The 142,235-nt window shown below is 39.0% G+C and overlaps 3 protein-coding genes across 5 annotated transcripts; 1 reads left to right on the forward strand and 2 right to left on the reverse strand.

Moving 5' to 3' along the window:
* The first annotated feature begins 59,123 nt into the window (after positions 1–59,123).
* On the forward strand, positions 59,124–81,150 carry LOC127659713 (FERM and PDZ domain-containing protein 3-like). The gene is made up of 15 exons (XM_052149657.1): positions 59,124–59,170; positions 59,898–60,052; positions 61,313–61,415; positions 61,589–61,634; positions 63,926–64,030; positions 69,002–69,109; positions 71,751–71,882; positions 72,187–72,306; positions 72,426–72,562; positions 73,858–73,984; positions 74,383–74,472; positions 74,635–74,814; positions 74,964–75,099; positions 75,827–76,666; positions 77,153–81,150. Exons 1-15 carry the CDS (start codon positions 59,130–59,132, stop codon positions 79,933–79,935), a joined length of 5,103 nt encoding a protein of 1,700 aa, XP_052005617.1. The 5' UTR covers positions 59,124–59,129; the 3' UTR covers positions 79,936–81,150.
* Positions 81,151–83,335: 2,185 nt separating this feature from the next.
* On the reverse strand, positions 83,336–101,858 carry LOC127659723 (zinc finger protein 711). Of its 3 annotated transcripts, none has more exons than XM_052149670.1 (10): positions 101,726–101,858; positions 100,555–100,640; positions 98,932–99,028; positions 92,754–93,221; positions 92,312–92,470; positions 90,283–90,420; positions 90,040–90,177; positions 89,570–89,701; positions 88,558–88,632; positions 83,336–87,322 (listed from the first exon to the last, which is right to left on the reverse strand). In XM_052149670.1, the coding sequence occupies exons 3-10, from the start codon at positions 99,005–99,007 to the stop codon at positions 86,145–86,147; spliced, it is 2,364 nt and encodes a 787-aa protein (XP_052005630.1). In that variant the 5' UTR covers positions 99,008–99,028; positions 100,555–100,640; positions 101,726–101,858; the 3' UTR covers positions 83,336–86,144. The 3 variants fall into 3 exon arrangements, with proteins under 3 accessions (XP_052005630.1, XP_052005631.1, XP_052005632.1); XM_052149671.1 differs by having other exon boundaries at positions 101,730–101,853; XM_052149672.1 differs by lacking the exon at positions 88,558–88,632.
* A 1,475-nt stretch (positions 101,859–103,333) lies between these two features.
* LOC127659730 (SLAIN motif-containing protein-like) lies at positions 103,334–121,687 on the reverse strand. Its single transcript, XM_052149680.1, is given in 9 exon segments — positions 103,334–104,117; positions 106,190–106,478; positions 108,626–108,766; positions 109,437–109,721; positions 110,963–111,103; positions 115,341–115,463; positions 116,087–116,226; positions 121,132–121,646; positions 121,649–121,687. Coding segments are annotated over 9 exon segments (1,743 nt in total). The 3' UTR covers positions 103,334–104,047.
* Between the last annotated feature and the right edge of the window lie 20,548 nt (positions 121,688–142,235).

Below are 142,235 nucleotides of genomic sequence, written 5' to 3' on the forward strand. Positions count from 1 at the left end.
TTCCTAAGATGTATATAAATATATTTTGACAAGAAAATGTGTAAATATAGTGAGAAATTTCGGCCCTTTCAAAATCTGCGATTAATCGCAATTAACTACAAAAATGTGTGTGATTAATCGCGTTAAAATTAAATCGACAGACTCACTAAAATGAAATAAGTCAAAGAAATTATTCAAGTAGCGTTCCCATCACTACTACTCTTTATTACTTCACGGTGACTGAGCAGGCAAATTTCTGAACACCCAATTGCAAGTTGCTGATGTCCAGAATGAAATCTGTAAGTTACAGTATGTTTACATGGTACATCATGCTTTTATATATCAAAAGATCAAGGAAACTGTCGATCCTCGTGATGAAACCCATTAAAGAAGATTTGCAATTCAAGATCTACAAGTGAAAATAGGTTTAGAGGCATTATGCATATTACATGCTTATTATATGACTAGTTTTATATAGAGCATTTCTGCACAATGCCTTTGAGTTAAAAATATGTCATATTTTGAGAAGCAAAAGCTTTTGATGTGGCCAGATAGAGCTCTTTCTCCATTAGCAGCATGCGATTGTTTCTGTCACATTTCACTGCTTCAGAGTTCAATGTGTTCCTAGTAAATATGAGCTCTCCTTCCCTCCCGCTCTGGTTTTAGTTTTAATGCACTGGAACATGAAGGTACATGTCCAAACCCCCAGTAGGTCCATCAATGGAGCGCTAAACTACCAGGGTCTAATCGCCATCAAAGCGTTCTGCTCTTTATATGACCACACTGTGATCAGAGAAATCACAAGCTTGAAGTGTCCACCTGACTTCACATCATCGACTCTTTCTGTCATGTGTACAAATACTGCTGGATGTGGTCTAACGTCCACACTTGCATCAGCGCATGATGCTCTCTGGCCTGCAATATCACAGCTGGCCGACAGCCGCTCGATCAGTCCATGACTCTCACAGACTCCCCTGAGTGAAACAAAACAGAAGTACATGCAGCAGAGAGAATGAAAATCAATCCGCTCTTAAATCTGTCAGCACACCACACCCTTATACTTCAGTGCCTTTACATACATTTTACATTGAGATGCACTGTAGCAGTGCCTTAGCATAAAGATGTAACCATATATTACCTCTTCCTTTTTCTTTCTCTCTTTCACTCTTTTTCTTTCTTTCGTTCGTTCGCTTGTTCACTCTTTAGTTCATTCATTGTTTGCGTTCATTCTCTTTTTAGTTATTTTTTCGTTCATTCATTCGCTCGCTCGTCAGTTCTTTTTCTTTTTCTTTATTTATTTTCTTTCTTTCATTTGTTCGATCGCTCATTCTTTTTCAGTCTTTTGTTTGTTCTTTGTTTCATTCGTTTTCTTTATTTTTCTTTTTCTTTCATTTGTTCGCTCACTCTTTTTCAGTCTTTTGTTTGTTCTTTATTTCATTTGTTTTCTTTATTTTTATTTTTATTTCGTTTGTTCGCTCACTCTTTTTCATTCTTTTGTTTGTTCTTTATTTCATTTGTTTTCTTTATTTTTCTTTTTCTTTCATTTGTTCGCTCGCTCGCTCTTTTTCATTCTTTTGTTTGTTCTTTATTTCATTCGTTTTCTTTATTTTTATTTTGTTTGTTTGCTCGCTCTTTCATTCTTTTGTTTGTTCTTTATTTCATTTGTTTTCTTTATTTTTATTTTTATTTCGTTTGTTCGCTCACTCTTTTTCATTCTTTTGTTTGTTCTTTATTTCACTTGTTTTCTTTATTTTTATTTTTATTTCGTTTGTTCGCTCGCTCTTTCATTCTTTTGTTTGTTCTTTATTTCATTTGTTTTCTTTATTTTTATTTTTATTTCATTGTTCGCTCGCTCTTTCATTCTTTTGTTTGTTCTTTATTTCATTTGTTTTCTTTATTTTTCTCTTTCTTTCGTTTGTTCGCTCACTCTTTTTCATTTTTTGATTGTTCTTTATTTCATTTGTTTTCTTAATTTTTATCTTTCTTTCGTTTATACTGTTCATTCTCTAGTTCTTCGTTCTCTTGTTAGATCTTTCATTCTTTTTTCTTTCGTTCATTGATTTGCTCACTCGCTCATCAGTTCTTTATTTTTTCATTCTTTCTTTTCTTTCTTTTGTTCGTTCGCTCAATCTTTTGTTCGCTCATTATTTCGTTCATTCTTTTGTTCTCTATTTGGTTAGTTCTCTTGTTAGTTCTTTATTTCTATTTTTTCTTACATTTAGTTGTTTGCTCTTTTGTTCAATATTTTGTTTGTTCTCCATTTCATTCATTCTCTTGTTAGTTATTTATTGTCTGTCTCTTTCTATATTTCTCTTTTGTTCATTATTTATTTTGTTGTCTCTATCATTCTTTTTCTTTCTTTAATTCGTTCATTTGTTTATTTCTTCCTTTCTTAACACTTGTCTATTTTGTTCATTTGGCAGTAATATCTTGCCTTTCTCTTTCTTTCTATTCTTTCATTCATTTTTTCAGAACTTTTTCATTCTCTTTGGTTCACTCTTTATTTTATTCTGTCTGTTTTCTTTCTTTCTCAAGTTCTCTCTTAAACTAACTTGTTTAATGAAAAAGTACTTAATCTTTTCTGCCATATTTCACCAGAATTTCTTTTTTTGTGTGTGTACTTATAAACTGTCTGTTTTCTTTCTTTTTTATTTCAAGTCAAGTCAAGTCAAGTGGTTTTTATTGTCGTTTCAACCATATACAGTTAGTACAGTACACAGCAAAACGAGACAACGTTCCTCCAGGACCATGGTGCTACATAAAAACAACAAAGGACCAACACAGGACCACATGAGACAACACAACGAAATAAAATACCTATATAAAATACCTATATATACCTATATAAAGTGCACGTGCAAACATGTGCAAAAAGTACGGGACAGTACAACAAATTACTGACAATGAACAGGACAATAGACAGTGCAGCGCCGACCAGTACTCAGTAGTGCAAAAAGATGACAGTTTCTAAAAATGTAAACATAACATACTATGAGATAATGTTCTATGCACATAGCAGTTATTGAGGTAGCAGACAGTTATAAAGTGACAGTTATTAAAGTGCAACTCAGGACACGTGTGTGTCAAACCAGTCTCTGAGTATTGAGGAGTCTGATGGCTTGGGGGAAGAAGCTGTTACACAGTCTGGCCGTGAGGGCCCGAATGCTTCGGTACCTCTTGCCAGACGGCAGGAGGGTAAAGAGTTTGTGTGAGGGGTGTGTGGGGTCATCCACAATGCTGGTTGCTTTGTGGATACAGTGTTTTTTGTAAATGTCTTTGATGGAGGGAAGAGAGACCCCAATGATCTTCTCAGCTGTCCTCACTATCCTCTGCAGGGCTTTGCGGTCCAAAACGGTGCAAGTCCCAAACCAGGCAGTGATGCAGCTGCTCAGGATGCTCTCAATAGTCCCTCTATAGAATGTAGTGAGGATGGGTGGTGGGAGATGTGCTTTCCTCAGCCTTCGAAGAAAGTAGAGACGCTGCTGGGCTTTATTTCTCTTTTGTTTACTCTTTCTTTCTTTCTATCTATCTATCTTTCTCTGTCAATAAATGGCTCATGGATGATCTTTTGCATACAGCTTTATTTAAACAAACTATTTTCTGTGGACATGTATATATCGGGTTGTGGCCTATATTGAGTCTGTTTTTATATCCACCATATTTGCATGACAATTCCTAAAACACAAACCAATTATGAATCTTCTGAAGTTGTACAAAATACTATATAAGCTACTATTTGTACTTTATTACTACATATATAGTCATTAATACAAGCCTGGGGGATTATATTACATTTTCAAGACTGATTATGGATTAATTCTAAAATTATTTTTCTTTATTCCTTTTTTATTTTGCAGTGGCTCTCTCTACCTACACTGAGGTACTGAGGATTGTGGACCGTGATAAGAGTATAAGCTATCTTCAGCATCTTATCTAGAAACATTGTAAGTAAGGGCATACTTTTCTGCTACATAAAAAAATCTTGCTGTAAAAGGCATTGTATAGATGGGTGATGTATAGACAAAAAGAGAGCTTCTCAGTGCCTAGAGTGGAAGAAAAACAATATACATTCAACAGCTGATTGAAGACTAGAGAGAAAATGTGCCTTTCCTAATACAGTTGACAACCCTATATAAACCACATCAAAACATTACCATTAATGAAACAAACTGAACTAATATGACACAGTATTACAAATATTATAAGCTGTTTATATTATACATTGTGCATACATTATAAAAAGCAGAAGTCCAAAAAATCACAACAGCATTATCCCACAACATACAGTAATACCATTTGTCCATAATAAAACAATTGTTAGAGATGAACCGATGCTGTCTTAGAGGCAGTTTCTAAAACACAGCATTTTCAGTAACATTTCATTTCTACATTATTCTAATTCAGTTCTAATGTTGGATTAAAAGACCCTCAGACATTTAACATTCAGGAGTAATTTTTGGATTCATTATAATCTCTATGATAGCTAAAGAAAAGGTGGCAAAAAAAAGTTTCCAAGTTGTTTAGGAATGTTCACAATAATCTCCCATTTTTCCATCATGCTAATCTCTTTCCTGAGTGTCCCTTCATTGCCCTATATTAAATCCTTCAGCTAAATCATTACGTTTACTAAAGGTATACTGTACAGAGTGTGTTTCTGTGCTACTCCAATCCATTCCCTCTTCTCTGCTCTCATTCTCTATGTGTGTGCTTTTGAAATGAGTCACACCTGTGATCGCAATGCATTAGCGCTCACGAATATAGCACGCTTTGCTATGCTGAAGACTATTCAATATGAAACTTACAGGGTGGTGGTCTTGAACTCTGGCTGTTTATAGCTCAGGTCAAACCACAGCATGGAACATTGATGGCTCTGTCTGTGATGTCATAGTGACAGAGCATCACTTCACTCTTGAGATGTGATTTTGCCAAGATCCGAGAAGTGACAGAGTAAGAGATAAAACTTATGGTACAAAATAGTGTTTTTTAAGAAAAAAGATAAATGCATCACCATGCACCTGTCTTAAATAATGAATGTGCTTGCATGGTTCTCTTACGAGAGGTTCTCTCGTATTGCGTAAGCTAGCTTACGCTACGGGAAAGATTCATCTTTTCTGAGATATTGAAGCCAAAAAATTATCTTTAATTTTGTATCCATTGTCAACGCAGTGCAGCAGCTGCATACCTTGAGCGGGCTAGCTAGCGAGCTCATTGGTTGCTCTGCGGCAACTGCTGCAGCCTATAGACGAACTTGAGTGAACTCGCTTCCAATGAGAGGCGCCCGCGCCGTCACTGTATCAAAGCCTGCCAGAATGGGCGTGGCTAGAGTGCATATAAGCGTAAGTTCGTAGGCTGGAACCCTGATTTTCATCTATTCAGCGAAGCTCTTCGCATCTCTGAACTGCAGAAGCTGTGTCGCCGTTCGAGGGGCATCTAGCAAGCTTGGACAGCGCTCGAAGAAGCCAGCCGTCTTCGCCACCTTCAGCCATCCTGCGAGCTACGCCATCTGGCGACGTATCCTTTTTAGAGCAAGCTAGTTCCTCAGCGAACTTCACAAAAAGAGCAACGAGCGTCTTTTTAAAGATGCCTCGCACCACCTGCGCCTCATGCCGCGCCCCTCTCAGCGCCGGAGACCGCCACCTCATCTGCGCTCTCTGCCTGGGACTGGAACATGCAGAGCTCGCCCTCGCTGACGGCGGATGCGACCTCTGCGAGGAGCTTCCGATGTCGACCCTGCGGGCTCGACTCGAAGCACTCAAGACCGAAGCCGCCGCGCCGCCTTTCGTTTCGCCACGCAGAAAGAAGCGCCGCTCCCAAAGGCTGCCGGTGATACTGCCCGCTTGCCTGCACTCAAATGCCGTTTTCACGGCGACCCAAAGAAATCTTGTAAAAAGCAAACATGCCTTATGTGTAGAAAATGTGCCCACAATCCAGTGTTCACCCCTACACACAAGCATTACACTTCCCGTGTCCCTATCAGAGCCCACTCACATAAAGCGGGCACAGCCAGCTCGAGTGTTAGAGTCAATAAACGCGCCCACGAGTCCGTGCGCGCACCCCTTCTCTGCCCGCTCTGTCGCACGGCCAGCAAACACCTCTCTGTATGTAAGTCCCATGCCCGTGACTATGCTCGCGCATCACTTAACAGATGTGACTCTTTCCCCATTCACCTCAATCGGGAAGTCACTCACAGAACAGCCTGTCCCTGCTGTCTGCGAGCAGTCATGCATAAGCACAGTAAGCGCGCTCACACATTCTGTTCAGCTCCCTGTGTGCGGCAATCAGGGCGATTTGGCCATTCACCCTCTAGCGTTACGCTTCAAAGCGTGGAAAGCTATCCCAGGGATATCCAAATGGGTGTTAAGCACAATAAAACAGGGCTATTTGCTACAGTTCGATCGCCGCCCTCCCCGCTTCAGAGCGCGGCTCGAAACTACTGTGAACGCGGAAGCAGCCTGCATGCTTCGTTCAGAAATAGCAAACCTTCTGTGCAAAAGGGCCATAGAGAGAGTGCCACCTTCTCTGAGCGAGTCAGGGTTTTACAGCCGTAATTTTCTTGTCCCCAAGAAAGACGGCGGCCTCAGACCAATATTAGATCTCAGGGTTTTGAACAAGGTGCTCGCAAAAAGATCGTTCAAAATGCTTACAATCAGGAAACTCCTCGCGCATGTGCGCCAGGGGGACTGGTTTATTTCTCTCGATCTGAAAGATGCATACTTTCAGATTCAGATAAATCCCCGTCACAGGCCATTCTTGAGATTCGCCTTCGACGGCCAGGTTTATCAATACACCGTCCTTCCGTTCGGCCTGTCTTTAGCACCCCGTACTTTCACCAAGTGCATGGATGCGGCGCTCGCTTAGACTCCATGGTGATGACGGCTCGCTTATCTACACAGCGCGCGCCGTGTTCAGCGACTAGCCGCTTCCTTTCAGATGAACAGCCTCACGCCTCTGAAAAAATTTCAGAGAATGCTAGGTTACATGGCCTCAGCCGCAGCAGTACTTCAGCTGGGTTTACTGTGCATGCGCCCGCTTCAGCATTGGCTAAACACCCGCGCGTCTCGCCGGGCTTGGGCCAGGGGCCGCCAGCCGATCAGAGTGACTCAGACCTGTATCTCAGCTCTGCAGCCCTGGGCAGTGGCCGAATGGTATCAGCGGGGAGTGACGATGGGAGCTGTATCTCGCCGAAACGTCATCTCGACAGATGCGTCCAACACGGGTTGGGGCGCGTTCTGCGAGGGCTCTCCGGTTTTTGGCCTATGGTCAGTTCAGGAAAAGCTCCTTCACATAAATTGTCTGGAAATGATAGCGGTCGAGTACGCGCTCGTGCGCTTCCTCCCGGTCATTCAGGGTCACCACGTCCTGGTCCGTTCGGACAACAGATCTGTGGTATCCTATCTAAACCGTCAGGGCGGTGTCAGATCCAGGAACCTCTTCCATCTGACAAAACGCATACTGAGTTGGTCCCAGTGCCACCTGCGCTCGCTGAGGGCGACGCACGTGCCAGGCCACCTGAACGACGGCCCAGACAGACTGTCCAGAGACAATATTTCCCCAGGGGAATGGTCCCTGCATGCTCAAACAGTCCAGAAGTTATGGAGCATATTCGGCAGAGCAGATATAGACCTCTTTGCGTCAGAAGAGAACTCTCACTGCCCAGTATTTTTCTCGAAAAGCGAGGACGCGCTGGCCCAGGACTGGCCAAACCGCCCGCTTTATGCCTTCCCTCCCGTCTCGCTATTGCCACAGGTAATGCAGAGGATCAGGAAAACGCATCACTCGGTGCTCCTCATAGCCCCGCGCTGGGAGAATCAGATATGGTTCCCGGAGCTTACGCAGCTGTCACTGACAGCCCCGTGGCCATTCCAGTGAGAGCAGATCTCCTCTCTCAAGCTCGCGGCACGATCTAGCATCCCCACCCAGAGCGCTGGGCGCTGCATGCGTGGGTGATCAACGACTACCCGTCACCTTGCCAGAAGGAGTAATAAACACTATCATACACGCTAGAGCCCCTTCCACGAGAAGACTCTATGCATCCAAATGGTGTGTGTTTTCAAAATGGTGCACCGACAGAGACCTGGACCCACGGACATGTGGGGTGTCGTCGCTGCTCGTGTTTTTACAAGAGCTGCTGGATAAGGGCAGATCCCCATCCACACTCAAAGTGTACGTGGCGGCCGTCGCGGCGTTCGCTGAACCCCTGCACGGCCAGTCACTGGGAAAAAACGAGCTGGTCATCCGCTTCCTCAGGGGAGCTAGAAGGATGAACCCCCCGCACCCCCCATCGGTTCCTATCTGGGATCTTTCTGTAGTTCTCGAAGCTATGAAAGCCCCCCCTTTCGAGCCGCTTCAATCCGTGGATTTGAAATACCTTTCACTCAAAACCGTTTTTCTAACTGCCCTGTCATCAGTTAAACGTGTGGGAGACCTTCACCCGCTGTCTGTCAGCGCTGCGTGTCTTGAGTTTGGACCAAGTGACTCCAAGGTCATTTTAAAGCCTAGACACGGCTATGTCCCCAAGGTGATCGGTACTCCTTTCAGAGCACAAATCATTTCCCTATCGGCGCTGCCAGCATCCGATAGCGAACGCGACGCCAATCTCCTTTGCCCAGTCAGAGTACTGAGATTGTATACTGCGCGCTCCGCCTCTTTCAGACGCTCTGAGCAGCTTTTCGTTTCGTTCGAGGGCGCACCAAAGGTTTCGCCGCCTCGAAACAGACACTGTCTAGATGGATAGTGGACGCTATTGCTGCCGCGTACGCGTCAAAAGACCTACCATGCCCGTTAGGCATTAGGGCTCACTCCACTAGAGGCATGGCCTCCTTGTGGGCATGGTCCAGCGGGATTTCCATTCACGACATATGTGTGGCAGCAGGCTGGGCTTCCCCCTCCACCTTTGTCAGATTTTACAATCTGGAAGTGTCCGCCCTGCAGGCAAAACTACTAGCGGTTTAATACGCTACAGCTCCCCTGGTGAGCTGCACTTACGGGACACATTCCACACAGACCGGCACCGCCGCTCTGTCTTTCCCTTCCCACTATGTGCTTATGTATTACACACACACTGGCCCGCACTCTTGCCGGCCAAATATTATTCCCCCACTCACAAGGGCTCCCCGGGTCCCCCACCCCCGGGGCTCATGCAGTGGATGCTTGGCGCGCACGGCGTTGACAATGGGTTCCCGTAGCATAAGCTAGCTTACGCAATACGAGAGAACCTCTCGTAAGAGAACGAATCGGTTACCTAACGTAACCTCGGTTCTCTCTAGAAGAGGGAACGAGTATTGCGTAGCCGGCCGTGCTCGCGCCACGAGCGACTTTCGATTCATTCAATGAAAACCAGGGTTCCAGCCTACGAACTTACGCTTATATGCACTCTAGCCACGCCCATTCTGGCGGGCTTTGATACAGTGACGGCGCGGGCACCTCTCATTGGACGCGAGTTCACTCAAGTTCGTCTATAGGCTGCAGCAGTTGCCGCAGAGCAACCTATGAGCTCGCTAGCTAGCCCGCTCAAGGTATGCAGCTGCTGCACTGCGTTGACAATGGATACAAAATTAAGGATAATTTTTTGGCTTCAATATCTCAGAAAAGATGAATCTTTCCCATAGCGTAAGCTAGCTTACGCAATACTCGTTCCCTCATCTAGAGAGAACCGAGGTTACGTTAGGTAACCGATTCGTTTTCATTGTTTGGCAGTTTAATTTAGGCTAGTTGATTTTGTTGTCACATTTATCAACTTTTATAGTTTTGTGACATCTGAATATCATTTTCTACACTGAAAAAAACTAGTAAGACTAGTAAGATTTAGGCACTTTTTATTTTGCATGTTTTTGCACACAAGTAAATCCTAATGGTATAAAACAAAGTAAAATCTACTTAACTTTATGACATAATATAGATTAGAGTGAGTGAGTAAATTAGACTTAAACATTTGAGTAAATTCAGTAACCTTTACTTACATATATTTTCTACATGTTTCTTTAAAAAGAGTATTTAGTAGAACACATTGTGTATTTTCCTTAAAAACATATGCATAATCATATAGTACATGACATACGGAAGCCTCAGGGAAACTTAATGCATGCTATGAGACAACATCACCCTTCAGTATTGGCGATAGAAACAAGATCCAGAGCTGCACACTCAGACCTTAACACTTGTTGCACAAAACTCAATGACTGTGACAATCAACAAATAATTTTAACAGATAATTCCTGAACGGGTCATTTACATAGAAAATTATCTTCAGACTGCACAAAACAAAAAGTTCCCAAAGTAACAACAAAATTAACAATAAAGCGGTGTAAATAAACTTTCCAACAATGAATCCATTCAAGCTCATTCATTACTCAAGCCCACTGCATGCTGGTAAACACCAGCTTTGAAAAGTTAAGTAAAATGTACTTATTTTAATTACCAGTGAAATTGACTCAAATAAGCGATTAAATATGCCAAAGTTTCCTAATTTACGATTAATACATGATGAAACATTGTAAAAATAGCAATCATAAATAATATTTACTTATAAGCTTGAACATACATTTTTACATGTTTGAATGTAGAATTTACTTAATATTTTCAAGTTCTCGCTTAAACTAACTTATTTAATGAAAAAGTACTTAATATTTTATGCTATATTTACTTCACGAGAAAAAATTTTTTTGTGTGTGTGTGTGTGTGTGTACTTAAAATTACCCGTTCATGCTCAAAAATTATTGTTGATTGTTATGATCATATTCTATCATTAAACAAAGGAAAGTTTTAGATCCTAAATATGAAACTATTAAATATTTGTTTATAACGTTCATTTAAATGGTACTAAGCAAATTTAAGTAATATCACTTCAGATTTGTAAGTAAAAGTTACTCTATTAACTGAAATGTTTCAGTATTATGTCATGAAGTTAAGTATAGATTACATAATTTTATACGATCAAAATTTACTTATTTAATTTTTCTAAGTAAATTGAACTATTTATTTTTCTCAGTTTAGTGTACATTGGGCAAGAATAAAGTAGACTTCCATGTTTTATATTAATATGCATTGTAGTCATTTTTACTATAGAATCCATTATGTGAATTAATTTCTGTAATTTGTGAAATTTTACAAATTACGTTTGACATTTCATCATAAAATAGTTATGAAAGGTGCTGGTGGGATACTGATTTATGCTAGTATATTGCCATTCAGATGCACTACAAAATGCTCTGGTTTCTTACGCAGTGTATAGCCAAAGACTGTGGCAGCATAATCAAACGTACTATTAATAATCAATTTAAACCACTCAAAAACCAAACAAACCAGTTTTCAGCTAATGACCCTGCATCAGTGTGGAGCGGCGTGAAAGAATTTTCCAACTGCAAGACTCCATCCCCCAACACTGTAGGGAATCAACAACTGGCTAACGGCCTGAATGTGTTTTACTGTAGATTTGAAAAGCTCAGTCTCACATCCCACACCTTCTCCGACCTTCACAGCACACAATTATTTACACCTCCTGACACCAACCTCCTCCCCTCTCCTGCTACTCAACATGCACTTAAGATCTGTGAAGATGATGTGTGCTAGGTCTTCCACAAACAGAAGACAAGAAAAGCACAGGGCCCAGATGGTGTTTCACCTACTTGTCTAAAATCCTGTGCTGACCAGCTGGCCCCCATCTTCAATAGATCACTGGAGCAGTGTGAAGTTCCCTGCTGCTTCAAATGCTCCACAATCATCCCCGTCCCAAAGAAACCGAAGGACTTAATGACTACAGACCCGTCACGCTGACGTCTGTGGTCATGAGGTTATTTGAGAGACTTGTGTTGGCCCACCTGAAGGACACCACATAACCCTTTCTGGATCACCTTCAATTTGCTTATAGAGAAAACAGGTCTGTGGATGATGCAGTCAATATGGGACTGCATTACATCAACATATAGACAGACCAGGGACTTATGCAAGGATACTATTTGTTGACTTAATTTTGGCTTTTAACACCATCAACCCCACTCACCATCAACCCTATGGACTTAATTAACCAAGTTCGCGATTCTTTCTGTCAATGGATCACCAGCTTTCTGACAGACAGGCAGCAGCAAGTGAGAATGGGGAAATTCACTTCTAGTACATGTACAATCAGCAATGGTGCCCCCCAGGGATTTGTGCTCTCTGTTAACCTCTGTTAGGCTCCTGAAGTTTGTAGATGACACTACAGTCATCGGCCTCATCCAAGATGATGATGAGTCTGCATACAGAAGGGAGTTTGAACAGCTGGCCATCTGGTGCAGTCAAAACAACCTGGAGCTGAACACGAGTAAAACAGTGGAGATGATGGTGGACTTTAGGAGGAACACCCCAACATTGTCCCCTCTCACCATTCTGAACAGCACTGTGGCAGCATTGGAGTCATTCAGGTTCCTGGGCACTACCATCTCAAAGTGGGAGACCCATATTGACTCCAAAATATAGTTGGGACTGCTGAGAGGATTATTGGCCTGCTATAACTGTACACATCCAAAGTGTAGAAAAGGGCTGGTAAAATTACTCTTGACCCCATTCACCCAGTCCTCTTTGAACTGTTGCCCTCTGGCTGGTGCTACAGAGCACTAAGCACCAGAACAGCCAGGCAAAGGTACAGTTTAATCCCTCAGGCCATCCACCTCATGAACAGTTAAAACTGCCCCCAAAAACTTTCCTTTGGTCAATACAACCATGTTCAATATTCAATTCCTACTTATATCCATATTTCATTTATATTCTTTAACATATCCTACCTCTACTTCAATACATTGCATCACCTGCACAAAACTGTAAATCTTTATATAAAATATATAACAATAAAGCTCATTATGATTCTGATTATTCACTGGTTGCATGAAGCAGTTTAAATTATACAGTAAAGTGTATTTTGGCTGAATATAGAGAGAAGAACTTCCTCTCTTTTTTGCTGCAAGCCTGCCCACACTTGCCTAGTGATGGTCCAAGGAGAATTCTCTAGCACAGACACTCCATTCAGATATGTTCAGGCACACAACTCCATCGAAGTCAGGCATCGCCCACTATCGAACTAACAAACGAGAGAGTGAGAGAGAGAGAGAGAGAGAGAGAGAGAGAGAGAGAGAGAGAGAGAGACAGAGTTAAAGTGATCTAAGCTGGAGGTTTACTCCATTAACTCCCCTGAGACCTTTTATCAGATCCCTCTATCATCTTTACGAGTGTTTTGAGTTAAAAGTGAGACATAGTTCATGTCTTCCCCAGGGATATGCTCATGGAAACATGAAACATACAGCTTGTTTCACTCAGTCATAGACTACCATGGAGGTCTGCCAACACTTTCATTGGTTAAGGCACAATGCTTCACAAAAAACTTCCCTGCTTTTCCCCTTTTTAATCATTTGCAGGATATGATTATTTATATCCTGCAATTTCCAAATTTAATTTCCATTAGCTACAATGCTATTTCTTGATATTAGGAATGGAATTACTACTAGTAAAAATGCTAATTTCTTTGTATAAGTAATGAAAAATGTTAATTCTCTATCAAAAATGATGTCATCACTCGCAGGAATACACATTCTTGATATCAAAAATTGCATTTCGGGGGCCTGGGTAGCTCAGCAAGTAAAGACAATTACTACCACACCTGGAGTTGTAAATTCGAATGAAGAGTAACTCCAGTCACTCTTCCTAAGCAACCAATTGGCCTGGTTGCTAGGGTAGGTAAAGTCACTTTGGTTTAACCTCCTCGTGGTTACTATAATGTGGTTCTTGCTCTTTTTGGGGCGGTTGTTGAGTTGTGCGTGGATGCCGTGTAGAACAGTGTGAAGCCTCCACATGCGCAACCAAGCTACGTGATAAGATGCACGGATTGACAGTCTCAGACCATCCGGATTGAGGCGAGTCACTACACCACCACGAGGAATTAGAGCGTATTGATAATTCGGCATTCCAAATCAGGGAGAAAAGGGGAGAGCCCCCTCCTATCATTTTCACTAGTAGAATTTCACAAAGTCATCCACTCCAACTCAAAATGCATTTACAGATTTCCAAAATGTATTTCTTAACAGTTGAAATCCCAATTTCACGTATCTGCAATGCACTTCATAATAGTAAATATGATATTTTTTTTATATCAATAATTACATGGTTACTAGTACAAATGTCCATTCTAGATATCTAAAATGTAATTAGAAATCTAACTAGTAAAAATGCTAATTTTTGATCTCTGTAAATGTATTTAATCATGTTAGATTTGGTATTTCAGATGTCTTGAAATGGATTTCATATATCAATAAATTGGAGAGTAATTAAAGATATCTAAAAAGTTTTTTTTTGACTAGTTACAGTCACATTACAGATATCAGAAATTAACATTGCCACTAATGAAACACCAAATTACTTGTATAAAAAATTAGCATTTTTTTACTAGTTGCAATTCAGTTCAAGAAAGGACATTTGTACTTTTAACAGTTTAATTATTTATATAAAAAATTCACATTTTTACAAGTAAGAAGTGCATTGCTGAATTGGTATAATTGGAATTTCAACTAGTTAGAAATGCATTTTAGAAATCTGTAATTGCATTTTAAATTGGAGTGGATGGCAGATCATTGTGAAATTCTACTAGTCAAAATGCAGATAAAAAAAAGTGCAGTTTTTACTTGTTAAAATGACATTTTTTATATCAAGAATGACATTTTTATTTTTAATGCAAATGTAATTACTGATAAAAATAAATTGTGCTTTCACTAGTAGTATTTCCATTCCTGATATCAAGAATTTGCATTTTAACTAGTTTATATTATATTATATCAATAATTCATATCCTGCAAATGAATGAAAGTCAATTCAGCTTGCCATACTGTAGGGACTTTTTGCCTGCACTACTGAAATATCGCTCTTGGTCCGAATATTGAATGATGCCATATTCAACTCATTTCAGAGCATTATATTGCTTTACCCAACACTACATTTTACTATTAAATGATTTGAAAATTGTGTCATAATTTACACATTGCTTAATTTTTTGCTCATTGTTTTGTTTGCTGTGGGACACAAAGGGATTTTCACAATGTCCGAATGAGAAAAGAGAATGTGAGAAATGAGAAAAGCATCATAAAAATAAATAATCCATCCTGTTTCTATAATCCGGAACACTTTGTGCGAGTACAACTTTAAGTGTTTCAACAGCATTCAGCGTTCCCACCCCATCCTCTGTAACTGTCAGACTTTGCACATGCTAATGTTAGTTTCTTCGAAGAAAATTGAATGTGATGTCATCGGTTGAGCCACTAATGAGGCATATCTGTCATAGTGGATGATTTGCTACCCTGGATTAATTACTGTGTTTCACCCATAAATGATAATGAATCCATTATTTATGTTGATACTTTGTTTTGTACCTACATTAATACTATCTAGATTAGACTTAGAGAAGGATTGTGTATTTAAGTGTATGAAAGAAAAAAGTGTGTATAAAGTTGACATTTTTAAGAATGGGGTAGATCAGGAATAATTGAAACACTTTTTGGTTTTTGCTCATTTATTTAAAATAAAATATTTTGTCTGTTTAAAGCTTTGAAAGTTTAAAATTCCTATCACATGTCAGTTGTCATGGCTTGATCGCACTAAAAGTACACAAATCCAATGTTACATTTATAACACCTACAGTATATTGTATAATTGTAACAGTAAAAGAAAAATCTATATAATATGCATTAAGAATTTATTTAATGATTTAATGATGCATTGAATTAAGTCACTTTGTATTTAATGATTTATTTAAATAATTCACTATGCATTTAATGATTTATTTGAATATTTATTTAATGATTTAATGATGCATTGAATTAAGTCACTATGTATTTATATATTTAATTATTTATTTAATGATACATTTAATTATTTCACTATGCATTTAATGATTTATTTGAATATTTATTTAATGATTTAATGATGCATTGAATTAAGTCACTATGTATTTAAATATTTAATTATTTATTTAATGATATATTTAAATAATTCACTATGCATTTAATGATTTATTTAAATAATTCACTATGCATTTAATGATTTATTTGAATATTTATTTAATGATTTAATTATGCATTGAATTAAGTCACTATGTATTTAAATATTTAATTATTTATTTAATTATATATTTAAATAATTCACTATGCATTTAATGATTTATTTAAATAATTCACTATGCATTTAATGATTTATTTAAATAATTCACTATGCATTTAATGATTTATTTAAATATTTATTTAATGATTTAATGATGCATTGAATTAAGTCACTATGTATTTAAATGTTTAATTATTTATTTAATGATACATTTAAATAATTCACTATGCATTTAATGATTTATTTAAATATTTATATAATTATTTAATTTTGAGGAATTGGCCCTCCATATATGCATTTTTGTCCATCTGCAATAATAATTTTCCATCTCAATTTTATTGTGTTCTGGGAATATTATTATCTAACTCAGAACTATAGAGGAGAGAAGGGATCAATGTAACATTGGAGACACTTTAGGTTGTATTTGTTAACATTAGTTAACAACATTAGCTAACATGATCTAACATTGAACAAAACTTTTACAGCATTTTTTAATCTTGGTTAATGTTAATTAAAAAATATAGTAACACATTTGTAAAAACAGAAGTTGTAAATTTGATCATTACTTAATCCATAATGATCTAACTAACATGAACTAACAATAAACAATTGTATTTGTATTAATTAGCATTAACAAAGATGCTGTAAAACAAAAATGCTGTAAAAAATGTATTGTTCATTGGTAGTTCATGATACCTAATGCATTAAAAGTTTGCTTAATGCAACATTATCCAGAAACACAGCTTACCGAGAAAATCTGTCCGTTTGATAAATCAGTGGTTCACTGAGTTGGCTGACAGTCAGGATGGGTACCCCGGGGTCAGAAAAGGTCGACAACTTCTGATCTAAGACACAAACAGATTCTGAAATGCTGCAGGGACATGCAGGTCAAAATCTGGTCTTTATAATTCTTCTGTATTACCATTTTAATGTCAAAGTATTCCTGAGAAAGCAATGCATAAACGCAAATGCCAAATGCATTTGGGTGTGCGCTTGTAATGTGTACTGTCTTCGAGAACGAGTGACATTGAGATAGAGCTATTCACTGAAGCATGAAATAAGCTTTTCTCCAGAACAGTGCTGGGTTGTGAGGAGAAGGGAGGTGGGGGTGGGGGCGATATCTCATGTTATTCCTTAATTAACAACGTGCTGCTGTTAAGCCAAGCTCATAAAACTTCTTCTATTCATCTTTTCTGGCTGGCTTGCAACTAATTTGTGCAGATATTAATTTCCATCAAAATGTTGAGCATCTAGGAAAAAAAGGTTTTAAAAAACGTGAATTACTGTGAACCCAACATTGTATACTTCCTGTTTAAAATGTATTTAAATACAAACTTTCCTCATCTTCAGACTTTCAGATTTAGGGGCAATTTGCCAGTGTGTGGCAGTGCGATGGTGCCCGTGAGGCACATTTGTTTTGTCTTTATACAATCAAACCCAGACAAGCTTGTTTGTCATTCAGTTTTGCTTCACCTCCAGCGAATTCTATATAATAATTTATATTATTCTATATAGATAATTTGTCTAATTTCAGAACTACTAATATGGAGAGACTGCCGCCACAAGTCAAAGAAAATGAGGATTTTGATATGTAATGTTGCAATCCAGGGTGATCACATTTACACATGTATACATAAAGTGTTAAACATAAAGCTTGTATTCAGCCATATTTGAAACTCAATCAGAAGAGAATGAACAAGCTCCACAACATTATAAAACTAAATTTCAGGGTTTACACACAACGCACATCATATAGTTCATGTTTACATACACCAACGATTAAAATTAACACAGATGGGCGAAAGAATGTGTCCATGACACATTTATGCTCAAAGCAACAAGAGGCACAGCAACTGAATGAGTGAATTGCTTCCCCCTTTCAGAGTTGTAACTTGACATTGCGTCATTTAAAAGCAGCAAGATACATGGCAGCGATCAAAGAGTCTGTCTAGTTCATATTTATATACAAAATAATTTAAAATAGTCCAGATGGGTCCTCTTTGGTGTTCAGGAATAGTTAGCCACACAAGGCCTTCCTAACCTGTTCTCTCAAACTGAGCACCAGTGGGCGGGGCCAAGGGTGCAATGACACATGTTGTGGGATGTGTAAATTCAAATGAGCAATGTCTCGTGATGTCACAAACAGACAGATTTGAAAACGAGACGTTTCAACAGGGTGGCAACTATAAATGCTCTTTTTAGATTGTGGAGGATGTTTTGAGTTCTGAAATGCACAGGATGTTTTTATAGTATAGTTACCTCTCATATGTATAAATATCATGGAAGATGTTATTCTCCATTTCATGACCCCATTAAGAATGCTTGTTGAAAACCTTGATGTATTTCTTTCTTCCCAGTCCCAGTGCCCTTATAAACATGGTATAAAATTATACACACCACACACACATACACACACATATACAGTACTGTGCAAAAGATATAGGCACTTGAGAAAAATGTTGCATACCGAGAATATCTTTAAAAATAATTACATAAATAGTTTTCATTTATCACTTAATTTCATACAAAGTCCAGTAAACTTAAAAAAGGCTAAGTCAATATTCAGTGTGACCACCTTTGCCTTTCAAACAGCACCAATTCTCCTAGGTACACCTGGACACAGTTTTTCTTGGTTGTTGGCAGATCGGATGTTCCAAGCTTCTTGGAGAATTCGCCACAGTTCTTACAGGTCTCAATTGCTTTGTTCTTTGCCCACTCTAACCTTTTCTTTTTGTTTTTCTGTTTCAAAAGTGGCTTTTTGAAATAGAAATGCCTTGTTGATGAGAGAGGTCAACAGAGAATGGTCAGACTGGTTAGAACTTACAAAGTCTACGGTAACTGAGATAACCGCTCTGTACAGTTGTTATAAGAAGAATATCATCATGTCAGAATGCTATTCTGAGATGCAGGTTGGTGCTGTTTTGGTGGCACGATGGGGACCTACACAATATTAGGCAGCTGGTTTTAATGTTGTGGCTGATCGGTGCATTTAATGTTGTGGCTGATCGATACAGTGCATTCAGAATGTGTACATCCCGCCACAAGCGTCTATGAATGCAGGGCTGCAACAGCTGGCTGATCAGATCACAGACACGGAGCAACAATACCTGGACTCACTTATTATTTTAAAATAATATATATAATACCCCCCAAACCCCGCACACACACACACAATCACACACACTCAACAAGCACTTCAAGATCTGTGAAGAGGATGTGTGCCAGGTCTTCCGGAAACAAAAGACAAGGAAAGCACATGGCCCAGACGGTGTTTCAGCCACTTGTCTAAAACCATGTGCTGACCAGCTGGCCCCCATCTTCACACAGATCTTCAACAGATCACTGGAGCAGTGTGAAGTTCCCTGCTGCTTCAAAAGCTCAAAGACCAAAATACAAAGAACTAAAGACCTGTCGCTCTGATGTCTGTGGTCATGAGGTAATTTGAGAGACAGGTGTTGGCCAACCTGAAGGACATCACTGGACCCTTTCTGGATCCCCTTCAATACCCCTGACTGCACTGCCAAGGACACCTCTATCAAGCTCCTAAAGTTTGCAGATGACACTACTGTCATCAGCCTCATCCAAGATGACTATGAGTCTTCATATGGAAGGGAGGTTGAACGGTTGACTCACTGGTGCAATCATAACAATCTAGAGCTCAATATGCTCATAACAGTGGAGATGATTGTGGACTTTAGGAGGAACACACCAACATTGACCGTGCTCACCATTCTAAACAGCACTGTGGCAGCAGTGTACTTTTTCAGGTTCCTGGGCACTACCATCTCACAGGACCTGAAGTGAGAGACTCAGATTGACTCAATTGAAAAAGGCCCAGCAGAGGTTGTACTTCCTTCGCCAGTTGAGGAAGTTTAACCTGCCAAAGGCACTGCTAAACCAGTTCTACCTAGCAGTCATTGAGTCTGTACTCTGCACTTCAATAACTGTCTGGTTTGGTTCAACAATGAAATCAGACATTAGAAGACTACAAAGGACAGTTCGGACTGCTGAGAGGATTATTGGTTGCCCCCTGCCATCCCTTCAAGAACTGTACACTTCCAAGTGAGGAAAAGGGCTGGAAAAATCACTCTGGACCCCACTCACCCAGCCCACTGCCTTTTTGAAATGTTGCCTTTTGGCTGGTGCAAAAGAGACCTCTAAGCACCAGAACTGTCAGGCGCAAGAACAGTTTTTACCCTCAGGCTATCCATCTCACGAACAGTTAAAACTGCCCCATTGTGCTATAATTACGTGCAATACAGAGCTTAGTCAGTTATCCTACCTCTTCTGCATTACATTCCCTTGCACTATATATATAACAGATTTGTATATATGTATTCTTATTTTGTATTTATATATATACTTGTATTTTCTATTGGCTTTTTTTATTATTATTATTATCTCTCTTTGTCTATATTTTCTTGTTGTTGTATTGTTTGAGCACTGGAAGCTTCTGTCACCAAGAAAAATCCCTTGTATGTGTAAGCAAACTTGGTAAAAAAGCTCATTCTGATTCTGATTATTTCCACTGAGAGTTCAGCTAATGCTCACTAAACATACTACACACTCCCATCTTAGGCAGTTTAAACATGGCGTCTGACTACTCTAACATGTGTATCTAAGCTTTAACAGGACTTACAGTCCTAGAGATGTGGGGTGAGTGAATGAAGGGGAGGAACATTTTAGGCTAATGGCTGACAAACATAATTTACACTATCCTCAAACAGAGTGGTTCATTATCTTCACATTAACAGGCTAATGAATGACAGAAATTGGAGAGCTGGAACAACCAAACAAAGACAGTACTGAAACATTCTTATCACTGGAAAACGAATCCATACCTTTCATGCTTTACAATTAAGTTGTATACGTTAACATTAGTTCATCTAATAGTTAACATGAACTACAAACAATACTTTAATACTTTAGCAGTTCATAATTTTCATTTCTTTTCAATTGTACTAATACATTTTTACATTTGATGTAGGCCTACAGTACTTAATGTGTTAACATTAGGTAATGCATAATGATCTAACAATGCACACTAATATATGTATTGTTAACATTAACAAAGATTTATAAGTATACTGTAAAACATTTTTTTTTTTCATTTATCAAATCATAAATACTCACATGTGATGAAGACTCCAGTCATACCAGTAACCTTATAAAGCTGTTTTATTCTACATGAAAAGGGTCCCCTCATGGGGGCGGCCATGTTAGATAGCTGCATTCTACTCGCTTAATCTCAGTAACCGGCCTGTTATTGGACAAGTTCACTCATGGATTAAAGTAATCATGGCTGACTGTAAATAGTACATTTCTACAATGGAAATGTAGTTTCTAAAACTGTAGATTTTGAAAGATGCTGCATCCAAGCCGATAGGTGTCAGTGTCCAAGATGACACAAAAGACAAAAGTTACTGAGTGCACCTTTAACCATTAATTATTAAAGGGAAAAATATGTATACAGGTAATTCTCTGTAAATGTGCTTGAAATTGTTTTTACTACTAAACATTTAACCCTGTAAATAATATTATTTCAACCCTGTCATAGTTTGGCATTCATACTGTATATAGTACTTGGGGCGGCTATGGCTCCGCAGGGTTGGCGGTTCGATTGCTGGCCCACACGACTCCACATGCCGAAGTGTCCTTGGGCAAGACACTGAACCCCAAGTTGCTCCCAATGGCAGGCTAGTGCCTTACATAGCAGCTGCGCCGCCATTGGAGTATAAGTGTGTGTGTGAATGGGTGAATGAGACACAGTGTAAAGAGCTTTGGTAACCTCTAAGGTTATAAAAAGTGCTATATAAGTGCAGACTATAAATATAAATAAACCATGACATTTCCATTTCAAAACATTTGATGTGCTTTTACGTTCAAAATGTTTGATGATGAACATACAGGTTGTCGATAAGTGCAGCAACAACAACAACAACAACAAAAATAGGCAAATAAGCCTTAGCTAGCAAATATCATTACATCACATTATTAACAGTCAATAATCATGAGCTTTTACATTTAGTGTTTTAGCACACACTTTTATCAACTTACAAATGAGAGACATAAGAGATACAAATCATAAAAATATACAATATCTACAGTATCACCCTGCCAAGCACCAAGAGTAGCTCGAGTAGGATAGAAGTCTAAATGTATGCAAAATCTCTTTTTTTTAAAGTAAATATAACATTACAATTTAACAGCAATGACGGGAACGTGCAATTTGTCTCATAATCTGACTAAAAACTATTTTTATTTTTTTTCTAAAAAATAATTATGCATTACAGAGTAAACAGACTTAAATCTATCAAATAATGTGACTAAAATCAGTTTCCTTTTAATCATTGTGGTAGGAAGTCATGGAGACAGAAATGGGCACAGATGGCACTGTTTTCTATAAGAACAACCCATGTCTATTTTGAATACAGAATACCGGACGTGTGAAATGTTATGTATTCATAGACCTAAATATCTGAACATTTCATGCATGCTGCATGTTGTGTAGCTCAATTGATTATTTTCTGCTTGCTTAAAACTGTGACTAAAAATCAATACTATAATGTGAAGTGTATCTTAAAGATTGAATTGAAATTATATATGATTCACCAAGCTGCATGAGTCATTCAGATGGCAGCATGCGCTACATGTTCTTTGATAGTGTCAGGTCTTACCACCCTGTGTAATTTGGTTAGGTAATTGATCGTAGAGTGGTAAATTTTTCAGAGCTATTGATGTCCATTTAATTAGGGTTCACCACCACTGGACAAAACTAATAGATTAGAAAGATATTCATTTCTAACTAAAATGTTTCATGTGACATTAACTGCTTTTTTTACATGTTTCTTCCATTTAGAGGCTTGTATTGTCTACATTGAATCATACGTGGATGGCGAATCATCCTGCCAAAACCCTTGGTTATTAAAATTACGTAATACAATTAGATTAGATTACATTATGAATGAGACCATGGACGTTGCATAATTGTAAGTGTTATAGAGGCTGAATGTTATAGGGATCTGTTATCTTGTGTTCTCTTAGAATGTCAATACTAGCTGTTTTGTTTACAATAGTGTTCGATTCGAATATTACTAGATCATTATTATTATTATTTATTTTCTTAATCAGTTACTCGCTATTAAGCCAAAGCTTGATTTCAGAGCAGAACAAAGGTATAAACATGACCAGGAGAATGAATCTTTCCAGAATCTTCCCAGTGGAATAATTTGCTAAGTTGTTAACTGAAGAATATGTTTTGCATAAATTAATTGTGGTGAAGAGGCAATTCATCCTTTCATTTTTGGAAATAGCAACAACCATTCTTGTATGGTCATTGCTGAATGTTAGATAACATTTGTAAAACAATGTGGAAGGCATTTGATTGGATTTGATTGTCTCAGCGTGGTCTTATGACCAGTCTCAATACATAATTAAGGAATTTTGGACCATTCTTCCTTACAGAAGTGTTTCAGCTCAGACATATTCTCAGGATATCTGGTGTGAACGGCTGTCTTGAGGTCATTCCTCAGCATCTCTATTGGGTTAAGGTCTGGACTCTGACTGGGACACTCCAAAAGGTGGATTTTCTTTGTTTAAGCCATTCTGTAGTGGATTTACTTTGATGTTTAGGGTCATTGTCCTGCTGCATCACCTACTGAGCTTCAGCTGGCACACAGTAAATGGTCTGCACTTATATTGTGCCTTTTAACCTTAACGGTATTCAAAGCACTTTACACATGCACTTTACCTGCCATTGGGAGCAACTTGGGGTTCAGTGTCTTGCCCAAGGACACTTCGGCATGTGGAGTCGTGTGGGCCGGGAATCGAACCACCAACCCTGCAATGTGCAGCCGACCCACTCTACCACCTGAGCCACAGCCACATGTCTAACCCTGACATTATCTTGTAGGATATCATGATAAATTTGGGAATTAATTTTACCCTCGGTGATGGCATGTGGTCCAGGCCCAGAAGCAACAAAGCAGCCCCAAATCATAATGCTCCCTCCACCGTACTGGGTGCGGTGCCCTTTTTATGCCCTACGTAGTGCTGTGTGTTCTTCCCAAACATTTCAACCTTAGTTTCATCAGTCCACAATACATTTTAGCAGAAGCATTGTGGAGTGTCGAGGTGGTCTTTGGCAAATTCAGGCGCACAGCAATGTTTTTGTTGGAAAGTAGCATCTTCGTTTGTGGTGTCCTGCCATGGACACCATACCTGTTTAATGTTTTCCTCATAGTAAACTCATGAACAGAGATGTTAACCATTTCCAATGATTTCTTCAAGTCTTAAGCTGTCACTCAAGGGTTCTTTTTTACCTCAGTGTTCCCTTTTTAGTCATCTTGACTGAACAGCCACTTCTAGAGAGAGTAGCCACAGTACTAAATCGACTCCATTTGAAGACACTTTGTCTAACTGTGGACAGATGAACATCTAAGCTCTTTTATAGAACTTCAGAATCCATCTTAATGCAAAGCAACAGTTCTTGATTGTAGGTCTTCTGAGATCTTTTTTGCGAGGCATGGTCCACGTCAGCAGATGCTTCTTGTGTATAGCAAACTCAAAATGCTTGAGTGCTTTTTATAAGTCAAAGTAGCTCTAAGATGGAAGGATTTGTGGCGGTTTTCTAATCTCGGGACAAGCTCTGGTGTGCCACAGCAACTCAGACCTCTGTCATATTGAGGGCATGTTTGGCTTCAGCTATCCAGCCTTTCAAAAAGCTGCTACATTAGTTTGCAATGTGAAAGGCAATAGGGTGATTGGAATGGATCGATGGAGGTATCAGTGCTAGAGATTTGTCTCAGGACAGCTTTTAGCCCACCCAACTGACGTTAGTTGGCAAATATTAAAATATGTACCTCTGCTGGCTTACATTGAAAGCACATTTCTGATACTATGATATAATTCACTATAGTTTGATGTCCTGATATTATTTCAAACCAACAAGATGGTATTATTTTAAATGCTGGAATTCGACTTGTTGCTTCCGAAAGTTCATGTACCCTGAAATCAAGCCCAAGTGTCACCCCATCAGATATTTTTGCATCAATTCAAGCCTGAACGCTTTTCCCTGTAGTGCAACCTCCGAGACACTCTAGAGAGTGGTGGCGGCGTAGTGGGCTAAAGCACATAACTGTTAATCAGAAGGTTGCTGGTTCGATCCCACGGCCACCACCATTGTGTCCTTGAGCAAGGCACTTAACACCAGGTTGCTCCGGGGGGATTGTCCCTGTAATAAGTGCACTGTAAGTCGCTTTGGATAAAAGTGTCTGCCAAATGCGTAAATGTAAATGAGACACGGGTTCTGGTCCCGTGGGAACCAGGAAGCAATCACATTCCCGTAAACAATGGTAAATGTGATTCAATGCATGATTTTTATGCACTGATGGTTAGATTTAGGGTTTGGGTTAGTCCATAGAGATAATAAAATATGCATCCCTGTTGAATTTATTACATCATTTACCAATAAAAACAACTCACCTTTGACGCCATTCTGTGGACATTTCACCCGGAAAATGAAGCTTGCCCATATATATTCAACAACACTTCCAGCTTCGGCCACTGGGGGCAGTGGTTCAAATTTCTGTAAGCATCCATTTCAGCAGAAAAAACTTTTGACCTACTGTTCGCTAAAGAATAAATATTTATCTCCAACATTTAAAGGTGCCTTTTTTGTAAACCCTGTCAGTATTCTCTTTAATTCCAGCTCTTTTCACTACATTATATTTTCCAATCATGTCTGTAAAAAAAAGTAGGCAAAGACCACCGATTGATTTTAGATAATTAAGTATAAGTAATAACATATTCCACACACACACACACACACACACACATATATATATATATATATATATATATATATATATATATATATATATATATATATATATGGCATGGGGAGCTGATAATAAGAAATTCTGTCAATTACTCATGGCCACCCATGCAAATCTAAAAAGCTCTGATACTTCAGATTCATTTCCAATCCCCAAACTCGTTACATCTCTTTAGCATTCACACTATTGCTAATGTGCCACTGATTGTTTTGTAAGTTTGCTGTAGTATAGACCCTGGAGAAACACACAGAAATCTTTATGGAAATCTTTACGTAATTACCATTGGGGTCCTTTCTAAAAATAGCTTGAAGAATAACTAAAGATACGCATGTATGATGTCATTTAAGTATGATGTAAAACTGCAGGCAAGCATATCTACAGTTTTATAGATTAAATTATCTACTGATAAACTATGTAATGCACATGTGTGTAGTAAAGCAATAAACCACTTGAGCGGCAAATGGACAACAATATTCAATACATTTGTAATAATTATTGGAATAAACCATTCTTCAGCCAAGTAATGCAGTTTATTATCCTAACTGTATGTTGTTTAAAACCTGTGCAGTCACAGGTGTGCATTTACAGTAATATTACGATGGCTTTTTAAGTTTTAAATGTTGATTTGAATGATCTCTTGAAATATCTGATGGCAAACAAATGCAAAGTGGTGCTCCTGGATTTAAAGCCTAATTCTCATCATGGGTTAAACCATTAATGGCTCATCATTGAATAGGTCAATGGACCTATAGTTTCTATATAACAAACTAAATAAAAACTGTTGCCTAAACACATGTAAAGTCTACAGTTAAGACTTCTCCCTCCCCTTTTATAGATGTCATATGAATCTACACATTTATGATGCTACAGTAATGACACACATTATGATTTATCGTCTTTTCCTCATCAGTGCTTTTGAGAATGTCATGGCTGTCTGGCCTTTATGAGATGATTAACATTCTCCATAGCGATTCTAAGTAGAAAATGATCAGTTTAATTCAGGTTTTGTGGTCTGCGGCGTGCTGTTTAGCATTAGGCATGCTTTTGTCAAGCCTGGTTTATGACATGTCCAGCACGAGGATGCACGCGAGTGGCGTTGCACTGTACAAAAAAAGTGCTTTTGGAATAAACCATTGAACATCTTAAGTGGAATTCCACACACTAAATCATTTACATTTACATTTATTCATTTGGCAGACGCTTTTATCCAAAGCGACTTACAAAAGAGGAGAACATGAGCGAATCATCTTAGGGAGACAGTGGTACGAAAAGTGCCATACTACAAAGTTGCACCATCATCAGGATAGAATACAAAACAGATTTAAGTGCAACAAGAAATGTAAGTTTTTAAAAATATATGTATTTTTTTTTAAAGTTTTGACCGGTTAAGTGCTTTTGGAAAAGATGTGTTTTTAGCCGTTTTTTGAAGATAGAGAGTGAGTCAGCTTCCCGGATTGAGTTGGGAAGGTCATTCCACCAATGTGGTATGATGAAACTGAGAGTCCGGGAAAGTGTTTTGGTGCCTCTTTGTTTTGGTACGACATGGCGACGTTCCTTAGCCGACCTCAGGCTTCTGGTGGGAACGTAGCTCTGCATAAATGTTTTTAGGTATGCTGGAGCAGACCCAGTGAATGTTTTGTATGCCAGCATCAGAGCCTTGAATTTTATACGTGCATGAACCGGCAGCCAGTGGAGAGAGAGACAAAGAGTGGTGTAACATGTGCTCTCTTAGGTTCATTAAAGACCAGACGTGCTGCTGCATTCTGGAACATTTGCAGAGGTCTAATAGCACATGCAGGAAGGCCTGCATGCGTTACAGTAGTCCAGTCTAGTTATGACAAGGGACTGAACGAGCAGTTGTGTGGCATCTACAGAGAGGAAGGGTCTTATCTTCCTGATATTGTAGAGTGTAAATCTGCATGATCTTGCAGTCTTTGAGATGTGGTCTGTGAAATTTAGCTCATCATCAATGGTTACCTCTAGATTTCTAACCGTTTTGGAAGGCGAAACTGTAGTCTCTTGGCTGGGTTGCTTTGCAGGTGGTGTTCCTTCATCCAAATCATCTTTTATTATCAAGTTAGAGCAGTCTTAAGTTTAGCAAACTTGTGCGAAGTGGCCATGATCTGTCCCAAACCTCCCCCTTTTAAGGTGCCCCTTGCTGGGACCATCTATTAGTACAAGCAATTGAAGATGGGGAGAGTTTTCTGGAATCTGTTTGAAAACAATCATTATGTTTGCAATTCCATTAGATGACGCTTGTGGCCCAGAAATGACACACTTCATCTTTAACATCTAATAAGATGATGCTAATAAATTCAATTCTCTATGCGCTTCTCCTTTCATTGTTAATCTTTGTTAACGTCAAAGCAAATCTGTCATGCAAAAAAACACATTACATTTTTCTTTCCATCTAAAAGAATTAACAGTCCCCCACAATATAAATACACTGGCAGAGTGAGCATTGATAGGTCGCTTTCAAACTTCAGCTGCGATCAGGCATCTTGGGCCCTCGACAGCACTGTGTAAAAGATCAAGTGAATGAGATTGCTACACACTTCTCTGTTTGCTCAGATAAATGCAGTAATGAAATGCTGGGACAGTGCTGCTTTCGGGGGCCACAAACTCGCCCTCATTAGTGTCTGAGAGTGTGTGTCAGACTGTTTGTGTGTGTGCAGAAAGGGACTGTAAGAGTCCCTGCAAGTCAGTCTGCCAGATAATTGCACTCTGGCAGCTCGGACACTTGGTATTCTCAACACACTTCTAGATAAGATGGCTGAACACAACATCCATCACCCATGGTGCAACATGAAGTCAGACAGTCTGTGACGTTGCTGGACTGAGCCAAGACTCTCCAATCCAAGAGGGAACCGGGCTGTTGTGCTAGACCTTATTAGATGCTTGCAAGATGCTGATATAAACAATGCATTTCTCATACATAGTAATGGTTGGGTTGTCAGCTGGCATATGTCTTGGGCAGAAATATCAATTACGTTCCTGGAGGGCCACATCTAGTTTAGCTCCAACCCTCATCAAACTAAACTACTATCAACTAAAGATCTAGTAAGCTTTAATTTGATTAGCTGGATTGACCTAACTGTGGTGATTAAGAACACACAGTCTGCGTCAGGGCTGGACTGGCAATCTGGCATACTGTGCATGATGGGCATTGTAGTTCTATAGAGTGTGAAGCCAGAGACTATTTAGCAGAGTGAGTCACTTCTATTTAAATGAATGGGAGAAATTGGAAAGCCTAACATAGAAACTCTAGCACCCAACAGTCAGTTGATGTAGAAAGGAAGTTCTGCCTTGCAGGTAAAAGAGCCAATCACCTTTTAGATACAGACATTGCCTGTCAATCAACTCGCTAATGCACATGCACATTAGCTATAAAAGCTGGGAAAATGGCATGTTTTAGCGTAATATGAGGTCAACATTCAGCATTCATGTTATTGATTCTTTAATATAAATATGACGTGAATACCTACTTTCAAAATATCTGTTTGTTTACTATGTTGTTTTGACATGAGTGTTGTACTGTAGCTAGCATGACCTGTAATGTCTTTTGCATGCAATGCATGGCTTATTTGTATGGAATGCATAACATGGCAGAAGAGAAATTGTCTGTGAGAAAAAAGTAATGCAAAAGTAACGCTTTACTTTTCATAAAAATATAATTTAAAATTAATTAAGTTACTTTAAGGAGTAACACAATTTCTAATGGGTTACTTTTAAAAGTAACGTTACCCAACACTGATGTCCAAATCCTCAGTATTCATACAATAGTAGGCGAGAAATAACCAGATAACCTACTACATCTCGTACATTCGATGTGATTGGAGCTTGTTTTCGTCCCTCATGCATGCATACACCGGCTAAAGACCATAACTGGCCTCAGCGTTCTGTGCATGTTGATGAATGTTCCCTTTTCTTTTCTTTTTACCCATAATAAAATGTTAGTTACGTGAAAGTTACAGGTGCTAAATATTAAATCACATGGTCAGGCTATATTTGGGAAGATCAAACATCCACCTTTTCTTTTACCATGATGATTTAGATAGATCGCTAATTATTGCTTTGTTCTGTGACGCGTTTCAAGTTTACTGGATCTATAGCCAACATTTGGCAAGCGATCATTTTGACAAACTTTGCGAGTTGAATCGTGATGATAAATTATTTCATATTGCTGCACTGCTCGGCATGTACAGCTAGAGGGCGCCACATGGCCTGGACTCTATCTTCAGTGGTTTATGAATATACATACAAATTGTTTGAGTAGGCCTACTTTCTAGATAAACAAGATAATTTCTAGATGTTGATTTCTGAATAACTTTCTTGATAGACTTGGTTTGAATAAGTCTAAACCTATATTGGCTAATAAGTATTTTGCCTTTTTTATTATTTTGTTCTATTATCTCTGATCATCTTGGTTTATTAGATTTTAGACAACTTCCTGTGTGGTGCACATTTTTTATGCATTTTTCTTCCACACCTGTGTTTCCTATAATGAAATGAACTTTTCTCTAACCAGGTTGCCTTGCATTCTAATAAAGAACATGATATTTCAATCAGGTTGGAGTATGTTTAAAAGTTGAACCATCGAATTGTGACACGTCGGTAAGTTTGAAATAATTTGAGATTTACTTATTTTTGGCCATATTGCCCAGCCCTAGTCCAATCTAGAGTCAAGATTGTCCCAGACTCTAGCCTTTAGGACTCGGAAAATCTTTCCATCCATGGTGTCCAAGAAAAAGAAAAAATATATATTAAAAAAATTATTTTATAACATAAAATAAAGTAACACATCTCTGTCTGCATGCAGCTGTAGCACGCCCTGATGTTGAAGCCAGAGTTTGTTTCACCATGTTGATCACACACACACACACACACACACACACACACACACACACACTTACAGTGCGTACGGAAAGTATTCAGACCCCCTTAAATTTTTCACTCTTTGTTATATTGCAGCCATTTGCTAAAATCATTTAAGTTCATTTTTTTTCCTCATTATTGTACACACAGCACCCCATATTGACAGAAAAACACAGAATTGTTGACATTTTTGCACATTTATTAAAAAAGAAAAACTGAAATATCACATGGTCCTAAGTATTCAGACCCTTTGTTCAGTATTTAGTAGAAGCACCCTTTTGATCTAATACAGCCATGAGTCTTTTTGGGAAAGATGCAACAAGTTTTTCACATCTGGATTTGGGTATCCTCTGCCATTCCTCCATGCAGATCCTCTCCAGTTCTGTCAGGTTGGATGGTAAACGTTGGTGGACAGCCATTTTCAGGTCTCTCCAGAGATGCTCAATTGGGTTTAAGTCAGGGCTCTGGCTGGGCCATTCAAGAACAGTCACGGAGTTGTTGTGAAGCCACTCCTTCGTTAATTTAGCGGTGTGCTTAGGGTCATTGTCTTGTTGGAAGGTGAACCTTCGGCCCAGTTTGAGGTCCAGAGCACTCTGGAGAAGGTTTTCGTCCAGGATATCCCTGTACTTGGCCGCATTCATCTTTCCCTCGATTGCAACCAGTCGTCCTGTCCCTGCAGCTGAAAAACACCCCCACAGCATGATGCTGCCACCACCATGCTTCACTGTTGAGACCGTATTGGACAGGTGATGAGCAGTGCCTGGTTTTCTCCACACATACCACTTAGAATTAAGGCCAAAAAGTTCTATCTTGGTCTCATCAGACCAGAGAATCTTATTTATCACCATCTTGGAGTCCTTCAGGTGTTTTTTAGCAAACTCCATGCAGGCTTTCACGTGTCTTGCACTGAGGAGAGGCTTCCGTCGGGCCACTCTGCCATAAAGCCCCGACTGGTGGATGGCTGCAGTGATGGTTGACTTACTACAACTTTCTCCCATCTCCCGACTGCATCTCTGGAGCTCAGCCACAGTGATCTTTGGGTTCTTCTTTACCTCTCTCACCAAGGCTCTTCTCCCCCGATAGCTCAGTTTGGCCGGACGGCCAGCTCTAGGAAGGGTTCTGGTCGTCCCAAACGTCTTCCATTTAAGGATTATGGAGGCCACTGTGCTCTTATGAACCTTAAGGGCAGCAGAAATTGTTTTTGTAACCTTGGCCAGATCTGTGCCTTGCCACAATTCTGTCTCTGAGCTCTTCAGGCAGTTCCTTTGACCTCATGATTCTCATTTGCTCTGACATGAACTGTGAGCTGTAAGGTCTTATATAGACAGGTGTGTAGCTTTCCTAATCAAGTCCAATCAGTATAATCAAACACAGCTGGACTCAATTGAAGGTGTAGAACCATCTCAAGGATGATCAGAAGAAATGGACAGCACCTGAGTTAAATATGAGTGTCACAGCAAAGGGTCTGAATACTTAGGACCATGTGATATTTCTGTTTTTCTTTTTTAATAAATGTGCAAAAATGTCAACAATTCTGTGTTTTTCTGTCAATATGGGGTGCTGTGTGTACAATAATGAGGAAAAAAAATGAACTTAAATGATTTTAGCAAATGGCTGCAATATAACAAAGAGTGAACAATTTAAGGGGGTCTGAATACTTTCCGTACCCACTGTATATAGGCAAGCGCACAGGCACACTCATTCACCAAAATAAACACTTGAATGTTACTAGGGAGAATAAAGAATAACAGATTACAGAGGTGACTCGCATGACTGCCATTGTTTAAAGACATGTGGAAAGAAAGCAAAGACTTTTTTCACAAGGGACTCAACAACAGGTTAAATAATACGTGGCACCTGCTCTTCCCTTTAGTGGAAGCGTTTGTGCAGTCAAGCCTGTGTTCACGGCGTAGTTTCATCGTGGCAACAATCAAAAAATCACCCACATGTCTCTAACTATTTACTAAAAACTACACATCAAAAATAGGATTTTTATTAGGCTTTAAATATTTATTAATGTTATAATAACGTAAACACAAATGTGGGCTATTATTTCTATAGTCTCTTGCGGTCCATGCAGTATTGTTAGCTTGAACTTGAAGCTCGGCCTGGAAGGTCAATAATTGCTTAATGAATTAGTTCTATTTAATTTAACCATTATAATGTGTCAAAACTGACCGATTAACATTTTTTCTGAAAACTGTAGTTTATTTCATCCATTTGGAATAAAGTTTCATGACTTTGAACACACTACGTTTTAGATCATTTTCATAAAATGTTATTGGTTTTATTTCACTTTGTTATACCTGTGGTGTTCCTGGTCTAAAGTGACCTGCCATTGGAAATTAATGGATTAGAGTGTTCATGAGCATCCCAATCCTTTAGATGAGCACATATGTGGATGTGTGTTTGCACATACAAAGTCCTTGGACATGTGCACACTCACTCACACACACACACACACACACACACACACACACACACACACACACACACACACACACAATTTGTGTTGAACACCCTTTTGTGCTTCATCTTTCCATTTACACTCTTTGAGGAATATTTCAATATCTACTTATCATATGTTGTGTTTGGGCTTGGTTGTATCGGGATAGTCTGCTGTAGGTTACGATATGTCATTTTCTATGTTATTTGTATGTTTTAGGAAGTAATAAGAAAAAACATGAGTGAGTGAAACAATTTTGCTCATTGCATTTTATTCATTGAAACCTTTCCAATTATATATTACACATCTCATCTTTTTTATGTTTTTTTACCAACTGTGGATATAATTGCGATAAGAAATTTGTCTAGTTCACCCAAAAATTCAAATTATCCCATATATTTACTCACCATCAAGCCATCCTAGGTGTATATGACTTTCTTCTTTCTGCCAAACACAATCAGAGTTTTATTAAAAAATATCCTGGCTCTTCCAAGCTTTATAATGGGAGTGAATGGTACCTTAGATTTTGAAGCCCAAAATAGTGTATCCATCCATCAAAAAATTAATCCATACAGCTCCAGGAGGTTAATAAAGGCCCCCTGAAGCGAAGCGATGCGTTTTTGTAAGAAAAATATCCATATTTATAACTTTATATACTATAATCACTGGCTTCCGGTAGCAGCCGTCCGCACGTTCACTGGCTTCCTCTATCCTCTGCCCTTACCGGAACAAAAACGCATCACTTTGCTTCAGAAGACCTTTATTAACCCCCTGGAGCCGTATGGATTACTTTTCTGATGGATGGAAGCACTTTATTGGGCTTCAAAATCTAAGGTACCATTCACTCCCATTATAAAGTTTGGAAGAGCCATGATATTTTTTAATATAACTCCGATTGTGTTTGGCTGAAATAAGTAAGTCATATACACCTAGGATGGCTTGAGGGTGAGTAAATTATGGGCTATTTTTCATTTTTGGGTGAACTAACCCTTTAAGTTTAATTACACCAATAGGTTATCAGTTCAACTTCAGTTTGACATTAAGCCTCATTCTTTATATACAGCAGAGAAAACCCCAGTAGCCTTTTTTCATAATCACAGTTCAAATCGCAATAGCAATATTTTTCTAAATAATCGCAATATGAATATATGCATTAGTTGTTTCGTATACATGTAGATGTGTGTGTGATGTGGTTAGTGCACGATGTTGAAAGGCAGCAGTAGTGTTTTAATGTCCAGTGTGTATGAGTAGCTGCTCTACAGAGTAGTTATTATTGGGCTGTTATTGATGAAAGCTGCTGCCTGAGGCAAGAAACTCCTCTTGTGCAGGCTTGTTTTTGTTTTAATGGTTTGTTCTTATTTCAGGAACATTTTGAAAAGAAATTGACCAGGTTATGAGGAATTTCAAATGATCCTGCCAGCACTTTCAGAGCTGAGCGTTAAAAAGGAAGTGAGGGGTACAGTGTAGAATTGGACCGGCAAACCTTGTAGCCAACTGTATTTATGTTATTAAGTCAACATGAAGCGACGGTCACAACATATGTAACTTCTGTAATGGGAGGCATTCAGAAAGAAACAGGATATATAATGAGGAAAAATGTAGGATGGCTAATGATTCGATCAGTCTGGAATTTGTTGGATTATGAAAATGTGGTTGCTTACCAGAAAGGGCCAGAATTTAATTCAAGTTTGCAAATCTGAAAAGAAAGTCAAATGGGTTTGGAACAATATGAGGGTGAGTAAATGATGATCAAATTTTCAGATTTGGGTGATATTTCGCTTACAGAAAATTAAAAGGGTACGTTTGCAGAAGCACGTTTCCTGCTGAGCGCCTTATGCAACAGAGTGTCTGCCTCTAACCTAAAGTTGTGTGAAATTATAGTACAGAAATGTCACGTTGACTTTGACAGTAGAGCCAGTGTCAACAGTCTACTCGGATTTGAAAAACCCTTTCTGAAGTGTATTTATCTCTAAAGTCTATAGTGCCTACAGTCTTAAAGGGATAGTTCTCAGAAAACATTAAAATCCTCTCATGATTTGCTCACCCTCATGCCATCCCAGATGTGGATGACTTACTTCTGCCGAACACAAACAAAGAATTTCAGAAGAATCTCTCAGTTCTGTAGGTCCATACTATGCAATTCAACAGGGTCTGAAATTCTGAAACTCAAAAAAGCACATACAGGCAGTATAAAAGTAATCCATATGTCCACAGTGGTTTAATCCATGTCTTAAGAAATTATATTATAGGTGTGGGTGAGAAACAGATCATTATTTAATTCCATTTTTACTTTAAATTCTCCTCCCTGCCCATTAGGTGGCGATATGCACGAAGAATGCGATTCGCCACACAGAAAAGAAGAAGAACTATGACCAGAGGGCAGATTGAAAGTGGAGATTTATAGTCATTTAGAACTTAAATATGTATCTGTTTCTCTGGAAATATTTCAAAATAAGATTGACATAAATAGACATGAAAATGGCAACGTCCGCTTAAACCAACGTAATGAAATGACTTAAATTTCACCATTATGTTCACTTAAAGGAATAGTTCACCCAAAAGTGAAAATTCATGTTGTAAACCTGTAAAAATGTCCTTATTTTGCGTAACACAAAAGGAGATGTTAGCCTCAGTCACCATTCTCTTTCATTTGATCTTTTTTTCCAGACAATGAAAGTGAATGGTGACTGAGACTGTCATTCTGCATAACAACTCCTTTCATGTTCTACAGAAGAAAAATTGTATATGGGTTTGTACCAACATGAGGGGAGTAAATAATGACCAAAATATTTTTGTGTGAAATATCCCTTTAAGACATATATGATGGGGCAGTGATGGGGCAGTGATGGGGCAGTGGTGGCTCAGTGGTTGAGGCTCAGGGTTACTGACCAGAAGGTCAGGGGTTCAAGCCCAGGCACCACCAAGATGCCACTGTTGGGCCCTTGAGCAAGGCACATAACTCCAAGTTGCTCCGGGGGGATTGTCCCTGTAATAAGTGCACTGTAAGTCGCTTTGGATAAAAGCGTCTGCCAAATGCATAAATGTTAAATGTTAATGTTAATGAAGAAATGAATGACCCAAACACATCAAACTCCTTCCTGCAGACAGATCCATTACAGTTGCTTATGAGACCATCTGTGTACTTGATGGTTTTTAACAGGCGATCGTTGGAGGTGCAGTCATTTGTGTGAGCGCCTGTGAGCCTCAGGTGTGTTTCCAATCCTCATATTTTGTTTCCTGTCAGTAAGTAAATCACTTATGCACCGACTGATCAAAGTCTCCCAGGACTCTGTGACACTAATGACTTAAACTTTCACTCATTTTGTCACTTCATAGCTCAGCCAGTGAGTAAACTCTCCCATTGTTAGACAGTGTATGGACTTCGGCCAGTCTGGAGATCCTGAGAAGAGAAAGCTCCACATGTCATAACAACAGACAGTCACATGAGCATAACCGAGACAACGAAGAGAAAATTCCTTCATGGAAATTTCTAAATGACAGATTCAGACTTTCTTTGTCACAATCACTTTCCACACAGAGAACATCATGCACCTTACAGTTAAGTGAGTTGTGCTGGATAGTAGAGGCAGGCTAAATACATTAAAATTTTGCCGTTTTGATTTAATGTGCTGATTAACGTTATTTTTCCCACCGAGAATATGCAACATATGTTCTACCGGGAAGACTAGCAGCTGTACATCATCACGCCATTGGCTGGGTAACTCCTAGCCAATCGTATGTAAGCCGTTGCTTTATAAGTCTGCTCACAATGTATCACATTGCTGTTTCAGTGTGCTAACACGGCAACCTCCACCACCCCACCACCACCAGTTGAGTCCCGTCCTGCACGGGGGTAGGCTCCTCGCCCCTGCCTCCTATCTCCGGCAGGATATGACGTTCCGAGTACAAATTCTTCAGACCGCCAGACGGGGATTACCCCAAAGAGAGACATTACTTTTCTGTCTTATATTCATCAAATAAATGTTATCTTAAATCTCACCACCTGAGTCTTCTCCTTCCCTTCTACCAGTGTTGCTTGATTCAACTTCCTGCGTCTACTGCCTGTGCAGATATCAACAGCGCAACTGGGTTGTAGGTTGCCAGGTTGAGGTGACAAATGGTTTGAAATTTGTATGACGTGTCGATTGTGTAAGATGCGTTTCAAACAAGAGCTGGCAACTGGACAATCTTGGAATAATATATCGATGTGATTAGTCATATTACGATGTTTGGCCATACAAATTACGGGTGTTTCCTGGGAGAAATAACAAAACGAGTGGGGGGTGGAAGATGGGTATGAAATATGGGAGACTCCCGGTTAAACCGGAGTGTTGACAGGTATGCCTGAAACCCGCCTCTGGTCTGTTTACATGTACAGTCAGTGCACACTGTTAGCCTGTTAGCTTTTAGCCTCTGCTAACTGGCTAACTCATGTTATTGTCAAACTACTTATACACTTTCCACTGAGAAACATCCTGTTCTCGTCATGCTTGCGATGGTGGTTCAGGTTGATCTTCCGATGTATCACTATCAGACTTGGGCTCAAATTGTCTCAAACAGACATTTTTCTCAGACAGAGCAGAAACTGGGATATGATAGTGGGCATTTTCTTTCCAACTTGCGCTGTAAGCGGTAGACCAATCACAACAGACTGGGACATCTGACCAATCAGAGCAGAGTAGGCTCTCTGAAAGGAGGAGTTTAGAATGAATGCTTTAGAACGGATCATTGAACGAGCCATTTGTGACACTGGGGGAACAAAAAGGTAATGCTGCAATTTCAATTATAAACAAATTAAAGTGTTTTTTGACCTTAGATGCATGTAAAGTTGGCACACGTGGTGAGTTAAGCGTGGATGCCGCGGTGGATGGCGTGAAGCTTCCACACGCGCTATATCTCAGTGGCAATGCGCTCAACAAGCCACGTCATAAGATGCGCAGGTTGACGGTCTCAGACACGGAGGCAGCTGGGATTCGTCCTCCGCCACCCGGATTGAGAGTCACTACGCCACCACGAGGATTTAGAGCACATTGGGAACTGGGAAAAAAAAATCTTTAAATGGTTTGTAAGTTGTTATATCACACACATATTGTTTATGTCTTGTGTCTATACTTTTGAAACAGTTAGTTTTTTAATGTTTACGGATTGGTCCCCATTCACTTCCATTGTAAGAGTGATACTGTTAGCACAGTTTTTAGTTTTTTTATAAACAAGGGACAAGTTGAAACAATTTTTTGTGGTAATCATCATTATGCCACAATTATCAGTTGAGCTTAATTTGTATTGAACAGAGACACAGTCCACACGGTTCCCTGTCTGAGAGATTTTGCAGAAGAAAATATTCTGGTCACATCTGCCAGTGCTGCTGGATCTGTCCACATTTTCATCACTCACATGTGTTCCTGTCAGAATCCACCCTCAGAACTTCACAGCGTCTCATTCGTCACGTCCTCCTGCCTCCTCATCTGCTCTGATAACCCTCCTCTCATATTTGCCCTAACAGAAACACTCTCTCCTTGGCTAATGCGCAGTCCATCATGTTAATGTGTTTGTACAAACAGTTGTTGACTTGGAAGCCATGACAGATCAATTGTTAATTGAATGTTTCATCATTTGAGAGACGTTGCATTAGGTTTTGTAATCACCTTCAGAGAACAGGAACTCATTGTCTTCTGTCTATTACAGGGTGTCTAATTAAAAAATGTCTGTGGCATCTTTCAGTTTCAATGAGAGTTGATCATTTCAGGCAACATTAGCGGCAGTGACTATATATTAATTGCTCTATGCATATGTGCATCTTTGCGTCATTTTGTTTTTCAGTGTCTCATTCTCAAAAATAAAAATCGTCTGAACAGGCAACACATGAGGTGTCAAATTGGGCAAAGACATCTATCTAGCGCTGTCATCTTTCACCAAGATCTCATGCTTACTGACAGTGGCACCTGGTGGCAGATGTTGGTACAACATGCTAATTGTTAGCAAGCAACATGCTAATTGTTAGCAAAAATAAAAATCTTCTGAACAGGCAACACATGAGGTGTCAAATTGGGCAAAGACATCTATCTAGCGCTGTCATCTGTCACCAAGATCTCATGCTTACTGACAGTGGCACCTGGTGGCAGAGGTTGGTATAACATGCTAATTGTTAGCAAGCAAGCAAACATTTTTTTTTTTCACGTGTTGCCTATTCATTTTTTTTTTTTTTTTTTTGAGAGACACATTTATTTTGTATTTTTTTTGGGAGAAATGTATTTTATTTTTCAGATTTTTTTTTATTTATTTATTTGAGAAAAAGTCGGCAAGTGAATTTTTTTTTTTTACCATATTTTATTTTTCAGATTTTTTTTTTTACCGTATTTTATTTGTCAGATTTTTTTTATTTATTTATTTGAGAAAAAGTCGCCAAGTGAATTGTTTTTGTTTTTTTTTGCCGTATTTTTTTTTTCAGATTTTTTTTTTTTTACTGTATTTTATTTTTCAAATTTTAATTTATTTATTTATTTGAGGAAAAAGTCGCAAAGTGAACTTTTTTTTTTTTTTTTTTACCATGCGGTTCAGAGCTTCCGTACTGCAGTTCCGAGGTGAAATGTGCAGAAAAGCGAGTTAAATGTTAACCCAAAAAGATGAGGTTTTTAAGGTTTTGAGGTTTTAATGATCTATCGAGTTTTAAATCAATAAAAACTGACCTCCCTAACCTAAACCTTAAACCTAAACCTAACTGATAGTGTCATAAAAAGCAAATGTGAGATGTAAAACGCAATCGCTTAAACAAACAGGTCATTTTGTAGTGCTTTTATGACACTTTTGGCTCAAGTGTCAATTCGCGGGCTCTTCAGGACTCGTACCCTAACCCTACCTTTACATAACATGTGCAACGATCAGTTGAGCTACCACACAATTTGATCACACTTGAACAATCCTGTAAATACAGTTGGTTATGTAATGCAAACATTAAACTGTATCGCCTTACAAGTCATGCGCTATAGCAGAAGTGTTTAGGAAACCCTAATCTTAAGTATTAAACTTTGGCAATTAACTTGTCTCGTACTGTTTGTGCTATACGGCCATGAATGATACCTCAAAACATGCAGTCTATTATTACTTTAGACTTACGATGACTGCCTAGCAGACAATAAATCTGGTGTAAAATCTTACAATCTTGTACTAAAACAGTGACCATAGCCATATTCAAAGACTAGAATATCATAGAGACTTGGGGCATGAGTAAGCAACCACCTTGCAACCATGCAGAACACGTTAATAACCACATAGCAACACCCTGGCAACCACCCACCACATTCTACCATGGTGGTGGTGACTTTTACACGGGCAAGCACCAGTTGTACTTTCAGAAAATATCTAGTTTACCAGAGCTGATGCTGTTCTTCACTGAGTAAGGTGTGCTTTGTTTGGTGTGTAATATGATTGGATCTTTGGGCAATGCTTACTACTATAAGGTTTTGAATTCAGTCTCAAGGCAACATTTTAAGCCCATCCGCTACATGGAAAGATAAGTCCCACATTTCAAGCTGTATAACTGAATTATTTCCACAATCTGCTGTTAATCCTCTTCAAATGTGTTTTCATTGCAAGTTCAAGCACAGCCCTATTGGCATGCCCTTATGTCTCCTTTAGTTCGAGAGTGGCAAAATGTAGTGACAAAGGCAGGCAAATTGGCTTCAATAGAATGTGCTGTCAGTACCTTGGGTCAATATATTTGAGGTTTATGGAGGCATACAGAGATTTAGTCTCTGTGGTTCTGTCAACGCTCCATAAATTCTGCAATGCATTGTGAGCGAGTGCATTTGAGCTATAATAAGGTTTCTTAGGGTTTTTGTGTCCCCTTATTAAAGTATCATTGTATGCGAAGCACATCTGCTGGCTTCATTCAGGTCCTGTAACCTTCTCTGACCTGCAACACTTCAAGCGAGATTTATTTTCTCTCTGAGGCTTAAATGCATGGTATTTTCTATGTGATGAGCAATCTACACACTTGTTTAGATGTGCTTCTTCCCACTTAAGATTCTAGTTTTGTGGTTTCGGAGGACAGCTGTTATTTCAACAATGGGCACTTTTGGCCCTGTTGATTTTTTCAGACTCTAAATAGTTTATTAAATGTGTCTACTTACAACGTCCCACAATGGATACTGGAGAATTCTGTCATTTTTGTATTTTTTTTTTGTTTGTTTGTTTTGAAAAAAAATGTAATTTCTCCCACATTTCCCCCTCAAATTATATATTGTGTTTATTGGAAATTATATTTGATAACATTTTGTGAATACAAAATAATTTGATGCATTTCTTTTACATCCAAAAAACACAAAATGTTCTCACTTTTTGCATCATTTGACAATTACAGCCTGACATCAGTGTGGGGTACATTACTCAAAATAAGTAATCCGTTGCAAATGACTACTTATTAAATTGTAATCAGATTACTTTTAATGTTTTTACTTTTCATAGCTACTTTTAAGTTACTTTCTAAAACAAGTAACTATTCATAGGAAAGTTAGTTTTTCCACCCTGCAAATTAAAAATAATGTTTATATTTCGCACCCTTCAGCTGTCACAGAAACGCAAACAGATGTACATGTAAACATATTCATTTATTTAATCAATAACTGTAATCTGATTATAAGAATTCACAGTGTAATATGTAAAGTAATAGGATAACTGTAACAAGTTACTTATAATTGGATTACACCCAACACTGAATTACACATAATAAAAATATACTGTTCATAAGTGATATTGTCCATGATTTTTCATATTTTTACATCACATTTCTCATATTTTATCTCAATCATGCTCTTCACTGACACTATAAACGTTTTGGTCAAAGAAATGCAAGTATGATTTTTATGATGGATTTTCATATTTTAAGTAGTACGTTTATGCCTCAGTCTCATTCACACTGGAAAGTGGTCCTCCACCTATCAAACATGCTCTCTGGTATTTTGGAAATAGTGACATTAGGAAATGGGAGAATTCATATACAGTTATCAATAATGTTTACATACAGATTAAGAACAATGGCAAATTATTTCTGACTTCCACTGAATTCAAAAATATATTTACTATTCACGCTTTTGCAGGCACAAGGTACATTAAGCTTGCTCTTCAAAATAAATTACTGAGCTAGATTTGTATATTATCTGAAGATAGATTTCGTGAGGTTGTTCAGCTACATGTCCGTAGCTGAAATGATGCAGGATATTACTAACCAAATTTTGATATTTAGGGGTTTAAAGTTTGTTCGGATCACTAAACCTGAGTATGAACAATAGTAGTTCCTTAGCAAACACCACTAAATATGATATCATGGAAAAGGATAGTGTGTGTTTGTGGTATGCAGAGTGTAACATGACTTGGGGAAGTTTTTAAGCCCTCAGATCTAAGATTGCATCTCCTGTTGGAAGAACACCAAGGGCTTAAATCGTCCAACTAACACATATGAAGAACAGAATAAAGGCTCAGTTTCCTGGACAAAGATGTGACTCTGTCTTACAGGGCGTCTATATGAAAAGAGGTGTACAATAATAATCTAAGATCATGAGTCTGAGACGATGAAGGGATTCCAAACTCAATTTCAGCAGGTTACCAAAACCATAAAGGACCTATTAACACGTAACCAGATCTTTGATAAAATGGGACAAGATTTGATCCGCTATGCTGCATATTCTGGCCAAGAATCTGTTAGTAAGATTACAATGCATCCTGCTGCACAAGGCAGTCCAAAAGGAAGATTATAATAAGTGTAGGGGGATTTGTGATACACCCTTGTTGTATTTACATAGCTGCGAGAGGGAATAGGTAAATGTTTAGCTTGCGGTCAAATCATTTGCACTGTTTAAAATAAATTGCCTGCAGCAGCTGGGCGCAGCACTGTCTCTTCACGCAGTATATATGATGTATTGAACATTCAGCGGCCCCTGAAAGAGTATCTGTTCTAGTGGAATAGAGAGATTAGAGGGTGTGCAGACTCTTTTATGAATATAACGGGATTTATGGATTTTTCCAGCGCATTATGCAGAAGTGTCAAAGTGTCCTATGAGTGCAAACCACACGGCTGCATTTCCCAATAGCATCGCAAGCTTAAGTTGATCGTAGAAAACAAAACAAAAGTCAATGAAACAAAACTACAATTATTTAAATTCTTTGTGCAGCATTGTCTGACATCATCGGTTTACTAAGAGTTTACATTTGACTGGTATTTTATATTCAAAAAACAGCTGATTGGCAAATGTAGTTTTCATAAAGTTTTTATTAGACTAGAACGGGGGTTTAATTGCGATGAGGGTCGGGATGAAGTGGAGCCGGTAGCACATTTGATCTCATTTTATGTGCATTGCTGTACCTGTTCGCAGCTGTACAATAGTGTTTCTAATGAGACAAGTCTCTTCAATGGTCCATTCGACTACTGAATGTGGCCAGCAGTGCCTGTCTTATACTGTCTGCTTTAACAAGCCCAGGGGCGAATCATCCATTGGGGTTTATGGGCGTGTGCCTAGGGGGCCAGGCCACCAGGGGGCCCATGTGAGCAAAAAATCAACGTGATGTAAACACGGAGACAATGTGCAACAATGAAATGCGTCCATGTCATAGGGTAATGTTCCGGGACCCCTAGGGTTGGACTGGGAAGAGAAATCGGCATCGGAATTTTACATAGCCACTGGCAGTTGTTGAGCTGGGGGAGGGGGTGGTTGGGGGGTGAAATGTCCTTTTCTGCATTTCGCAACACCGTTTTGTGGTCCGTTCTGCATAATAGCTTATCGCGGCCCATTCAGACCATTTCGCGGCCGACCCACCGGCCCCACTCGGTTCTTTCGATGGCCAGTTCGCCCACAAAGTGAATCGGTCCACTGGGAAAATGCACGGTATGCCAGATTAACAATCCAGCCCTGGCGAACCCCCACACAAGACGGCTTGATGGGTCCAGTGAAAGTGTAAGCCCAGGGGCCCAGAGTACCTTAATCTAGACCCCGAAGCCGCCGCCAGGCGCCGCCATTTGCGCCATTTAGAATGTCAGCCGCCGCCAGTCAATAATTTCGTAAGCCAAATTGAGCCGCCATCTGATAAAGTTTGGCTGAGCCGGCTAGAATTATGTGCATCAAATAATAATTATATCACAAAGAGACATACACACACGAAATATATAAACAATACACGAGATCTATTTTCCCACTGGATTCATAACAGCACAGTCTTGTGCCCGTTGCTACGATACACAGACTCATTAGTGAATTGACGACCAATTAAAATTGCTCGCTTTTCCAGTACAGAAGAAGCGATGCATGTTTTTCTCACACTGAGGTGAAATGGCGGAAAGAAGCAAGCAAGGTAATTTTGATCTCACTTCTCACATACATTCCTAATTCCTACTTACTTTTTTCTTAACTTAGGCCTACCCAGACTTTTGTTAAATCTTCAGGGCACGGTTGCACAAACACCTGAATCAAAGATTGATGTTATGAACCAAATATTCTGGAACGGAGAGATTTATAGCACTGAACGTGATATTACTGCAGTAACAAACCACCGTTTCCACATTGCTAATTCACGACGCATGCTTCAGTGTACATTGAAGTGAAATGTGCAAAACCTTGTCCAAAATAATAGGCTACTGATAACAGTGTGTGTTTATATTAAGGCGAGACACGGCAGGCAAAAACAGTTTTTTTTTTTACAGGTCAATTTTGAGATTTTTGGATATTTGTCTTCAATAACATGTCTTCTTTCAGACTTGTGGTGAAAAAAAGTCCGAAATACACATTTAGGTCTTTATTTTACTACACTTCGCCTGTTTGCGCCTGTAGATTTCTCATAAAATTCAACAAAAGTTTGCATTCTTAATCAAGGTGTAATATGATAAGCTTCATCCATGATAATGCCAAGTTATTGTATACAACTTAGCCTACATACATTTAGCCTAAACACAACACATTGTAGGCTATTTGAAAATGTTTAGTAGCATACAGACTACAAAATAAATATGTACATACATTGTGAAAGTAAAATCTGGTGTTTTCTTTATTACATTGTATTGCATTTTGTAGAAATATAGTGTAAGCCATGCATTGCTTGGAAATATTGAGATCTAGTAAATCAGTATAACATAGACAGTGGTGGACGAAGTACACATACCATGTACTTGAGTTAAAGTAAAGATACTCAAGGTAAAATATTACTCAAGTAAAAGTAGAAGTGCTGCCTTTAAACATTCACTTGAGTAAAAGTACAAAAGTATTTGCCTTCAAATGTACTTAAGTATCCAAGTACAATGATTTTTTATGGCCATAATGTCCTATTATAATTTGTCACAAGACTCTTGCTTAACTCAGTCTACATGAAGACTAATGTCACTCTTGGCACACCAATCTATTAATAATATGACATTAATTAGTCAGATGTGTGTGTGTATATATATATATATATATTTGAATTGAATACATTTTTTGTGTGTTTAATTTTGGAGGGAAGGGGACTGTTCCCATAAGGTATAATACATTTACAGTATTTACTGTATATATTTTTCTCGAACATCTATGGTCATAATTATTAACATCCTAATGTTATGATACATTCAAATAAACCTGCACAATGCCATTAAATATAAATATATATATATATATATATATATATATATATATACACACACACACACACACACACACACACACACGCATGCCATGCGTATGTATGACACACATACATAGAATATATATATATATTCTATGTTATGGGAGCAGCCAATTTCCTCCAAAATTAAACACAAAAACGTATTAATGCAGTGTTTCTGCTACTCTCCAGAAAAACAATGCTATTATATGCAAGTCATTTTAGTGTCAACATAATAAGCAACGTACATTATGCCTCAATATTTACCGATAATTGCTGCAATAATAGCTGCTGCTCTCTGCCCCGCTTAAAATCATTGGCAACGCAATTTGTTTGGAACTATTGAGAGCTACACGAATCACGTGACCGCGCGGCGGCGAGATCACTGTCGCAACCGTCTAGGAGTGGTGGTGGCATAGTGGCTAAAGTGCAGGGCTGTTAATCAGAAGGTCACAGGTTCTAACCCCACGGCCACCACCATTGTGTCCTTGAGCAAGGCACTTAACTCCAGGTTGTTCCAGGGGGATTGTCCCTGTAATAATTGCACTGTAAGTCGCTTTGGATAAAAGCGTCTGCCAAATGCATAAATGTAAATGTAAATGTATGTTCACAACTCTCATATTTAACGGCTCTGGGGTGCGTTTCCCGTACTACAATGTAACTTGCTGCTCCACTACCGTAGTACGATGCACTGTTGAAGAAATCAACTTGCTAGTCACGACTGTTTCCCGAAACCGTATTGTCGCAAATTGGTTGTTCAACCACACTGGTTAATGATGTCACACATGTGGTGGATTAAAAACTACTTTTAATGAATCTGTTCGAATTAATGATCGAATTAATGCTAGATGTTTTGCTATAAATTACGGACATGTCATCTGAGGACTATCTCATATTTTTCTCAGTTATTTGCTTTATTTCCAGATTCAATCATAGGCTCGTTCTTACGCACTAGAGCACGTTCACACATGCGCACTCTTCAAAAACGGTGCTTTAAATCTATTGACAAACTAAAAGACATAAAGGACATTTGTATGTCTTCTAAATAAAAGATACTGATTGTACTGAATGTCATCTTGCTTATTTGGCTCAAGATAATAATTTATTAAGCCCACATGTTATAATAACAAGAAACTCTGCTTCTAACCACAGGTCGAGAGCTGTCGTTCCAACCACACAACTCTGCGATGCTGTTTGCGAATGTTCGTTGGAACGATGGTTTCGGAAACACCGACTCATTGAACTATGATGATAATGACGGAACTTGCTACCATAGTTGGCTAACGATGCTTTTGGGAAACGCACCCCTGGTTCAGCGCTTAGTAGATGCCGCCAAGGCAAGTTCAAAACAAAGCGCCGCTGTACTGTGATTGGTGGCTCGTTTGACCAGTTACATTTTTATCCACTCATAAATAAAAAGGAACGACTGATTTTGAAAATGTAGTAGAGTAAAAAGTAAGATATTTGACTTTGAAATGTAGTGGAGTTAAAGTAAAAGTCTCCCCAAATTTAAATACTTCAGTAAAGTACAGATATGCAAAAAAGCTACTTAAGTACAGTAACGAATTACATTTACTTCGTTACTGTCCACCACTGAACATAGACATCTGTAGACATGAAGTGGCAGCTTCAGCCATTTGCAGCTATGAAAAGTTTGGCGGCTGCAGCAGCCATTTAGGTTTTGGCTGAGCCGGCTAGCCAGCCAATAACTTCATCAGCCAGCCATTATTCTCAAAACAAATGGCTTCGGGCTCTACCTTAATCCAACTCTGATCAAGCCATTTCACATCAGTCAGAGTCAAGAGCGCATCACAAATAATCTTTATTCAAATGCTGTTCTTATCTCAGTACATGATTTCTGTAATAGACTTTGGGAAAATCTCAAACTAAGAAATCGTCACTGTCATTTTAAGTTACTTTATGTTTCTTCTCTATGATGACATGGGAAAGTCCACCAAATGCAGCGTATTCCATTGGCATGATAACAATTACTTCTGATTCAAGTGCTAAACTACATACTTGTTTATTCAAAATGTGGTTAAATGAATGAAAATCACAGATTGTTATGAAGGCAGACGAGGAGTTTGGATCTACTTGCGGGTTTTATTAATTAAAGGAGAAAACAAGACAAACAGGAACAAATGAAACATCCACATGGGGAAAACAAAACTAAAACAGGAGAACATCGAAGGTACACGGAACTGGATGAACACGACAGGATGAAAAACTGCAAGACAGGCAACGGAGCAAACATCGGAACATCTGAAACATCAAAACAGTGAAACAACGACCGACAAGGGAATAGAGGAACAACGGGGATTAAATACACAGAGACATGATGAAAACAAACGGCAATCAGGTGCGAACAATGACAGAATGATGAGGGCTGGGAAACATGGGAATTGTAGTGCAAGACAATACACACGAGAAACACGGGGCAGACAACCAGGGATCGTAACACAGATAATCTGTCTGTTCAGTTCATTATTTGTCCAGTTGGACACACACCACAGTCAAGAGTGTCCGGATGGTGCGCACATATTTACGGCAAGTTTATTTTTTTATAAATCACGATGTATTTATGGGAAATTGCGTACGCACAAAATGGGCATTGAAAGTGCATATGCAATTTCCCACGAATATATCGTGATTTATAAAAACTAAACTTGCCGTAAATATGTGCGCACCATCCGTAACATAACGTTTATACATCAGGCCCCATGTCTTTTTATAAATCTGAGTGCAATCATTTTTACCATTTAAAAATAGGGACTTTCAGTTCGAGGTCTATAATAATTTATTATTATTTTATTTATATATTTAAAATTTTATTTTATAATAAAAGAAAAGTTCAAATGTATAAATAAAATGATAAAAATATAGTAATATTGCATCAATTTCAATGGAAGAGATCAGGTTTCTTTTGTCCAGATGACAGGTTTAATAGCAAAACGCATTGTCATGTCAAATTAATGTAGCCTGGGGAAGAAATTGATTGCTTTCAAAATGACTTCACTAATTCAGCATACTTTTTTCGATCCAGCAGAGGTGTCTGGACTATACCATGAAAACGGTGTGTGTGGCCTTAGTAACGGTAGAATGACTGGAGCATCATTTGTTGTGGCCATATACCACACTTTCCATCAGCTCATTCTGCTGTATCCATGGCAACACTCAGCTAGTGCCCTTGGGATGTGTGTTCCTAACAGTGCAACTCTGTCTGCATCGCTGCAAAGGTTGGCTTGATGCTGAAACACTGTTTTGTATGTGTGTGGCCTCCAGTTGCTTGTCTTACAGCTCCTCTTTTCTTACATTGTGTAACTTCTTGTAATGTTGCAGTGTGTGGACTAACCTCCTTTGATGCTGCGATATTTGCTAGAACTCTAACTGATAATTACAGCAGCATTCCTTCTGGGTTGTTTACCCAAATTAGAAGTGATGTTCTCTAAATTTAATTTGTTTACTGAATACCACTCCTTCAACCTAAGTATCTGCATCCTCCAGCAAATGTACTCAATTTAAAGTTGTGTACCCATTTAATCTGTGAAACAAAAGTCATAAATTTGAAACCTTCTGAGATCCGAGCATGACTGCTGTGTGCATTTTCCATTTCCCTTTTTGATTTGTAACTAGTCGCACATAATAAAAATGAAAAAAAAAAAGATGGCAACATATGTGGACAGTGGGACTACATTTTAAATAATACCAAGCTATAGAAAGTCCAATTTTTTTAATCAAATGGTTTATTATGTTTCCAGGAGTGTTGGTTATTCATGTTTTTAAGACGTTACAGACATTTTATTAGGAATGAACATAATTAATTCTGATTCAAAGTTATTACCAGCATCATCCAATCACTTCCAAGCAGGTTAAAATACAATTATACATTATAAATTCTGAGTCTATGTACTGATTATCATGTGACGTGTCTGCCAAACATGTTGAGTGATGCAAACATAATCTGCACACTGAAACTGAACTTTTTGATAAGAAGTTTGAATTGAATTCACTTGGACTGCATAGAGAGCTATAGGATGCTCCCTATGTAGTGAATGACTTAACCTCCAGTGTGCTGTCTGTCTGCACTGGTCTCAGAACAGTTTGAAATGCACCATATGTTCATCCTAACTCCATAGAAATCCTCTGAAAGCTAATTGATTCTCAATGTGATTACAGTAAATAATGGATTTCTAAGGAAGAAATGTGCTAAAGTGCACATTAGTGGTCATTGTGTTTAGCAGTGTGGAGTTTCGTGATCAATTGCTAAAATTAAAAAAATGGCATATCGGATGAAAGTAGAGACTCTAATCTTTTGATTCAAACTGGTGTCAATGTAAAAACGTAATTAGGTTTTTTGCCAGATGTAGTTTTGTTGGCGTTTCTCTCAAAGAAAAACTCTGCTGTGATCGGCGCCATGTTGTTTGGTCACATGACTCCATGCGTTGAAAGTTTAACCCTTTACAGACAGCCTATAGTCTCCTAAACTGAGATCAGTCTGTATAAATTTATTTAAATGATGCGTTGTGTATAGCGAAGCCAAAATACAACTCCTACGCATTTGGACACGGGGTCGCACGAGATTAAAGCTAACTTATTACTAATTTTTTAATTAGTCTTCTTACAGTGCCCAACAGTGTACATGCACACAGGATATATATATATATGTATATAGACAGGGTTGGGAGGGTTACTTTTGAAATGTATTCCACTACATAACATTTCGTTATATTACTCTTTGGATATACTTTGGATTACTTCTTCAGCACAGGTAGATTTTATTTTGTTTTGACTATAAAAATTCTGTCAGTACAGTCAGACAAAATACACGTTAAAAATACATTCTCTGAAAAACGCAAATATCTTATGCAGTGTTGTTTCTAAAACAAGATTCATCAAATTGATCTTGTTTTAAGGATTTTTAGATATTTCTACATGTAAAAGAATACAAAAATTATTATCAAGAATATGATATTTGCCCTAATATCAAAGATCTTACTAGAGAAAAAGAAATTATGATCCAATGTGAGTTTTCTTGATAATAATATGATCGTGTCTGGTAACATGTGCATGTAAAATGGCTAGAATTAGCATTTTAGCTTAGCGTAAAGCTAACAATTTACACAAGGTTTATTTCTATTTCTTCTGCTCCAAACTTACTTCAAACGTACTTCTCTGTCTGCTCGTATGAATGTAACACATCATCAGAAAGTGTTTCACCGCTGTTCAAATGCACTTTGGATCACATCATTTATATGTATTAATGTTTTCCATCTGAAACTAAATATTAAATGAAACAAATGACAATAAAATGCAAAGTAATCTCTTCAGTAATCAAAATACTTTTTGAATGTAACTGTATTCTAAATACCAATGATATAAATTGTAACTGTAGTGGAATACAGTTACTTATATTTTGTATTTTGAATATGTAATCCCGTTACATGTATATGTGGCATTTTTTCTCAAATTCTTTAATTCTGTGGTGGTGATAGAAAATATATTTTTAATGTTTTGGTTTTTTTAAATAAAGTGGTTCACTCCTTTGTTTTGCTAAAGCTAATTTCATAGCTATCATTTTATGTATTCTAAATAAACACAATTAAATAAGATTTTTTTACACTTTTTGCATAAATTATCAGAATTACAGCTTGATTGAAAACTACTCCCAATACAAACATTCTGCTCACACGTGACATTTACCTTGATTTTTCTTTACTTCAAAACGAATTTGTCTCATATTTAATCTCGTGGCATGGGGGGGGCGTGGTCATGTGTCTGTTTGTGGGAGAGGGAGAGCGGTAAGGCTCATAATTACCTCTAACACCTGTCTCTCATTATTCCCAGTTAGCAAATGACACTGCACTGTCCTGAAAGATCATCATCAGCTGCTCTTATAGTAGCAGATGCCTTTACTAAAGCTTCTGGCTATTATCTATTAAAGACTGTCAGTTACAACACATTGCTAATATCCCAGTGAAGGAATCAATAACATATTTGGGGAGTGTTATCTCAAAAGATCAAAAAGATGTAAGATACATTTGTATCCCATTCTTCAGAAGACTAAAGCAAATCACTGGCTTTTGAGGGGTTTAACCCTAAAAGGTAAAGTTTTGTTGTGTAAAGCCGAGGGACTGTCATGATTAGTCTATGCGTCCACTTCACGTGATGTTTCTAAAGAGATGTGTGAAGCTATTGATACTATTTATTTCATTTTAATGTGAGAAACAAATCGCATTATATTAGGAAATCTATAATAATGAGTACTTCTGAATCGGGTGGATTGTACGGTGACCGCGAGGGGACATGTTCGGTTCACTTGGTTTTGTCGTGTTTCCATATTAACTCATGGGAACGTGATAATATGCTGTGGCCACGTGATATTAAAATATTAGAAAATGCCTGCGCAAACCCCCCCTAAATTATTGGTCACTTTCCAAATAATAAAAGTATAGTTCATCTACTAATAATTATATATAAATAAATCTGTTTTTACCGATGCAAATATGTTAGAAACGATGCATTGCGATACAAATGCCAACTTGTATCCGATGCACACTTTTTTAAATCGATGCATCGCATTGTTAACTTTTATGCCGATGCACATCGATGAATCTTACCATCCCAAATATATATATATATATATATTTCTTATGTTTTATTATTATTGCAGTTCTGACTGCACATTTACTTTGTTTGTTTGAAGTTTAATTAATAAACAAAACCTGTCTCTCATTATAGTGATGGTGGAGGGAGACCTAAAAAGCACACCAGAGAGAGAATGACCAGAAATCTACAGCAGTCAGAGCTTCTGAGAGTATTACCGTTTATTTTTATAATGATGGTTTCTGTCACTTGTTTGAAAAAACCTGCAAATGAAAGAACTGACCTTGAACCTGCTTCATTGTCTCCTGACTGCAACAAAGAACCTTGCTACAAATCTCAAGAGACTATTGTCGACTTAACAAGCACACTTAAAAATAAATACATAAATATGAAATAAATCATAAAAATACATAAATAAAAAAATGATTTAATTATATATATATATATATATATATATATTTTAGAGGCAAAATTGGTGTGGTGGAAATGATGCCACAACTGTAATTATGTATCATGCACTAACAATGTGGGGCGGCTGTGGCTCAGGTGGTAGAGCGGGTTGGCCACTAATCGCAGGGTTGGTGGTTTGATTCCCGGTCCACATGACTCCACATGCCGAAGTGTCCTTGGGCAAGACACTGAACCCCAAGTTGCTCCCAATGGCAGGCTAGCACCTTGCATAGCAGCTCTGCCATCATTAGTGTGTGAATGGGTGAATGAGTCACAGTATAAAGTGCTTTGAATAGCACTAAGGTTAAAAATACAGTGTTCATTGTTAGTTCATAGGGCATTAACTAATGCTAACTAACTAAATACTAACTAATTAACACAGTGTTTCCCAACCAGTAGTGTGCTGTGAAAGATTGTCAGGTGTGCTGGGGAAAATTATAAAATTCCACAAAATACAAAAATGCATGAAATAAATTATAATACTAATAATATCAGGGATCCAAACTCCATGGAAATTCACTGTTTTGAAACCATAATCCATCACTTTTTGTGATTGTTCAGAGCAATGATTAATGTGCAGAAGTGAGTGATGTTGATACACAATAACGGTCATCACATGACTCACGTCAGCGCTGCAGAATACATTGAAGTCTATGAAGTGACGTCACACCAAAGTGTTTTTCACGCACACGTTTTATCTTCACCAATAATGTCTTTGAGTGTACGAAGCAACAAGAAATATTTAAAAACTGTCCAAATTTGTGAAGAGACATTGAATGTCGCATAATATCTTTAAATAAAAAATTTAAATATGAATTATTTATTCAAATATTAATTACGAATATCAGAGACCCCAGTTATTGATCTAATTTAAATTCACCAAGAAAACGCTTAAACATAAACGAGTCCTTTTAATACTTTCAAAGCAACTGCACGCTTGTTTTCAATGTTTGTTGTGAACACCTCCCGCTTTTTACATGGCAAACTGGTAAAATCGCCCCTCTGTGACGCTTTCTGCAACTCTTGTCATGTGGAGTGCGATGCGGCGCTTGACGCGGGTTCAGCCTCCAGAACCAAATTAAAACTGCCTCGAGAAGTCGTCTGTCCGAGGCAAAGACACAAACTCTAATGAGAATCACCTGCGCATCCGTCTCCCTTGATGCGTTTGATTACCCACAGGCCAGTTTAAGTCCATGCGGACCAGGAGGAAGGTTTGAGTTGTCGATTGAGTTCTGTCCAGTTCATATTTTAATCGTATTTGTTTTTTGTAATATCGCTTGTTCATATGTCGTGTTTTAGTGTCTCCGCTGAAACATGAAATGAAAATGTGAACGAAAATAAAAGCTATTAAATGTCTTATTATCATTAAAATATGAAAATTAAAATGACGGATAATAATAGATTATGGCAGAATTTTAACGAGCCTGTCTGTCAAACTGATGGACGATGAGAAAGTCGAACACAAGCACTGTGTTTGACTTATTTAATTTGTTTTTGCATAGCCGAATTTCAAACATCACAAGTAAACATGGACTGCAAACATGAATAAGTTCTTGAAAAGGAAAGATATTGACGATGGTTAGCCTATGTGGGATAGCGGTGTGCCGTGGAATGTTTTAGTCGTAAAAATTGTGCCATGGTTGAACAAATACAACTTTTGATTTAAAAAATGTATGACAATATGTTAAAAATCGAAATGAACCAAGATTAATAAATGCTGTAAAAGTATTTTTCTTTTTTGTTGTTGTATGATTTATGGTCAGTCCATTGAGGCAACATTTTGAGCATTCTTCTTGGAGAATCTACAATTCAAGTAGTTGATTGTCCAAAAACATTCCTGCAGGCACTTGCACATATTTGTGTGTTTCTGGGTGAGATCACTTTACACGATTCTTGCAGCACTTCACAGTCTGACCTGTCTATGGCTAGCTATCTTATCCTGACTACAGTGAATCACTGCTGTTTGCTGTTTCGTTTGATTTCTTCTTGGTGAACGTACAAACCTCTCATCCATCTGTGCTGGCCAGGGGTCTTAAAAGCATTCACATGTATCATGACATTAGATATCTCACTTACCTGATGGAGCTCTCGCAACACATCCCGTCCTAGTTCCCCTCCAGTGCATGAGTCATCAGGCAGGGGTGAGGGTAAGGTTATGACTACCTCAAATACAGATTTACACAGCTGCCTCAAGTTTTTTAAATATACAGAAATGCTAGAAAGAGTCTGGGGGCGAACAAACACTCTGACGCAGCCGTGACCTTCAGAGACGGCCCGGAGGAACTTTACAGCTGAAGATTGTGACTTGTTGTGACATTTTCAGAGCCAAACGTCAGTATTAAAGGAAAAGTTCACCCAAGAATGGCAATTCTGTCATCGTTTACTCACCCTCGTGTTGTTTCAAACCCTTATGACTTAGGCAGAATGCTAACCTCAGTTTTTAAGACCTCTATTTAGTCTCTCCATCTTTTCTCTGTCTCACTTTGTCTCTTTCTTTGTCTCTGTACTGCACAGCAGTAACATAATTAATTTACAAAGTTCCCATGATTCAATAATAGTCACATTTGAATTAAATATTTAGAAAAATAGTGTGACCTAAGAAGTATCACATGCCGATGGAAGAGTCAGCTGAAACCAGCATAGTCTCATGACAAATCGTCGACTAGTCTGTGTTAAGGATAATGTATAATTAGACCCAGGGCTGGACTGGGAAGAGAAATCGGCCTGGGATTTTACATGGATACCAGCCCAAAACTTGTAGGTGGGGGATGGGGGGGGGTTGATGGATATCTGAAAGTTGTTGAGCGGGGGTTGTTTGCTATCCTTTGCTGCATATCGCGGCCCCATTTTGTGGTCCGTTCTGCATAATGTGGCTCGTTTAAGCTTCGCGGCCCAATTGTCACGTTTCGCGGACAACCCACCGGCCTGCTCGGTTCTCCCAATGACCAGTCCGCCCCTGATCGGCCCCAAAGTGCGTCGGCCCACCGGGAAAATGCCCGGTATGCCAGATTACCGGTCCAGTCCTGACATGACCCCAATCAGACACATTCCAGAGGGATATACGGATGCAAAGTTCAGCACTTCCTCATGGTAACTAATGGATATTCAACAAATAAATAGGCTAAATAACTGTAACATCTTATTGCACGCAACTATCAAAGTAAGAAGAGTAAGAAATAAGAAGGGCTCCAATAAAAAATGGTACGAAACTGCTTATGCGCATCCTGAACGCAGAATGACTTGCTTCAGTATAACCGGAGTGCTTCAGGGCGATCTTTGCTGCTCATTCAAAAGCGCAGAACTGCAAGATAATATTGCAGGTAAACATCTAGTTCACGACATCGAGCAGTTTAATATTTTTTACTGAAACTATTTATTAAAGCAGTGTCAAGACAGAATGAAAAGACTTTAAACTCTCCATAGCCCCTCACAACTGCGGCACATTACTCACAGAAGAGAATTTAACGTCCGACAGTGATCCTCTTGTAATGTATTATTGATGCAGTGCTTTGATTGCTGTAACAACAGCATACTGTATAAAAAAGACTAAATCTAAATCATTAAAGAGACAAAACTTCTTGCAGAAGGATTTACTGTGCTGAGATTTATTTACTGTTAACCACTGAAAGCTATAATCATGCAAAACACTCTCTATGAATTTGCATCTCTCAATTAACTTGAGAATTGCATCTCCCATTAAAACCACCACAACCCTTGCACATCCATACTCCAATCCAACACTTTATTTTAAGAAATTAAATATTTGTAAACATATATTTTAAGAAATTAAATATTTGTAAACAAATTTGGTGACTCATTCCATATTTATTTACACTGTAAAAATGACTGTTGTATGTCAGTGTATTGCCTGTATTACACTTTCCTCATCTCGTTCCACACCTGATGTTTTCTTTTTATTTTCTATTAAAATTATAGTTAGGTTTAGGGTTTGTGTTAGGGGTTAAAGGAGACCCTTTATACAAGATGTAATATAAGTCTCAGGTGTCCCCAGAACGTGTCTGTGAAATTTCAGCTCAAAATACCCCACTGATCATTTATTATATACCAGGTTATAAATGCCTCTATTTGGCTGGAATCAAAAACACGCTGATTTCGTGTGTGTCTCTTTAAATGCAAATGAGCTGCTTCTCCCCGCCCCCGACATAGCTCTGGTCTTCGTGAATACAATGCTAACTTTAGCTGCATTAGCCGTGGAATCAGCTATCAAGCACATTCGGAAAGGTGATTTGCAAACGTTCACAAAATATAAAGTTTGATACTTTCATCTTCAGGATATAAAGCTGGAACACGAACAGTAGTTTAGAGAATAAAAAAAATTGAAAATCCATATTTATATTAACACTCATTCACAAACTCACACGGTGTAAAATGATTTGCACAAACATACACACATTTATGTATGTTTTGGGGCACATTTCCTTCAAAAATGAGTCTTGTCCTCTGCGTCTTCAGTGGCTCTGATGCAGGGAGTACATGAAGACTCTTATGTTCACTTTTACAGCAACAACAGAACACTTATGCTGCTTAAGAGACATTATTCTTCTCACTGTATCTGCTCCTGAGCGGGAAAAAATGGAGGACTGTGTGTAGATCACTCAGGGGAGGATCTATAATAATAGGGTGGAGTCAGTCACCAATCGTGGGCGTGGCCTGATCTAACTTGACGTCACTTTAGAGCCAGTAAATTTTGTCACACAATTTTTGATTAATATATATATAAGAAAGAGGAGTGGGTGGACTTTTAACATTGTAGGATGGTTGTGTACACACTGCTGACTCACATTTATGTACAAAAGTGAATTTTGCATAATAGGTCCCCTTTAAACTAAGAAAAGATGGTAATGCCATCTTTTGACGGTTTGTTCATTTTTCTTTATGGGAATAAAAGTCTACTCGAGCCAACGATTTTGTATCTTGTACTAAGTATTAAGACTTGTGGTGAGACGGGTTTGGCTGAAGTACAGTGAATAAATTCACCCTATGTTGGTGTAAAGTCAGGTCCCCTAAACATTACCAAAATTTGGAAATCAATTCTAAGTTGTGCATCTGACACACTTGTAATTTCTGGTTTGTTGGTTATACTTTAGCTGCACTGAGTAACAATTTGCCCCTCCAGAACATCTTGAATATTATCTGTTAGAATAAAAACATCCCAGAAGAGCTTCTTATCTTACCGGGATCATATCATAAGTAATCATATATTCCTTGATCTTTTGAGATAGAAGAGTCATTGTACTATGAAAACGTACTTCAACAGTCAGAACTCAAATTTTACTCCCCAATGAAAAGAGACAATTTATTGAAGCTACGCTACAAAAACGACACGTTGTGAAATCCTTGAAATTCTGACATCAGAAACCTAAAATTCACTATCACAGGACCGTTGACGTTTACATGTCAATGACGCTTTTTGGGTATTCAGAAACTTGGCCTGCTGAGTCTGTTATTATTCGTGAACACCAGAAGAACTAACGATCACTGTACGATTTTGGTCATGACTTTGCCATGTTAGACAAATTTCAGGGATCGTAAAAGATTTATCTTGTCGTTGAGCATAATCGGCAGTCTTTGATCGCTGCTAAGTCTGACATGTTGGCCGATTAATTGCCTTTGAGTTTAAACTTGGCCTCTAATGAAGTTCTGGCAGTGTCAAAAGTTTTACTTGTCTTGCAGTGTGACGGCTCCTACGATGGCCAGAGGATGTAAAACACCCGGTCAGTGCTGAAAATTGGGAAGATTGGCTAGGATGTGTATCATACAGTCTGACATAATGTTGCACAAGATCTCACTGTGATCATATCGTTCAGTCTGATGAGCATTGATTGTAAAGGACCGTAAACATCATTGTGTGTACCCTGCTTAAATTGAGGTAAAGTTTGTTGAACCTTGTGCTGTTCCTGTGTGTAGCACCTACACTCTGCAGATCCTTCTGAAGTGTCACAATGTTGGAAATAAGCATCTGAAGTTTATATATAACAAGATCCCTGATTATTTCAGTCTTGATCTTTAGTCTGATTTTAATGTGGGTTGTAATAACATTATACGTGGACCACAGAGAAAAATGTATAATATGACCCCTCATAACCTATTACTCATCTTCTCTCGTCTTTGGTCAATCAGGTGAATGTGTGCAAATCAGAGCCAGCCCCAGCAACGGTTCCGCCAGTCCAGTTCGGTCCTCTCAGGGGATGGCCAGCGTCCAGGATGGACACACAGAGGAATATGACAGGTGCAGTGTACTAATAATAAACCTATTATTTCAATTGAGGACTCTATGCAACATAATAGCTTCATTGCCTTATCTTCTCACACATGTGAAGCCTCACGCAAAGCTTTGGCATTTCTCTTAATGACCTGCTGGAATATGAGCTTGCATATGACGTGCAAAACAGACAAATTTAATTTGTGATCTTTGTCCGATATTGGAAATCTACTGCATTAAAGTTATTCAATAATGAAAATCATCCTGCCTGGACAAACTTTACAATGCAATAAGTCCTAATGACTCAAAAACAGACTTCATTATCTTGAGGCCAAATGTAGGTTTGAAATATTAAAAACGATCAGTTCTTGACAGCAGGGCTGGACTGGGAAGAGAAATCAGCCCGGGATTTAACATGGCAACTGGCCCAAAAGTTTACTGTCCTTTTCTGCATATCGCGGCGCCGTTTTGTGGTCCGTTCTGCATAACGCGGCGGCTCATTTTAGCTTATCGCGGCCCATTCATTTCGCAGGCGACCCACCGGCCCACTCGGTTCTCCCGATGGCCAGTCCGCCCCAAAGTGTGTCGGCCCACCGAGAAAATGCCCGGTATGCCAGATTACCAGTCCAGCCCTGCTTGACAGTTTCGTGAGATTCACCCGTTAATTTGAAAACCATCAATGTATTTTATGTGCAGTGGACATATTTTATGGACATTATGGAGTTGTAAAAAGCTGTGTTGTGTTGTTTTATAGCTCTGTGATGTTAGAGGATGGCCAGGATGGTATGGACAGTGGTAGTCTGACTGCTGGTTCTGCTCGAAAGGTCTGCATCCAACGCCATCCAATTCACGGCTTCGGTTTCATCGCTGGCAGTGAACGGCCTGTCGTTGTACGCTCTGTCTCTGCAGGTAGGAAATGTGTCTTTGTCCACTGGGTGAAACGTTCAGGGCTCTGGGACATGAGCCAATCAGCTTCATCTCATTAACAGGCTATTAGATGTTTGAACAAATTGGGCCTTAGTCAAACGGGACTTCAGATATTTAAGTGATTATTTGATGTGCTGATAGGATAAGTGTGGTAATTCACTGCAAGCGATAGGTTATAACTGCCTTCTGAAGCAATAGCATCACCAAATGGAAATACAAAAATAATAATTGTGTTCAAACTTGTGCTGTCAGTCGATTATTATATTAATCGCAATTAATCGCATACTTTTTTCATAGATAATCATGATTAATTGCAGATATTTAAAGTGCTGAAATTTCTTTATTAGGAAAGCAAAAACAATATGTAACAACGATGCTTTTTTAACATTTTACAAACAAAGCCTTTCACCGTATAAAGATAGAAATGCTCTAAAATGGCACCAATTGTTTGACTAATTGAAAGAAAGACAGAAAGCTACTTTCTAATCATGCCTCAGACGGTGTCTACACGGTAATACTGCCAGTCAACTCCTTGTATTTGGTTGTTTTGCAAATTTGTCCAGTGGTTCATCTCATGCATCATAGGCAGAAGGGGACCAGCTCAAAAGTGCTTTGCTTCACCTACCATACTGGGGTAAAGAGCTTGCCGATTAGCGCTATCTATTGTAAAGGCAATTGTTCTATCTATTGTCGCCATATGAAATGGCCATTCGTCTGTGATTCGCTTCGCACAATCACGTCGCCTCTGGCTTGAAAAGACCTTAAGGCCACTAATCCGTTTTCATATCAGTTTCCTAACGTTATCCTTTTCCAAAGTATGTGGTAATGGAGATACTTTTAAGTGGAGTAAAATGCTGTTCTAGTGTGAATAAGAGGGCATAAACGCAGCGAAATGAACGTGTTTTCAAACAAAAACGTATTAGTGTGGATGTGGCCTACGAATACAGATGAACATTGTTTAATTGTTTTGAAATATATAAACATGCGCTAGACGGACATCTTTACCAATGCGCAGCATCTTGCTGTTTTGTCAGTTCCTCACGCAGGAGTGCCACATTTTTTAGAAGCTGTGTCAAGATGAATAAGCTTCAACTTTAAAAACACCTGCTCTGCTCATTGTGCTGTCTAGGTTTCTGTACCATATGAACGTTTTTGGTCTGAATGGCCCCTAAGGATGCTTTAAATAATGTACTGTGTCAGCCACTATGAATGACACAAGTTTCTGACATGTCTCCTCTACAGACGGACCATCAAGTGGCAAGCTTTTCCCTGGAGATCAGATCCTCGCCATCAGCCAAGAGCTTGTGAGCGACGCGCCCAGGGAGAAAGTCATAGACCTTGTAAGGTAACACCCTTTACTGTCACCAGAGGGAAGGGGCCTTGTCAGGACGCATAACTGACTTTGCTTTATGTATTACTGTTCCATGTGTCTGCATCAGATAAGAGAATTCATTTCAGATAAGAGACTTTTTTTGTATTTTGCAACTCACTTCCCATAATGTCTTTTGCTCTCTGCAGACACAGCAAAGACTCCATTGTTCTTACTGTGCTACAACCGCAACAGGTAGTTCAGGACATTTTGTTTTGTATATTTTAAAAATATGTCATGCATCAGTCTCTATACTGGCCTGCAGTTTTATGACCGAAAATATGATCTGCTAATGTCAATATTATGTCAATGTGAAATGTCTAGCTGAAATTTGTTCACAGAAGTAAAAGAAGAGTTCACCCCCAAAAATGAAAATAATTATGAGAATCTGTCATCATAGATGCAAATGAGATTTACAGTAAGAGGTACAACGAATGGCAAGATTTTTAGTGAATAATTGAACCCTCCTATGGTATTGAGAATGGGCACCTCCCTTTGGTATTCACTGTCATTTTTGATCGGAAGGGACAGATGTACATTTTGTTTTTAATGATGACGATAATGATAACATTTCTTCTTCCCTGAAGAACAATAACTTTCTGCATTTCTCTTGGGATTTTATGCTATTTTGATCTTATTTACATGTACATTTCTAAATGTTACCATTCATTTGCATGTAAAAATAAGCAATTCAGATCCTACACTTCTAGAAGATGAAACATGAGGAAAATATGATAAATGTGTTTGATTGGTGGCAGATTTCTGCCATCTGGTGAACAAAATAGAAATAACATGACTTGAAAACCATGTCATGCCAGTAACAGCCAGTAGATGACAGGAACTGCCTACTGTGTAGTCTGCCGGCTTTTTGTAACCTAATGTTATATTTTGATCACAAGATATGCATTTGGATATAGATTTAGACATTATCAAATGATTATTTGTCAAAGTTTAGCCTTTTAAATTGATGTCAGTTTTTGCATTTAATGTCATTATGCTTGCAATCAAACCTGATCATGGCGTTTCAAAGAGAAGAAACAGAATAAGCGTTTTTGTTTTTACCAATAATTTATTTCAACCATAAACATTTTATAACTCAAAATAAATGCATAATAATGTCAAAAAATGAACATCAAGAAACAGAAAAACTGCAAAATTCTGAAAATTAAATTAGAGTGTTAAACAGAAATATCAGAGTAAACATTTTGCAATTTTAAACGTTATATAGCAAACGTGTGTGTGTGTGTGTGTGTGTGTGTGTGTGTGTGTGTGTGTATGTGTATGTGTGTGTGTGTGTTTGTATTCTGCATTGTGTGTTATCATCTCACCCCTTCATTTCTGAGTGTGTGAGTGTGTTAAGTATTATGACTGATTTATTGTTTTGTTTTTTGACAAATGTATAACAAAAAAGGCTGTGTGTCTCACCAGTTGATTTTTGTGTCTGTGTGTGCGTAAGTGTGTTTGTGTGTGAGTGTGTGTATGTTTTTCACTGAGGATGTTTTAGAGTCTCAACCTGTAATTTCTGTCTGTTTTTTTCTGCATTGTGGCTGATTTATTGGGTTTATTTGACAAATGTAAAAAAGTGTTGTGTTCAAGTCTCACCAGTTCATTTGTGTGTGTCTGTGTGTGTGTGTGTGTGTTTGTGTGTGAGTGGGTGTGTGTGTGTGTGTAAATGTGTTTGTGATTGTGTAAATGTGTATGTGTGTGTCTGTGTGTGTGTGAGTGGGTGTGTGTAAATGTGTGTTTGTGTGTGTGTGTGTGTGTGTGTGTGTGTGAGTGTGTAAATGTGTATGTGTGTGTGTGTGTGTGTGTCTGTGTGTGTGTGAGTGGGTGTGTGTAAATGTGTGTTTGTGTGTGAGTGTGTACATGTGTTTGTGTGTGAGTGGGTGTGTATGTTTTTCACTGAGGATGTTTTAGAGTCTCACCTATATCTGTTTTTCTGTATTGTGGCTGATTTGACCGTGAATACCAAAGGGGTCACTTTTTTATGACCAATTAGTCTTATCGAATCAATTCCTCCATTTGTATGTCGCAAATGAAGGAAAAGACACATCTTGTACTGCTCAGATAAAAGACACCATTTTTATTAAATGAGGGAAATTTATTTGGTCATTATACCATAGCAGGGTTAAATATCAGTGTTTCTCTCATGTCATAGTAGTAGGCCCTTGGTACTTCCTTTTTATTTTCACTTATTTTAATTAAAAAAATCAATGTACAACAGCATGTTATTTACTGTAATACAGAATCATAATTGAAAACAATGAGAATAGTATAAGCTTAAGTGTCCTGAAAATTATGCTTTGGTAAAATTAGCATTTTAGGGTGAGCTATTCCTTTCATTTCTATTAATGTCCTTTTAAGTCACAACCAGACCATTGGTTTTGTAGCTTTTGCTCTGCCTGAAACTATTCTTGAACACTGTTGTCGCCTCTGTTTCTCTTTACTATCTTCCCTCCCTTTGTCTTTCTCTTTTGTTTCCTTAGTCACCTAAATCTGCCTTCATAAGTGCAGCCAAGAAAGCTCGACTGCGAACCAATCCCCCCAAAGTGCGCTTTTCAGAGCAAGTGTCCATCAGCGACCCAGACTCAGTATGTGCTGTTGCCTTCCGCTTACATCACACCCCAGTCATCCCTGTGCTAACACGGCTATATGTGCTGAAATGAGAGCTGTTGAACACTCACTGGCACCAAAGGCTCCCGAACTGAACAGTGTGACTACATTTATTCATGCGGCAGAAATTTTCATCCAAAGTAACTTGCAGTGCATTCAAGCTATACAACTTTATAGTACAGTACATGTGTTCCCTGGGAGTCGAACCTAAGACCTTGCCTTGCTGTTATTTGAACTGTGCTCTGCCAGTCAGCTACAGAAACTACGACTAGAGAGAACCTTGAATGAATATTGGTTTATGACTGAAAGGTATTTTTATACTTCACAGTCTATTCGTTATAACACCACATTTGTTATGGTTATTCATATTTCAAAATGAGAGATTGAATGCGTCAATCTGTATTTGTCTCCTTTAGAGAGTGTATAATGGCAGTCATTTCAGAGTTTCAATATTGAAGTCTGACTCACTTCACATCTCCTGCTCATCCCATTTCACCAGACTGCAGGTTTATTACCCAGGGGGGCAAGATGTAAATCCCTCTGCAATGGATTCCCATTAATCTATGTGGTTGACCATTTTAGAAGCTAAAAAACCTAAAACCTTTGCGCTTTAGCTATGATTCCATCTTCCTCACCAAAATTTGCAAAATTTAAAGGGTTGTAGTTTTTCTTGTTTGAAATACTGAGAGTAGAGTAGATTTACATAGAAGCCAGTTGGAAAGATATTGACAAGAGCATCAAAGTGCATTCATGATTTTGACTATGCTTGGCTTGGCTTAGTGTTTCCCTGTCTGAAATTCTTCAGCAGAGTAGATTTACTTAAAAGCCAGTCGGTAAGATTTAGACAGTTGTTCACTTTATGAATAACACAGTATGAGTTCTAGTTTGTTTGTCTTTGTTGCTGAGACTTTAGGGGTTGAGAATGCAACTGACTTGTAAACAGGTGCCATAGTATTGCAGCTAAAGGCTGGATTACACTACACGATTTTAACCAGGGCCGATACTAGGATGCAAACTTACATTTTGAATGTGGTTCTGGGGGGTAGACGGGTCTCCCTTGATCATCACAGGGCAACATCAGAATTTTCTTGGGGGGGTATCTAGGTTGTCAATGCCCCCTTGCCCCCCTCCCTGGCCTTGATTTCTAACACAGATTTTAGCCCTGATTTGCAGGTTTAGTCAAAGATAGTCTGCTCCAGTCCACAGGTTTTGGGACAGTCAGAGTTGACAGATTTCACTAAAAAAATCACTCAGTATATGATGGACTCAGACTCCGATTTCTTACCTTCATGACTGCGATTCCATGTAGTCGGAGGACATAAAAAAATATTTATATTTTTTAGCCAACTTTCCATGACTACAGAGGAAATCCTGTAGTTGCCAATGAAAACTGGGGCCCTTGGTGCAATGGAGCTCAAGAAATGGACATGGCGAACCAGCATTTAAAGTGGAGCTTAACTTTTAACACCACACACCTCCAAGTCGCATTGCTGTTTGTAAAGAAAATACTGGCCATCAGTACCGCCACTCCCTATAAGGAGACTATGCAGTCTGCGTAGGGCACCACCTCCCTAGGGGGGTACCTTCTTACCCTAGGAGAGCACCAGAAAATCCACCGGCTGCCCTTACTCGCACGATATACGTTATTCAAGTACCTGAAAGCAGTGGAACACAGATGATAGCTTCACGCTCATATCACGCGTAACACACCCCCCCACATCGCGCTTATATCATGCAAACACCCCCCCCCTCCATCCACCTGGAACTCTGCGTAGGGCATCAATTTGGCCAGCAGGGCTGCATGTTTTTCCACCCAAAATTGCACCAAAATGGGTTTGGCCTCACTTTCGCAACTCGGTAACACAAAGTAGCAGTAATGATAACAACACATGTTTATTTACTCCTGTCATGCGTCTCCTAGAACAGGAGGGCGTCTGTTTCCACCTGATTTTGGGATTGTATTTAATAGACTTGATAGTCAGGCAGTGTAATCCAGCTTTAAGACTAGGTCTCTGAATTGAAGCAATTCATGGGTTTTATAAAAGGAAAATTCTAACGGCAAGCGTTTTTTGGATTAATTCCATCTGGTTCTGATTATAGTGTTTGGGTAACAGAGTTACATGGATAAACGTGGCATCAGGTTCCTTGTTGCAGCTCCAGCCTGCTTTGGAGTAATGCAATACGATTACATTGCACCTAGAGAAAGATTGCAGCATCCCCATAAGCCTTAATGTTGCTAGTAGACATTCATTCATTCGTAGCCTTTCATTAGCACTACAGCTGCCATCTCCTCTTGATGAACATGGGTCGATAGCACCCATGTTAATGTCAATGTCCATCGATTATGTCCCATACAGTCTGATATCTGCCTTGCGAGCAAGGAAGAGTCCACACTACACCCTTGGGTGCTGGTCGCACCAATTTAATAAAGCGGACCGATGGGAGGGGTGTGCAGCTCTCCTGGAAGAAGAAACATGCTGATCAGGCCTAGAGGGCCAAAATCGGTAAAGATCAAACTACCCTCACCCGAGCCTCCTCTAATCATGTCAATCCATCTTGTGTGATCAGCAGGGGCCAGCAGGGCTTTCTTCATTAAAACTCGCCAGTCAGCACAGAGTACATAAGCTGCTACCTTTTATTAAGGGGGTTAGGCTTAAAGACAAATGCCAACGTGGGACTTATTATTCATGACACATCATCTTGCTCTGTAGTTAACGTGCAATTGATTGGGATTGCATTGAATGGACGAGCTAGCCAACCTGCTCACGTCACCACCGTTCATCACATGATCCCCACTGACCCTCCAAATTGGTGTTTGCCTATTTGTTTCCATTGTGCATTTGAGTTTAAACTGCAAAAAATTATTTGCATGTGAATAATTGTATATAAAACTTTATTGGGTATATCAGACCTTATTCAATGTCATTTCATAAGATAATTTTATTGATGATGCTCAAGTGAAAGATCATTGGACAGCTGAGAGAAAGTACTTCCCGAGTCAAATCTGGGCTCAATATGATGCTGAAGTTAGGATGCCACTGAAAGTAATAACCTCAATTTTAGTGATGCAGTGCCACAGCAAATTTAGAGGAAAATTATGTCTGTAACAGATACCTTAAATTTTTCACTGAAAGGTGCACTAAGTAACTCTTTTAACTAATCTGTTTAATAATGTAAAGTCACATGCGTTATTGAGATCACACGAATACTACTCACTTTATCTTGGTAACCACTTTATTATCCGTCAGTTTTGGATGCAGCATAAATTAATTGTGACTGACAAATATCCCTGCGAATAGGGTATTATTAAGATTGCATTTGTTAACTGAAAAATGTCTTCAACCACACTGATAGCTTTCAAGTCCAACACTCTCAGAAAAAACAAAACTGTACATTTTAAGGTAAAAGGGCCATCACTGGGGTGGTACCCTCAAGGGGACACTTTTTGTACCTCAAGTTAGGGTTTATAACTCATTTTGGATACATAATTGTACCCATTAAGGACCAATTGTTTGCCTTTAAAGATACATTTATATGTGTTGTTCCTCTGGGAACAAAAACATACCTGCGTAATACCTTTTTTTTTTGCTGTAAGGGTTCAAATATGTACCTAAAACCAGGGTACTACACCAGTTTTGGCCCTAGTACCTTAAAAGGTACAGTCATTTATTCCAGAATGTGAAGACCACTATCGAATGGCTTGATTTGGTGTGTCTTCAGGTGTTTTTCGCAAGTTGTTATGGCATCAGAATAGCATTGAATTTGATATGGGCAGCTACGGGTAGAGACATGAAGCTTTTCCTCCATCGGGCGGAACCGTTCTGAGTGCAATGAGTAACAATTCCGGTAGCATTTCCACTTGAGCATGATTCCGTATGGTACGATTAAAAAAAGTTCCCATCCCAGATTTCTCAGTCAGTCCATTTTAATCCTGATTTTGCATCATGACAGTGGAAATAGAAACCATAACAGTGTCAACCAGCCCCAATTGGTACTGATCAGCACAGTTCCACAACGAGAACCGCTCAGCCCGATGGTTGAAAAGCTCCTCTAGAGGGGTGAGATGTGGGCCATTTTCAGTTGGTTATAGACCAGAAAATGCTGCTGTGTTCTATATCATCTGTAGATGCTTAATCTGGGAAGTGCTAACTGGTAGGCCAGCCAAGAGAGCATTGGAGTAGTCTCGTCTTGAGATGACAAAAGCCTGGAACAGGAGCTGTGTAGCATATTCTGACAGATAGAGTCAGATTTTTCTGATGTTTTAAAGAGTGGATCTGCATGACTAAGTGGCTTTTGAGATGTAAGCTTTGTGTCAGTTCCTGTGATGCCCAGATCAGAGAAGGTGGCGAGGAAGGCAGCCGACGGGTCTAGTAAGATAAGGACAGATGATTGGAGTTGGCACCTCTGGCCAGCCGAAGGGTTTTGGCGCTTGACACTTATGAAACCAGGAAGAGGAATAAGCGAAATATAAATTAAAATTACTTAGTGCACCTTTAACTAATTTTAATTGTTTGCTTGTTGGAAGTAGAACGATTCCTTAAATAAAATGTCCTCTTTAGCTGCAAATACATGCAGGAAGTGAAGTGTGTCCAACTGAACATACCCAATTTAGACAAAAACATATTTGTGGTGGATGTTGTGTAAACAGCTGTATGATCATGACCTAATTCTACTCAGTCATACTCTGGCGAAAGTTTAGTTTTGGTAATATATTTGGTTTCAGTTAAACTATTGTGAATAAGTTAGATAAATAACCATTTGATCTGATATGGTTATCCTTATTTCTACAGTTTTCCATCCAAAGTCCTGTCATGTGTTTCTACATTCTCTCTCCCTATTTTAGAGCTTATTAGATTTTCCGTATTGACCTTCTGTGTTTTTTTTTCCTGAAAATCCTATCCAGGGTTCACTGACGGCCTTCTCCTTTCTCTCTTCTTTGTCTCTTTCAGACCATGCTTAAAGACGACTCTCTGCTTCTTATACCAAATGTTTTGAAGGTGTTTCTGGAGAATGGACAGATCAAATCATTTACGTTTGACAGCCACACCACTGTTAGGGTGAGTATGATGTGAAAACTATAACCTGTCACTAGCATTGATCTTCCTTTTGCTTCAATACGTTTCATTTGCAATTCATTTGCGGATCATAAAATCTTTTTTATTACACTAAAAGCTTGAGCACGTTAAATTTGCCGCAAGTCTGGACCTTGCAACGCTGATGCAATTAATTCTCAGTATTTAAATCGAATCAGATCTTGTCATTGATTCATAACTGACAGTAAAAGGAAAAAAGCAATTAGTGTCTATTTATTTACTAAGAATATACTAACATGGCTTAGCAATGTCATTAGCCAACATTATGATGTTTTTCTTTCTGAAAACAAAAGCAGAACAAAGGGTGAGGGCTTTCATTTGTAGAGCTGATCTTACGTCTTGTCAAATTAAAATGTGAACAGCAAATAAATCGTTTTTTCCCAGCAACTGTAATCAATTAAAACATATGCAAAACAAGATTATTTTTATTCAATTACATCTGCCCCAGAAACTATTAATTTCTGAAGGTTCTGTAGTGAATAGTTTTGTAGCGAAAGGTGACATGATAAAATTGTTCAATAATAAATCTAATTTAAGTTAGCCTCTCTTGATATCGTCTGACAATACATAATATAATGACAGCAGTGACATTAGTAAGAGACCGATATATCGGTCAGAGCTGCGTTACGCAAAAGCATCGCAAGCTTGAGTTGATTGTTGAGCCAACTGGCGCCAATGGTTTCTACATTCTACTTGCGTAGGCTTATGATGCTTTTGGGTAACGCAGCCCAGGTCAATTAAATAGCCGTTACAACATGTCCAAACTAGACGTAATGCGATAAGTTACCCAAGACAAGTCCATACTGAACAGGACACTGATGTGTGGGTCCAGCACAATCACAACCAATCAGAACATGTCTGATTTTTAAAGTAGAGTTAAGAGGAGCAGGATTTTAGAACAATGAGTTCAGGTGGGAAGGGCTACCAGGCCACAGAAATGGAAAAGAGCAATTGACAAAATGTCCTGCCGCTCGTTAACACGGGTTACGTGATAACTTTTGACTTCTTCAAATGCTTAAAAGTAGAACGTTCTTTGTAGAATATGAAGGGTACACACAGGTGGTTTTGTGCTCCATGCCGCATTATCGAGTAAAGTCTAGATGACTTGCGCAAGAGTTCCACGCTATCCTGCCTCTGGAGCACTTACAGTTTAACTAGCTAATCATTCAGGGATTTTATGTAATTATTGGTGTATAGTCAGTACTGTGATATATTTATACTAAAACAAAAGTACTCTTACAGTTAATAATGTACTCAAGTACTACAATAAAAGAAGCTATAATGAATTACTTTACATCTCTGATGGCCTCTTCAACTCGTCTCTTTATTTATGACTCCAAAATGTATTGCCATGGCCATTTCCCATCATTTTCATGTGCTATGTAGCCAGTGATATCTTCAGCATTTGGTCAATATCACCAAACAGATTACCTCAATCCTTGTCACAGTACACAGCATAGGGTCCCTATCAAACCTCTGCAGATCACACTAAGTAATTCATCTTCACCCAGAGCCGGGTTACTGTCCTCAAACACACAGTCTGCACTTATATAGCACTTTTTATAACCTTAGAGGTTACCAAAGCGCTTTAAACTGTGTCCCAGTCACCCATTCACACATACACCAATGGCCGCAGAGCTGCCATGCAAGGCGCTAGCCTGCCATTGGGAGCAACTTGGGGTTCAGTGTCTTGCCCAAGGACACTTCGGCATGTGGAGTCATCGAACCGTCAACCCAGCGATTGGCAGCCGACCCGCTCTACCACCTGAGCCATAGCCGCCCCTAATGAACCACTTTACACTGCCCAGTATGCTCCACACAAGAGTGTTTAAGCCACAGTGTTTGCATAAGTCACATGGAAACCACGTTAGTATTTGGAGCCCTTTCCAGAGGCCAAGCCACTAGTAAGTAAAAAGCCTCAGATTTTGTCTAATGATGGATACTATGGGCAGTGTCCTGTGATTAATAGGGTCGATTGCATTTTTACTGATGGAAATGTCAAGCCTGTCCTCTGTAGTGTATGCACACTGCTGATGCTGTTGCTTTTCACTAGATTTACTCTGGAATACACTGAGAAATTGTTAGATAGCTGAATTTATTATGCTGTAGAACAATGGTTCCCAACCCTATTCCTGGAGGCCACCCAACACTACACATTTTGGATGTCTCCCTAATCAAACACATCTCATCAGCTCTTTAGTGGAGATGCTACGACCTGAATTGGGTGTGTCAGATAAGGGAGATGTGCTGTGTTGGGGGGCCTCCAGGAACAGGGTTGGGAACCAATGCTGTATGAGATTAAAACATCAACTATGAGCAGAATATTCTTTTTACAAGATATTTGACAGGTTACCCCGACTGAAAAAAAGAAAAACAGTCCAAACCAGCCTTAGCAGGTTTGCTACTCTTTACTGGTTTAAGATAGTCTTAGCTGGTCCTCCAGCCTGACTAGCTAAAAAGACTTCAAAATCACTCTAAAACCATCAAACTAGACAGTCTGGAATACCAGCTAGGACCGGCATACCACCTAAGGCTGGTTAAAGATGTTTTCAACAGGAACTACAGAATATTCGAGATTGTTGTCCTCCTCCTATTCTCGACACAGGATGTGATGTCGTCGCTGCAGGACCGCCTCTCTCTGCGCTACATCGAGCATTTCGCTTTGGTGCTGGAGTCCAGTGGACTGGCACAGAACCAGAGGTTGCATTTGCTCCAGGAGAACCAGCCACTGTCTTATGTGAGTAAATTCCGCCCAAAAACCAATGACCGCGTTACCTTCACTCTGAAAATGAAGGATTCCTTCAAGGTTGTTCAGTTGTAGTTTAGAACGATAGTTTCTTAAAGAACTTCTGTGCTGTAATGGTTCTTTGTGTTGTTGTTTAAATGAATATTGTGGGTTCACTACAAGTTAAGCTCAATCAAGAGCATTTGTGTCATAATGTCACAGAAAAATTATTTTGAGTCACCCCTCATTGACAACCAAGTCTTTGACGTTCTTCGAAAATATCCTTTTGAAAAATTTATTTGTTTTGTATCTTCAGGTAGTTCACAGGACATACTTCCAGGGAATGAAGTGTCTTTTTCGCATCTGCTTCTTCCCGAAGGACCCTGCTGACTTACTGAGGAGAGACCCTGCAGCGTTTGAGTACCTCTATATACAGGTGGATTAAGTTGTGAATATTCACATCCCCACTTGTCACAGATTTTCTGCTGTTTAAGACATAGAGTCTGGTCTTAGCATAAAGCCTCTTGATTTTTAATTTTTTCTAAATTTCCACAGAGTCGCAATGACGTCATTAAAGAACGCTTTGGGATGGATTGGAAGTCTGACGTCACGCTTAGGTTGGCAGCTCTCCACATCTACATCACTGTGTCAATAGCGAGACCCAATCAGAAGATCTCTCTCAAGCATGTCGAGTAAGTGCCAGGGCTTTTGAAGAAATACATCAACAAATATAATGTGGAAGTTGAGGAACGTTTCTTAAACTAACCCTTAAATGAGAAGCACCACGCAACAGATAGGACAAGGCGTAGGAACAGAGATGCATGGATACGGTGAGTAGAGGTGGCAGTCCAAAACAGTTCATCTAAACACCGTACAGGCAAAAGTTACATACAAAGGTTTTTGCGCTTATATGTATTTGCACAAATATGAACAAAGTGATATCAATGAGTTTGCAGGTTGGTTTATTTTTATGTAGCTTTGGCATTATTCAAGCTGTCAAACCCCAAAAAGAAACCTGCTTTCTAAAAATTGCCTAGTACACAATGTGTGTGTGTGTGTGTGTGTGTGTGTGTGTGTGTGTGTGTGTGTGTGTGTGTGTGTGTGTGTGTGTTTTAGCATAGGCTAAAGTAATGTATTGCAATTTGGGTTGAATTTAATGTAATGGAAAACTATATGGTGTACCACAATTTTAAGCAGCCTCCAAAATCGTAGCTGTGGATGTTGAGTGGCGGCGCCATTGTGCGTACATTCATAGGAAACAATGCTTTCTAATTTTTAGGACACTGTGTGTTGTATGCCAGACGTATCCAGTGTGTGACACACTTCTCCTTGATTGAACATCTTGACAACTAGAATAAATAAGACTTTGTCAATGGAGTAAGAAAAATGCACTTTGAGATATATTCTCTGAGAATAAGTCTAACTATATTACAACATTTTGCTTGTCAAGAAAATGCATCTTGTTTGAAGGGATAGTTCACCCAAAAATGAAAGTTCTCTCATCATATACTTACCCTCATGCCATCCCACATGTGTACGACTTCCTTTATTCTGCAGAACACAAAGAGTTTTAGAATATCTCAGCTCTGTTGGTCCATACAATGCAAGTGAATGGTGATCGGGCCTTTGAATCTCTAAAAACTGCAGACGTATGGATGATGTTTATGCTGACTTTATCTGTTTTTTGAGCTTCAAAGGCCTGATCACCATTCACTTGCATTGTATGGACCTACAGAACTGAGATGTTCTTCTAAAAAATCTTTGTTTCTGATCAGCAGAATAAAGAAATTCATAGACATCTGGGATGGCATGGTAAATGATGAGAGAATTTTAATAGTTGAGTGAACTAACCCTTTTAATGATGTTTATATATATATATGAACAAAATACTAAGACAATGATTTTTGGGGTGCATTCATGAAAGGATCAATGGCTTGTGGTATGACTCTCTATGATATGAAGACTAAACCTGTTTCACCTCCTCTAGGAAAGAATGGGGTTTGGAACCTTTCCTTCCTTTGACACTGTTGCCAACTGTCAAGGAGAAAAATGTGTGTAAGACACTATCACAGCTGTTGAAGACATATCAGAATTCTCCACCAACTGGTAACAAGGTATAACTGCTTACTTAGAATGTTTCAGATGTAACAATTTAGAACTTTCCAGGCAAATAGATCTTAAATGGAATCATTCACCAAAAAAACAAAAAACACAATTCAAAGTAGACCATGTGATGTCTTCTGAAGGAAGGCTTTTGTGAGGAATGAACCACAATTTAGATAGCTATATAAACTATGTTTTAATTGTATGCTCTAGGAGCACATTTGGTATATGTTATGGTGGAATAGAGACTTGCAATTGTTTTCTCCATATTGATTATGCACATTATGCACAGAGCAGACCGGCTTAGAGCAATGAATCATTGCCCTCTACTGGTAAAAACAATCCACTCCATACACACTTGCTCAACTCACCAAATGCATCATCTCTCTATTCATCTGTTTCTAAGCAGGTTTCTCCTATCCAAGGAAAACTACAGTATATGCGTGTCTTGAATGACCTTCCACCATTTGGAGGCTTCTTATTTCACACAGTTGGCCTGGTAATAGGAATTTGTCAATCTTATTGATGATGATGATTACATTAACTGTACTACTTCAACAGTGCACTTGCTTTCTCATAACCTTTCAGATTAACATCACTTTTTCTTGGTATCTCCGTAACCGTATCTCCAAGCTGATTCATTTTGTTTTTCTTTTGAAAGGATGAGAAGCAATCAGCCACTACATTGTTAGTAGGGCCGAGACATGGTATTAGTCATGTGATTGACCTGAAGAACAACCTAACAACAGTCTTAGTAGAGTTCAGCCGTGTAGGCAAAGTCCAGCTCTTCAGAGAGCATCATGGGATAGCTCGCATTGAGGTTGTTATTCTGGAAGCAAAGGTGTGAAAGCTCTGTTACAAAACCTATAAGCATTTGAATTTACATTATAATGTCCTGTCATTTCTTTGTAAACAGGATGAAATGATGTGATTGTATGAAGTGTAAATATAATGCTGTACTAATATCTGTCTTTATACTAATTATTGTAGCCCCTGGTCTTGTTAATGGAGTGGCCAGATGCATCAAACTTTGCCAGTTTGATCTCTGGCTATTACAAGCTCTTTGTGGACCCTAAAAGGACCATCTACTGTAGGATACCTGGACAGCCTCATATGATCAAGGCAGGTATGTTAGAAGTCAGTTCCCTTCTTTTTAAATCCATCCTTGATTTGATCATACCTTATAGAAATACAGAAAATCATTGCATGTCATTGCCTGACAGCACTTTTGCATTGCTTTCATCATCTCCCGTTTACTTGCTGAAATAGAATAGGTTTTTTTTACATGTGGAAACCTTTAATTTACATATGTAGTGTGGGATATAAAAAACATCGTATAGCCTGTATTAGTGATACAAAGTCCCTGGTACCATCTCAAATATGTAGGCTACTGTTTATTTCCACTAGTGAAAAAATAACATTAATATATATATAAATTGTGGTGAGTTAATTTGCTAAAAGTATGTGATTAATTCTCATCAGGTTGCATCCTAAGAAATGTACATGTATTTATTAGAACGAATTGCAGTGGCAATCATTCCTAATTCCTGCTTGAGCTTTCCATCTTCTTGATCTCTCCATCTTCATCTGAAATCCGTTTGAGATTTTCTGAAATGCTGGAAAAGTTTATTTCTCTGCTATCATATTACTTAACCATATTCTGGATGTTAGCACCATCTCATGTGGTCTACCAAAGAGAAAGATCACAACATGCCATAGCATCCCACAAGGCTTCTTTCTGCATCCATCTCTGAGAACTCTATTCAACAGATTCACCTTTTGTCACCTGGACTCATTTTTATCCATCATATGTCTCCTACTAGCTCAGCCACTCAGACACTTCTGTCATTTAGATTCCAGAAGCTCCCATGTTTATTCCCGCTCCGGAGCCACTGTGTTAAGTGGGAGTCGGAGAGAAGAGAGAGAGGGGTCGTCCAGAGAGGCGGCGCAGAAGACATCGGCACCACCCATATCTCAGCACCTTGGCCTGTGTCACATCCATTTAAAAGAGCAACAACAGCTGCAAGAGCTGCAGATACAGGAAGAGCAGGAGCTTGACATTAATGAGAACCTTATCTCGCAGGTGCAAAGTCGTTCAAGCACAAAGTCTGACCCCACTCTAAAGAGTACTGAATCAGTGGCTGAACAAGTCAGTCCCACCGATGACAGCTCAAGTTTCAGGGGCAGGGACAAAACAATGGAGCCGTCAAGGTTTTTTTGCGACTCTTGCAAGGCAAAACTCCAAGCTGAAGGTTTGATGTCAGACGTTGGAGAGTTCGGGAAGCTCATTTTACAGCAGTGCACAAATTCTTGTGCTTCTCGTGAAGGGGCGGCTGTTGATCTCATTGCCTTACCACTCCCTGGGAATGAGGAAGATGAGGAGGTGAATGAGGGTGGAGGGAAGTTGCAGCCTCCCCCTCCTGCCATTGCAGCACCACCCCCTGGGTTTCGTGATAACAGCTCTGATGAAGATGACCCGAAAAAGGGTCGGAAAGGAATCAAAGCCTCTGCTGCTACAGCAAAGGGTCAAGAGGATGTTCCTGTGACACTGATTGACACTGTGGCCACTAGGACGGTTCAGGACCATGCTCAGGAGTTAGATGATGCATTAGTGTCCACTCTCCAGGCACTGGAAGCACTCGCTGCATCTGAGGACTACCCACATCATCACCAGCAGACAGCGCAGACAGCAGGTGGACATAAGTACTACTAGAAGTGCTGGTCCTTTTAACTTGTCAATAAGTAAATTAGTCTTTTAAATGTCAAGCAAGTTGTAAAATCAGATTTGGTCATTCGAAGTTGGTGGTTTTCTTTGTGAATTTAGTCAGTTTTCTTATTGACTTTAACGTGACAAAGAGAAAATTAGTCTTTCAAAAGTCAAGGATATTGTAAAATCAGAGTTGGTCATTTGAAATTTTGGGTTGGTTACCTTGTGCATATAATCTGAAGAAATCATCCTTGAATTACATTAACCTAGCATTAAAATCAGCACGTACCATAAATTATCAATGCAGTGTTATCTGTTCCTTTACAGCAAAATAATAAACAGGATTGGATCTATATATTTCCATTTTTAAATTGTACACGAACATATACATTTGCTGGTTTGTTCACAACAAGTGTCCAGAAATTGTGATTTTTTTTTTTTATGATCCTTTTTGTGTTTTGTTCTCTTACAGGGTTGATTGTGCTTGCTGCCATTACCCCTGAATCATCCCTAGACTCTAGGCATGAGACAAATTCATCAGAGCTAACTGATGTGTCTGAGATGGTGTCTGCCATGAAGCAGCATCAGAACCAGGCCTATCTTCTTGCCCACCACATTAACAAAGAACGACTTTTCAGTCGACGAGACTTTCCCTTGACAATCCCTGGCTGTACCACACAAGCAATTGGGGGAGGGGCATTTTCGATGAGTCAGATCCATGGTGGGTGTCCACCAAAGCCTGTGATCTTAAGTAAGACTCTGCCCTTGAAAGTGTGTCCCAATCAAGGGACTGGCCCCGCTGTCAACTCTCTGGAGCAGGGTAAGAGCCCTGAAGAAGCAAAAAGTGAGAGGGATATAGAAAAACTGGAACCAGACCCTGTCAAAGAGTGCTTGGTAGAGTCTAAACCACAGATATCTGAGAAACTCAAAGCATCAGAACAAACCAATTTGGGATGTGCTCCCCAGGTCATTGAAGAGAAATTACCCCCTGCTAATGAAGAAAAACTGAGCTCCAATACCTCCAAAGGTGTCCAGGAAAAATATTCTGGGACAGCCACCCTTGAAATGACCAGCATAGCCTTACCCGTCCTCTTTCCTGTGGATAGAACTGCATCTGCTAATATATGCCAAGATGCCGAGACTGCCTCAAGTGAGACCATAAAGCCTTCAAATTCAAAGGGCCTTCTGCCAGCTGCTGATTTGTTCTGCACATGTCCAGTACGGCCAGAGCCTGGCCCACAGGTGCGTCTGAAAGATCCACAGGGTCAAAAGTTGGTAGTGTTTCATTCATCCTCTCCCACAGATGATGAGCGTCTCCATGCCAAAGGAACTCAGTTAGCCTGTAACAAAGAGAGTATATCGAAGACACCTGATTCAAGCTTGGCTAAGCCTATCACCCTGCCTACCACTAAGAACTCACCAGTTATGCCTGCTAAAGTAGAATGGAAAGAGATGTCTGAGGTAAAGGCAGAGAACTCCCAGAGAAAAGCCCCCGTGGAACCACAGTTCATTGCTAAAAGTTTGCCTGTTCTGGTAGACCCAACACATGTATTGAGCTGTGTGGAAAAGGGTGCAACTATACCAGGAGCAGAGTATAAAAAGCATGATAATAACAAATCCAAATCTCAGCGTACTACTCCATTCCTGAGTTTTAGGAATTTAATTTCAGCCACTTTCCCAGCACGTCTGCGACGAGAGACAGATGAGCGCCGTGCACAGCTCCAGAAGGTCAGGCAATATGAGCTAGAGTTCCTGGAGGAGCTTTTAAAACCCAAAACATCACAAGGAGAGTTCTTACCACAGGGATCTTCTCCTGTCCCCTCCTCAACCCCATGTGCCTGCCAGCTGCGTACAAGTCCTTTACAGAAGGTTCCAGGGATCTCACGAGAACAGCGTCGCAGCTGTGACTGTAAGCGGATGTGCCGGGGGATGCGTCTCCCAGATACAGCCGTTGGTTCTGCAATGGAGCAGCGAGGAAGAGAGAGGGCCATCTCAAAAACACCCCCATCAGTCACTAAGTCTCCACATGCTCACGGAGAATTACGGAAACCTCAGACTTTAGAAATCAAAACCACTCGAATCCGCTCCACAAGCCTAGAGTCAAGGGAACCCAGAGAAACTCCCACATCATGTTTGCCTACATGCACCAACCGGTCAGAATGTATGAGTGCACCACAGTACAAAAAGCTACAAAGGAGATATAGTATAGGGGAGATTGATAACAATGAAAGCACCCCCCTATATGCTGAGGTCAAAACTACAAAAGCAAAGAGTTTGGAGAAAGAAATGGAAAGAGTCAGAGCCACTGGACTTAGACTCCCAATTCCAGTGGAGCCTGTACATGCTAAAGACGGGGAGGCCAAAAATAAGGGTATATTTTTTATACAAGGAGAGGAGCTTATTCAGGAAACTCGTGAGGGTACCACTGAGGTTCTAGGATTGCCAAGTGAAGACAATGAAGACAGGGAAAAATGCTGCTCCTTTTGCTTCTGTTATCGCAAGTGCGAAGCTGCTGATGAGAGCAGTGAAAAAGATGAACTGTCTTATTCCATCCCCATGCAGGTCTTGCCTGGAATGCAACTAGATTCAAGGGCAATGACAGTAGTCAGCAAAACTCTTCAGGTACTTGATGCAGAGGACTGCAGTGGGGAAGAGGAGGAGGAGGAGGAAGAAGAGGAGCAGCAAACACAGAGGATTGATCTGCGGGCTCCTGGGAACCTGGAAACGAGCTTGGCAAGAGTACAATCCTTACAGGGCAAAACATTCTCGCTACCTGATGGATTCTTAAACGCACAAGTTGATGCCAATGAGCTGCTTGCGATTTTAAGGCAGTGTGCCAATAGTCCTCAACTAGAGGGAGAACCTCGTATTCCTCCTGCAAGACTGGCAGAGTACAAGCAAGAACTTTCAGTCCGTTTTAAAGACTTCAGGGCATCGTGCAGACGAGTGGCGAGTGTTGAGAAAAGTCCATCGCGAATGCTAAGTGCTTTCACAGCCAGCTTCCAGGTGCTGTGTAACCTTACTCAAACATTCATTAGGCTGGTAAGGGGTGTCCGCTCTGAAACTCAAAAACTACAGCTTTTACGTAAAGTAGAGGAGGTAGCTGTCAACTATACCCTTCTTCTCCGGGCTGCTGAAGAAGCAATGGGACACTCAAGCAGCCTCCCCAATAAGGGTGTGAGTCCTCAACTCCAAACCTCCACTAACACGGGCTCTCTTAATCGCTCCATCAAAACCTTGCCCAGCAAGTATTGACTCCATTTCGGCACATGGGATCGTAGGGCAGGCCAGAAAGACAGTTGCTCAACTTGGGCAATGTGACCGGACTCTCCTGATTATTCATTAGTTTACATATTTATTGGCCTTTCTGTTAGGTCACTGCCTGCTAAGTTCCATAATTGCATAACTATATACTCTAATATTATTATAAAGAGTTGTGCCAACTAGTACCCCCAAATGTTCTTTGTCACCATATATGTGCACAGGAAAGAAAAAAATACATTAATCCTGTGCCGTACAGATGATCAACAGGGCTGTACACTCATGTCCTTAGAAAAAGAGAACTGTGAAATGGACTTAGTTTTTTGTACGTTTAATTGTTCCTATATTTTAATTATAAAATGACTGTCTTGGGAAGGGCTGGTGGGGATGGGGAGTGTCTGTGTTATTCTGTATCTAAAAATGTTTTATAGAGTATATTATAGAAAAAAACTATATTATCATAATTGCAATTACAAATATTGTAGAGAAGTTATACCAACATCATATGAAATATGTGCCCTGAGGGTGGCAAAATATATCACAGAGAAAATTAAGATTTTGTAAATTAAGTAGAGAGAAATGGCTATTTGGTTATGTACTTGTTTTTCCATTTTGATTGTTGTGACATGAAATACTCCCTTTTCACAGTACCACATTCACACTGTCTGGATTTGTATCTCTGCAAGTCTAAATTGGCACATTTTTAATGAATATTTATGAACACAAGAGCCCACTAACAAGGTAGTGGAAGGCAACACCTGCTCAGGGCAGACAATGTAGCAGATTCAAATTCACTGAGATATCAATTGAAAGAGGATAGAGGCTGCGTTAAGACCAAGCAGATAGAAAGGGCGCTCTTTGCTAATGCACAAAACAATAACCTTTATCACTCTCACCTCCACGTACTGGACTGAACCAGCTCCATACCTTATGTAGTGGCAATCATTGGCAACATTATTTGTATTGGAGGAGTATGGTGTGATTTTGACAGCCTCATAAGCCAATGCTTGTGTATATAAAACATTCTGTTGCCATAAATAGCAAATGCATTGTTAACCAACATGTTTCTGAATATTGATTTAATGGTAATGTCCTTACTGAACTGTAGAAAACTTTATTTTTGGATTTCCATGTGATGTCATCCATTCACACCCCCATACAACCAGAATAGTTTTATATGTATTTTAATAAAACCAGCTGCTGTCTTATGTCTGAAAACTTTTCTGTCTCCTCTTACGATCTATGATTTAACTGATTAAATTAGGGTCTTATAATCATTTTAACAGGCTCTACTACTGTTAAGGTATAACAAATTGTATTTCATTGTTCTGGTGTCTTGCATGTTAACCCTCTTTAAGCTCTATTTGAATGAAGCAGTCACTGTCAAGACTGTTTAATGCTGGATTTGGATAATATACCATTAAAAGGTCAACAAACAGTGCACATTGAAAGTAGTGTTTTACAATTATATTTCCATAGAAACGTATAATTACTCTATGTTTTACTTGTAAAAATATTAGAGAATAAAATTGCAAAGATTTATCAGAACTTATTGTTCTTTAACAGAGAATTCACAACATGTATCTTATAATTTATACTAGTAATGTACAAGATACAAATATTATCTATATTTTAGAGTATAATAACACATGGAACATGTATATTTTTATAAAATACATTATGGTGAAAGATATGCTTATACTCTTTTGTTTTGTTTTTAGACAGTGCTCTCACTGTGGTCCTTTTTGTGTGCAAGTTTGTTTAAAAGCAATAAATAGTATTAAAGTACAACATTTTCAGCTTAGTATTGGCTGAGATCAAGTTATTTAGCAAATATGTCTAATTATTAATGTATAATGAGTGCTGTGAAAAAGTAAACCCAACATTAAATATTGTATAAAATGATCTTATGTAGTGATATAATAAAAACAGAGTTCTAGTCTTAAAAAAAGAAGTGCTCCCTCTTTGATCATTTATTTTGTTGCTAAAAGGATATATATAGACACACCACAGCCACAACATTAAAACCACCTGCCTAATATTGTGTAGGTCCCCCTCGTGCCTCCAAAACAGCGCCAACCTGCATCTCAGAATAGCATTCAGATATGATGATATTCTTCTCAACACAATTGTACAGAGTGGTTATCTGAGTTACTGTACACTTTGTCTATTCAATCCAGTCTGGCTGTTCTCTGTTGATACACACACACACACATCCAAAAGTTTGGAATAATGGACATATTTTGCTCATATGGAAAGAAATTGGTACTTTTATTCACCAAAGTTGCATTCAACTGATCACAATAGTCAGGACAATAATAATGTGAAAAATTACTATTACAATTTGAAAGATCAGCTTTGCAGATCTTTGACATTCTAGCTGTCAGTTTAACCAGATACTCCGGTGACCTTTCACCCCACACTTCCTGTAGCACTTGCCATAGATGTGTCTGTCTTGTCGGGCACTTCTCACACACCTTACAGTCTAGCTGATCCCACAAAAGCTCAATGGGGTTAAGATCCATAACACTCTTTTCCAATTATCTGTTGTCCAATATCTGTGTTTCTTTGCCCACTCAAACCTCTTAGATTTTGTTCTTCTGTTTCAAAAGTGGCTTTTTCTTTGCAGTTCTTCCCATAAGGCCCCCTGAGTCTCCTCTTTACTGTTGTACATGAAACTGGTGTTGAGCGGGTAGAATTCAATGAAGCTGTCAGCGGAGGACATGTGAGGCGTCTATTTCTCAAACTAGAGACTCTGATGTACTTATCCTCTTGTTTAGTTGCACATCTGGTCTTCCACATCTCTTTCTGTCCTTGTTAGAGACAGTTGTCCTTTGACTTTGAAGACACGTAGTTACAGCTTTGGATGAAATCTTCAGTTTTTTAGCAGTTTCTAACATTGTATAGCCTTCATGATTGACAGATGAGTTTCTAGAGAAAGTTGTTTCTTTTTTGCCATTTTTGACCTAATATTGATCTTAAGACATGCCAGTCTATTGCACACTGTGGCAACTCAAAAACAAACACAAACAATGTTCAGCTTCATTTAATGAACCAAATAACTTTCAACTGTGTTTGATATAATGGCAAGTGATTTTCTAGAACCAAATTAGCAATTTAGCATGAATACTCAAGGATACGGTGTTGGAGTGATGCTGCTGTCTAGATTTGATCAAAAATGACTTTTTTTCAAATAGTGATGGTGCTGTTTTTATGTCCGGACTATACTTTGTGATCAGTTGAACGCCACTTTGGTGAATTAAAGTACCAATTTCCTTCCAAAACAGCAAAATCTGTCCATTATTCCAAACTTTTGGCTGGTAGTGCATATATACACACAGGTGTGTGTATATATATATATATATATACACACACACACACACACACACACACACACACACACACACACACACAAGCACTAACTTTTAATGGAAATTAAGTTTATTTTGTGCAAATGTAAAAAAAAAAAAGTATTCATGGGGTGTAGTTCTGCCATTCATAATGATCTACAAAAGGCAAAACTACAGTAACTATGCCAACAATAAAAAAATAAAATATTGGCTTCAACGCTTTTTGGTTTTCATGTGGATTTTGAACTAAAAGCGCACAGTCAGAGTGTGAAAAAAGAAACAAAATAAAAATTCAATTATTTACTGTAATAACATTATGCAATACATATGAGTGAATTCTTTGTTTGTTTATTCATTAAGACCGACTTAATAATCTTACATTTGAAAAGTGCTATTTGATAAACGTCAAGGAAATACCTGAGTGCAAAAAATGGTTTTTGAAAGACATATTTATTTGGATTCCTCCTCACCAGTAGTCCATCTGTCACCAACACCAAAAAAGAAAATACTTGAAGTGCATGCATTTAATTTCACATGAAAAAATGTGGTTTCCAATCACAACTGCACAGCAACATCTAGATCGCATACATATTGCCACTGGTGCAAACCAAACAATAGCTTGCAGATGTGTTTCGAACAATGCTTGGGTTCATTCAAAAAGCCACAAACATCATGTAAATGCATTGATAAATAAGGTGCCTAGTGATCGAAAATCTTTGCCAGTGTGAGTACTTGATCAATTGAACACATTTTGTTTTATGTACCTTAGTCAGGGCACACACTATAATTAATTTGAAAATGAAAGTTTCTAATCATTTTATGTTGTTTCAAACCTGAATGACTTTCTATCTTCCATTGAACACAAGAAGTTGTTAGGCAGATTATTAGGGATTTACAGCCTCAGTCGCCATTCACTTTCATTGTATGGCAATAAAAGTGAATGGTGACTTAAGACAAAAATCGACCTAACATCGCCTTTTCTGTTGCACTGTAGAAAATAATACAGGTATGAAACAACAACAGTGAGTAAACGATGACAAAATTAGCACTTTGGATGAACTGTACCTTTAAGGTCTTAGTTCACGTATAATTTTAAAAAACACATGGTTTTACAATTTTCTGTCCACTGGAATTTTTTTAGAAATTTTTGTACATCCCGACATATATACGAGTACATATATCCCTCGCAGTCTCACTTTTTTATTTGCATCAATCATGGCATCTACACAGTCTAAGGTTATTGCCTCTAATTTAATACAGCCGATTTAATTGCGAATCAAAATGTGTATATAGCAAAAGCAACTTATGTAATCCATTTACGCCTAAATTTAACAATTTCTTTTTATCCAGAAGACAGAAAAGTGGTATTTCGTCGCTACCAGAAGCGTAACATTTTAAAGTAATGTCTTAAAACATGACAACCTTTTATCGTCTTGAGACAGTGCTTTTAATGAACGTTTTTACAAATGACAACATTAGAGTGACTATTACATCGGGATGTCAGACAATAAGAACAGTTAGATATTACAGTCCATCGTAGCTCTTAACATCAATCAAATCCATGTACGATTTGTTGCAATTTAGTTTTGGGTACTGTTGTTAACTACAGTAGTATTAGACATCAATAGCTATGGCAATTGATAGTGCTAGATATCAAGGCATGCCTCTTTTAAATCGCTGAGGTCTTTTATTCACAAATACTTGTAGGGGGGGGGGGGTTCTGGTTAAGGATTGCTGTGCGCATGTCTGCCCACCTGCTAATAAATAAATAACGCAGAAGTGACATTATAAAAGCAAAACAGGTACTATGACTGATTTGCATTTGTTAATGTACAGTATACATCTATCGTAGCATTATTGAAACTTGTTAAAAAATTATTCACAATCGTCTCATATTTACTTAATTCAGTGCAAGAAAATACATTGCATTTAAGGCATGACTAGAGAGATCTGAAATATATTGGCAGTATGTGCATGTTTGCCATGTGTTATTGTTTGATTTTGCAATACATAGTGGTATTCACAAAGTTAACAACAAAACTTTGATTCGTATCAAACATACTAGGTTCATCTGACGAGCTAGAATGAGCACTCAAGATACCAGGAATTCAGAGAATGCTATGTAAATGTGGTAAAATGCACTAGTTTGAATCGCATATTTAAGTTGCTTAAATTAACATGACTGGCTGTAAAACGGTAACGGTACAGTAAAACCTGGACATACTAGTTGGTAAAATACATTTAATGAGGAGTCTACACCAAACTGATGTTTGACTGAGCATCTTTCCCCAATGATGATGATGCTCTTACCAGTCTTAAAAAGGGGCAGTTCACCCAAAAAATGACAATTGAGTCATTTACTCAAGTTGCTCCAAAGCTGCTTGTGGTCTTCCATGGAATGCAAAATTAAACGTTAAGCAGAATGTTAGCCTTAGTCACCATTCACTTTCAATGTACAGAAAAAATATGCAAAAAAAAAAAAAGAAGAAAAAAAAGTGTTCCAGGGAAAAAACAACGCCATTCGGGTTTGGAACAACAAATGAGTAAATGACAGAATTAAATATTTTAGGTGAACTATTCCTTCAGTATTAGAGGACACGATTTGCTTGCAGCATTTAAGCAAAGTGGGTATAAAAATATAGACATTTGAAACCCTGAACGAGTGATTTCCTTTGCAGAGACTGTAAGCGGTTTTTACCAATACCATACGATTAACCACTCATTCCCATCTCAGTTTAAGTTACGCTTCTTTACATATAACCAAAACCTTAAATAACAAGACAGTTTAGCCATCTAAACGACAAGTGTAGATGTTGAGTATAACATAGGCTCTTGTTTTGGAGTGAAAGAGCATTACATTAAGGTTTCTTTGTGATGTCGCAAGATATGTTGGTTCTTTTCCGACGGTCGCCTGAAACCCTTCTTGCAATAGTCACACCTGTGCGGATAGTCTTTAGTGTGGATGGATATGACATGCCGTTTGAAACCTGAAGCGTCCGTAGTGTTGTACTCGCAATATTGGCATTGATATACCTTGCGACCGCTGTGTGTCTTCATGTGCTTTTTAAGTTCGTTCTGTTGCCTAAAGCCGCGCATGCAACGCTTGCATTTAAACGGCAAGTCCTTGGTGTGAACAGACAGAATGTGGCGGCTAAGCGTGAAGGGGTCCGATATTTTAAAATCGCAGTGCCGGCACTGGTGTACTTTAGTTCCCTTGTGCGTTTCAGCATGTTTTTTCAGTTCAGAGGGCCTGTGGAAGCCCTTCTCGCACACGTCGCACTTGTGCGGGAAATCCTTTGTGTGCACCGAAATGACGTGCCGCTTCAAGTCACTGGAATTGGTGCTCTTGTGTTCGCAGTGCGGACACTGGTGGGTCTTGTGACCCTGAAAGATCTCTGTGTGCCTTTGGAGTTCCTTATCGTCGGCAAACGCCTGCGGGCAGTGTCCGCACTTAAAGGGCAGGTCGGTCCCATGTTTGCTTTTTATATGAGTCTTTAAGTTGGACTGATCGGCACAGCGGAAATCGCAGTGCTGACAATTGTAGGGCTTCTCGCCCGTGTGGGTCCTCATGTGCTTCTTGAGCTCCGAGGGGTGGCGAAAACCCTTGGCACACTCCACGCACACGTGCGCAAAATTCTTGCTGTGCACAGCCAACAGGTGGCGACTCAGGAGACCCTGTTCAGCGGTCTCGTACTCGCAATACTTACACTTGTGCAGCTTGGGCTCCTTGTCGCGCAAGATGAGTTTGTTGGAGCTGAGAGGGCTGGCCTCGTGGTAGTGGCGAGTATACTCTGTGTACTCCGGGATCTTCTCGTTCTTGATGATGAGCTTGTGGCTTTCCAGGTGGTTGTGAAAACTCACCTTCTTGTTGGTGGTGAAGTCGCAGTCGGTGCACTGGTACTTTTTCTTTAACATGTGATCGGGGTGGTTTTTCATGTGGCGTTTCAGGAAACTCCGTGACTTGAACTTCTTGCCGCAGATGTGACAGGGGTAGACAGTCAGGGGCTGCCCATCAGGACCGATGATTACAGCTAAAACAAAGTAAAATAATATCATGAAATACATTTTTCCCTCCAATTAAGGCCATGTTTAAATCAGGTACCATTTACACCAGGGCAAGAAATAACTGTTAAATAGTTAAGGATAAATTGCAACATGTTTCTCACTGTGGATGCAGGCACTTATTGCTAGACCTGAAATTGAAGAACCCATAATCTCATTTAAAATAACAAAACAAGGCCTCAAAACATTCAAAAACATTTATATTTATATAAAAATAAAAGTCCTTCACATAGCGCATAAATGGACAAATTATACATCATATGAAAGCTCTCACTCTTAGGGATGTGACTGTATAGTTCATTTAGCAGCCCTAATACCGCGGTTTGAAAGATTTTTAAAAGAATCACAAAGTGAAGTCATCAAATACAAATGTCTCTCTTATGCTCCAGTAACTTCTGCTGTAAGTCTCAAATAGCTAAAATCATTATATTTGCTTTTACCTTAGGAAGTTCTCTAAAAAATGAGCCATTGTTTATTTGTCTGTGAGCTTGCTTGCCTGAATAATCCAGAATTATTTCTTAGATGTCCAGAACAAAATATGTCATCCAGAAGGAAGAACATGCAAAACAAATAATCAGAAAATATATTTATGACACTTTAGGGCAGTGGTGGCTTAGCGGTTAAGGCTCTCGGATACTGACTAGAAGGTCAGGGGTTCAAGCCCCAACACCAGGGGTGCCGCCAGGAATTTTGGGCCCCATGACAAAAAAATCTAATTGAGCCCCTTCTGACATTGACCCAAATTACCTATAGTTCTGTATTACCACCACTTGATTACATACATTAGATATGATAGATTTTTGTGCGTGTGTGTGTGTGTGTGTGTGTGTGCGGCGTGCAAGCTTCTCAAATAAACTGCCCTTCATGATGGGAATAATAAAGTCTGTATCTATAGATGTCATTTAACGGCCAAAATTCAGTCTAAATTTACGCATCAAACTGGATTATTTTAATATTGTCTGTAACTTACATGCAGGTTGAGGTAAGCTACTCATTGTTTCTAACTGCATCCAGTACAGACAGGAGGTTGTTTTTTTTATTTATGTCATAATGGTCATTATGTGAGAAAATAATTTGTGTTTGATTTCTGTCATTAATAAATATTTCATTTTCTTTTTTGTTATGGTAAAAAGAGCAAGAGAGACAGAGAACCCCACACAGACTCCCTGGAATGATGCTAAGTCATTTACACGATGTTGCTCACCTTCTTCACAGGGACAGGGAGGGGTGCAGTTATGGGGAGACTGGGGTGCTGCTGACTCATCTGTTGTTAAGTCTGCTAAAAGGGGCATGGACAATGATTTAATATGAATATCTTGCTAAAAGTTTCCCTGCACTGATTAAATGTTGATGAAATGTAGGCTAACACCTGCAGCTAGCTAACTAAGCCTTTAAGGAGACAAAAGTAGATACAGGCAATAAGAAGTGAAGCATCAGAAGGCAGAATGGGTAAATTGAATATATCTCCTCCTCTCAGGTTCACATAGGGTGGTGAAATAAGCAAACGACATGGTTAAAATTATGAATGTTGTATCATGTCGCGTTCCAGTGTGCGTAGTTCTCAGAGTAGTTCGGGTAGGAGTCTCCTTTTATGTCCTGAAACAAACCGTTTTTTGGTGTCGACAGCTTAAAAAATTATTTCTGGGTTATTTAGCTTGTTTGCTGTATACCTTGTCACACAGCAGCTTTTAGACATTGTTTTGTTTTTTTGTTATAAGTCATAAATGACAAGGAGGCAGTCTCTCGCAATGCAAAGTCAATGGAGACGGTTGGATTGTTCCGTGGCCTAAATACGCTCTGTCTCTATGGACAACAGGTTAATGCCACTCACAGACTAAAGGCTACCCACCTTTCTTGGTGAAAAACTGGGTTACAGATTGACACCCTTTCCTTTGTCTTTCCTCTCTCTCTTTTCTCTCTTTCCTTTTTTGAAAAGGATTGAAAATAGGATTTTTTTGAAATTAATAAAGAAATTCTTTAAAATTGAATGCAATAAAAAACTAAATAAACTAAATATTTTAAGTTGTATGAATTCAATTTAGTTAACAATTACACAATTCAATATGATGGAATTTTATGAAATTGAAATGCGTAAATCTTAAAAAACAAAAACGGGCTAATATATTTTTTGAGTCGTTTTTTGTTTAACATTTCACTAATCACAGTATTTTGCAATAATAGCAATATGACGTTTTGTCCAAATCGTGCAGCTCTACCTGTCTGGCACTGGCGTGACTCTCCCCTCCTCTTCTTCTTGATCTTCTGCTTGAGAGATCGGCTGGAACTGATGCTGTCAGTGATCTGCAGATAGGGAGTGGCGGCACAGTTCTTACTCTCTAGACTGCTACCTGTAGGAAAAGCAAGACTGGTGAGGTGTTTGGATGGGCCATTTATACCATATAAATTGGAATAGTTGACCAAATACTTCACCAAAATTTTTTTAATTCTGTCATCATTTACAAACCTGTATGGCTGGCTTTCTTGCATGGAGCACAACCTAAAATATATTTAGTAGGATGTTGAACATCTGCAAAACATCTTTTGTGTGCCAAGGAATGTCAAATCAATTTATAAGAGTAAATGATGGTAGAACTTTCCTTTTTGGGTGAACTATCCCTTTAAAATGTCTTTTAACTGTGCCTGAAAGCCATGCAACTTTAATAAAAAAATACAAAAAGTGACAGACCAATGGCAGCTGCCCAGGCCGCCGGGACGAAGGTCTTGTTCACTGGCGAGTCCTCCAGTTGAGCTTCCTGGATGGCAGAAGCCTCTTCCTCCCCAACAATCACCTCCATGTACACCTGATCTGTCATCTCTGAACAGTCTACACTCAAGAGAAAGACATAACACACACGTCTTTGGGTTTGCTGCAGACATAAAGAGATTACACACTGTCACTCTTCTCAAACAAAGAAACACAAAAACTCACTGATGTCCTCTTCGACCTGGCTGGCATCCTTCACAGCCATGTAGAGCAGCTTCTCTCTGGGTAGTCTGCCTGTGCCCGATGTTTCCAGCACGGCATGCCCGTTGGGAAAATCAGTCTCTGCTACAACCTCTGTGCTGCCTATACCACCATCCAAATACATTTATGAATCAGATAAAAAAAAAAAAAGATACAAAATTTACACATTTCTCAAACTGATAAACCACTACAAAGTTGAGTAGATTGATAAGTGTGAGTTTGTGCATTTCTGATAAAAACAAAACAAAATTATATATATGCAAATATTTGTATTAATGTAGTACTGAATTAAACAATGTGTGACTCAAGAGATTGTAAAAAGCACAAAAAAGAGACGCATTGTTGTGCCTTTAACATGCAACACTAATAAAATTATGTAAACCATGTGGCTTCAGAAATATAATTAAAATCAAGCTCAATAGAACATCTCATTATTGAATAAATGTACCCTAATGGATGGTTGTTTCCACATTGCTAGGTCACTGCCATATGGATGCCATGGTGCCCTGAGTGGTTTTTAAGAATGTTGCTATGTGGTTGCTAAGGTGTTGCTAGGGCGTTGCTATATGTTTGCCAAGATGATGTCGGTGATCGGCATTGATGTGCAGTAGCAAAGGCATCTCTTAGTGGTTGCTATGAGATTGTTAAGATGTCCAGAGCCATTTCTAGTGTGTTGCTATGCAGTTGCTTGGGTGTTGAGGGTAGTTCACAGGGCATTATTATGCGATTGCAAGAGTTTTGTGGGAGGTTGCCAGGGCATTGCTATGCAGTTGCCAATGTGTTCTGAGTGGTTTTTAGCATGTTACTTGCTATGCGTTTGCTAGGGTGTTGTGGTTGGTTGCCAGGGTGTTGCTATGTGATTGTTATGGTGTTGTGGGAGGTTGCCAGGGTGTTGCTATACAGTTGCCAATGTGTTCTGAGTGTTTTCTAGCGTGTTACTTGCTATGCGTTTGCTAGGGTGTTGTGGGTGGATGCCAGGGCATTGCTATGAGACTGTTAAGATGTCCCAAACAATTTAAAGCGTGATGCTAAGCAGTTGCCAATGTGTTCCGAGTGGTTTTTAGCATGTTACTTTCTATGCGATTGCTAGGGTCTTGTGGGTAGTTGCCAGGGCATTGCTATGAGATTAAGATGTCCTGAGTAGTTTACGGTGTGCAGCTATGTGGTTGCTTGGATGTTGAGGGTAGTTGACCAGGCATTGCTATGTGATTGCTAGGGTTTTGTGGGAGGTTGCAAGGGTGTTGCTATGCAGTTGCCAATGTGTTCCGAGTGGTTTTATCATGTTGCTATGCAATTGCTAGGGGGTTAGGTGGGTGGTTGCCAGGGCGTTGCTATGCAGTTGCCAATGTGTTCTGAGTGGTTTTTAGCATGTTACTTGCTATTTGACTGCTAGGGTGTTGTGGGAGGTTGCCAGGGCATTGCTATGCAGTTGCAAATATGTTCCGAGTGGCTTATAGCATGCTGCTATGCGATTGCTAATGTGTTGTGGGATGTTGCCAGGGCATTGCTATGAGATTGTTAAGATGTCCCGAGTAGTTTACCGTATGTGGCTATGCGGTTTCTTGGGGGTTGAGGGTGGTTGCCTGGGTGTTACTATGTGATTGAGAGGGTTTTGTAGGAGGTTGCCAGGGTGTTCCAAGTGCTTTTAAGCATGTTGCTATGCGACTGCTAGGGTTTTGTGGAAGGTTGCTAGGGCTAGGGTTGCTATGCAGTTGCATTGGTGTTCTGTGTGGTTAATAGTGTGCATATGGTTGTAGGGAGTTGATTACTGTCATGTCAAATATGCAAACCACAAAGTCTAAATTATTTTCTTTTTTAATTCTTCTGTTTTAATATGAGTTTGTTCAAACTTTGTATAAACAATAGTTATATTGATGCTTGCCTTAGCAATATTCATCATAGCTGTCACAGAGCAATCTATACTTGCATGTTTCAATGATAATGTCTGATGTATTGCTTGACATATGGCAAAGATTTGAAATGTGTCCCTCACCTATTTCCACATCTTCATCTCCATCTGCTTTAAAGATGTAAACTTTAATGACCTCCGAGCTGAACTCATCCTCCTTCGACCCATCGTCATCCTGACTCACATCTGTGCTGATTTTTAAGGGCGTGTCTCCAATGTCTAGCTTCTCCCCAACCTCATCCACTAAAATTATTTCATAGAGATTTGGAGAGAAATTTCTAGAAAACAGATTCACTATAGAAATTTCCATGACCTTTCAGTGATTTTGTAATTTACTTTACTTTTCAAGACCAGTAAATCTATCTAGATTTTACATGACTGTACGAACCCTGTTGTACAGTATTTTGTCTGCATTGGTGGAAAAATGCTAGCATCAATCGATTTTGTTTTTTATTTATTTTTTAGAAAAAGGAACTGGTTCTCTATTCCCAATCTTACTATACCCATCATGTTGATGTGTACTCACAGGAAATCATGAGGTAGTCTTCTGAGGTGCTCTTCGCATCCTCGTCATCATCACCCTTAACAGTGACATCAGAAGGCATTGCGTCATGTGATTGGATGACCGTCTCCGTGTCTGTCACCATGACTCCTGCAGACACCAGTTCATGGTCCAGCGTGTTCTCCTCATGAGGTGACATGAGGTCAGCCACAAACACCTGATCAGGCACAGTTTCTTCGATCAGTTCAGATGTGTCGTCCAGAGCTTCCTCGATGGCCACCTCTGCTTCTAGGATAGACTCAGACATGATCACTCCCTCAGTAGTGATGACGTCTTCTTGGCAGATGTCAGGCCCTTCCACCACCTCAGCCTCCAGACTGGTCTCCAACATAATCCCTTCATCCATCACCACATCTGAGACCAACACAGCCTCTGGCACTGACACCACAATGTGCTCTCCATCAATATGGGCCATGCCTCCCATCCCTGCAACTTTAAAAAAAAAAAAAAAAAACACACATCTTAACAAATATCTGAATATGAACACAAGATTGAATGGTTAGTCAAAATGTTTTTTTTTTTATTAAAGACTGTTATGTAGAGACTAGGGTGGTCAATGGCTGGTATGTATACTTATAAATAAATTGTAAATCATCAGAAAGCCGAGATACTTTGCGATGATGTATAACATTTTATGACCAAAGGTCGATAACATATTTATCTTATGATATGTTTAGCATGCTTGTCCTGCTGGACTGCATACTTTGTTCTGGACATCTAAGATATAAACATTGGATTATTTACACAAGCAAGCTCAGACAAGCTTAAAAATGGCTCATTGTTTAGAAAACTGCCTATATAACGTTTTTAGCAGTGAACAGCGCATTAAAGAGATGTATTTGATAATTTACAAATATCATATTTCACTTTGCCATTCTTTTGAAAATCTTTCGAATTGTGATATTAGGTCAACAAAATAAACTGTATAGCCACATTCCAAAGAATGAGAGCTTTCATTTGATATATGTTGGGGCTTTCGGAGGACTGTGTCGACACAAGTCGTCGTATAGGCCCTGGCTCATAGTGGTCTACAAGCGCTTCTGGTGTCGCTATACTGTTTATGTGCACGCCTCCCACTATGTGGGGTCTGTACAGGGTTAAGTTTGAGTTCTTCATTGAACAAAGTAAAGACTTGTGGTCATGAAATGAGTTTTGACTATCAACCTGCGGTGGCTGTGGGCTCGCAACCAGGGTCAAAGGAGGCAAGATCATTGGTAGGGGTCCTCTGGACTCCTGGATGATGGCAACTTGTCCATCTGAAGCTGGCGAACTGTTTTCTGGACCAAGTGGCCTCGGTGTGTCAACCTGAGCCTGCTTGTGTCCACGACAGTAGGTCCTGGCCAATTAAAAGTGGTTCCGTATTAATGGGACATATGTAAATGGGGTGTACCAGCATCATCCCTTGAAAAGTTATTTCGATCCTTGCCCGCTTTGTGATAGACAACCTATCTTGCGAGTAGCTTGTGATGCTTACGTTGGTTTGCCAAGGGAGAGCTTTGATCTAGCCATCTCTGTGAAGCTGTTGGAACCTATCAGACTTATTTCTGAACCAGTGTTGAGTAGAGTGTGAGAGCTGATACACCCCCCACTACTACTGATGTGTATATGCATCGGGTGTTGAACATACACCAAAGGTCGTCAGAAAAGGAGGGTATGATGTGTTAGGAGTGACTGTTTTGGGAAGCAACTTGTCTTCCACCGTTCTCCTTTCTCAACCTACAAAGTAAACTTTGGCATTAACGGGAGGGGGTACATAAAATACATAGTCTAGTCATGCTGTCGCGGGGTCAGCGCCATGTTCCTTTGTGGAGTTTGGCAGCCCTTGTTAATGACGGAGCACGTCAAGCTGCGTTACTGCCTCCGTCAGGAATTCTCCTGATTACACCCTCCATTTCCTGCCTCAAACCTTGTCCTCTGGGGGGGTTTGAAACCGTGTCTTTCCACTCAACTTCTTGTTTGGGTTTCCATTTGAGCCATAGCTTTCATTTTGGCCTGGTGTGATCCTGGGTGTATGACTGGTCACCACCACCATGGTTCTGTTACCAACCCTGGGGTCCTGTTCTAACGTTCCACCTTAACGCGAGGCATCTTGTTGCCTTCAAGCACTAGCTTGGCGTTCTCTGATGCTTGGATCCCCAGGACTCTGGCGTTCGCATTTGCATTTACATTTATACATTTGGCAGACGCTTTTATCCAAAGCGACTTACAGTGCACTTATTACGGGAACAATCCCCCCGGAGCAACCTGGAGTTAAGGGCCTTGCTCAAGGGCCCAACAGTGGCATCTTGGTGGTGCTGGGGCTTGAACCCCCAACCTTCTGGTCAGTAACCCTGAGCCTTAACCACTGAGCCAACACTGCCCCATCCCTTCATGCCCTCGAGCAGGGTGCACACGCATCTCGCATGCCAGTTGTGCATACCTTCTGATTTCCTGCATGGTAAGATTGCACGATGGCAAAAGCGCCTATTGTAGCGGAGGCTTCATCGATATACAGCGAATACTGCTCTCGTAGGGCTTTACACAGAGCGGAATAGCAGTCTTGAGGACCAGTCGGTAACCTTTGTGTCGGTATGATCGCATGTCGTCCGAGTCATTCGAAGCACCATAGTCACTCAGATCCCTATAGCGACGAGGACAACTTCTTCCCCTTTGTGGTGGGGATGGAGTCCTGTCGACGAGTGGGGGTGGGCCCCATGTTGCGTACAGCTCCCTGGCGAATGGGGCCCTCGAGCCGCTTACACCACTCTGGTCATGGAAGTAATTTCCTCCCTTTGTGGTGTTGAATTAGTCTGTTCAAAACACAAGGTGGCATGACTGAAAACGGACTAAGGGGGGCAACCGGAAGGAGGGGCACATGCATCCAATCAGAGGGCCGCTGGAGGAGCTTGAAAGGCATTTAGGAGGATGAAGTCAGAAACTGTACCACTAGGGGCACATAGTGTGCACATCGGCTCCTAGTGTGTGTCCCTGGGTTTCCTAGGGCCACATTTCTACTGGTGGTGCTAAGGAGGGGGCCATCTTCGATGTCAAATGTGGTGCTGTGCGTTTCCTGGGTGGCAAGGTCAGCAGCTGCACTTACCTGATCTGACTCTGCTCTTAGCTGGGCATTTCATTTACGTCCTGCATCCGGGCATTATCTTTCTGTGCCCAGACTCTCTCAGCTTGTGTGCACCTAAGATTTTCTCTCTGCACCACTTGGTAGCTGTTCTGCAGCTGGGTGAGCTGGGCCTGGTGCTCTGCAGTTAACAGTTGGGTTCTACGATGATGAAGGAAAATTTGGCACATGAGGGATTGTGCGCTCTGGCTTCCTGACCGGGTTATTGAAATAATCAGCTAGTTCCTGCAATTCTTCGTCACACCAACTAACATTGTAACCATTCAGGTTATCTCTCTCCTCTACTGAGAGATGGAGGATAGCGCCACCTTGCAGTACTGGGTCGTCTGACCTCTGAGGAGCTTCAGCCACATTGGGCGATTGGCGACTCAATTTACCGGGTCAGTAAAAATGCTCGCGACACAATGGCTCTGATAGCTTGTGTTTTTACAGTCGCTATAATGCTGACACGGACGCATAGGTGAGAGGCTTCGACCGGTGGTCGGGTTACAGTTATGCAATGTGCGAATTTCAATGCAACCTCTCCTTGCTGGACGTTAATTAGGTGACCTGACACCTCTCTGTAACATCTAGGCGAAAGCGTTAGGAGTTAAATAACAACAACAGCAAGATTGGAGCAGTCTATCATAAACTTACCAACCCCTAATCCACTCTAAAAGCACTTTCACACCACTCTGGCTTATGCTTGGCAGGTCGTGAGAGAAGTCAATCATCAAACAGAACAAAACACTGAACTAATGATTCAAGTTATTACTTTAGAATCTTACGCATACAAACTGTGACAAAACTGGCATGTAGGACACCTCACACGGGGCACCATTAATGTTGGGATATCAAAGATAAGTATAAAAATCAATAGAACAATGAATAGAATCAACATTAGCTTATTAATCCTTCAAATCAACAATCATCAACGATAACTATCAATTATCAAATTTAATAGAATATTAATAAGAAATAATATTGCCAGGGCACCACCCTGGAATCAGGGACTAATAACCAGACAGTATAGCAGTCTCCATATAGGAGACTATATCTCTTAGGAAAGTCGACGTCCGGAGACCATTGACATTCAAAAGGGGAACAATGAAGGCTTGTATCGGAGCACTGACACCCCTGCCAGCCCTTGGCACAGGTGCATGCAGGACAATACTAAAACACTTCTCTTTAAAGTATAACAAATTTTATTGATGCAGTAATATCAATTCATAATCAATACAATTCAGCTGATAAAATTCCGACCTCCAACTACAAACTAAACAGTAACATGATAGATATGGTAACAGATAAGCCTATAATACATGAGAGGAGGGTAGAGGTGTGTGTGTGTGTGTGTGTGTGTGTGCGCGCACGAATGGGTGTTTGTGCGTGTGTGTAAGGAGAGGAGGAGTGCACAAAATGGCGGGTGTGGCTCTCGTGGTGAGTGCCATAGAATGTGGCCGCGAATGTGGGTGGAGAGACTGGTTAATGGCGTCTGCCCATTTAACATGTTTCTCCACTGGTACATTAACTTAGGGACAAATCTGGGCTCCATCACCAAGCTATCTGTTAGCCAAATGTTTGTGCAGGTATGTTTGTGAGGGGTTTTTAGTGTGCCATCTCACCCGCGATGGCGGAAATGCACAAAAAGCCCAATGTGGTTGGACGAAAACAGAGAAAATCTCATTCGTGGAAACAATAAGTTACAGTAATACCTTGAGTATTATTACCAATAATGAGAGGACTCGCCGGTCCATAAACTGTACAAGCAATAACCTTGATATACATAAATAACACATTATAATAATCAATCTCTGCCCAGACATTAACCTCTTACTTGAGTCGCGTAAGGATGCGGGTAGAATGTGTCGCTTGACTCCGACTCGGTTCCTCGAAGTTCAGGTGATGATGAGAGGCTGTTTCCTCACTCTGTCGGTGGCCAATACAGCGGCTGATTCTTGGCGGGTTGGCGGAAAAATCAGCGAAGTTGACTCGGTTGAAGAAGGAAGAGAAATCTTCTTTATTTTTAGCATGTTAGCGTGATCGGTGGAACATGGAGAACCTCAGCTTGTCCAGCGAGGTCTAGATTCTATGGCCAAAATTCAGGTATGCAAGTTACTTCCTTGGGCTGCGAGGCTACACCTAGGAGAAGCAGGGCTGCAAATAAATGTGGAAAATACTGTCGCTGGAAGCAAGGCTTAGGAGGAATCTCCGGGGTTTTTTACTCTCGATGACATCATGGTTGAGGGACGCATTCTGTCGTGTGTTTCAGCCAATAGGAGTTGAGAGTACGATCCTTCAGAATTTCACACCTGCGACGGGAATGTTTTCAGGCCTTATTTTGTTATTTTAGGTAACCTAAATGGAAAATTCCATTCTGATGGTGTTCTATGAACAGTTCAGATTCTAAGCTTTCAAATGATACCACATTCCGACTTATGTATCCGGGAACTTTAAAGTTTTAAGCGTACACTTATTTCGCAATATAATTGCAAATTGCTTTGGATATTAGGCCAAATATTATCTTCACTATTTTTAACTCTTTCCCCGCCAGCGTTTTTAAAAAAAAGTTGCCAGCCACTGCCAGGGTTTTTGACGATTTTCGCTAAACTTTAACGGCCCGCAGAATATTTTCTTCCATGAATATATGAAGATGCTATATATCAAAATAAAGATCTGGGCCTCTGCTTTTAGGCAAAAAAAACGATTTTATTTTATCTTCATTTGTTCTTTTTTTATTGCGACTTGAACAGAGGTAGGTTTTGTCAAAAAACAACATTTCAGACAAAAAGCTGATAAAAAGGCATGTTTATGTCTGATATTTTGAGCTTCTCAATACTCCATTTCTTCATGTTTGAGATGATCGCAGTCTGTTTCTTTGGTCAAAGAGTTGCGTACTCTTTCAAAATATGCGCAGGGGTCTTCCTTACCGTATAACACCTAAAACACAGAAACCCGGAAAATTCCGTGTTTGGCGGGGAAGCGTTTTTTCATAAAACACGGAAAATTCCGTGTTTGGCGGGGAAAGGGTTAATGGCCTTGTCTTACCGAAATCTGGCATTATCATTGTATGGGCCATTTTCAACTCCTTGTGAAGCTCCAGGATCCCGCCACCTTGATCCATTATCCGCGATTTTCCACAATGCTGTACGTGCATGGGAGAAAATTGTAAACAAGGACAAATAATAAACAACATTGTATACAATAGATACAAAATTGTATATATACACTCACCTAAAGGATTATTAGGAACACATACTAATACTGTGTTTGACCCCCTTTCGCCTTCAGAACTGCCTTAATTCTACGTGGCATTGATTCAACAAGGTGCTGAAAGCATTCTTTAGAAATGTTGGCCCATATTGATAGGATAGCATCTTGCAGTTGATGGAGATTTGTGGGATGCACATCCAGGGCACGAAGCTCCCGTTCCACCACATCCCAAAGATGCTCTATTGGGTTGAGATCTGGTGACGGTGGGGGCCATTTTAGTACAGTGAACTCATTGTCATGTTCAAGAAACCAATTTGAAATGATTCGAGCTTTGTGACATGGTGCATTATACTGCTGGAAGTAGGCATCAGAGGATGGGTACATGGTGGCCATAAAGGGATGGACATGGTCAGAAACAATGCTCAGGTAGGCCGTGGCATTTAAACGATGCCCAATTGGCACTAAGGGGCCTAAAGTGTGCCAAGAAAACATCCCCCACACCATTACACCACCACCACCAGCCTGCACAGTGGTAATAAGGCATGATGGATCCATGTTCTCATTCTGTTTACACCAAATTCTGACTCGACCATCTGAATGTCTCAACAGAAATCGAGACTCATCAGACCAGGCAACATTTTTCCAGTCTTCAACTGTCCAATTTTGGTGAGCTCTTGCAAATTGTAGCCTCTTTTTCCTATTTGTAGTGGAGATGAGTGGTACCCGGTGGGGTCTTCTGCTGTTGTAGTCCATCCGCCTCAAGGTTGTGCGTGTTGTGGCTTCACAAATGCTTTGCTGCATACCTCGGTTGTAACGAGTGGTTATTTCAGGCAAAGTTGCTCTTCTATCAGCTTGAATCAGTCGGCCCATTCTCCTCTGACCTCTAGCATCAACAAGGCATTTTCGCCAACAGGACTGCTGCATACTGGATGTTTTTCCCTTTTCACACCATTCTTTATAAACCCTAATGGAAATGGTTGTGTGTGAAAATCCCAGTAACTGAGCAGATTGTGAAATACTCAGACCGGCCCGTCTGGCACCAACAACCATGCCACGCTCAAAATTGCTTAAATCACCTTTCTTTCCCATTCTGACATTCAGTTTGGAGTTCAGGAGATTGTCTTGACCAGGACCACACCCCTAAATGCATTGAAGCAACTGCCATGTGATTGGTTGATTAGATAATTGCATTAATGAGAAATTGAACAGGTGTTCCTAATAATCCTTTAGGTGAGTGTGTATATATATATATATATATATATATATATATTATTTTATTTTTTTTTTTTTTTTAAACGATAATATTCTTAATTAAATGAATCGCACAGAACGCAATTTACAGAAAACACATTAAACAAATAATTATATTTATACAGTTTAGTTCTTCTAAATTAATTTTACAACCATGTAGCATTGTGGTTAAAAAAATAAGCTTGTATTTATTGCTAATAAACAAACCTTCACATTTGATGACTGTGTATTTCAGGAAAAATTGTCACAAATATTAAGCAAATCTGTGAATCTGGCATCTGGGTGGCAAGTGTCTAAAAGAAGCAAAGACAAAGCAATAAATACTTGTAAATAACATTTTAGAGACATATTTGAACTACTTTTTCATATGTTATGAAGCATATTTCAACCAAGTTCTTGTTTTATTGCTTAAAATACAAGGATTTGAGAAAAACAATATGTATCCGTGTGTGTATGTACACAAGTGTATGTTTGTGTGTAAGAGTTTGTCATTCAAACACAGTAAATTGTTTAAAATAAAAAAAAATTATAAAGCAGTTTAATAGTTGTATTTAATAATAAAAAAAATATATATATATATATATATATATATATATATATATTATTTATTTATTTATATATAGAATTAATAAAATACTCTATTAATAACCCCAACAATGTTGAAAATGTTACTAGTATTCATGTTTGAATAATCTAATATTCATGTTATGTAATGAGCAATAATGTTATGGCAGATTTCCAAATTGATGTCATGTCTCAGCCATAAAAAAAGTTTATAATAAAAATTATAATATTTTTTAATGTCTCACCAGTATCATTCATTTTAAGGAGTCTTAACTTTAAAATAGTGATAAGTGTCTTCAAGTGTGAAAAATTATTTGGTACTATATCTACAGCACAACAGATATGATGATGATGATGGCCACTAGCGTTCAATACTGAAATACATGCGATTAAATATCCCTGCGACGCATTTTCGACCCCTACTATGAGGAAGACTTGACTCATGAATATTCATCACGCAAGGAATAAGCACTACTCCATGCGGTAAGCACGCAACGTCAGCACGACCTTATCAATATTCATGAGGTACTCCTTCGCCATAGTAAGATACAAAATTGAGCATACCTGTCTATACGTTAAGAGTATTTAATCAAAACAAATGTTATTATAGCTTTCACGCAGTACGTTTAAAAAAATATGCAAAAACACATTAAAAAAATTCCTTTTAATATTCCAGCAGAAATTATTAAAAAGTCATTTTAAAGCTCACGTTGGGCGCTTCCTCGCGCTTGAACATAACACAAGGCCCGCGCAGGCCGACTGGGCCAAGCGCTACTGTTTTATAAGCATGCCGCACAAATTGAAAACGTTTTACCTACTCCGCGACAGCCTTCCAAACGTTTACGAGTTTCGGATCTCCTTGAATGTGTCGTATTTTTTTATAGTTAATTTTCCAACGGTAGCACTACTGCGGCCTGTACATTGAGGATCCCTGTACACTCCTTTCCAGGCCTGAGCCAATCACGCTGCTCGTTTCGAGGCCCCAGCCAATCAGGCCGCTCGATTTTTGGCTCGAGCCAATCAGAACGCTCAGTAACAACAGGGACGGGGAAGAGCAAACGCGCAGCGCACTTGACGTCACATAATACACAAACTCTTGCGATGTCTGCAGAATGCAGTTGCTTTAAGTTTCAGAAGCAATTTTCATTTAAATCAATATACTTACCCGTAAGTGTAAAAATCACACACAATTCAAATATAATATAAACGTAGAGCAACACTATACTCGTGGCGTACGAGCTTTCTGAGTTGCTAAAGCATTTGGCATATTATTGTTATGAATTAGAGATCGATCACTCAGTTAAAGTAATAATTCACCAAAACATGACAATTTTCTAATAATTTACTCATCCACGTGCCACCCTAGATGTGTACAACTTTCCATCTAATAAACAGAAAGATGATTTTTATAAGAATATCTCAGCTCTGTAGGTCCATATAATGCAAGTGAATGGTGACCAGAACTTTGAAGCTCCAAAAAGCATATAAAGGTAGCATTAAAGTAATCTATACAATCCAGTGGTTAAATCTGTATCTTCCGAAGTGATATAATAGGTGTGGGTGAGAAACAGATTAAAATTCAAGTCCTTTTTTACTATAAATTATCTGCCTAGTAGGTGGTGATATGCATAAAGAATGCAAATCGCCAAAAATAAAAGAAGAAAGTGAAAATGGAGATTTATAGTATAAAAAAAAGGACTTAAATATTGATCTAAAATATTATTATATCACTTCTGATGACATGGATTTAACCACTGGAGTTGTGCTGATTATTTTATGCTGCATTTATGTAATTTTTGGACCTTTAAAGTTCTAGCCACTAATCATTTGCATTGTATGGACTAAATTTGCAATTGCACAAGATTCAATTAATTTAGCAGATGCTTCTATCCAAAGCCAATTGTAATTGCTATTGCATCCATTAGATTCCGAGTCAGTGGGCCCCTCGAGCTCCATTAAGTTATTGGAAAGGGTCTTTGGACTAATACATAAATATTGAATTGTAGAAAGAATCAACTAATCAACTTTGGTTGAATCTGTAACACGTAAACCCATCATTAAATAAAAATACATTGCCTCAATGACTAGAAAGTAAAGATTAGGCTAGTTAACTGAGAAACTATGTCAACACTAATTTAGCATAATGTAATGTTTGTTCATTATTAATAGAAGATGTTACAGTGTTACGGAGCATTTGTAAATTTCGGGGTCACTGTATGGGATTGTTATTGCACCAAATGGATAGTTACTTACAAATTATAAACAATAAATAAACACACCGCAGTTGTGCATTTTAGGCTTTGATAATACCTTGAAACATGCATTCATAATATGTCAACTAACTTAATGCATAAAGTTGCTGCCCAGTATGGAAGGATCCCCTAAAATGGATAAAACAGGCATTTTAAATATATTGCTGAAATTGATTTATTACAGTTTGTGATTTGAGGCACTCCATTTATTGTTGCATACTCAGATAGTTCTGGTTTAACTGGCTTAGTGCATACATTTATTCCTGGATTATACAGGCATTCATATCCGAATTTACAGATGTAGTGGATGTGTATGAAATGTGCACTTTGAACTGAGAAACAGTGTTGCAGTAGTAATACACCTTGGCAGATTCATGTGGCCTCAATCGTTTAAAAATGGTCAGTTTTTGAGAAAACTATTCTTATTCTTCTGTCTTCAACGTATAAAACAAATGTCTTGTTAGAATACAACTATTACCTCATCAAATTAATTCTTAGAGATGTAAAATTGTACATAGAAATCAAATATACATCATGTCTAAAAGTAGGTAAACATGCAAAATCAATGCCAGATTACTCCACAGAATCTAGGAATTAAATTCCACATTGTTTCACACAAATTACATGTTTTTCAGGACATCGAACATTTACATTTTTTATTCAAGCAGCTTCCCCAGTATTCACAAAAATAAAGTAGACTGATGTTTTACAAACAAACAAAATATTAAAATATATGTTGCGGCCTCTGGAAGTAAACGGTGTAGCCAGATCTACTCCTCCATTGGTACGCTCACCCCAGGGTGACCACTCATTTCAGGGCCTCTGTGTTTGTTGAGGCAGGGCAGCCACATTGGACTTCACTGTGAGGAAGACTGGAGGGGCCATCAGTAACAATCATCTTTCCAGGATTCATCAGGAATGGGAGCACAGGGTTTGGTCATTCCCAGTGATCTGCTATGGGGAAAAACAAGCAAAATAATCTCACCTCACTCAATTCTTTACGCATGATCTCTTCAACACCATTATATTTTGCCAATACAGTGCCAAGAAAAAGTATGTGAACCCTTTGGTATGACCTGCATTTATGTATAAATTTGTCTTAAAATCTGTCTTGATCTTCATTGAAGTTACAATAATGAACAAACACAATCTGTTTTAACAAATAACACAAAAATGAGTGTATTGTTCTTGTACATAGAGTACATACTCTAAAAAGTATGTGATCCCCTAGGCTAATGACGTCAACAAAAGCTAATTAGAGTCAGGAGTTGGTAAACCTGGCATCCGATTAATTACACAAAATTGTAGGTGTGGGTTAAATCTACTTTGACTTATAAAAAGCACTCAAACATTTTGAGTTTTCTATTTACAAGAAGCATCTGCTGACGTGGACAATGCCTCGCAAAAATGAGACCTCAGAAGAATTGTTGCTTTCCATAATGCTGGACAGGGTTACAAAACCTTGCATTGCTCTCGCAAGTCTGAACGCTGGATTATAAATGTGCGTTTAAACTCGCGTTGGGGACAGGAGGATGGCTTCTACGACTTGGTTCATAGTAAAAGTACGACCAATAGCTGGAATCAAGTAGACGCGCATATTTTCAGAACTTACCAGGTAGTCCAACTTCCTTCCTGACTTTCCTCCAAGCGATGTCTTTTTTCGTCCGGTCTCTGTACATGTATGACATTGTGTTATACAATTCTGGGTGCCCACACACCGCAACAACAAATTTTCAGCCAGTTTTTCAGATTTCTTCTGCTACTTCTTCAGTACGTCAGTGACATCCGGATAATCTCAATGGTGATAGGCTTTCGTGACAACACGTCATGCAGATTTTTCACTCGAGTTGAAATCGAGTTGCGCCATTCGCGCCGCCCAGCACGAATTAGCGTCTATTCGCATTGACTTTGTATGTAATCGAGCCGTCGCGTTGTATGTGAACGCACCATAACAGCTTAGATAGTCATCTGTCCACAGTTAGACAAATTGTCTATAAATGGAGATGATTTAGTACCGCGGCTACTCTCCCTAGAAGTGGCTGTCCAGCCAGAATGACTCATGGGGCAAACCGTAGATTGCTCAATGAGATCAAAAAGAACCCTAGACAAAGAAGTAAATCCACTACAGAATGACTTCCAAAATATATAATCCACCTTTTGGAGAGGCCCAGTTAGAGCCCAGACCTTAACCCAACAGAGATGCTGTGGAATGACCTCAAGAGAGCCGTTTAGACCAGACATCCTAAGAATATGGCTGAGATTAATCAGTTCTGTGAGGATGAATGGTCTAAATTTCCTTCTGAATGTTGTGCAGGTCTAATCCGCAGCTACCGGAAATGGTTGGTTGAGGTTATTTCTGCCAAAGGAGAACTTTTACCAGTTCTACTTTTTCACAGCACTGAGAATGATTAATGGGATGTGTTCAATAAAGACGAAAGATTATAATTGTTTGTGTGTTGTTAGCTTAAGCACGTGACTTTGATGAAAATGTATCACCTATTAATTAAACCAGCTAATTCCAAGGGGTTCACATACTTTTTCTCGCCACTGCATATGGATAGTGTCAGGTTCAACCAAAAATGTGAAACTTTAATCATATTGCCCAAACTGCAACACAACTAATGATTGTATTTGCCAAAATGGGCACGGTTTGTGGTATCAAATCTTTAAAAGATACAAGTTTTAGGACGTTTTGTTTGAGGCTCTTTGCATCAAGTAAACTAGATATTCATGAGTAGAAATTGTATACTCTACTTATTTGACTTATTTTACATATTACTTTTGGATGGACAGACATTCTGATTACTTTAAGCAGATGCTCCTGATTAAAACAAACCTTAATACAAAGTGATACGATGAGATATTCTTCACCAAGCGACTCAACATGCTGAGCGACAGAAGGAAAGACCTTTACAAGTTACAACACGTTGTTTTGACCAGGTGAAAGTTACTGTATGCTCAAATGTTCAAATATGGCAAGTTTTGCTTTAAGACCAATAACTGGATGGAAGACATTTCTAAGTTACCTTCTTGGTGCCTGTGGAATTCTACCTCTGGAGGAAGGAGCTCCTGGTGTCACGCCTCTTCCTGGCGTTTGTCGGGTCGCAGTAGCACTCCTGCAGCCAGAGTATGTAGCACCATTAGAAGGTCCTGGGGACTGTATTCTCCTTATCCCCGCTGAGGGAGCTGCCTGGGTACCTGATCTGATGTGCTGCCGCGCTGCCGTCATAGCGCCCACAGGACAGTGAGCTTTCATGGGAGCCCGGAGAGAAAGAGGAGACTGGCCATCAACTCTCATCCGTGTGGAGGACAGTCCTACAGGAGCACCCAATCACAAACAGCGTTGATGGGATATAACATGATTTAAGAAACCATGTTATTAATTAGGGGTTATTTTCCAGGTGTTCCAGTAAATACATTTCTAAAAGCATAATTCAAGCACTTTGTGCAAACCCTTTAAATGGTGTAGAGAAAAAGCAGAGCGATGATGAATGTCATATAAAAAATGTGTATTTTAGAAACACCCAATGAGATCTAAATCAGGGGACACCCAGGGGGGCAATAAGTATCAAATTTACAGAATGTAACATTACTAATGATCTAATCTAAATATTTTAAATACATTTTAATTGGTGCCCGAGTAGCTCAGCGGTAAAGCCGTTGGCTACTGGAGGTTCGCTAGTTCGAATCCCAGGGTGTGCTGACTCTGACCAGGTCTCCTAAGCAACCAAATTGGCCCGGTTGCTAGGGAGGGTAGAGTCACATGGGGTAACCTCCTCGTGGTCGCTATAATGTGGTTTGTTCTCGGTGGGGCGAGTGGCGAGTTGTGCGTGGATGCCGCGGTGGATGGCGTGAGGCTTCCACACACGCTATGTCTCCATGGCAACGTGCTAAAAAAGCCACGTGATAAGATGCACGGGTTGGCGGTCTCAGACGTGGAGGCAGCTGGGATTCGTCGAGTTGGGGCGTGTCACTACGTGACCACGAGGACTTAAAAGCGCATTGGGAATTGGCCGTTCCAAATTGGGTGAAAAAGGGGAACCCCCCCCCCCCCCCAAAAAAAATATATATATTTTGGTTTATTTAATTTATGTTTTTCCTATTTGTGACTACACATGTAGAATTACTATAATATAGGGCTGAAATTAATAATCAATAAGAAATAGTTTGTTCGTTGTCGAACAGTCGTTTGATCTCACAGGACATAACATTTATAAATAATGAAGACTCGTTTTAACCACTGCACTATAACTGGGGAGAAAAATTAAGTGCTGCAAGACAAAATACACCTACAGTATTTTAACATAAATATCTTATGCGGTGTTGCTTCTCGGTTACATTTTTTATTTTCTTCTATATTTATCTATGAATTTATTCCTGAATTAAACTTTATGAAAAACCCTCCAAGTATATATATTTTAACCTGTAATTCAATGAAGGTTAAAGATATTTTTTAAAGTGTTTTCAAGGAACAAGCTAAATTATCGGTTAAGAGATATTGATTACTCATTGCATTAAGCGCCCGAATAGTCGATTAAATTGTTCCAATAATCATTTGTTGCAGCCCTCCTATAACAGTTGGTGGAAAAAGTATAAACTGTCATACAAATAACAGTATCTTTTGAATACTCTTTTAGTACAATGATAGTTTGAAAGTGTGATATTACAACAGTTTGCAAATAGTGTTATAATATTATGCAACTTTTCTCATATGCATAAAGGGGTCTTTATACATGAATACAGTCAAGTGCATCAAAACGTTTGACACCCCTGAAATAAAGAGTAATGAGAAAAAGTTATGAGAAAATGCTTATGAGCTAGCGACTATCCCTGCTGTATTGAAAACTCGAAAATAAAAAAATAAGTTGGCTGACAGCCTAAACCATCTGACTTTCAAGTCACATTACGGTTTGAAATTGGATGATGGCATCAAATGGCAGCTCCCTAGGTAGTGCCAAAACAGTTATAAAAGGATGTTACAGTGGCTCAAGCTGCTAATACTGGTACAACAGGTTATTTCTAAGAACAGTCTGACTGTGTGAGAGATAATGGTTCAAAGGAAGCGAGGAATTGGGCTGAGAGTGTATTGTCAGTACAGTGGTTAAGGGTGAGGGAATGATCAAATAGAGGCAAAGAGAGAAGTTGCAGTGAGATGGTTGCAGTTAACTGTACATAACTGTTATATGTAGGGCATTATGGGGCTGTGGGCATTCGTGTATTGAGAGAGTGGGTTAAGGGAGTACTGTAGCTCTGTCATATTTACTTACCCTCATGTCGACCAAACCCATATGACTTTCTTCTGCAAAATTTTGGAAAACGTCCTGGTCGTTTTAGGTCATTATTCAGTAAGAAATGACTTAAATTTGTGTCTGTTCCTCATATGATGTCCAAAGACATCATATGCTTACAGAAGACTTACAAAGGACTAGGGGGAAGGTGAGGCGGAGTGGTGGGGTACCAACCTGAGGGGGAGTGGGGTAGGCGGGACGTGCGGTTGCCTGAGCTCTGTAAGTTAGCCTCCATGCTGCGGCTGTTTCTGACTGCCTCCAAAGAGCGCAGGCTGGTGCGCGGGGTCAGGTTTGGCATGCTGTGCCTCAGTTCCTCTGAAAACCACACACACGGCCTGCTTAACACACCTGTCCACGGACAATATTCTATTCTGTATTAAATGGAGAAGGAATGCATGTAAAGCACAATGCCAATTAGCCAGCTTTTACATGACCATTTTACAACCTTCTAACTGATCCTTGTGTTCTTTTATTCCTCTCATGGACGAAAACTCAATGCAGATATGCAGTAAAATAATATAGAATAATATAGAAGCTGTCAACACATTCTTTCTTTTTAGAATATGAATGTAATGTGCTAATCAGATTTTATATTCCTCAAAATGCATCAAAAACATTATTCCAAATAAGGTCAATAAATGCCTTAACAGCTTTAAATATATTAATCTCATGCATTGAAAGCTGAATGCTAAAAGGTCCATGCAGGAAACCAGAATAAATCTGTTTGCAGAACAGCGCCACCTACTGCACAGGGGTGAAATTATTTTTAATTTCATTAGTTTCTGTCTCGGTGTGAATAGACCTTTCCTCTGCATTTCATTTAGCAATTTTGTCACAGATTTTGTGTTAACAGACCTTCTTTGGTTAATCAAAACAAAATGTATTGCTATTTGCCTAAACATAGCATTCACACCAGGATAATGGAAGCACAAAACAGAGCTTTAATATCTGATGGATACAAAGTGAATTAGCCAGCATCTCCTACCCTCACTCTTGGCCCCTGGGCTATGTAGGTAGCGTTGTGACATGCGTGGACGAGGGGCGGCGAGGCGGCTGTACTCTGCCAGTGTGCTGGGAGAGAGACAGCGGGGAGAGCTGTGTGGAGAGGGAGAGTATCGCTGGAGCCGCTGCGGTAGAGAGCAGCATTCGTCCTCCTCATCCTCCAGACTGTACGAGTCAAACTCCTGATCGCTGAGGGTGCCTCGCCGTAGAGACTGCAGGGAGGCCGACGAGCTGCGGCGTGAGGCAGAGGCGTAATCTTGACGGAGACCTTAAAAAAAACACACACACACACACAGACACGTCACTCATGTCTTATTAGTACACTGTTAAAGCATAAAAGAAAAATGACACCCTCATGTCATTCCAAACGCTGAAGAAAATGACTCTCTTAAACGGAGCAAAAAGGAGAAATGAATGATTATTGCATTGTGTCATTATAACGGAAGGACCCAAACAGTTCATAAAGGTAGTTCATGTGACTCGTGCGTCATATTCCAAGTCTTCTGAAGACATACGATAGGTTTTGGTGCAGTTTTTGTTTCATTGAAACAAGCTTGGACAACCTTTATGAACTGTTTATGAAGTGTGTCACTATCAACTCCCTTTGTACTGACGGACAACAACATTCATTATAATTCTCCTTTTGTGTTCTGCACAAGAGGGAAAGTCATATGGGTTTGGAACAACATGACGGTGAGTAAATTATGACAAAAGTATAATTGTTTGGTAAACTATTCCCTATAATAGGACATCAATCGTATTATTACAACTACAATTTCACCACTTTGAGATTCAAACTACTTTAAATTCAATATTTTCACTGCATTTATTGTTTTTAAGTCAACATTAAACGGCATTCGCAACACATTTAACATCTGTAATGTGACATTTGCGATTGTAAAAACAGGATACTTGTGTTTTTGTTGGTTGTTCACATTAATTAATAGCTTTCTGGCCTTTGTGACATAAGCTGAAATAGATGGGACAAGTTCTTACATTTAGAATTAAGATTACAAAGACAAACCTTTAGTGGTTTAGTTTAGCGTGCACTTGTGAATTGTGTACAATAAGACCGAGACCATGCATAGAGAAAGTAAAAGGGGTCTGATTTCATTTTTACTTAAAATGAACCAACATATTGCCAAATGTGTGTCAAAAGTCAGCAAACCCTGATAGTATATCAGGCTAAGAAACAAAACTGTTTAGCTTTCACCCGACTGCTTAGTAATAGTTTCATAAGTTAATCAGCTAAAGTATGTGTTCTGAATGTGTTAGATACCAGAACTAAGGAGGATTATAAACACAAATAACAGTGATTGACAGTCCAGTTTGTCAGAACTGAATCTTGCTGTTGCATTAGAGTTTTAAAACAAACAAATGAAATGACAGAACAGAAAGCATGTCGAAAACCCACAGTACTGATTTGCATTCGGCATGAAAAATTATGCATTTTTCCAGGGTACAAAAACCTTTTATTGTCTGGATGTGCATGTGGAGAAAGACACTCACTCTCTTCCTGCAGACGAGCCATTATCTGAACATCTGTCAGATCCTGAAGCTTATAACCCATGGAGATAGAGTCGTCTGAGGTGCTTAATTCACTGTCTATAGACGACTGTGAGCTGAGAGTGGAAGAGACACCTGTGTAACCTGTGAAAAAAAGACCAACAGCAAAAATACATATTATATAAACACTGTGTGTGTGTGTGTGTGTGTGTGTGTGTGTGTGTGTCTATATATATATATATATATATATATATATATATATATATATACATACATACATACATACATACATACTACCGTACTAAAAGTTTAGGCTCTGTGGAGCGGAGGGGTGCGGGGCTGGGCTAGAATGTCACACACCCGGTCCCCAATCAGCCTGATGGGGCGTGCGAGGGATAAAGGCGGCCGGTGACGACGGTTCGAAAGAGAGACAATTAAGGGCATGTCCGTCATGTGTGTTTATGTTTGTGTGCTTTGATTTAAGTTTTCATTAAATTATTATTTATATTGACAAGCCGGTTCTCGCCGCCTCCTTGCCCATCTTAACCCCCTTACAGGGTCATTTACTCATTCTTTATTATAATAATAGTAGTCAACTATGGACTAATATAAATGGAAATATGGGAATTATGTTGTGACTTAACAAAATCCAAAACAAATCAAAACTTTTTATTTTAGCATCTTCAAAGTAGTCTTTGCCTTGAATTTGCAGACATGTACTCTTGGCATTTTCTGAACCAACTTCTTGAGGTTTCACCTTGGGACGCTTTTTAAACAATATTGAAGGAGTCCCCACACACCCCTCACACAAACTCTTTACCCTCCTCCCGTCTGGCAAGAGGTACCGAAGCATTCGGGCCCTCACGGCCAGACTGTGTAACAGCTTCTTCCCCCAAGCCATCAGACTCCTCAATACTCAGAGACTGGTTTGACACACACGTGTCCTGAGTTGCACTTTAATTACTGTCACTTTATAACTGTCTGCTACCTCAATAACTGCTATGTGCATAGAACACTATCTCATAGTATGTTATGTTTACATTTTTAGAAACTGTCATCTTTTTGCACTACTGAGTGCTGGTCGGCGCTGCACTGTCTATTGTCCTGTTCATTGTCAGTAATTTGTTGTACTGTCCTGTACTTTTTGCACATGTTTGCACGTGCACTTTATATAGGTATATATAGGTAGTTTATATAGGTATTATTTCGTTGTGTTGTCTCATGTGGTCCTATGTTGGTCCTTTGTTGTTTTTATGTAGCACCATGGTCCTGGAGGAACGTTGTCTCGTTTTGCTGTGTACTGTACTAACTGTATATGGTTGAAACGACAATAAAAACCACTTGACTTGACTTGACTTGATCTATATGCTGGGCACTTATTGGCTGCTTTTCTTAATTATTTGGTCCAAGTCATCCATTTAAATAAAATGTTAGTTTTATAATTAAATAAATTAATATGTTGGCACAATTATATTTTTGTCAACAAAATATTTTCAAACATTTAAGCATACACCTTCAGATCAAAAGATTTATAAGATCACGAGAAACTTTTCAGGGAAGTGACTCCAAACCTTTGAACAGTAGTATATATATATATATTTATATACCGTGTGTATACACTACCTACACTATACTAAACTTGACTGAAATGTTTCTCATTATCTTAAAAATCTTTTGATCAGGAGGCATATGTTTAAATGTTTGAAATTAGTTTTGTAGACAAAAATATAATTGTGCCGCCAAAACCACGCCAAACCGCCAACCAACTATTCTTCTCACCAAAGAGTGATTATCTGAGTTACCGTAGACTTCATCAGTTTGAACCAGTCTAGCCATTCTCTGTTTACCTCTCTCATCAACAAGGTGTTTCCATCCACAGAACTGCCCCTCACTGGATGTAGTTTGTTTGGCCCCATTCTGAGTAAATTCTGGAAACTGTAAAGTGTGTGAAAATCCCAGAAATACTCAAACCAGCCCGTCTGGCACCAACGATCATCCATGCGATTATCTAATCAGCCAATCATATATCAGCAGTGCAGTGCATACAATCATGCAAATATGGGTCAGGGGCTTCAGGTAATGTTCACATCAACCATCAGAATAGGGGAAAAAAAATTATCTCAGTGATTTAGACTGTGGCATGATTGTTGCTGCCAGATGGGCTGGTTTGAGTATTTCTATAACTGCTGATCTCTTGGGATTTTCACACACTTTACAGTTTCCAGAATTTACTTAGAAGTAGAGTCACATGGGGTAACCTCCTTGTGGTTGCCATAATGTGGTTTTTGCTCTCGGTGGGGCGTGTGGGGAGTTGTACGTGGATGCTGTGGACAATAGCGTGAGCCTCCACACGTGCCACTCAACATATCACATGATAAGATGTGCAGATTGATGGTCTCAGACGTGGAGGCAACTGAGATTCGTCCTACGCCACCTGGATTGAGGCGAGTCACTATGCCACCACGAGGACTTATGAGCGCATTGGGAACTGGGCATTCCAATTTGGGGAGAAAATCCCAAAAAGGACAATCATTATTCCTGTGACTGATACTCAAGGTAACACGGGCCAACATTTGTGTATGAAAGCACAATACATTGTGTGTAATTTATTCAGCAATCTGCGATATTAAAACACAAAAAGTGAAAACTTGACATGGCTAACATAATGTCATAAGCACAAGATAATCAGATTAAATGACACGTACTGTAAGTTTGTTGCAGCAAAAAAAATACGGTTGTTTTAGATACCAAATGAGGTTCATTAAACAGCAGAAATGAATAAATACAAAAGCAGTTATTTATAACTTTGCCTCACACATCACAAATGTTTCCTAGACACCTCATGCATGACACACGATCTTACCCGCCTGCTTTGTTAAATACACACCATATAGCAGCTGTGACCACACCTGAGCCTGTTTAAGTAAGGCTTGCTCAAAACTTCAATGTCAAACATACAAGTATTTCCAAATCTAACGTAATACCCTGTCTACTAAGAGGATTTGGTCATGATTTGGTGTTTTGAAGGCTGCAAAAATGAGTCCTTCCCTGCCTATGACATTCCACACTTTTGAGGAAAGTAGATCCTGAAGTTTGTTTACAAAGCAAAACAAGCACTAAGAAAAGCTATTGTTTCTCCCACGTGTCAGTTCTCGCATGAACATGCCAACACGCTTACGTGACACGAGAAGCGTAAGAGATCTTGCCGGAAGCGAAGATTTATAGTTAAAAACACACCTGTCAAATCACTTCAAATCTCTCTGTCCTATTGATCCTTTTTAAGCTGCATTTAAGTGCTTTTTGGAGCTTCAAATTTCTGGCCACCATTCACTTTTCATCGTTTGTGTCCTGCAGAAGAAAGTCATACATATCTGAGATGCAAGAGGGTGAATAAATTCTTTCAGAAAGAACTTTCATTTAAGGGTGACCTATCTCTTTAAATCTGTATTTTAGCGGGACACTCCAGGATGACACTCTTCTGTCCACAAAACCCAGTGATATGATGATTTGGATAGTAACTTTTAGAGGCCAAGCATATTTGGAATTATACAAATTTGCATAAGGGCGTGCTGAGTGACTCCAGCCCGGTCTCCTAAGCAACCAATTAGCCCGGTTGCTAGGAGGGTAGAGTCACATGGGTTAACCTCCTCGTGGTCGCTATAATGTGGTTCTTGCTCTCGGTGGGGCGTGTGGCGAGTTGTGCGTGGATGCCGCGGAGAATAGCGTGAAGCCTCCACACGTGCTAGGTCTCCACGGTAACGCGCTCAACAAGCCACGTGATAAGATGCGTAGATTGATGGTCTAAGACGCGGAGGCAGCTGGGATTCATACTCCGCCAACCGGATTGAGGTGAGTCACTATGCCACCACGAGGACTTATGAGCGCATTGGGAATTGGGCATTCCAGATTGGGAAAAAAAAGTGTTTACATTACATGTGTAATGTTTACATCTTGTTGCTATACTTTAGAAACAATGTGTATTTTAATGTTGATGAACTGGCCCCATTTACTTCCATTGCAAGTGCCTCACTGTAACCCAATAATTTGGGATGAAACTAAATTGTCTTTTTTTGTTGTTGTTGTTGTTGTTGTTGTAATCAACTTAATTATTCAGCTTAACTTGTATTAGACCTGAAACATTCCTTTAAGCAATTTATAGTTTATTCTGCGTTTTAAGATTTGAGTTCCATCCCATGTAAATACATTTTCCTCCCTATGTAAATTACATTTCATGAGTACCAAGTTTGTAATAATTTATAATTTATGCCTATTATTACAGGAAATACTGGTGTGAGTGAAACAGGCCCAAGTATGTGTGTGTTTATGTTATTGAATAGGTTTTAAGGCATGTGATGTGCAATGTGTTGGGTTAATGCCATACCTGAGCTGCCAGAGGTTAGTAGTGTTTTGTTAGTTGATTTGTGGTACCCAGCAGAGGAGGGTGCCGAGACGCCAGCCTCAGCCGCCTGAGATGGGCTGCTGTACACATTCTTCCACCGTGTGGCTACCGTGGGAAAAAAACAAACAAACAAAAAAAATTAAAAATTGCTATTAAAAGCATGTGATTTAAAGTATATGCTAACATTACTGTTTAGTAGTAATGCAAACAGTGAATTAATTAATAACCTTATAAGAAACTATTTTTATATATTTTTCCCCAAAGCCATATACTATTAATATGCACAGGAATAAATGCCAATAACTTCAAACAATAACATTTTTAGACAGTGTATAAAGCCAGTAGCTGTGATTATTTTGAATAGTCATGTGATGTGTCATTAAAATGACTAATTCTGTGGGCTGCGGGGCAGATTCATGGCTTGACAGATGCTATACGAGAGGCCTAAATAGAGGGTAAAATACAGAATCACCAGTGTGCACAGTGGAAAACATGTCATAACGTTTGTAGTCATGTAATCAGAGACCCTTCCTGCCACAATCTGATCAAGTGGTCAAAGGTACACATTGGTGATACATGTTATTGGCAGGTGTAAACAGGGCCTCTGTATTATGTCTAATCTACTAACAATTTGCTTGTTCACATGGCAGCTTAAATGTCAACATAAACTACCATACAATTTTGAATCTCAAAAAGACAAGTGATCCACAGCAGAAATGCTTTCATACTCTGGTCTAGTCGGGTGATGAGAGTCTGACAGGCGACTTCAGTCTCTGGACTGGGGTGATCCAGAACCTTCCTGCACCATTTCAATGGAGACTCGGGCCCATTTTCTGCCTCAACATGCTTCTGTGGTGACACGTACAACCTACAGAGAGACAAGAGAGCACCAACTCAACTCTCTACAAAATGTCACTCGTGTAAAAATTAGATTTAGAGGAGAAATATGATATTGAAATGTTACAAAATTCTCCACAGCAGGGGCATGACACCTGAGATGCTTTGTTTTGTAACCGTTTTTATACGCTATATGGCCAAGAGTATGTGGTCATCCATAACCACGCTTATGTGCATGTTGAACATAATGGCCATTAATGGGGAGTGTTTACTGGCACATGTGCTTGCTTGCATCCATCATGGATGAGTTCATTAAATCACTACATATTCGTCAATGATGATAAACTCTCCCTTTCTTTACGGTATTGAAAGCAGGGTCTGTCGAAAGTCTCTATTGACAGCGTTCATAAAATAAGTTCTCTAAAGAAATATGTATTCACACGTCATGTCTTATTCACTCACCTGGAGTCAGAAAACTTGGGTTACAATAGACCCAATGAAAATCATAATGGGTTTTATTAGAGAGTTGATCTCGCAGATATCAATAACTTTGGTGGTAAAGTCTGATAACCAATTTATCAGCTGATAGTTTTTAAAATCAATTTATAAAATGTTAGTAGTCTTTTCTTACTATGACTACAAGAGTCCAAAATGAATAAAATCCCAATTGCAATTTATTGTTTAACCTTTTAAGCTCGGGTTGTCGAGGAAAAAAATAAACACTTAAAAGCTGTACTTTACAATGCATGCAGGCATTATGACCAAAACTGAACAAGTGCTTTGAAATTTGCAGACAAATCGGAAGTGTGCTGTTTTTATAATTTATTATAAATTTTGCACTGCACATATTATTGTAATCTATAATAATGTGCATAATGTGGACACAGCACATAATGTGCTATCAACCTAAAAATGTTTAGCTTTCCTTGATCAAATTACTTCATTGGAAAAGATGTAGTATGTAGTCCAGCGTTATGGAACAATAAAACAAATTGCATTAGGATTCAGATCACTTGCAACTAGAAGTGGAAGTCATCCAAATATGGGCAGAGGAGATTGTTCGCTTTACATAATTACTTATGACCACCACTAGATGGCGCCAAGCACATGACACAGACTCAATGATGACTCAAATGGCACAGAATGGAACTGAATGAGATCTCGTTACTCATGCCTGCATGCTTTGGAGAGCAAACCTTTAGTCATTGTTTTGTTTGGATGTGTAATTAGTTCTTATGTAAATTTATTATGTTTTATTTGTTTGGAGAGGCTTTTTGGAAACTAGGATAAATATTTTTTTATGATGCAATGCTTTTAACTTTTGATTGCTTTGTCGTATCAAAATAACATTTTACTCAGTAACAGGTGACATGATTAAGAACAAAGCAAAAGTAGGAGCTACTTTATTTACTCCCAGAGATATATATCAACTAAGAAAAATAACAAAATTAAATAAAATTAAATAAAGTTTTTTTTTCTGATGTTTTTTAGGCTGAGAGTCTCATATTTTATCAAATTATAAATCTTATTAAATAAGTTAAAAAGTTTTATTTAAAATGATAAACAATTGACCCTCTTTATTATTTTTATTTATTTTTTTGTAGAGTTATAAGCCTTTAATTTTGGGCATGCCACTGAAACATAAAGGGTTACCTAAAATCAAAATTATAACTAGAAAATAAATAAATAAATGATTTGGTGCATAATGCCGACAATGTATCTGAAAGCAATGCCAAAACACACTTTTAATTTTGAAATAACAGAGACTTGGCTCCATTACAATTCTCTGTATTTAAGTATTTATCAAATTATAGCCTATATATTTCACCAGATAATGTTTAATAACGTTTATAATTATTCACAAGATATGAAGTTGGAGACACAATGTTTGTGTTGATGGGGTTTCCATATAGTCACATGTTTCTTTGCATGTATCTTTTACTGGGCATCATATGCAATCAAGCTGTAATTCGGCCAAATTATGTAAAACGTTTTCAAATATTACTTAATGGTGTATATTTAGGACTTTCAGAAAAAAATGTTTTAACTAGATTTTTCTTACTAAACGTCCACAGTGCTAAAAGTGCCTGAAATTGAAACGTTGCATTTACAACATTGATTCCTATTAAAACCTAAAACCTTTTCTGGTCAACATCCAGATCACAACAAAACTCGCCTTTCATCGTTCCAACAAGAATGAGCTTTATCACATGAAGCATAATCCACTCAAAGCTGCTTACCACTAATCAGCAAACCAACCAAATGCTACTAGCAAGCAAATTTGGCTCTATTAACCTCATGAAACCATATGGACGGCATAACAACTGTCCATCATTACTTCTTTGTTGTTTTAGCCAGAGTTAAGCTGCTAATTGGTGAGCAATGTGATCAAGGCCAGAAAAGCCTGTTATATCCCAAAAGCTGACGGTTCCAGACAATGTGGAAACACATTAAGAAATTACAGACATCCCCTATCTCCAATATAGACTTGAGAAAGCAACTCATTTGTTGCATACTGGGTGCAAACAGAGAAGACTCCCAGTGTCTCTGATATGTGTAGTAAAGCACTCTTACACATTCAGAGCGACAGCACAATCACAAATCACCATGAACACACAGTTTAAACTTCAGTGTCTGAGATGTAATAAACTTTATGAATCTGTTAGCCTGACAAATCTGCATAGCACAGTGTCAAATAAACAGTTGCAGTGATGCAATCAAAAACATTCTCTTATTATCATAATTTTTGGCATATACAGTGGAGTTCAAAGGTTTGGGTCTATATTTAAAATCTGTGCTTTACAATCTAATTTAAACCTGGAAATACACAAGTTTTAGGATTTTGAACTATCTGTAGCAATGTCGTAAAATGAATACTTTTTCTTTTCTTTCTAGGCAACCATCAGATTTGTCTAACCATGTTAAAGGAACAGTCCGGGTCAAAAGAAAGTTACCTTTAAGCTAAATCGACAGCATTTGTGACATAATGCTGATAACCACAAAGGTCACGATTGGGGCTCCAATATACTTCCAGAGAGGTTCTTCTTCATTCTTCTAGGAGTTCTAAACAGCCGAGCATTGTTTACATTTGAGGATTGTTTACATTCTGAATTCATGACGCTAATGCGCTAACGTGCTTTAACGTGCACATATGTGGACATACATTTTTAGGAAAACTATTTGCTCTAGAATTTTTTTTATTTTGCAAGTTTATAAGGTGCTACTAGTTACAAATCAAAAAGGGAAATGGAAAATGAACGCAGCAGTCACGCTCAGTCTCAGGAGGTTAAACATTGGTGTAAACAAAAATGTCTACACACAAAAGCGTTTTATGGGTGAAACCCTGAAAATGGTTTGAATTAAAAACATACATGCAAGTCTACACTCGTCATAGCCATATCTCACCTTCTGCTCTCTTCTTTTTAAAGAAAGACTAAATATTTTCACTAACTGTCCTCTTGGACATTTTTGAAAGTGCGTGAAACCTTTTGAAACTGGGAAGGACAGGTCAACACATCGCTAAACTCCGATATACCCGTTTGCCAGTGTTTTCAGAAATCCGGCATCTTTTCGCAGTGGAGAGAGAGCTCGCAAGGTTGCCAGATTGCGTAACTAAAGCGGCACACTGGCAGAATATTTCCGAACTGTACAAGTATAAAGATCTGACTGGGGGATTTCACCTATAGAAATCTGGCAAAAAATATTACTCAGATTGGCTAATCGCCCTTATTTAAAATCTGTTATTTATCATATGTAGAAAATGTTATATTTTACTTGCATGATTAGTTAATGACCAAGTAATACATAACACAATTGATCTAAAGGGGATGGTAAGAGGGGGATGGTGGTTTTACAAGAGCGATGCTTTTTTGTCTCACAACAAGGGGGATGGCATCCCCTCACATCCCCCCTCAACTCGAGCCCTGCCGATAACGAAGGTGTTGGAAAAGCCAGATAACCGATTAACCGGCCGATAGTTTTATTAAATCAATTTGTAGAATGATAAACAGACTGAGGCTACAACATTCCAAAATGAATAAAATCCCAAAAGCAGTTTATTGTGCAACCAAAATCTCAATAATAACGAAAAAAATTAAGATTTGGTGCATAACAAGTCAAGTCAAGTCAAGTCATTTTTATTTGTATAGCGCTTTTCACAACATACATCGTTTCAAAGCAGCTTTACAGAAAATATGCATTAACAAAAATGAAAACAAAAAATGAAACCGTAATATCTAGTGTCTTAGAGTGATCATTGTGTAGTTTGATTAAATATGATTGTAAAGTGTGTATAGAAATTAAATAATTAATAATTGCATAATAATACAGTGGCAAGGAACACAAAACTCCATAAGATGTTGGGGGACTTTAAACTTTAAACAAGTCAGAAATACACTGGGGACTTTTATTTTGAAATGTCAGAGGCTTGGCTACATTAAAGTGCCCTATATGCTAGTATTTACCAAATAAGAGTTTATATGTATATATTTTACCAGCTGAGGTTTATTGATGAGGAATAAAAATGAGGAAAAAATAAACTATCGGCATAGATTTTTGCAACTATGGAGCACCATGCCATAAGGCAAGAGTCATAAAAGATATATATCAACTAAAGTCTAAAAAAAGCAACTATCGGCACCGAGTAACCTGTAAAACCGATATATAGGTGTACCGCTATTGTACTGAACCAAAAGGTTAGAAAAAATAAGAAATTCTCAAATTCGTGTACATTTTTAAATTCAACTTGCCACGCTAATAATATAATTTGTAAAGAAAGAAAAACTGAATTAAATTAGAACTCTTACAACTCTTTTTGAACCCCACTGTATCGTATTTCCATCATGATGTCATCTACATTTTTCTCTGAATTTAAAAGAGCACACTACAGTATTTTAAGCTCTATATGGCTCTACAACATAAAGACTATTAAACCTACCAGCGGTCTTCATCATCTGCCTCTGTGCATGTCTCCAAGTCCAGCACATCCACCTCATCCAGAGCGGAGTGGTCCATACCAACATCACTTCCTCCAAGTGTCTCTGAATCACAGCTATCTAGAGACAAACTCATCTCAAAGCATCTCTGTGTTTGTTTGGAGCCTGAAGCACAGGGCAGATTCAAGAACCCGGTCTGTTCATCATCCATTCTGGAGGCGTCAGGCAGTGGAGACATCTCCTCACTGCTGCTGCTCCCCGGAGGTGGTGACAGCTCCTCAGCTCCGGGAGAAGAGTCTGTGAGGTTGTTAATGTTACTTCCAGTCATGAGGTGGCTGTTGCTGGCACCCCCCAGCACGAGTTTGCTGCCCCTGTTTCGCAGGGCTTGATTTTGGACCTCCAAACGTCGCACCAGCTCCTGAAGCTTACGCACCTCCTCCAGCTCCATCCCGGTCAGGTTCTGATCGAATTCCGTCTCTGAACTGGACATCACCTCATCTGTAGTACCATCATCTGCATCATCGGATGAAGCACACTTCCACCATCAGGAACAACCATTCGTCTACACTGTGGAGGATAATAGCAGCTTGACACGATTATTATAAAATAACAAAATTCAACAACCTCAACAACAGCACTTCTCAAAGCACACTTGTATTCTCTTTTCTCGGTAATGTAGTGTAATCATTTTATTCCGTTATCATGACTATTCTTGTGTGTAACTTTAATTTATTACATTTGTATGTTTATATGGGAATGTGTTTATGTACATAAGTACATGTCCCATGTAAAGACTAAATATAGTTGAAATCAGAAGTTTACATACACTTAGTTTGATGTCATTAAAACTAGTTTTTTAATGACTCCACAGATTTAATATTAGAAAACTATAGTTTTGGCAAGTTGTTTAGGACATCTACTTTGTGCATGCCACATGTAATTTTTCCAACAATTGTTTACAGACCGATTGTTTCACTTTTAATTGACTATAACCATAATTCCACCATTAGGGTGATCTGTGTCTCTTTGGTCAAGTTGGACCCTGGTCACACTATCTCAGTTCCCTTTGTGCATGTGAAGTGCATATTTGCATTTCTGTAAATAATTATTTAATAACTGTCCTAGAATCAGTTGTCATCTTTATTTGAGATTTGCTGTTGTTTGATTTCAAATGGAATCAATTCAATTAAAATGTACAACAGCAGAAACAACAATATTTAAATTCAAATCTGAGTTAAGTCTACTTGCATGTAGTTAACTCAACTTAAATAGTTAAGTTCACTCTACTTGAAAACTAAGTTAATTAAACTTACATACTCAAGTTTTGGGAGACCCCATTACTCAATGGAATCGAGGGAGTGAGTTTACTCAAATGAGTGCAATTAACTTATTAGGGTTTTCAGTGTAGAGATTAATGTAGTTTGGTGTGAAAAGTGCAAATCAATCCCAGAACAACAGCGAAGGACCTTGTGAAGATGCTGGAGGAAACAGGTTGACAAGTATCTATATCCACAGTAAAACTAGTCTTATCTCAACATAACCTGAAAAGCTGCTCAGCAAGCAAGTAGCCATAGCTCCAAAACCACCATAAAAAAGCTACAGTTTGAAGTGCACATGGGGAAATTTTTATTTTATTCTTAATTTTTGGAGAAATTTCCTCTGGTCTGATGAAACAAAAATGGAACTTTTTGGCCATTATGACCATTATGTTTGCAGGAAAAAGGGTGAGGCTTGCAAGCCGAAGAACACCATCCCAACCGAGAAGGATGGGGGTAGCAGCATCATGTTGTGGGGGTGCTTTGCTGCAGAAGGAACTGGTGCACTTCACATCATGAGAATCATGAGGAAGGAAACTTATGTGTACAGCTGTGTCTAAAAGTATTGGCAGTGACATAAATTTTGTGTTTTGCAAAGTTTGCTGCTTCAGTATTTGTAGATTATTTTTTCACACGTTTCTATGGTACACTGGATAACAATAATAAGCATTTCATACGTTTTAAAGGCTTTTATTGACAAAAACAAAGAGTCAATATTTACATTGTTGACCCTTGTTCTTCATCACCTCTGCAATTCACTCTGGCATGCTGGATATCAGTTTCTGGGCCAAATCCTGACTGATGGCGATCCATTCTTGCCTTATTAGTGCTCTGAGTTGATCACAATTTGTGGGCTTCTGCTTGTCCACTTGCCTTTTGAGGATTGACCACAGGATCTCTATGGGATAAAGATCCGGGGATTTGCCTGGCCACGGATCCAAAATTTCAATGTAATGATCTCTGAGCCACTTCATTATGACTCTTGCCTTATGGCATGGTGCTCCATCATGCTGGAAAATGCACGGATCATCACCAAATTGCTCCTGGATCCACTCCCTAGAGAGTCCACTCCCTTGGATGAAAAGGAACCCCACACATGGATGGTCTCAGGACGCTTCACCTTTGGCATGACACAGGACTCATGGTAGCATTCACCTTTACTTCTCGGGACTATCGATTTTCCAGATGTCCCAAACATTCGGAAGGGGGCTTCATCAGAGAAAGTATCTTTGCACCAGTCTTCTGCTGTCCAATCCTTGTACTTCCTGCAGAATTTCAGTCTGTCCTTGATGTTTTTCTTGGAGAGAAGTGGCTCCTTTGCTGCCCTTCTTGACACCAGGCCTTTGTCTAGAAGTCTTCACCTCACTGTGCGTGCAGATGCACTCACACCAACCTGCTGCCACTATTGAGCAAGTTCTGCACTGGTGGTGACACGATTCCGTTGCTGACTCCTCAGGAGAAGAGATGGTGCTGGCACTTGCTGGACACTCTGTGACATCCTGAAGCCTTCTTCACAGCAGTTGAACCTCTCTCCTTGAGGTTCTTGATGATCCGGTAAATTAATCTTTCAGGTGCAATATTCTTTGCAGCAATTTCCTTGCATATGAGGCCATTTTGATGAAAAGTGATGATGACTGCACGTCTTACTTTAGAGGTAACCATTGCTAACAAGAACACAATGATTGGAAGCACTGCTTCCCTCCTTTTATAGCAATCAGTCTGCTCTTATAATCCAATCAGAATGATAGAGTGATTTCTCCTGACTAGTACTCATTCACACTTTCCCAGGTGCTGCTGATATGATGAGTGAAAAGATGCCAAAAAACAGTGAAATTTGGGTTTTTGTGATAAAGTTTGTTTTTGTGGCCAATGAAGTGTTTTGTAATTATTTAAAATGCATCTGATCACTCTGCACAATAACCTAGAAACAATGTGAATCAACACCACAACAACTGAAGCAGAACAATTAGCGAAACACAAAATTTATGTCACTGCCAATACTTTTGGCCACGGCTGTATATATTGAAGCAACATCTCAAGACATCAGCCATGAAGTTAAAGCTCGGTCGCAAATGGGTCTCCCAAATTCACAATGACCCCAAGCATGCCTCCAAAGTTGTGGCAAAATGGCTTATGGGCATCAACATCAAGGACCTCAATCTGATAGAAATTTTGTGGGCAGAACTAAAAAAGCATGTGCAAGCAAAGAGGCCTGCAAACCTGACTCAGTTACACCAGTTCTGTCTGGAGGAATGGGCCAAAATTCCAGCAACTTATTGTTGCTTGTGGAAGGAAACCCAAAACATTTGACCCAAGTTAAACAATTTAAAGGCAATGCTACCAAATACTAACAAATTGTATGTAAACTCCTGACCCACTGGGAATGTGATGGAAATAAAAGAGGAAATAAATAATTCTCTCTACTATTATTCTAACATTTCATATTCTTAAAATAAAGTAGTGATCCTAACTGACCTAAGACAGGGAATGTTTTCTACAATTAAATGCCAGGGATTGTAAATGCATTTGGCGTATGTAAACTTCTGACTTCAATTGTATTATAAAATATTCTTAAAATATTTTTTATTTATCAGGATGGTTTATACATACATTTTTACATTTACATTTATGCATTTGGCAGATGCTTTTATCCAAAGCGACTTACAGTGCACTTATTACAGGGACAATCCCCCCGGAGCAACCTGGAGTTAAGTGCCTTGCTCAAGGACACAATGGTGGTGGCTGTGAGGCTCGAACCAGCAACCTTCTGATTACCAAATTACCAGTTATGTGCTTAGACCACTACACCACCACTCCTGGTGGTGGATAATTTATAAATGATTACTTTACTGGATAGTTTATAAATGATTAATTTATAAATGTTAATTATTAATAATAATTATTATATTACTAGACATTATAATTGTAATTTCTTATATCTATTAATCAATATATATTTATATTTGATTAATTTTCTATATTTATCAGTAATGAATCAATATATATCAGTTATCATTTTTGTTATTGTTTATAAAACAGAATACAAAGTATTATTACATATATATATGTAATAAAGTATATATATATATATATATATGTATATATATATATATATATATATATATACATATATATACATATATATCTATCACACACACACACACACACACACACACACACACAAGTGGCCAAAAGTTTGGAATAATATATGGATTTTGCTGTTTCGGAAGGAAATTGGTACTTTAATTCACCAAAGTGGCATTCAACTGATCACAAATTATAGTCAGGACATTACTGATGTAAAATCAGCACCATCACTATTTGAAGTCATTTTTTATCAAATCTAGACAGGCCCCATTTCCAACAGCCATCACTCCAACACCGGATCCTTGAGTAATCATGTTAAATTGCTAATTTTATACTAGAAAGTCACTTGCCATTATACCAAACACAGTTTAAAGCTTGAAAGAAACTTGTTTTTGAGTTGCAACAGTATGCAATAGACTGGCTTGTCTTAAGGTCAATATTAGGTAAAAAATGACAACAACAAAAAGAAACCGCTTTCTCTAGAAACTCATCAGTCAATCATTGATTTGAGGAATGAAGGCGATACAATGTTTGAAATTGCCAAAAAAAATGGAGATTTTGGAGGCTTGGGTAGCTCAGCGAGTATCTCCTAGCCAGGTCTCCTAAGCAACTAAATTGGCACGATTGCTAGGGAGGGTAGAGTCACATGGGGTAACCTCCTCATGGTCGCGATTAGTGGTTATCGCTCTCAGTGGGGTGCGTAGTAAGTTGTGCTTGGAGAATAGCACAAGCCATGTGTGGCAGGGCGGAGGGCGGGGCCGGGTCGTGATTCCTACACACCCGGTCCCGTATTAGGCTAATTATGCCTCCGTGAGGTTTAAAGGTCGACTGCAGAGGGCTGTGCGGGAGAGAGAGATCGTTAGCGGACATGTCCGTCATGTGTGTTTGTGTTGTCTTTTAAGTTTTCCATTAAACTATGATTTATATCGTCAAGCCGGTTCTCGCCTCCTCCTTGCCCATCGTTTAACTGTTTTACATTGGTGCTGAAACCCGGGAAGGAGGAGGGATACGCCGTAGTAGAGTTCTCGCCACTACCATCCACCCCAACGGAGCAGCCGCGGCCATCTGCCGGGGGACGAGGAGCCCAGCCACCTGAGCGAGGACGATGGCCGCCGACCGCGAGGGGAGGAGGGGCTCCTAGCCGACCGCCTGGAGCGAGAGAACCGCTGCCAGGGGCGGAGGAGTCGCCTACCGGCCGCTGAAACGCGGCGGGGTTTAAGACCGCCGACCATGGCGGGAGGGGCTCACTGCCGACCGCCTGGGCGAGAGAACCGCTGCCAGGGGCGGGGAGACCCCTTCTAGTCCCCGAGAACGCGGCGGGTGTTCCGTCCGCCAGGGGCTGGAGGACTGCCTCGGATCCGCCCGAGAGGCGCGGCTGTCGTCCGACAAAGGGTGGAGGAGTGGCCGAGGAACAAGCTGCGGCGTATCTGAGAACTGGCGAGTAAGTTTTTTTTTGCATCTCTCTCTCCTCTCTCTCTCTCACTGTCGCTCTGCGTTGGCCTTTATCCTCTTTTTAAATTGTATAGTTTTTTGGGGGTACTACACTGTTACAGGAGTACCCTCCCATTTTAATCATTTCTGTTTCCCTCCCTTGTCCCTCCCTCGTCCAGGTAGATGGGGATGACCTGCCGGCAGACGGGCGGAGGCGCGCCCTCCCCAGGGAAAGGGGGATGTACGTCAGGCCGGGGCTCCCCAGCCTGAGAGAACGAGGGAGGAATGTGGCAGGGCGGAGGGCGGGGCCGGGTCGTGATTCCTACACACCCGGTCCCGTATTAGGCTAATTATGCCGCCGTGAGGTTTAAAGGTCGACTGCAGAGGGCTGTGTGGGAGAGAGAGATCGTTAGCGGACATGTCCGTCATGTGTGTTTGTGTTGTCTTTTAAGTTTTCCATTAAACTATGATTTATATCGTCAAGCCGGTTCTCGCCTCCTCCTTTCCCATCCTTTAACTGTTTTACACCATGCTACAAGACGCTGCGGTGTCATGCACAGCGAGCCACGTGATAAGATGCGCAGATCAGGCAACTGAGACTTTTCCTCCGGCACCCGGATTGAGGTGAGTAACCGCGCCACCACGAGGACCTAGTAAATAGTGGGAATTGGGCATTCCAAATTGGGGAGAAAAGGGGATAAGTAATAATAAAACTTTTTATATATATATATATATATATATATTTAAAATAGACAGAAAGAGATGTGGAAGACCAGATGTACAACTAAACAAGAGGATAAGTACATCAGAGTCTCTAGTTTGAGAAATAGACGCCTCACATGTCCTCCGCTGACAGCTTCATTGAATTCTACCTGCTCAACACCAGTTTCATGTACAACAGTAAAGAGAAGACTCAGGAGGACTTATGGGAAGAATTGCAAAGAAAAAGCCACTTTTGACACAGAAAAACAAAAAGAAAAGGGTCGAGTGGGCAAAGAAACACAGACATTGGACAACAGATAATTGGAAAAGAGTGTTATGGATCTTAACCCCATTGAGCTTTTGTGGGATCAGCTAGACTGTAAGGTGTGTGAGAATTGCCCGACAAGACAGACACATCTATGGCAAGTGCTACAGGAAGTGTGGGGTGAAAGGTCACCTGAGTATCTGGACAAACTGACAGCTGGAATAACAAGGATCTGCAAAGCTGTCATTGCTGCACGTGGAGGATTCTTTTGATGAGAACTCTTTGAAGTAGTTTAAGAAGTTCTGAATATTTTTTTTATTTATTTTTTAATAGTCATTTTTCACATTATGTCCTGACAATACAGTGTGATCAGTAGAATGCCACTTTGGTGAATTAATACAAAAGTACCAATTTCTTTCCATAAAAGCAAAACGTTTGGCTGCCAGTGTATGTGTGTGTGTGTGTGTGTGTGTGTGTGTGTGTGTGTGTGTGTGTATATATATTTTACAGTCTTTTCAAATGATCTAAAAGTGCAAAAATTATAACATAAACATGTAAGTTAAATTATTTATTTTTTATTTATTTTTTCATGCAAGTTAAATGTCCATAATTAAAACAGCACACACGTTAGAACAGCAAACAAAAGCATCTACACAAGCAATGATGTGCTTAGATAAATAAACTTTCCATAGGCTACAGCTTAATTTCTCTATATAACTAATATAGATACATTTAACTAGATCATGTTAAATATGGCAGAACGTGTTATTGTAGTTATTTGCATCAACATAAAGGTAATTTGTTTCTATGTAGTAGCATATAATGATATAATGATGTAATTAGCTTGTTACTGTAATGTATTCATGAACATACCTCTCCTTTCGCCCCCGATTCTCCAATTTACCGATTAACTATTCAAATATTTAAAAAATAAATACGTTTAAATAAGTAAAAAGCCGGTTGCTCGCTGCTGTACTCCAGCCACTGTACATTTGCTGTTGAGCTAGTTAGCTCGTTTGCTATCGACCTGCAAGGTGATTGGCACCAGTTGAACCAATAAGAAGAGAAGTCCCGCCCATTGCAGTGAGCCACGGACCATATTTGGGAATGTAGCTCCGCCTACTGACCCTTAAGGCTTACGGTTCAATGGCGCTGACAGCAGTAACATGATCTGTCCAGCAGATGGAAGCAAAAACCAAAGTATTTTGGAAAACTACACAGCATTTTCATTGGATCCTTTTTCAATGAAAGTCAATGGTGACAGATGCAGCCTTACATCTCCTTTTGTGTTCCATGGATGACTGAAAATCATACAGGTTTGGAACAACATGAGGGTGAGTAAATTATAACAGTTTTAACATTTTGAATGAACTTTCATTTTCAAACAGATTCTTTCTGGGGCCACTGTAACTGTTAATGATGAAACAATAGTAAACCAGGCAGTGAAACAGTGAAAAGTCATTTGTTCACCATTAATTACCACTGACATATAGCTGCAAGCACGTTGTTCTTGTTCAGGTAATTCTGAAGAAGCTGGAGGTTGCCAGATTGGAGGAAAAAAATAGGCCAAATCAAATGCTGATTAGGAACCTATTGAGATATCGAAGTTAGACATAATATGTCTAGTAATATATTTACAGACTTCATTGTCTGTCACATACAGATTGTGCTCTGAACACATAGTGTGGGTTTATTAGAGGTGTGTGTGAGGACATCATAAACTGGCAATAACTGCCTCTCTGTGTGTGTGTGTGTGTGTGTGTGTGTGTGTGTGTGTGTGTGTGTGTGTGTGTGTGTGTGTGTGTGTGTGTGTGTGTGTGTGTGTGTGTGTGTGTGTGTGTGTTAAAAATGGCCGGCTTTAAAAGAATATTGTAAATCACATTTGCACTTTGAAACCCGGAAACATTTAGTATAAAAATTAAAATCTTGTGTGTGTACAAGGTTGTAAATTAAAAAGAGCTCATAAAGTAAAGCAACATCCAAGCAACCTCTCTGAACACCCTAGCAACCAAATAGCAACCACCTAGCAACCACTTAGAGCACCCTAGCAACCAAATGGCAATGCACTTTCAACCACCCAGCAACCATAAAGCAATACCCTGGAACCCCCCTGGACACACTAGTAACCACATGGCAACAGCCTAGCAACCACTTAGAGCATCTTAGCAACTGCATAGCAATACCCTAGCAACCAAATAGCAATGCACTAACAACCACCTATAGCACATCCAGATGTTGCATAGCAATGCCCTGGAAGGGCCCTGAACACCCTATCAACTACATAGCAACAGCCTAGCAACCACTTAGAGCACCCTAGCAACTGCATAGTAACAGCCTAGCAACCACACAGAACACCCTAGCAATCAAGTGGCAATGCACTAACAACCACCCAGCAGCTGTATAGCAATGTCCTGGAAACCCCCCTGAACACCCTAGCAACCACATAGCAACAGTTTAGCAACCCCTCAGAGCAACCTAGTAACTGCATAACCACTGCATAACTGCATAACTCACATAGTGAGTGGTGGTAGCGTAGTGGGCTAGAGCACATAACTGGTAATCAGAAGGTCGCTGGTTCGATCCCCACAGCCACCACCATTGTGTCCTTGAGCAAGGCACTTAACTCCAGGTTGCTCTGGGGGGACTGTCCCTGTAATAAGTGCACTGTAAGTCGCTTTGGATAAATGCTTCTGCCAAATGCATAAACGTAAATGTGAATGTAACCATAGCCCAGCAACCACCCTGACAACCCTATAGCAACCAAATGACAATACACTAACAACAATCCAGAACACATCCAACAATCATATAGCAATGCCCTGGAAACTTCCCCTGAACACCCCAGCAACCACATAACAACCTCCTAGCAACCACTCAAAACACAATAGCTTGGTGGCAACTTTGCAACACCGATGTTTCTTCAAAACATTAATCTAGCTTGTAACTATTTGTAATCTTCTGTTTATATTTGTGACATTTGTTTAAATGTTAAAACCAATTTTCAGATACTGAATGTTGTATTGCATATATTTTGTCATATATAGCCATTATGCTCACCATCTGTATATAGCAGAATATTACACCAATAACACACACACACACACACACACACACACATCTGTTCAATATCTGATATTCCTTCACCATTGTACAAATATGCACCATTCAAACATGACTGTGCAGGTCATGTTTGTACTCCAAACGCATTCTCGTTCGGTGCAAGCCAAACATCTTCACTATGTTATTAAAGTTGTACATTTAGTTATTTTTTCACATTCATCCGTTGCATTCTTTTTGAGAGCTCCCCTACAAATAATTGCACAAAGAATACAGTTTTATAAACACATGTAGTGAAGGGAAAATGATGTTCTGAAACAGAGACATTCTAGAAATCATATGTGCTTCACAGTGGAATGTGCATTACAGTTATTTGTGATCTGTTATCTTTCCTTTGCATGCTGAAACATGAAGTTATCTATGGCAATAAACTGAGACTAAGTATTCAGTTTTTGGTGCAGTTCAAGGGTATTATAGTCTTGAATTATTTATTAAGGTTTTATTTAAATTTAGTTTTAGTATTTTGCTGCTTAAATGTATGTGCTAATTTATATAATTAATACAAATTTAAATACTAACTCGTATTAGTATAATAATAGTTATATACTAATTTAAAACATGTTTAAACATGTTAAATTTCACAAGGCCGTCTTGTTACTGCTGGTGGCATCTTCTTGTTTATTGAAGGTGGATTTTAAAGGTTTCACATTTTACAACATACTATGTATCTAAACGTCATTCAGCTTATTTGTATTTATTTTGTTAATTTTGGAGGATTAAAATTTATTTTAGTTTAGATTTTTCAAAAACATCAATTTAATTGTCTTTAACGACAACAAGACTGTAACGTTGTTGCTGCTGGTAATAATGCAGACGATGATGATGAAATAAAGAACCCAAGTGCAATTTTTTTATAAACTTGAACTAAACAAAACATAAACATGAATGACTTGACAATAAAGACAGCCAAAGTTACATTCAACAATACCTGACAATGGACCATGGGAAACATGAGGGTTAAATACATGACATGGCAGAACATTAGCCAATGAACAAACAGAACACAAAACAAGATAATCAAACAATGAACCAATGAAAACAAGACACATAAACATGGAGGGAAAACAGGACATCACATGACTAGGGAACACATGACATGAAACAGCAACTAGAATTACAAAATATAAGAAATGATATACATAAACACACACAAACATTACATAAAACATGACGTAGTTCCAAAGTTCTGTAGGGAACTGGGTGGGGTGGGCTCTGAGGCGTGGCCTGGCGAGACAGGGTGTGGGGCATGGGACCAGGGCAGAGTCAATGGAAGGTGGGGCCCTGAGAGGCTAAAGGGGTGGAGCTGTGGAAGGTGGGGTTGTGAGAGACTTGAGGGGCAGAGCCATGGAAAGCGGAGCCGTGAGAGATTTGATGGGTGACACCATGGAACTTGGTGCCAGGAGAGAGCCGAAGACTTGAAGGGCCTGGGTGGAGCCGATGGCAGGGAGGATTAAGGCGGTGCTGGAGGCTCGGAGGAGCAAGGCGGAGCTGGGGGATCAGAAGACTGAGGCGGAGCCGGTAGGACTTAGGACCAAGGCGGAGCCGTAGGGAAGGAGGTGGAGCTGACGGATCGGAGGGATGAGGTGCAGCCAGAGGATCGGAGAGCCATGGCGGAGCCAGGTGACCGACAGACGAGGGACCCAGTCAAAGCCGGAAGGCTGAAGGACCGCATTGGAGCCGAGGCAATGTCGAGGGACCGACAGGCCAAGGCAGAGTACAGGGCTCGGAGGGTTGAAAGTTCCCCTTGCCTGCTCAGGAGAACTAAGGTTGGGTACAAGGGAGGGAACCATCTCCAGGTCCAACTGCACAGATGTGGCCATGACATGGTATGGAACAGGCTCAGGCATGGCTGTGATGTGGCATGGAGCAGGCTCAGGTGTGGCTGTGATGTGGCATGGAGCAGGCTCAGGTGTGGCTGAGGAAACATCCAAGGAAAACATGAGGGTAAAATACATGACATGGCAGAACATTAGCCAATGAACAAACAGAACTCAAAACAAGATAATCAAGCAATGAACCAATGAAAACAAGACACATAAACATGGAGGGAACTCAGGACATCACATGACTTGGGAACACATACATGAAACAGGAACTAGAATTACAAAATAAAAGACATGATATACATGAACACACACATGAAACATTACACACTGCAGTCCCATGCATTTTAAGTCCTCCTTTGTAGATTTGCAAAATACAATTACTCACTTTAAAATGATGTTCTGCTAATCAAAGTGATTTCATATAACACTGTGATCATGTGCTGTTACTCCACCACACCCTCTGGCATGAGAGCATACATCTAAACCGTTCAGGAGAGAGAGGTGTGGTACAGACTCTATCTAATTTTAGAAACAGATACAACTCCTGTGATATAATATCCATAACAAGTTACCTATTTTACAAAAACATGAAGCACACACAGTGAATCATATCATTCCATATGTGTTTGTTGCTTTTCCTGGCAGGAATTCTGCGAGCATTAATGTGTGTCCAGACGCAGTTTCATCCCCTCTGCATATGAAGCTATATACTATGTAACTATTTAATATCAGCTATTCCAAAAACTGATGAAAATATTATTTCCTCATCCTCATGTTGGTCCTACAAAAAATATTTTAAAAATAAATATATATATATAAACGTTTTACTCTCGCTCTAAAATAGTCTCACTACATTTTATTTCTCTAAAAAATAAATAAATAAATAAATAAAAAAACTTTACTCTCTCTATAATAGTCTCGCTAAAATTGTATTTCTCTAAAAAAAAAAAAAAAAAGGTTTTTACTCTCTCTAAAGTAGTCTCGCTAAAATTGTATTTCTCTAAAAAAAAAAACGTTTTACTCTCTCTCTCTCTAAAATAGTATCTCTACATTTTATTTCTCAAAAAAAAAATATATATATTCTCTCAGTAAATTGTTTTTCCCTCCAATTTTTTTTCTCTTCACTTTTTACATTTTCTCTCCAAAAAAAATTATTTGCTCCTCAAGAGACACTATAAGAGACTATAAGAGTTTTTCCCCTAACATTATATATGTTTCTTTTCTTGATTAACATTTCCTAAATATTCTTTTTAGAGTGTAATACAACTATAAATCAACAGATCAATACACATTTATTTGTATAGCACATTTAAAAACAACACACGCTGACCAAAGTGCTTTACACTAACACAATTTAAAATAGTCACAATTTAAAACATGCACAATATAAGCCAAAAAAAAATATCAGTAAATCTAAGAACAATTATAAGCAAAAGATGAGTCTTCAACTGAGACATTGAAAGTCTCAATGCTATCACATGATCTGATATGAATAGGCAGACTATTCCAGAGTGATGGGCTGCAACAGAGAAGGCACGGTCCCCTTTGGTTTTCATACAGGATTTAGGGACACCTAAAAGCAGGCTCTGTGAAGATCCTGAAAGGTCTAGTGGTTTGATGTTGATGTAAGATGTCTAAAATATAATCTAGTGCAAGTCCAAACCATTTAAAGTACCTAGAATTGAACTCTGTATTTGACTGGAAGCCAATGCAAAGAGGCTAAAACTGGAGAAATACTTCCTGGTGCCAGTCTGCAGTCTAGCCGCTGCATTTTGCACTAACTGTAAACATGATAGGGAAGTATTTGATATTCCCAAATATAAAGAATTAAAATATTCCAGTCTAGATGACATAAACGTGTGAATAACAATCTCCAGATCTCTGAATGAAAGAAGATGTTTCATTTTAGCAATGGCCCTGAGATGAAAACAAAAGCTACCTTATACCACTGAATTAATTTGCTTATCAAATTTTAATTCGGAATCAAAAATGACACCGAGATTTCTCACATGAGTGTTAAAAGTTAGGTCAAAGGTCAAAGTGCATTCATTAATTGTTTCGTTGAATCGAGGGCCAAACACAACCACTTCAGATTTTGATTCGTTGAGCTGGAGAAAGTTAACAGCCATCCAAAGGTTTGATATCACTCAGACAATCAAACAGAGAAGAGAAGAATGCTCATAAGGCTTTAGAGGGAGATACAGTGTAGCAATGATATGCAATATTGTGTTGTTGGCAAATTGAACCCAAAGGAAGCATATATAAAGAAAACTAAATGGGGCCAAGAATAGAGCCTTGAGGAACACCAGAGGAGATGGGAGCAGACAGGGAGGTGAAATGTCCTATATCTAGTACCACTGTTGTTATCTGTCAACCTTGTAAGCATAAGATTTCATGCTTACTGATAGTGGCGCCTGGTGGCCGAGGTTGGTATCGCATGCTAATCGTAAGCTAGAGAGCAAAAAGTGTTGCCTTAAGAAAAAAAAATTTTTTTTGAGAAAAAGAAATGATATATTTTATTTTGTAATTTTAGAGAGAAAAGGTATTTTTTTAGAGATACTTTTTTTTTTTTGGTAGGACATAGTCTCAGGACACCTAAAAACCTTATTTTTCAAGGTATGATTCAGGGCTTTTGTCGTCTAACATCTCTCTGTGTTCCAAAAACGTCATAAAGGTCTGTAACAACATAAGGTGGAAAAACATTTATGACATCACTAATTTTGGGGTGAACTATCCCTTTAAAACCATTGAAAATATTTAAAATATGAACTCTAAAAATGGGTGAATCATGTATATATTTCTATGCATACACATATATTTGCTTTCCACAATTCATGCAAATACAAATGCAAATTTATCATAAGAGCGTTCACAAAGGTTTCTTTTCATAAAGCCAAAGTTGGACAAATCATCGGAAACATCTTAAAACATTTAGTATTATTATTTATTAAACAAAAATATCATCTCACATGTAATTTATAGAATAACCAATTCAGAATGGCACCAGATTCGGAGAATGGACAGCAATGGCAGTCATGAGTTGGTAAAGACACATACATACTGTATGCGATATGTGCTTACATCATCCATCTCCTCTCTACACGTTAAAAGGATTTAAAATATCCACAGCCGCAATTAATAAGTGATTCTACAGTTCCTAATCGGTATTGTACAAAATGCCATTGATTTTAACATTTAACAATGATTTGCAGAAGCAGAAGTGATGTCAGAAGGGGGCGGGACAGGAAGTGTGAGGATGCGAGAGGAGGCGTGTCAGGTTGGGTTCATTTCCCCCCATCTGGTGCCTTTTTTTCTTGCTCAATATCTGTAAATAGGAAAATGCAATTAGAAATTACAGTGTTAGCGCTGAGAGATTATTCCACTTATCTAGTATACAATAAAAGTAAGCTGTATTAAAGACGTTACCCATGTATGCTGTACACTTGTTGTTTAAAATCGTGAAAATATTAATAAAGAAATTGAAACATAGCTGAAATTTATATGTGTCTGCAAAACAAGTTTGATATATAATATTCCAGCGATGATATAAAATGACTTTCATGCTTGAAATTGTTAACCCAGGTTCATTTTTAACCCTGTATTAAAGTAATCCTGGGTTATTTTGTTACAAGTTTCACTAGTCATACTATTCATACATGGGTTAGTAATTCACAGTTGCTAATCTCACTGAATAGCAGGACCTCCTAACCCAGGGTTAAAAGCAGTACAAAATGTTGCTTAACCCAGGGATAAAATAACTACTTGTTAAACCAGGGTTAAGAATACTGTGAGAAACTTGAGACATACAACAGAGACAGTTCTATTCATGTGCATTGTGTATATTTATATCTCAGCCATTTTTAGGTTGGGTTGGCAGGTTGGAAGATTAAACATATAGTATTACATCAACTACCCATATACTGGCGGTGCATTCAGGTGTGTGGGATATTTTCCTATATTCTAAGGAAACTGTAAATGCAAATTGACATGTAAATGCATTACTGCATAATGCATGAATTGCACGGACAAAGAAAAACAAGTCTAGTGTTTATTTCACCAGGAAAATGCCGCTATACGTACAACGAGTCATGTGAAAATCTTTTAGCAAACATGTAGGTACGGCAATATGATTCTATGAGATTACCGTTGGTGACGCTAGGCACGCAGAAATCTCTCACTTCAGATTTAAAGAAATTGAAAGTTAAAATTGCGGCAAAAACAAACAAAAAAACATCTCCAATCAATCCATCACAAGCTTTTTGAACATGTTTTCCCAACAGATGGTAATGTTCAAGTACCACTAGTTCAAATCTCTCAAGAGCCACTCCTTTATATCGTAAGGTCACAGGTAAAACAAATGCAGGCTGTCTGTTTATCTACAGGGTTATCTGGAGTATCTAGAGAATTCTGCAGTGTGTGCATTCCTTTAACATTTGCTTTTCAGCGTTAAATCTGCATTGTGATCCCTAATGCGCAAAGTAATTAATTGCATTGACTAGGCAAACATTCAACCAGACAAATAAGTTAAAATATTTAATTACATTTCTCGTTCTTTTTAGTTTACAAAACTGACATATCATAAGTAACATGAGCTGTTTTACTGAACTTGTCTTTTTAAATTCTGTGTAACTTAAATGATCCAATTTAACTTATGTCCAGAAACAATACATTTCCCCAAAAAGCTTTGGCTTGCTATCAACATGAAGTAGGCAATTGGGTATTCCACATGTCTGTTTTTGTTCCCAAGCTTTACTTAATCTATTTGTGTTGGGTCAACATGAATATATTTAGTTTGGTTTGGCAGGGGATTTCTAATTCCGAGCATGCTTTGGCACTCCATGGCACTCGACGGGGACAGTCATCTTTGTAAAGATGAACATAAAGGCGGGAGACTTGCTGGTGTTTAATGTTCTTCTTTTATGTCTTATGGGTTACCATTATGGTTAAAGGTGTAGTTTGAGCTTATGTGACGTTACGAATGTTTGGACTCACTTTATATTAGGTATCTTTAACTACTAGGTACTTAAGCATCTGTTACAATATACTTATTATGCTACAACCCTGTTGTTACTTTGTACTTACATTTAAAGTACCTGCATTTAATTACATCTGGAGTTACACTGTAAACCTTAACCCCTAATCCTAAACATCAGTAGCAGCAAATGTGACTCTTGAGAGAATATTGCAGGACACGTAGTTACACAATAAGTACATTTTCTTTTATGTATTTAATTGTTAGTACATAATAGTTAGCGACACCTAATATAAAGTGTGACCATATGTTTTATATCGCTTCATTAAGCAATTACTGAGCTAATCAAAGCATAGTGATATCATTCACTGTCCTTGCTAGTTTATACCACATAGAGATTCATTTAAGTAAGTCTAATTTAGATTACATGGTCATTTAAAGTGCCATCAAAATGCATGAGTTAGCTTACTCAATATTTGAAGTTAAGAGCATTTAACATGCATGTGTAGTACCAAATTAAAACTTGCCGTTTATTAACTTGATTGCCTCAAATGTTTTGAGTTCATCTAACTAATTAGGGTTTAGCACAAGGACGAGTTATGTGTTCTGGAACAATAAAACATCAGGGTGAAGCTGCCAAACCTGCTTACCCTCTTTAGTGGGCAGAGTGTTTTTCTCCGCTGTGTTTGTCTTCTTTAGGCATCTCTTGTCAAAGGTCTGCACCTCCTCTTTGACAGGGTTGTCACTCATTTTGAAGAATCTGTGTTAATCAATGTGATTGAATGATTACATGAATGACAGTTACAGATTACACATGTCGGTTTGTCTCCAATGTGTTTAATCTCTTCCGAATTAGTCTTTTAAAACCGGCTGTGCATGAATCAATCACCTTTTAATGATTTTGTCAAAGCAAAAGCATGACTATTTAGTTGCCAAACATATTTGTCAAACACAGATGACACAACGATGTCGTCAACATCACAGTCAAACCACATTTTAAAAAGCAGAAGTGCATATACAACTAACCAAGAGATATTTCCTCAAAAGTATAAGTGCACGAAGTTTTTGTGGCTTTGTATGGACATGTAGACAAGCCCCACCCGGACCTCAGGTGTGCATTAAAACAAGCTTACATAACCCCTTATCATCATCTAAGATCACTGGCCTAAAATTACACATTACTGAAAGGAGTGCTTTTTTTGCATTTGTGAAATTGCAGAAATATTGTATTTCTGTAAGTCATTTCTGTTACACCGTAAAAAACTATGGCATTTAATGCTTGTGCATTAAAAATAAGTCAGCGTAACTGCCAGAATTACAGAAAGATCTGCACAATATGAGGAAGTTATGTTTCAAAATCACTCTGTGCAATGGACAGTGAGAAAACAATGTTTTGACATAGAAAACAACCTCTTTTAGGTTGCCATACTGCCCATGATGTTATATTAATACACTTTTGTCAGGTAACCCATGCAGTAAAATCTAAGTTAACTGGTCTAATAGGCTATTTAGCTAATATGACTAAACTTTACCACATTAAGTTACACCAATAAGATAGCTTATGAGGTAGAAACCACTTATTAAGGTTACAACTACTGCACAGATTCACTTTTATGGTGTTATAATGTAATATCTGATCTCTCTCCACACACACAAACACACAAAAAAGATCTGAATCAAGTGATAATATTCAGTATTAGTCACTAATTAAAAGAGTTAATAGTATACACTTTGAAAACAGACTAGTTAAGCTAATCAAGCTTATTATTCACGTATTGAACACGTTTTATTGACGCTCATTGTGATCTCAGAATTATCTGCAGATGTCATTGCGCAAGAGCTGGGCGTGATTATGAAAGTACAAGCACATACAATGGCTTTACTGTTAGTTATCCTCTTAAACTAACCATTGTCAACATGATCAAATCGGTCTATCAGCCTACATCCACAGAAATATGGTAAATAATTAAGAATAGACCACATTAAGGGAAGTGTAAGCATTGCATTCGCCTATGATCGTGTTCAAATCCTCTTGTGTACCCCACCCAATCTGACTTGGCGCAGAATTTCAGGCGTTTGCTAACACTGTCAAATAGCTGATACATTTGAATACATGTAACGTTCCAAATCCAGGTTTACAATTGTGTAATCTACCTGCGCACGTGTAAAGAGACACGTTCTATAAAATACACTGCATGTTAATATCTGTAACGGTATGCAGAAATGATAAGAAATTGTTTATGTTACAGCAAAAGTATTTAATTTATGAAATAAACGTATAATTCGGTGTAGATTTCGGCTGTTACCTGGAGCTTTCCTCGAAAGTGTAGCACGTGAAATGTCTTCACAAAACCTTAGTGCGGTGCTGCTGCTGCTCAAGGTGGGTACCCGGTTTAAATACCAATCACGCCCCGTTTCGCAACAGCGCGGAGATAATCCACTCGCTCTGATTGGCCCAGTCTCTCACTTATGCATTCTGATTGGACAAAACTGCAGCGCAGTGCTAGAACGGGAATCGAATGTTAAGTGGGTTCGAATTCGAAAACGAATCCTTTTCTCTGACGCGAATGAAGTAAAAATAGTGTGCGCGTTACCAGAAGCTGAGAGGGACATCTTAAATGTTTAAACATTAATTTAAGAATCTCTATGTTGAAAGTGAGGCATGCCATTAGGCAGTGAATGTACCCGCAGCACCACCTTGTGGCGATTAACCACCTGCAAAAATTCTAAAGGAATTCTAACGGAATTTTTCTATTATTATTCAAATGGAACCAAATAAAAATGATCTGGGAAGAAAAAAAATAATTCTGCTGGATACACTGAAACGCTGCAAAAATTAGAACAGGACTTTTCGGATTATCAAAGATTGTTTTTTTTTTACTTAAATCATACTTGAATTAGTTCAAAGTTTTGATTAGCATTTATTCAGGATTTAGGGATGATATCTTTAATAATACATTTAGTTTTCAATAAAAAGACCATTATGTAATATAGCCATCATTATCAAACAATTCAAAACAAACTTTTAAAAACAATTAAAAGTAACTTTTACACAAAACAATAAGCACTGTATTAACAAAGATAGATAGATAGACAGACAGACAGACAGACAGACAGACAGACAGACAGACAGACAGACAGACAGATAGATAGATAGATAGATAGATAGATAGATAGATAGATAGATAGATAGATAGATAGATAGATAGATAGATAGATAGATAGATAGATAGATAGACAGACAGACAGACATACATAGATATATGTATGGGTGTGAAGTCTGGGGTCCACTCACAGACCAAGAGTTCACTAAATGGGACAAACACCCAATAGAGACTCTGCAGACCGAGCTGTGCAAAATCTTGCTACGAGTTCAGCGCAAAACCCCAAATAATGCCTGTAGAGCAGAATTAGGATTATACCCCCTTGTAATAACGATTCAAAAAAGAGCCATTAAATTCCATGCCCACTTAAAAAATAGCGATGTACAGACCCTCCATCACAAAGCCCTGTCCTACCAAGAGCTGAAGCCAGAGAAAAATGCCCTCGGCCGATTGGTCTTAGAGCTGACGTCACAAACTGACAATAAAAACATAGCCAGACCAAACCAAATCATTCAAACACAAAAAGAGAAATACCTCAAACATTGGACAGACGCAACAGCCAAACAGAGTAAATTGGAATGCTATTTGGCCCTAAACAGAAAATATGAATTGGCAGGATACCTGAATAAAGTGAGCGACCCTAAACTTAGGAAAGTCCTGAGCATGTACAGACTCAGTGAACACACACTGAGCATAGAGACAGGCAGACACAGACAGACAGAGAGAGAGACAGGCAGACACAGACAGAGAGAGAGAGAGAGACAGGCAGACACAGACAGACCTGGCTGCCAAAGGAAGAGCGACTGTGTCCTCACTGCACAGAGAACCAAGTGGAAACAGAACTACACTTTTTGACATCCTGCCCCAATTATACAAATATTAGAGACACTTTCTATCCCCTTTTTACAACCTACCAGAAAGACTTCCACCAAAAATCAAATATGGACAAACTCCCACTCCTGCTAGGAGAAAGCCCAGCAAGCTCAAGCCTGGCTGCCAGGTACGTGAGGTCCTGTCACGAAGAAAGAGCCTCCTGCAGGACAGAGCTACCAACGATACGCCTAGAGACACTATTATAACTATTAGAAAATTAAACTTTTTATTGCAATGTTTATTTCCATGTTAAAATTAAAAAAAAAAAAAAAAACTACTTTATTTTTATTTATTTATTTATTTTTATTTTATAATTATTTACTTATTTGTATTGTATAGTGTTATGAATGCTTTGGCAATGTAAAGATTTATTTTACCATGCCAATAAAGCTATTTGAATCTTGAATCTTGAA

Source organism: Xyrauchen texanus, chromosome 19 (genome assembly GCF_025860055.1).
Source record: "Xyrauchen texanus isolate HMW12.3.18 chromosome 19, RBS_HiC_50CHRs, whole genome shotgun sequence".
NCBI lineage: Eukaryota > Metazoa > Chordata > Actinopteri > Cypriniformes > Catostomidae > Xyrauchen > Xyrauchen texanus.

Excerpts from the sequence above, each read along its gene's own strand:
- LOC127659713 (XM_052149657.1), top strand. The coding sequence starts at position 59,130 with ATGGCCAGCGTCCAGGATGGACACACAGAGGAATATGACAG. Across the intron at positions 74,473-74,634 it reads TATTTCACACAGTTGGCCTG|GATGAGAAGCAATCAGCCAC; the intron begins GTAATAGGAATT and ends TTCTTTTGAAAG. Across the intron at positions 74,815-74,963 it reads TTGTTATTCTGGAAGCAAAG|CCCCTGGTCTTGTTAATGGA; the intron begins GTGTGAAAGCTC and ends TAATTATTGTAG.
- LOC127659723 (XM_052149670.1), bottom strand. The coding sequence starts at position 99,007 with ATGGATCAAGGTGGCGGGATCCTGGAGCTTCACAAGGAGTTGAAAATG. Across the intron at positions 93,222-98,931 it reads AATGATAATGCCAGATTTCG|TTGCAGGGATGGGAGGCATG; the intron begins GTAAGACAAGGC and ends TTTTTTTTAAAG. Across the intron at positions 89,702-90,039 it reads GGCCTGGGCAGCTGCCATTG|GTAGCAGTCTAGAGAGTAAG; the intron begins GTCTGTCACTTT and ends CTTTTCCTACAG.